This window comes from Somniosus microcephalus, chromosome 10 (genome assembly GCF_052327205.1).
Source record: "Somniosus microcephalus isolate GS21.2 chromosome 10, FLI_Smic_1.0, whole genome shotgun sequence".
Taxonomy (NCBI): Eukaryota; Metazoa; Chordata; class Chondrichthyes; order Squaliformes; family Somniosidae; genus Somniosus; species Somniosus microcephalus.
Window position 1 is genome coordinate 164692429 of NC_140996.1, and position 144179 is coordinate 164836607.

Sequence of the window (144179 nt, forward strand, 5' to 3'; positions counted from 1 at the left end):
TGCTTTGCAGACTCTTTCAATGTGCCCTCGTCTGCCACATTGTCTGCAGTCTTTATCTTTAAACCAAGAGTCATTGTGGTCATGTGACATTTTGCCACAGCGATAGCACTTCTTTTCTTGTTTCAGTGACATTTTATTAGTTGAATATTCCAGGGATTTTTGTTGAATTTCTAAAGCGCCACGTGCTGCTGCTTCCATTGATATTGCAATACTCAGAGCCTTCTCCAATGTGAGGTCTTTTTCAGACAGGTGCTTCTTTTGTGTGCTTTCACTTTGCATGCCACACACAAATCTGTCCCTCAATGCGTCTGATAAGCCCACTCCAAATTGGCAATGTTCTGATAATTTGCGCAACTTTGCCAAATATTCAGAAATGCTTTCATTTTTGCTCTGGTTCCGTTTATGGAATTTAAATCTTTCAACTATGAGCAGTGGTTTGGGGCTTAATTGGTCTTGGAGTGTGTCCACTATTTGTTTGAATGTTTTGTTTGCTGGCTTTTCAGGGGTTAATAAACTATGTAGCAGCCCGTATGTCTTTGCACCCATAACACTCAGCAAAACAGTGGCTTTCTTTTCTACCTCCACTCCGTTAGCCTCACAGTACAACTCCACTCTTTCAATGTAAGTTGCCCAGTCTTCAATGCTGCTATCAAATGCTGCAATCGTGCCAATCATCGCCATTTTTTTTTTCCAAACCCATTTTTCTTTCTTTACTAGTTAGCTAGCGTCATGCAAGTCCTGTGCACTTTTCACTTGACTTATGTATCCCCTGCCTAGCTTAGCAAGCGTACTGTTTTCTCTACCTTCTCGCTCCTTTCTTCCAAATTTCGATGTCCTCTGGATGCGATGCCAGAATAGGAAGACGTAGGTTCATAATTCTCGTCGCCAATTTGTTGTGTTTGTACCGCTATACACAACTACATAAAATAATAAAGCAGCAGAGACTGAGAGTAACTTCAAGTGATCTTTACTGAGTAACTGGAACTTCGGCACTGACTATACAAATCGATACGCGTCTGTTATATACGCTCGCAACTAAGGATGTACATCCGCAAAACAAAGTAGTCCCTTCAATGTTGTATACATTACACGTTAAATATATTCAAGAAGGAGTTAGATATATTTCTTAAGACTAAAGGGATCAAGGGATATGGGGAGAAAGCAGGGACAGGGTACTGAATTTGGATGATCAGCCATGATCTCATTAAATGGCGGAACAGGCTTGAGGGGCCGAATGGCCTACTCCTGCTATCTTTTATGTTTCTAAAATCCAGCCCTTAATGTAATTACTAGTGGATCTCCCATGGTGTGCTCATGTTGAGTCAAAGGATACATCCTTTTATCCTATGTAGCATACAATACACTGTATCATCAGGTCCACTGATTTATGGGGATTAAATAAATCAAGCTGCATTTTTAATACAGCGTATTGTGGGAGTGTTAGGGGTATTTTCAAGCTTGAATTCCATGATTGTGTGCATATTTGTGCATAATGTATTTGATAAGTAGAATATTATGTGGTGCAATAGAGAATGTATTATTGTAATGGTATATTTTAGATGCTGCTGTGAATGAAAGAAATGTTTGTTAAAAGCAAAGAAGGGAATGTAAAATAGAGAAATGATAAAGATAAATTATATAGAAATGCAAGTGTTTTATTATAATTGTGGTTTATGAATAAAGGGAATGGGAGTAAAAATAAATTCATGTGAAATATTAATTTATTCAAATGTATTTATATATGCAAGTGTACATATATAGTATAATTTTGAGATTACTTTGTGTTTGATACAATTTTTATGGATCATTTTGTATATAGATATAATAAAAGTATTTGTAGAACTTTCCATTTGTACCAGTTTGTGTGCTATAGAGGAAGGCTGTGTTTGTGTTTTTTTTTTAATTCGCTTATGGGATGTGGGCGTCACTGGCAAAGCCAGCATTTATTGCCCATCCCTAATTGCCCTTGAGAAGGTGGTGGTGAGCCACCTTCTTTGAACCACTGTAGTCCTTGTGGTGAAGGTACTCCCACAGTGCTATTAGAGAGGGGGTTCCAGAATTTTGACCCAGCTACGATGAAGGATCGGCGATATACTTCTAAGTCAGGATGGTGTGTGAGGTGGTGGTGTTTCCATGCGCCTGCTGCCCATGTCCTTCTAGGTGGGTTTGGGAGGTGCTGCCGAAGAAGCCTTGGCGAGTTGCTGCAGTGCATCTTGTAGACGGTACACACTGCAGACACGGTACGCCGGTGGTGGAGGGAGTGAATGTTTAAGGTGGTGGATGGGGTGCCAATCAAGCGGGCTGTTTTGTCCTGGATGGTGTTGTTGGAGCTGCACTTATCCAGGCAAGTGGAGAGTATTCCATCACCCTCCTTTCTTGTGCCTTGTAGATGGTGGAAAGGCTTTGGGTGAGTCTAAGGGTTGAATTGTGCAGTATTAAAGAAAAATTAGCCAGAATGCATATCATCTTAAATATAGACATTCCATTTTTTTTTTTATAAACAGGGGGCCATACCCCTAGAAATACATCACCAATTTTTTGCCTTCATTTCCATCCTCACTTGCAAAAAAGTAATGAATATTAAGGATACCTGCAACTTTCAGTTTAACCCTTAAAGGGAAGCACTTAAATCATAATTGTCCCCCTTTTTCAAAGGGGCACAATGAATTCCAAATTCTAATAAAAAATTTCAAATTATAATATTGTTCCTTTTATCCAGTATGCACTCTGGTAGTGCGTGCTTATCAGGGCCTTTCTTGAATTGTTAGTTTTTTTAAACTGTTGGTCATATTTTGACCGTTTTTAGGTTGTCATGGAAACCTGCCAAACCAGTACGCGGCTCCTCAGAGCCTTGTGACGCGGACGCGCGTCGCAGGCTGGTCCGGGAGCGCGCACGCCAGTCGCAGGGCTAGCACGGGGGCGCGCACGCCGCCTGCTTTCGGATTGACGCCAGGAGCCGCAGCTGATGATGTGCCGAGGGTGAAGCCGCAGACAGTTCGCGTCCTCTCCCCGCTCTCAGGCCGGCGCCATGTGGCTCGCCGTGGCCGTATTGTCGGTGCTGCCGTTCGCCTTTTTCGACTTGTGGTATTTCATGCGCGGGGTCCTGGCATTACTGGTCGCTTCTTCGGAGGCCCCTGTGAAGGACATCCTGAAGGAGCAAACGGTTCGCGGTAAGGAAAGCCGCTCACGCGGCGCCAGCTCATTGCACCAAAGAGGCGGAAGCTTGAGCTCCGCCTCACTTTTATTGATTTGAAATCGCACGAGATCCGCTGTCATCTCCAGACCAACTGTTTTGCGCAGCGGAAGCGGCAGGTCGCCCGGTGACTCACTGGGACTTTCCGCCGGTCTCCTGATCGCGCTATGTAAAGTAACGCGTTCTTCCCGCCAGCCCCACCGCGGCCGATTATCGCTGATTATCTTTAATCGAATGACGTCGCGATACTGTGAGCCCAGTCAAAGGGCAGCAGCAATGGTGGTGTTACCGACCCACAATACAATGCGGCTGAAACCGCCCCATCTTCGGTAATTGGGGCTAGAGGCAGATTCACAAGCAGGACATCACAAATTGCTGCTGCGGCAAACATGGCCCCAACGTTGGGGTTTTATCATTACAGAGCAGCATATTCTCATGCTTTGCCACCTTATACTTCAGGAAATTATTTGACAAGTGGAGAGGTTTCTTTTATATTTTATATATCTTCATATATAAATGCAAGTCTTTCTTTCAAATAGATAAGATAACTCTGATTTATATATGGTTTCAACTTTAAATATATGGTATCTTTAAAAGAATCTCTATTTCTGTGATTGCGATGGTGGTAGTGGAGGCAGGGGACAATATACATAACCAACCAAATTCATCAACAAATTCAATGAGATTCACCTGGCCTACTTAGCTGGTGCTGTTTGTTGTATTCAGAAATTAATTTGGTCAAAGATAGCTTGCTGGATAGTTTTTTAAAAATAAAGTATGTGGATAAACAATAGACTGTCGGAATAGATTGATTGAAAGAAAGAAAGACTTGCATTTATAGAGTGCCTTTCACGACCACCAGACGTGCCAACATAAGAAATAGGAGCAGGAGTAGGCCAATCGGCCCCTCGAGCCTGCTCTGCCATTCAATAAGATCATGGCTGATCTGATCCTAACCTCAAATCTACTATCACTCTCCATCCCACCCGAACCCATGTGATCTCCCGGGAGAGGCGAAAAACCAGATTAAAAAACCCAATGGCCAATTTGGGAGAAAAAATCTGGGAAATTCCTCTCCGACCCATCTAGGCGATCGAAACTCGTCCAGGAGATCACTCTGTCCCTGTATTTCCTGCAGTACTTACCTTCTGTAAGAGGTGATCTCCACCCCAGCCAGGAACAGGCCCAATTTACTCTTGAAGGACTCCTAGCTGGCAGCCTGTTCCCGAGGTCTCCACTAATCCCTGTGAATAGAACCATCTCCTGAAATCTAACACAGAATTAGAACACAAGAAGTAGGAGCAGGACCAGGCTACATGGCCCCTGGGCCCGCTCCGCCACCCACAGGGCCATGACCGATCCGAACCTAGACTCATGTCTGATTTCCTGCCCACTCCCTGTAACCCCCAATTCCCTTTACTTCTAGGAAACTGTCTATTTCTGTTTTAAATTTATTTAATGATGTAGCTTCCACAGCTCTCTGGGGCAGCAAATTCCACAGACCTACCACCCTCTGAGTGAAGAAGTTTCTCCTCATCTCAGTTTTGAAAGAGCAGCCCCTTATTCTAAGATTATGCCCCCTAGTTCTAGTTTCACCCATCATTGGGAACATCCTCACCGCATCCACCCGATCAAGCCCCTTCACAATCTTATATGTTTCAATAAGATCGCCTCTCATTCTTCTGAACTCCAATGAGTAGAGTCCCAATCTACTCAACCTCTCCTCATATGTCCATCCCCTCATCCCCAGGATTAACCGAGTGAACTTTCTTTGTACTGACTCGAGAGCAAGTATGTCTTTTCTTAAGTATGGACACCAAAACTGTATGCAGTATTCCAGATGTGGTCTCACCAATACCTTGTACAACTGCAGCAATACCTCTCTGTTTTTATATTCCATCCCCCTAGCAATAAACCCAAAGTGTTTTACAGCCAATGAAGTACTTCTTGATGTGTAGTCACTGTTGTATAATGTAGGAAACGCAGCAGCCAATTTGCGCTCAGCAAACTCCCACATGTGATAATGACCAGATTTTTTTTTGTGATGTTGATTGAGGGATAAATATTGGCCAGGACACCAGGGATAACTCCCCTGCTCTTCTTTGAAATGGTGTCATGGGATCTTTTACATCCACCTGAGAGAGCAGACGGGGCCTTGCTTTAACGTCTCATCCGAAAGACAGCAACTTCCAACAGTGCAACACTCCCTCAGTACTACAATGGAGTGTCAGCCTAGATTTTTGTACTCCAGTCTCTGGAGTGGGACTTCAACCCACAACCATTCTAACTCTTGAGGCAAGGGTGCTACCAACTGAGACTGACACCTGGAGAATATTTGAGAGGAAAACAGTATTGTCTCAATACTAACACATCCCCTTACATGGTGTGGACCCTGTTGACTGCTCAGGTTGCTGTTTGATCTTTAAATAGTGTGTCTTGACATGAAAGATTTCTCTTCGGCATAAATTTGGGATGGTCCGAATGGCCTCCTTCTGTGCTGTTATGACTCTATGACTTGGAATGCCCCCTATGTACAGTACTTGAGACTTGCTTACAATAATTTAATTGGTCCTTGTTCTGGCCACATACACAGTTTGTGTCTCATTCTGTAGTTCCTGGGCTGCCTCCTCACTTTCAACTGCTCCTCTTAGCTTAGATATATCTGTATAATCTATGGATTTGACCATAAGAACATAAGAAATAGGAGCAGGAGCAGGCCATTTGGCCCCTCTAGCCTGCTCCGCCATTTAATGAGATTTTTCTGCCCTCGCAGTGCTTTCCTATGCAGAGCTAGACAGATAGCTAACAACTTGATATCTTCCCATAAAAATCACAAGGCTTGACTTTTCTTGTAAAGCTTTACTGAAAGATTCTTATTGTAAAACTGAAATACAACACAGAAATGGAAGCACACATTAGTATACAAGCACATAACTGATATGCATACACAAATTTAGGTACGCCTGAGCAACACAGTACATTTGGCATGTAAATTACCAAACACGTGGAAACACCGCTTACTGTGAATATACATTTAGCAAACTGGAAGGCATTCTCTTTAAATTAGCCCTGTACATAGTGCATCAAAATACAGCTACTAGTTAACCAGCTAGACAGAGAGCGAGCACTTCACGGCTAGCTGTGTAAGTTTGCTTACAGAGAAAAGTTACAAACTAAACATTTTCTGCAACATACAGTGTACACTAATCATCTATAACATTCTCAAGTACTTACAGACAAATAATATCCAAGACTCAGGCATAGGAACAATACAACTTCTCAGAGCATGTGCCGCTGTAGGTCTGTAATTTACTTTACTGCACTTTTACTGCAGTTGCTAAGTACCAAATAGCCACTAGGTGGCAGCACACAATGGGAATCGACCCAACTTACTCAAACCCCTGAATTAACTGGAAAACTAACATAAATTGCTACAGAGAGACAGCACACTCCCCGCTTGGTACAATTCCATTGTACCACTACAGATACAAAATAAACCTAAAGAAAACGTCCTTTGGCTGCAAACATACTCAGAATCCGTTCTCTAGGTTTCTTCAGAAAGGAGGACTACGATCTCTGAGACTGGCCTCAGAAACACTTTGACAGTCCCCTCCTTGACAATCTTCACCTCCACCTTGTGGACCCTCTTGTCCCTGCTCGGCAGAGTTTTGACTACCAGTCCCACTGGCCATTCATTTCTGTGTGCTTGGCTGTCTTTCAGCAAGACAACATCTCTCACTTTGACATTTGGCTTGTCTTCTGTTCATTTCCTACGGCTCTCTAGGGTGGACAAATACTCTCCTCTCCATCTCTTCCAAAAAGTGTCTGCAAGACACTGGACTTGCTTCCACTGCTTCCTGTGCAGCTCAGCCATGTCAAAGTTTCCAGAGGGGGCTGAAATAGCACTCATCTTTTGAGTCAGGATCATCGTTGGGGTGAGGATTGCAGGCATGTCTGGGTCGGTGGACACCGGCACCAGGGGTCTTGCATTCATGATCGCCATGACTTCAGCCATGAGGGTGCTTAAGACGTCGTGTGTGAGACGAGTAGGTCCCGTCCGAAGCAGCATAGCATCCAGAATACGCCTGGCAACACCGATGAGCCTCTCCCATGAACCACCCATGTGGGATGAATGCGGGGGGTTAAACACCCACGTGCATCATTTCTTTTGGAGGTAGCTTCCTACCGCTGCATCGTCCGTGTGGATGTCCAACTCCTTACAGGCACCCACGAAGTTAGTCCCTCTGTCAGAGCGGAGAAGTTTGGCTGGACCACGGATTGAGAAAAACCTCCTCAGTGCATTGATAAAGCTGTCTGTTGACATGGATTCGATCAGCTCAATGTGCACAGCTCTGGTAGACATGCACGTAAAGAGCACCACCCAGCGCTTGCTGCCTGCACTACCTCCTCTTGTGCGACGCGTCATGATGGTCCATGGCCCAAAGACGTCAAGGCCCACGCTGGTGAATGGAGGCTCTGGAGTGAGTCTGTCAGCGGGCAAGTCTGCCATCTTTTGGTCCTCTAACCTCCCTCGTAGCTTGCGGCAGGTAACACACTTGTGGATAACGGAAGGAACCAGACGCTTGCTCCCGATTATCCAGTATCCGGCTGCTCGGATAGCTCCTTCTGTTATGTGTTGTCCTTGGTGAGCCACTTGCTCATGATAGTATCTCATGAGTAGTGTGGCAATGTGATGGGTGCACGGGATGATCAGAGGGTGCTTTTCTTCTCTTGACAAGTCTGCGGATTATATGCGCCCTCCGACCCGGAGCAAACCATCTTCATCTGTAACTGGGTTGAGCTTTTTAAGTGGGCTTTGCTTGGGGAATGTCTGTCCCTCTTCAAGACATTTGAATTCCTCCTTGAAGACATCATGCTGGACAGAGCGAATGATCACACCTTTGGCTTGTGAAAGCTCACTTGTGCTGGATACTTCTTTAGAACATTTCCATCCTTTGCATTCTATGTTGTCCAAATTCCCCTTGAAGGATGCTGCTACATGAATGAGTCGGGCTGTGGTTCGGCAGAGTGTTCTCCAGCTTGAGAATCGCTCGAAGCGTTGTGAGCCCAACTGAGATTCTGAGGCTTTGGTGACCAGGGTCGTAACTTCAGGCCGAATCTCAGTATCAGCTTCAGGCTCCACAATGGTGAAGGGATTGGACTCAGGAGTCTCCTCTGTGTTGACATTAGACAGGAAAGAGGGGCCCGAGAACCAACTGCTTTGCTGTAGGTGTGCTGCTGGTATAGACCTGGTAGCATGGTCTGCAGGGTTCAGGTCTGTGGAGACATAGCACCACTGGTCAGGGTGAGTGGATCGTCTGATACGAGTCACCCGGTTGGAAACATACACATAAAACCTTCTTGTGGAGTTGTGGATGTAACCAAGTACAATCTTGCTGTCCGTGAAGAACTTGACGGCGCCCACATCGATGTCAATCTCGTCTCTGATCAACTCGTACAGTTGAACAGCCAACACAGCTGCACAAAGCTCGAGACGTGGAATGGTGTGGGCAGGCAGAGGGGCCAACTTGGACTTCCCCATAACGAATCCTACATGGTATTTCCCATCGGTGTCAGCTGCTCTCAAGTAGGCCACAGCTCCTATTGCTACTGTGGAAGCGTCTGAGAAGATGCACAGCTCTCTTCTCTGCGTTGAAGACAGCGAGCCTGGAATGTAGCACCTCTCTATGTGCAGGTCTTCGAGAGCCTTCAAGGACTCCTTCCATAGGTTCCATTTTGCTTCTTTTTCTGGGAGGAGTGGAGCATCCCACTCACTCTGATCCGATGAGAGTTCCCGTACTAATGCTTTTCCTTGCATTGTTATGGGAGCTACGAACCCCAAAGGGTCGTACAAACTGTTGACTGTGGACAGGACGCCTCTCCGTGTGAATGGCCTTTCTTCACGGGACACCAGGAATGTGAAGCTGTCTGTTTCCAGGTTCCAGGAGAGCCCCAGGCTCCGTTGAAGGGGGAGAGGATCCACTCCAAGGTGCAAATCCTTCAGATCCTTGGCACGGTCCTCTGCAGGGAAGGCTTCCATCACCTGTCCACTGTTCGATGCTACCTTGTGTAGTCTCAGGTTGGACTCTGCCAACATCGCTCTGGTTCTTGTCAGGAAATCTATTGCTTCTTCAGGTGTGGTAACCGAGGTAAGACCATCGTCAACATAGAACTGTCTCTCAACAAAATGCTTCGCATCAGAGCCATATTCTTGCTCACCTTTCTGAGCGGCTCGCCTCATGCAGTAGATAGCCACAGCAGGTGAAGGGCTGTTTCCAAACACATGGACCTTCATCCTGTACTCCACCACATTCTTGTTGATGTCGTTGTCCTCATGCCACAGGTAGCGGAGATAGTCCCTGTGGTCTTCTCGGACGACGAAGCAATAAAACATTTGCTGCACATCTGCTGTCAGGGCTACAGGTTCTTTCCTGAACCGCAGAAGAACTCCCAACAAGGTGTTGTTCAAGTCTGGGCCGCTGAGGAGTACATCGTTCAGAGACACTCCTTTACATTCAGCACTTGAATCAAACACAACTCGTAACTGGTCTGGCTTTTGTGGGTGATACACACCGAATGTTGGCAGGTACCAGTGTTCTTTACCTTCTTCCAGAGGTGGAGCAGGCTCGGCTTGGTCATTGTCCAGCATCTTCTGCATGAACTCTATGTAATGGCCCTTCATTTCTAGCCTTTTCTCCAGTGTTCTCCTGAGTGAGCAGAGGCGCTTCATAGCTTGTTCCCTGTTACTCGGAAGACGGCGTCTGGGAGAGTGAAATGGTAAGGGTGCCACCCAGCTGTGTCCATCGTCCTGGTAAACCTCCTCATCCATGATGGTTAGGAAAGCTTTGTCGTCCATGGATAGTGCTGGCTTGTCATCATCCTTGGACCTTTCAAACACTGAGCATCCTAGGCTGTCTGTGCTCACAGTGAGGCCTGCCTCTTCCTCACAGGCAGAGGAGGTTGCCCTATGATGCTGCGTCATGCCATCGTAGTCTTCCTTTACCTGGATCCTGTTTGGGCATGGGCTGAGAAAGGATGTGCGACCGTTGTGCAACACATTTGCTTTATAGACGTTGACACCTGCTGGTTTGTGGACTGTTCCCAGGCAAACTCCACCCACGAGGACCCATCCCAGGTCAAGCCGCTGCGCATAAGGAGCATTGTGGGGCCCGTTGATTTGCTCACGCACCTTGTGCACCCTTAAGATGTCTCTTCCCAAGAGCAGGAGGATTGGAGCGTCCGGGTCCACAGCTGGAATCTTGTTGGCAACTGGCTGTAGGTGGGGCTGATGGTGTGCGACCTCTGGGGAGGGAATTTCCATCCTATCGTCTGGCATCATGTCACACTCAATTAAGGTGGGGCGGGGAGGCTGTAGTTTCCCATCCATGGACTCGATCATGAAGTTCCCAACTCTCCTACCTGTAGTCTCTGTTGTCCCTGCACAGGTTTTTAGCATGTACGGAGCTGCGCTGGCCTTGACTTCAAAGAGATTGAAGAATTCTGTCTTCGCTAGAGACTTGTTACTTTGCTCCTTTCTCCCTGCAGGATATGCTTTAACCAAGCAGATTTTGGAGCATGAGCGCGGGCTGCTTGCATTTCCACAAACCTCTGTACACTTGGGAGGTGACTGAAGAAGATGTGCTTTCGCTTTGCTCCCCGCTATCCTCTTTGTCAACCGCAGCACTCTCGGTGGTTGAAGGAGGAGGACCTGGATGCAGGGCTGCGATGTGTTTTTCACTGTTGCACTCGAAGCACTTGATTGTCGCCTTGCAGTCTTTTGCCATGTGCATAGTCGACCCACAACACCTGAAGCAGATGCGATTCTCTTTCAGGTATGATCTGCGCTCATCAATAGGCTTGTCTCTAAAGCTTCGACACTTTTTGAGTGGGTGGGGCTTCTTGTGTATTGGACACTGACGATCTGGGTCATCCACTTTATTCCCAGCAGAACTGGATTGGTTGACTGAGGGTTCGGCTGGAACATCTGTTTTGTGCACGCTCACAGAGGCTTTATTGCTGTACTTTGTGGGTTTCTCTGTTCTCGAAGTAGCGTAACTGCTGGAGGTGGAGAAAGTGAAACTTGGATCATTCCTCACCTTTGCCTGTTGTTGGACGAACCTGGAGAAGAGGGAGAAGGGGGGGAAATGCCACTCCATTGTCCTCCTTGTACTTGGATCCCTTAGCTATCCATTTCTCTTGAAGGTTGTAGGGGAGCTTTTCCACTATTGGGTTTACCCCACGAGCTGTATCCAAATACGAGAGGCCGGTCAGGTAACCTTCTCCCTTGGCACACTCCAGTTCTCGGAGCTCGACATTATCTTTGTTGGTTAGCTTCAGAAAGTCCTCAATCTTCTTGAGCAGTGCGTGTTCAATGACTTCTGGTGTCCCATAACAGTCTTCGAGACGTAGCCAAGCCAGGTTGAGGCCTGCTGTGGGATTGCGGACGTGCGCTGAGCGAATTCTCTTCACCTGTTCTGACGACTCAGCTCCGAGCCACTTTGTCATCAAGTCTAGTTCTTCTCTGGCTGACAGATTAAAGTCCTTGGTGGTACTCAGGAAGGACGCTTTCCATGACCAATAATTTTCAGGACGGTCATCAAATTCTAGAAGGCCTGAACTTAACAATTCTCGGCGGATAAGGTACCTAGCGAGGTCTTGTGCACCTTGTGGCTCGGGTGAGGACTGCTTGGCTGGATTGGCCGAGTGCTGTGGAGGTCTCTGCAGGTAAGTCTTACTTGTTTCTTCTCCTTTAAGCTCAGTGTCTCCAAAAACAGGCTGTTTGCTACTGTGGTGAGTAGCTGGTTCTGCGTCGAGATAGCTGGATGTTTCCTTGGAGAACAATTTGGAGTGTTGTTGGACATACTCACTTGTACGTTGCACTGGACTGAGGGGCTGTTCTAGAACATATGCTTCATGGCTGGGCTCCCCGCCTTCGTTCTCCTCACCTTCATAAGCTGCGGCTTCAGCGGCAGCGGCAGCGGCAGCTCTCTGGCTTTGGAGGATGTGGAGACTGGCGTCGAGGTCAGCTCTCTGCTTCATCACACTAGCTTCATTTTCAGCGAAGGACAATTGAGCCTGGGCAGCTTTTGCCTTGGCACGTGCTTTGGCGGCTGCAGAAGCTGTCGATGACGATGGTCTGCTGGACCGCCGAGATGATCTAGAGGATGCTTTAGAGGACTGTGACTTGGCATCGTTTGCTCGGAGAGGCTCATGCTTCTCGATTGGCTGGTCGACGTCCTCTATGGTATATTGTCTTCCTGAGCGTAGACTCATGGTAGCTGAGTGGTATCTTCTTGTGCTTGAGCCCGCTGTGCTGTTGTCTTTTTACTTTTCTGCCCTCGCAGCGCTTTCCTATGCAGAGCTAGACAGGTAGCTAACAACTTGATATCTTCCCATAAAAATCACAAGGCTTGACTTTTCTTGTAAAGCTTTACTGAAAGATTCTTATTGTAAAACTGAAATACAACACAGAAATGGAAGCACACATTAGTATACAAGCGCATAACTGATATGCATACACAAATTTAGGTACGCCTGAGCAACACAGTACATTTGGCATGTAAATTACCAAACACGTGGAAACACCGCTTACTGTGAATATACATTTAGCAAACTGGAAGGCATTCTCTTTAAATTAGCCCTGTACATAGTGCATCAAAATACAGCTACTAGTTAACCAGCTAGACAGAGAGCGAGCACTTCACGGCTAGCTGTGTAAGTTTGCTTACAGAGAAAAGTTACAAACTAAACATTTTCTGCAACATACAGTGTACACTAATCATCTATAACATTCTCAAGTACTTACAGACAAATAATATCCAAGACTCAGGCATAGGAACAATACAACTTCTCAGAGCATGTGCCGCTGTAGGTCTGTAGTTTACTTTACCGCACTTACTGTGCTTTACAGCACTTTACTGCACTTTTACTGCAGTTGCTAGGTACCAAATAGCCACTAGGTGGCAGCACACAATGGGAATCGACCCAACTTACTCAAACCCCTGAATTAACTGGAAAACTAACATAAATTGCTACAGAGAGACAGCACAGAGATCATGGCTGATCCAATTTTGGCCTCAACTCCACTTTCCTGCCTGTTCCCCATAACCCTTGACTCCACTGTTGCTCAGAAACCTGTCTATCTCCACCTTGAATATATTCACTGACTCAGCTTCCACAGCTCTCTGGGGTAAAGAATTCCAAAGATTCACGACCCTCTGAGAGAAGAAATTCATCCTCATCTCCATCTTAAATGGGTGACCTCTTATTCTGAAACTATGCCCCCTCGTTCTAGATTTCCCCCATGAGGGGAAACATCCTCTCAGCATCTACCCTGCCCAACCCCCTCAGAATCTTATATGTTTCAATAATATCACCTCTCATTCTTCTAAACACCAGTGAGTATAGGCTCAACCTTTCCTCATAAGACAACCCTTTCATCCCAGGAATCAACCTAGTGAACCTTCTTTGAATTGCCTCCAATGCAAGTATATCCCTCCTTAAATAAGGGGACCAAAACTGTACGCACTACTCTAGGTGTGGTCTCACCAGCGCCCTGTACAGTTGTAGCAAGACTTCCCTACTTTTATACTCCATCCCCCTTGAAATAAATGCCAACATTCCATTTGCCTTCCTAATTACTTGCTGCACCTGCATGTTAACTTTTTGTGTTTCATGTACGAGGACACCCAAATCCCTCTGAACCGCCGCATTCTGTAGTCTTTCTCCATTTAAATAATATTTTTCTTTTCTATTCTTCCTACCAAAGTGGATAACTTCACATTTTCCCACATTATACTCCATCTGCCAAATTTTTGCCCATTCACTTAACCTATCTATATCCCTTTGCAGACTCTTTATGTCCTCCTCACAACTTGCTTTCCCACCTATCTTTGTATCATCCACAAATTTGGCTACAGTACACTCGCTTCCTTCATCCAAGTCATTAATATAGATTGAAAATAGTTGAGGCCCCAGCACTGATCCTTGTGGCACCCCACTAGTTACAGATTGCCATCCTGAAAATTACCCATTTATCCCGACTCTTTTTTGTTAGCCAATCCTTTATCCATGCTAATATATTACCCCCCAACACCATGAGCTCTTATCTTATACAGTGACCTTTTATGTGGCACCTTGTCGAATGCTTTTTGAAAATCCAAATACACTACATCTACTGGTTCCCCTTTATCCACCCTGCTCGTTACCTCCTCAAAGAACTCTAATAGATTTGTCAAACACGATTTCCCTTTCATACAATCAAGCAGAGTCAACATGGCTTTATTATCATTTTCTAAATGCCCTGCTACTACTTCCTTAATAATGGATTCGAGCATTTTGCCAATGACAGATGTTAAGCTAACTGGCCTATAGTTTCCTGCTTTCTGTCTCCCTCCTTTTTTGAATAAGGATGTTACATTTGCGGTTTTCAAATCCGCTGGTACTTCTCCAGAGTCGAGGGAATTTTGGAAGATTACATCCAATGCATCCACTATCTCTGTAGCCACTTCTTTTAAGACCGTAGGATGCAGGCCATCAGGTCCAGGGGACTTGTCAGCCTTTAGACCCATAAGTTTGCCTAGTACTTTTTTCACTAGTTTGGATTGAGTTAATAAATGTAAATTAGATATAGTAGAGATCCCAGCACTGATTCCTGAGGCACTCTAGTAATACTCCCTAGCCCTGTCCTGACATAACTCTTCTAGCTGCTCAACTTTAATTCTGTTCTGACTTGCTTTCTGAAGTCTGTGGGGGTGAAAAATATAAATATGAATAGTCAGCATGGATTTCAAAAGGGAAAGTCTTGCTTGACCAACCTTATTGAATTTTTTGAAGAAGTAACAGAGAGAGTAAACAATGGCAATGTAGTAGATGTAATTTATCTGGATTTTTAAAAGGCCTTCGATAAGGTACCCCATAATAGACTGATGAACAAGGTCAGAGAATATGGAGCCGGGACAAGTAGCAGAATGGATTGCTGGCTGGCTTCAGGATAGAAAGCAGAGAGTATAAGTAAAGGGTAGCTATTCACAAGGCAGAAGGTAGGTAGTGGTGTTCCACAAGGATCAGTGCTGGGACCACTGTTGTTCACAATTTACATTAACGATTTAGACTTGGGAATCAAAAACACAATTTCTAAAATTGTGGATGACACCAAATTGGGGGGGGGGGGGGGATAGCCAATACTGAGGAGGACTGCAACAAGTTATGGGAGGACATTAATAAACTTGCAGAATGGGCATATAATTGGCAAATGAAGTTCAACACAGAAAAATGTGAGGTATTACATTTTGGTAGGAAGAACAGGGAGGACACTTATCACTTGGAGGGTGCGAGTCTAGGTGGGGTAGAGAAACAAAGGGATCTTGGAGTACAAACACACAAATCACTAAACGTTGTGATGCAGGTTAGCAAGACCATAAAAAAAGCAAACCAAGCACTGGGGTTTATTTCTAGAGGGATAGAATTGAAAAGTAGGGAAGTTATGCTAAATCTGTATCGAACCTTGGTTAGTACTGCGTACAGTTCTGGTCACCATATAAAAAGGATATAGAGGCACTGGAGAGGGTGCAGAGAAGATTTACAAGGATGATACCAGAAATGCGAGGGTATACATATCAGGAAAGGATGAACAGGCTGGGTCTCTTTTCTCTTGGAAAAAAGGCTGAGGGGTGACCTAATCGAGGTCTTTAACATTATGAAAGGTTTTGATAGAGTGGATACAGAGAGAATGTTTCCACTTGTGGGGAAGAGCAAAACTAGAGGCCATCAATATAAGATAGTCACCAAGAAATCCAATAGGGAATTCAGAAGAAACTTCTTTACCCAAAGAGTGGTGAGAATGTGGAACTCACCACCACAGGGAGTGGTTGAAGTGAACAGTATAGATGCATTTAAGGGGAGACTGGACAAGCATATGAGGGAGAAGGGAATAGAGGGCTATGCTGATAGATTTAGATGAGGAAAGACGGGAAGAGGTTCGAGTGGAGTATAAATGCTGGCATGGACTGGTTGGGCCGAATGGCCTGTTTCTGTGCCATATATCCTATGTAAAACTGGAAAATGTGTCACTTAGGTGCAACATTGCATCATGATGGTCATGAGGCAATTCCATTTGAAGTCCTACAGATTGTCAAGTTGTGTAAGAAACACATTCTAAGACAGGATTTTTAATGCCTTGTGTCTGTCTTTATTGTTTTAAGTACTGCATTGTACAGTCAGTAACTTGTGTCTTAAATTGCTTCTGTGTATTCTATTAAGTAAATCTGACTAGTTTTAGCCTATATGCATTGTTCTGATGATGTGATACTTATTGCCCTTTGGAGAAGTCAGCTGATAATTTTGGTGGCTAGCAATTATATAAAATAGTTTGAACTGGTTTTAGTATGTAATGGCAAACAAAGTAGAAGACCTATACTCCTCAAGGAATCATACAGTTGAATAACAAGTATGCATATTTGACCAAAGTTGCAAATTTGGGTGTGCTGACTTTTTTTATTTCAGGCAGTTGCCTAATTAAGTTTCAGCATGTGCCTCCATTTTAAAGGGGCACAACCAATAAGGACTGTAACTTTTTTTTTTAAAAACAAAGTACAGGAAACTCTCTTTTAACCGGCACCTAAATAACCAGAAATCTCTAGTACAATAGCAAAATACTGCAGATGCTGGAAATCCGAAATAACTTTTTGTTATAAAAAAAGTTTTGAAAAAGGGTTCACCCGAAACGTCGACTCTAATTTCTCTCCACGGATGTTGCCTAGCCTGCTGAGTTTTTCCAGCATTTTCTGTTGTTAACCAGAAATCTCTGTTAACCGGCAAAATTCAGGAGTAGGTTCAGGTAAGTTTTACTTCATATTAGTGGCAGTTCCTGGATCTGTGGCTGTGTAACTGGGGTTCGTGCACTTGTTGCTAAGCAACAGGGATGCTTGGTCTGTGGCCGGAGTTCCTGCACATGTTGCTAAGCAACAGGGAAGCTTGGATTTGTTGCTGTGTACGGAGCTCTCGTACCTTTTAAACTATACCTCTCTATAATCCGGACTTTTTGATAAACCGGCACCACGCCGGTCCCGTTGGTGCCGGATAATAGAGTTTCCTGTAAAAGGAAACTTAACAAATCAAATTAAAATTTTGTTTCTGGGGGTGATGATGCACTCCAGTCCCTCCGGTGCCAATTTGGGTGTGATGATAGTGGATAAGCGCATCAAGTGATGTGGTACTGAGCCACACATACTAGGGTTTGATCTCCAGTCTGTTTTGAGTCAACAGATTGTAATTGAGGCACCTTTGAGGAATTACAGTTGGCTTCAGTGCCCTTGTGTGACCACGATTGGGTTCAACTCCTGTTTTCTTCTTCCCCAGAAGTGAAATAGCATGTTGATGTGAAGAATTTCTACTTAGAATCATAGAATGATTACAGCACAGAAGGAGGCCATTCTGCCTGTCGAGCCCGTGCCAGCTCTCTGCAAGAGCACTTCAGCTAGTCCCACTCTGCCCCCCCCCCCTTTCCCCGTAGCCCTGCAAATCTTTTACCTTCAGATACTTAACCAATTCCCTTTTGAAAGTCACGATTGAATCTGCCTCCCCCACCCTTTCAGGCAGTGCGTTCCAGATCGTAACCACTCGCTGTGTTTTAAAAAGTTTTCCCTCATGTCACCTTTGGTTCTTCTGCCAGTCACTTTAAATCTGTGTCCTCTGCTTCTCGACCCTTCCGCTAATGGGAACAGTTTCACTCTGTCGCAACCCATGATTTTGAACACCTCTATCAGATCTCTTCTCAACCTTAACTGCTTTAGGGAGAACAACCTCAGCTTCTCCAGTCTATCCATGTAACTGAAGTCCATCATCCCTGGAACCATGCTTTAAAGAAATTTCTGCACCCTCTCTGAGGCCTTCACATCCTTCCTAAAGTACGGTGCCCAGAATTGGACACAATACTCCAGTTGAGGCTGAACCAGTGTTTCATAAAGGTTCTTCATAACTTCCTTGCTTTTGCACTCTATACCTCTATTTATAAAGCCCAGGATTCCATATGCTTTTTTAACCACTTTCTCAACCTGCCCTGCCACCTTCAACAATTTGTGCACATATACCCCCAGGTCTCTCTGTCCATGCACCCACTTTAGAATTGTACCCTTTAATTTATATTACCTCTCCTTATTCTTCCTACCAAAAATGTATGACACTGCACTTTTCTGCATTAAATTTCATCTGCCACGTGTCCACCCGTTCCACTAGCCTGTCTATGTCCTCTTGAAGTCTTTCACTCTCCTCCTCACTGTTCACTATACTTCCAAGTTTTGTGTCATCTGCAGATTTTGAAATTGTGCCATGTACACCCACGTCCAAGTCATTAATAACTATCAAGAAAAGCAGTGGGCTTCAACTTTGCTGGCAAGCCTATTATGTGGCACATTATCAAATGCCTTTTGGAAGTCCATGTACACCACATCAACCGCATTGCCCTCATCTACCCTCTCTGTTACCTCATCAAAAAACTAAACACAATTTGCCCTTAACAAATCCGTGCTGGCTTGCCTTAATTAATCAACACTTGTCTAAGTGACTGTTAATTCTGGGTAACTGTGGATTCAAGTCCCACTCCAGGGACTTGAGCACATAAATCTAGGCTGACACCTCCATTGCAGTGCTGAGGGAGTGCTGCACTGTTGGAGGTGCCGTCTTTCAGATGAGACGTTAAACCGAGGCCCCGTCTGCTCTCAAGTGGACGTAAAAGGTGTCATGGCACTATTTTGAAGAATAGCAGGGGAATTATCCCCGGTGTCCTGGCCAATATTTATCGCTCAATCAAAAAACAGATATTTGGTCATTATCACATTGCTGTTTGTGGGAGCTTGCTGTGTGCAAATTGGCTGCTGCATTTCTCTACATTACAACAATGACTACACTCTAAAAGTACTTCATTAGCTGTAAAACGCTTTGAGATGTCCGGTAGTTGTGAAAGGCGCTATATAAATGCAAGTCTTTCTTTCTTTTACACCCTTTTTTGAACAAGGGTGTAACATTTGCAATTTGCCAGGCCTCTGGCACCACCCCCGTATCTAAGGAGGATTGGAAGATTATGGCCAGTAACTCCGCAATTGCCACCTTTACTTCCCTCAACATCCTAGAATGCATCCCATCCCGTCCTGGTGACTTATCTACTTTTAGTACAGCCAGCCTTTCTAGTACCTCCTTTTTAAAAAAATTTAGCCCATCCAGTATCTCAACTACCTCCTCTTTCACTCTTCCTTTTGCAGCATCTTCTTCCTTGATAAAGATAGGTGCAAAGTACTCATTTAGTACCTCAGCCATGCCCTCTGCCTCCATGTGTAGGTCTCCTTTTTGGTCCCTAATCGGCCCCACCCTTCCTCTTACTACCTGTTTACTGTTTATATGCCTATAGAAGACTTCTGGATTCCTTTTTTATGTTAGCTGCCAATCTATTCTCATACTCTCTCTTTGCCCCTCTTACTTACTTTTTCACTTCCCCTCTGAACTTTCTATATTCAGCCTGGTTCTCACTTGTATTCTCATCCTGACACCTGTCATACGCTCCCTTTTTCTGTTTCATCTTTCTCTCTCTTTCATCATCCAGGGAGCTCTGGCTTTGGTTGGCCTACCTTTCCCCCTCGTGGGAATGTACCTCAACTGTACCCAAACCATCTCCTCTTTTAAAGGCAGCCCATTGTTCGATTACAGTTTTGCCTGCCAATTTTTGATTCCAATTTACCAGGGCCAGATCAATTCTCAACCCACTGAAATTGGCCCTCCTTCAATTAAGTATTTTTACTCTAGATTGCTCCTTGTCCTTCTCCATAGCTAATCTAAATCTTAAGATACTATGATCGCTGTTCCCTAAATATTCCCCTACTGAGGATTGGGAGCAATTTAGAATCCAGCAAAAAAGGACTAAGAGATTGATTAACAGGGGAAAAATAGAGTATGAGAGTAAACTTGCAAGGAACATAAAAGCGGACTGTGAAAGCTTCTACAAGTATGTAAAAATAAAAAGATTAGTAAAGACAAATGTAGGTCCCTTCCAGTCAGAAACGGGAGAATTTATAATGGGGAACAAGGAAATGGCAGAGCAATTAAACAAATACTTTGTTCAGTCTTCACGGAAGAGGACACAAATAACTTCCCAAAAATGCTAGGGAACCAAGGGTCTAGTGAGAAAGAAGAATTAAAGGAAATTAGTATTAGTAAAAAAAAGTGCTGGAGAAATTAATGGGACTGAAAGCCGATAAATCCCCAGGGCCTGATAATCTGCATCCCAGAGTACTAAAAGAGGTAGCCATGGAAATAGTGGGTGCACTGGTTGTCATCTTCCAAAATTCTATAGATTTTGGAACAGTTCCTGCAGATTGGAGGGTGGCAAATGTAACCCCACTATTTAAAAAAGGAGGGAGAGAGAAAACCGGGAACTACAGACCGGTTAGCCTAACATCAGTAGTAGGGAAAATGCTAGAGTCTATTATAAAGGATGTGATAACTGGACACTTGGAAAATATCAATGGGATTAGACAAAGCCAACATGGATTTATGAAAGGGAAATTGTGTTTGACAAACCTACTGGAGTTTTTTGAGGATGTAACTGGTAGAATAGACAAGGGAGAACCAGTGGATGTGGTGTATTTGGATTTTCAGAAGTCCTTTGATAAAGTCCCACATAAGAGGTTAGTGTGCAAAATTAAAGCACATGGGATTGGGGGTAATATACTGGCATGGATTGAAAATTGGTTAACAGACAGGAAACAGAGAGTAGGAATAAATGGGTCTTTTACGGCGTAGCAGGCGGTGACTAGTGGGGTACCGCAGGGATCAGTGCTTGGGCCCCAGCTATTCACAATATATATCAAATGAGGGATGAGGGAACCAAATGTAATATTTCCAAGTTTGCTGACGACACAAAACTAGGAGGGATTGAGAGTTGTGAGGAGGATGCAAAGAGGCTTCAAGGCGATTTAGACAAGTTGAGTGAGTGGGCAAATACATGGCAGATGCAGTATAACGTGGATAAATATGAAGTTATCTACTTCGGTAGGAAAAACAGAAAGGCAGAGTTTTATATTAATGGTGATCGATTGGGAAATGTTGATGTACAAAGGGACCTGGGTGTCCTTGTACACCAGTCACTAAAAGCAAACATGCAGGTACAGCAAGCTGTTAGGATGGCAAATGGTATGTTGGCCTTCATTGCAAGAGGATTTGAGTACAGGAGCAAGGATGTCTTACTACTGTTATACAGGGCCTTGGTGAGACCACACCTGGAGTACTGTGTGCAGTTTTGGTCTCCTTACCTAAGAAAGGATATACTTGCTATAGAGGGAGTGCAGCGAAGGTTTACCAGACTGATTCCTGGGATGGCAGGACTGTCGTATGAGGAGAGATTGGGTCGACTAGGCCTGTATTCACTAGAGTTTAGAAGCATGAGAGGGGATTTCATTGAAACATATAAAATTCTGACAGGGATTGACAGACTGGATGCAGGGAGAATGTTTCCCCTGGCTGGGGGTTCTAGAATGAGGGGTCACAGTCTCAGGATACGGGGTAGGACATTTAGGACTGAGATGAGGAGAAATTTCTTCACTCAGAGGGTGGTGAACCTGTGGAATTCTCTACCACAGAAGGCTGTGGAGGCCAAGTTACTGAATATATTTAAGGAGGAGATAGATAGATTTCTAGACACAAAAGGCATCAAGGGGGTTGGGGAAATATGGTATTGAGATAGAAGATCAGCCATGATCATATTGAATGGCGGAGCAGGCTCGAAGGGCCGACTCCTGCTCCTATTTTTCTATGTTTCTACTGACACTTGCTCCACCTCATACCCCAGAACCAGATTCGGCAATGCCTCCTGCCTCGTTGGGCCAGAAGCGTACTGATCAAGAAAATTCTCCTGAATACACTTCATAAATTCTTTCCCCTCTCTGCCCTTTACACTATTACTATCCCAGTTTAGATTAGGATAATTGAAGTCTCCCATTATCACTACTCTATAGTTCTTGGACCTCTCTGTAATTTCCCTGCAAATTTGCTCCTCTTTATCCTTCCTGCTAGTTGGTGGCCGATAGAATACACCTAGTAGTGTAATGGCACCGCTGTTGTTTCTCAACTCTAACCAAATAGATTCTGTCCTTGATCCCTCCAGGACATCCTCTCTCTCCAGCACTGTAATATTCTCCTTAATCAATACTACCACCCCACTTCCTTTCTTTCCTTCCCTGTCTTTCCTGAACACCTTATATCCAGGAATATTTAGTACCCAATCCTGCCCTTTTTTGAGCCAGGTCTCCGTTATCACCACAACATCATATTCCCATGTGGCTATTTGTGCTTGCAGCTCACCAAGCTTATTTACCACGCTTCTGTAAACCTATTTTAGACCACCTTGGATTCGCTCTTAGTCTGACCCCACCTAATACCGTACCATTTCTTGCTCTAGTGCTATCTGTCTCTCCCAATCCTTTGTGCACCTTGTTTCTCCTTTCTAATGCTACATGCTGGTGTCCATCCCCCTACTTAAGGTGCTAGATGGGATAAAGGGAATGTGTGTATATATGGATTTTCAGAGGCATTCATTAAGGTGTCTCATAAGAGAATTGTAAAATAAAAATCAGGCACAATGTAAATGAGGAAATGTTGCAGCATAGATAGAAGGTTGGTTGACAGAGGAATTAAAGCATTAAGGTAAATGGTGTAGCTCAGGTTGGAAGTAGTGTAACCCAGGGTTCAGTGCTGGATCCTCCTTTGTTCTCGGTACATATAAATGATTTGGACTTGGTCAGAAGTTCTTTTGCTCGGCACCCACCACTTTGTTGACAGATCGCCAGTCTGCAGCTATTGATGTGCATTCATTCAACCATCAAAGGGTTTTCTTGGATGATTCTTTCTCCCCGACTGACATTTGCTGAGATTCATGTCTGCTGCTACTACCACTAGCACTCTGAGACATGTTGGGATTCAGAGCTCTGTCAGAGGGAGAAAGGTCAGCATTTCTTTTTGGAAGTGACGATTGTCAGTTGAGCCATTTACATTCCTGCAGCTCGAAGGAAAACATGTTTTTTAAGGAAGATTTCAAGCCATTTAGTGCCAATGTCGCTGTAAACTACACTTCCTGCTACTACTTTTGTCCAGATAAATTGCCTATGGGGACAACTTGTATTTTAGTTTTCTTCCTCTTTTTTAAAAATATAAAATCAAGTTAAAGAATGGTATCGTAACTTATAAAATACATGGCAACTTTGAATAACTTTGAACTTTCCAACCACTGGCGCCAGGGCCATTTCATGTCATTACTGCAGTTGATGTCTCTTCCCCATATGGCTTCTCACTTTCATCCCAGTAAATTGCCTGCGGGGACAAGTTGTGTTTTAGATTTTAACTGGCTTTATACAAAATAAGGGAACTATAATTAGCTTATTAATACGAAGGTCATTTAGGATTCTTAAAGTACATACCAGTGTTGAATATCTGGATGGGAGAGGGAGATCACAGGAACCTGTCACATAATGTTAAGGGGAGTCCCACCTAAGTTAATGGATCCTGTAATGTTCTGCTCACAGCACTACCTACAGGTGTAATACCATTAGCCTTTTGACATATACATTTTGAAAACTCATTGGAGCTGTAATTTTCATTGCCTGTAGACATTTTTATAGATATTTTAGTAATTTATTTGGGCTGACGCATCCTTTTCTAACAGTGTCATGTTTATTTCTACTTCCTGTATTCTAGGTATGGTGCTCTTGCAAGACATCGACTTCCTGGGCCACATGAATAATTCTCGATACTTGCGGGAGTGTGACTTTGCCAGGTATTTATCATTTATGCTGAATTACATGGGATTGTGTCGGAAATGGGCATTTTAAGAGGTCAATAATTTCAAAAATATGAATCTCAGCAACTGTCAGAAACATAGAAGATAGGAGCAGGAGTAGGCCATTCGGTCCCTCGAGACTGCTCTGCCATTCAATGAGATCAGGGCTGATCATCCAAATTCAGTCCCTGCTTTCTCCCCATATCCCTTGATCCCTTTAGCCTTAAGAAATATATATAACTCCTTCTTGAATATTATTTAATAAGTTGGCCTCAACTGCCTTCTGTGGTAGAGAATTCCACAGGTTCACCACTCTCTGGGTGAAGAAATTCCTCCTCATCTCTGTCCTAAATGGCTTACTCCTTATCCTTAGACTCTGACCCCTGGTTCTGGACTCCCCCGCCATCGGGAACATCCTTCCTGCATCTAGTCTGTCCAGTCCTGTTAGAATTTTATAAATTTCAATGAGATCCCCTCTCATTCTTCTAAACTCTAGCGAGTATAAGCCTAATCGACCCAATCTCTCCTCATACGTCATTCCTGCCATCCCAGGTATCAGTCTGGTGAATCTTCACTGCACTCCCTCCATGGCAAGAACATCCTTCCTCGGATAAGGCGACCAAAACTGCACACAATACTCAAGGTGTGGTCTCACCAAGGCCCTGTACAACTGCAGCAAGACATCCTTGCTCCTGTATTCGAATCCTCTCGCTATGAAGGCCAACCATACCATTTGCCACCTTAACCACCTGCATGCTTACCTTCAGCGACTGGTGCACAAGGACACCCAGGTCTCACTGCACTTCCCCTTTTCCCATTCAGATAATAATCTGTCTTCCTGTTTTTGCCACCAAAGTGGATAACCTCGCATTTATCAACATTATACTGCATCTGCCCAATCACCCAACCTGTCCAAATCATACTGGAGTTTCTCTGCATCCTCCTCACAGCACATGCGCCCACCCAGCTTTGTGTCATCTGCAAACTTGGAGATATTACATCTAGTTCCCTCGTCTAGATCATTAATATATATTGTGAATAGCTGGGGTCCTAGCACCAATCCCTGCGGTACCCCACTAGTCACTGCCTGCCACTCGGAAAAAGGCCCGTTTATTCCAACTCTTTGCTTCCTGTCTGCCAACCAGTTCTCTATCCAATTCAGTATCTTACCCCCAATCCCATGTGCTTTAACTTTGCACACCAATCTCTTATGCAGGACCTTATCGAAAGCCTTCTGATAGTCCAAATACACCACATCCACTGGTTCTTCCTTATCTATTCTACCAGTTACATCCTCAAAAAATTCCAGTAGATTAGTCAAGCATGATTTACCTTTTGTAAATCCATGTTGACTTTGTCCGATCCTGTCACTGTTTTCCAAGTGCTCTGCTATTACATCTTTTATAATGGACTCTAGCATTTTCCCCACTACCGATGTCAGGCTTACCGATCTATAATTCCCCGTTTTCTCTCTACCACCTTTTTTAAATAGTGGGGTTACATTAGCTACCCTCCAATCCATGGGAACTATTCCAGAGTCTATAGAATTTTGGAAGATGACCAGCAATGCATCTACTATTTCTAGGGCCACTTCCTTAAGTACCCTAGGATGTAGATTATCAGGCTTGGGGATTTATCGGCCTTCAATCCCGTCAATTTCCCTAACAATACTGATTTCATTCAATTCCTCTCTCTCATTAGACCCTATGTTCCCCGACATCTCTGGAAGGTTATTTGTGTCCTCCTTTGTGAAGAGAGAACCAAAGTATGTATTTAATTGGTTTGCCATTTCTTTGTTCCCCATTATAAATTCCCCTGATTCTGACTGCAGGGGACCTACGCTTGACTTCATCAATCTTTGCGTGGGCGAGGAAGAAGAATCCAGGAAATCCCTTTGATTGTTGAATGCATGCACATCAAAGTTAGGGATTAGATACAGAATTCTGTTTCAGGGACAGTATTTTATTGGCCCGACGGATATATGCTTGGAAAATGTTTTGCCACTTGAGACTAATACATAGCCCTTCTGCTGCCAGTCAGTAAGATCTTAATAGACCAAACTGATAACTATTTCCTGAAACAAAATCTCAGTAGGGTTGACATTGGGTTCAGCCTATGTAAGTGACAATTCGTTCTGACCTATGTTTAATTTCTAATTCTGGAAAAATATACCTTGGAAAACACGAAGAAGAAACCTAGTTTAATATTGAAATGAATTCAATTAAAGTAAGTAATGTTTACCTCTGCTTTCTGGTCGTAATGAATTTGGACATAAGCACAAAACTGCTCATAATTTGACACTAACTGGCAATCCCACTTAAGGGTGTCCAGGGATGGCTAGTGTGGGAAATGGAAAATGTCACGGGTGTTCTTCAGAGGTGGTTGCTGAGGCATCTTATTGAGACATAGTAGAGGGTGTATTACTCTAAATTTTACCATGATGTATATGACCTAGGAGTGCTGGGTGCTAACTCTGGCTGCTTGAAATGAAAAGTCTACCATTCCTCAACAGTAACATCCTTCATCTTGTGTGCAAAATTTGCTTTAAAAAAGTATGAGTGATTAATAGAAGCCTAATATTTCTTTCAAAAAACCCTGATTATAATTTTAGTACACTTTATCTTGGTTCCCTTATAGTAACGATTGTCTTTTATAGTAATGATTGCCAATCATTTAAAATTCTACAAAATGGTGACTAGTCTTCAAAGACAGCCTGTCAGAGTATGCCCTGATTGAACGCACTGTTATATGTGCAAACCTTAATACCCAGATGAAACCTATTTTAAATGAAAAGTGCTTTTCACTTTTCTTTAATTGTTGGTCTTCCACTCTAACAGATAACTAACAATTTTTTTTACAGTATTTTGTGTGTGGCAAGAATGATTTTGTAATTGGTCTTTTAATTGCTTCTCTCATTTGAGTTCTGCATCCACAGTAGCATGGTCGATTAAGTAATGAGTTCACCTGATGTGTCAGCACAAAATTACTTCAATAATATCTTACCTGTTTTACTGGGATGTAGGGAACTGTAGACAGAGGTTAAATTCAAGAAAGATATTGGCTACATGGTTTCCTTGGATACCTAAATATAAAATGGTTGACTCAGCAGTCTGTAAGTCAACCAGGTTTTATTTTTTTACATTTAATTATTATTAGCGATGATGCGTATTGCAATTAAATGTCACGTTTCAATTGGTGAACTCTCTACTTCAAATTCTAGGAAACGGTGTCATGTGCTGGCTAAAAATGTTATGTTTGCCTGAATTTAGTTTGCTTGGTTATTGCAGGAAAACGACTGGAGGAGTTGTCCATAAGGTGTTTCTGATTTTTTTTCTTTCTTCGTCTACTGCACAGTGCACCTGTATCTTTAGTGGGGTATCTAGCTTCTAGTGAAAAATGTGTCTAATTTCTTTCATTTTTGGGTTACTTTGACTTGTGCAAGTTAAACCACAGATGTTTTAAAGCCGAGTTAGGAAGTGTGCTGTGGTTGGTGCTTAAATGTGCTGTGCTGCATCGTGTTGGAAGGAAGCCAGGTTATGCCTGCAATTTCCGACATGATAAACTCCCAGTCTTAGTTGCGACATGCAGTAGATGCAAACTAGCTGCTTCCCCATGGGGAAAGGGAAGGTCAGCTGATATGTCAATTTTGTGATGGAGGCCAAGGATCAGGTTACTTTCCCACACTCTCGACCAGGAAATGGAAAGAGATGGGAGAAAAATAAATTTAAAATGAGGACAAAGAAGGAAAGAAAAGTCGTGAAAGAAAAAAAAAACATAAATTTGGTCTGTGAGCTTTATGCAGGAAGTAGCGGTGTTCAGTGGTATTATACTGAATAGGCCAGTACACGGGTTGTGTGGGCTTTATTTTCAGGTTTTCAGGAAACTAAGATGTTTATACCCATCAGCACTGGATGATGAGCCTTTAGAAATATCATACAAGGGCATAACCTAAAATGAGCTGTCGATTCACTCACCCATTTTGTGCTCCTGCCCAAAACAAATTTCTATTCGTCCCACACCATGTGGTGCCAAGGTCTCAGCAATTTAACTTGATGCCAATCGGTCAGAGGCACCTGCATTAACCTAGTGCTCCAATCCCTTTTACACCTCTTGGTGCTGTGGGTTAATTGGCATTAAGCAGTACCAATTGAATGATGGCATCAATCAGTGCCAAGACATTGTCATCGCTGACGAACAGCAAATTATGTGCAAGTCAGGGTGGATTACGCCTGATTCCTCCAAAGAGGTAACTATTGATCTAGCAAAATGGGACTGTCCTCGGACTTGAACTCCTTAGTTTAGTGGTGCCAGCTTCAACTGGAACAATATCACCGAAACAACCAGTAACTCCATCAGGGACAGTCAAAACAAGAATAATTATCTACCATAGATAAATTGGAGGCTTCCCAAACCATTACCTAAAAAAAAAAATCCTTGAAACAAATCCAGCTTTGTACCTCTCCCCACTAATAGAAATGGGTGACCCACCTTTAATTACATAAGCATTGTTCTCAGCCACGCTATTTTCAGTGGGACTTCCTTCATCAAAGATCCTCTAGGGCGGAGGATTCGAGGAAAATAAGAGCCTGGTATCATTCCCCAGACTACATTCAGCGAGCATCAGAGCAAATTGCATGACCAATGTAATTCCCTGAACAAGACTGTCAGTAATTTCACAATCACTTGGGCAGACGAGAACCCCACAACCAGTGGAGGTTCAAGAGCCTGCTGTAGATTGTCCCCATCTACCTACAGATAATTGGGGACATGGTTCCCTTCAGGGAAATGGGGAGGAGGAGCAAGATGGTGATCACTTGAGCAGGGCACATGTTAAACCAGAGTTCCAAGTATGCAGAGTGTGAGCTGCCCTAAGCCTCAGTGTACTGGCTCCAGAGGTTCCCGACCCTGGAATGGAATCCTTCCACTGATTTTTATAATAACCACAGCAGCCAGTTTTTAATGGATTCCTCGTGTCTGCATGTAGTCTACTCCTGTTAATTCAAAGTAACTTTTTTCTCAGAAAATTCAAATTGTCTAGTAGTTCAAATTAGCAATTTTGAAGTAAGATGAATAGTTAGACAATATTCTGGCCTGGTTCACTGATCGAGTGCGTTATTGAACAGGCAGAAAGTGTGGATTTTAAAGAAAATGAGGAAGTGATCCGAGATGGCTGTGTCTTAGATAGAAATCTCGGAGGTGGCAAGGCATCTCTGGATGGTAAAGGGCTTGGTGGGGGAATTCACGTGGATGGTGAGGTTGAGAGAGGACAGGAGTGTGGAAAAATTGGAGGAGAGTGTGTGAGGGGAATTAAAGTGAAAGTTTAAATTATAAAGGATGATGTGCCATCGATAACTCAAAGACAAGGGCCTAGAAATTCAGTATAGCCACTTTTGGGGCGGTAAAGTCGGGCGGCCGCTGAAGTTTGCGCCCGGCGCAAAGTCGAGGCCACTTCGCCAATATTCAGTAGCATCGCCCTAAGGTTGCTGCAGCGCTAAAACTGGCGATGCACGACTATCTTTAGGCGCTAAGCCGGCGGTGCTGAGCTATACCGCCGAGGCCGGGCGCAGCGCAGGTGCGGTGATTTCTTCATTGACGGCAGACACGCTGGCGCCGGCCATCTCTTAAAGGGAGAAGGGTCGATTTGTTTGGCTGCCACGCCCTGGACACTGCAGCCCTCCACCTAGGCCTGAGCACTGCTGCTGCAACTCTTTACCGCCCAGGACGATGCAGAAGGCCCGGGAGAGCGTGCTGCGCTTTAGCGAAGGTGACCTGAGGCCGCTGGTTAGCGCAGTGGAGCGAAGACGCCATGTTTTGTTCCCTGACAGTGGCAAGAAGCCGGTGCCCAGCGTCTACCGCAAAGCCTGGAGGGAGGTCTCCAACAGGGTGACATCCAACAGTGTGGTTGCCAGGAATCCTGTACAATGCAGGAAAAAGTTCAACGACCTCACTCGGATTGTCAGGGTGAGTACCCTTTCCAGTGTCCTCCTCATCCTTGCATGTGCACCTCACATTATGGACAAAGGAACCTGAAAGCCCTAATGACCAGCCCTCATCCAGCAGCTATGGGACTGGCATGAGCATCAATTGCACATTCTGCACTTTACACACTGTCCAAGCTATTCGACCATGGGAGGCAGTGCAGACAAGATCAGGGCTACACAATGGCCAAGCTATTCGACCATGGGAGGCAGTGCAGACAAGATCAGGGCTACACACTGGCCAAGCTATTCGACCATGGGAGGCAGTGCAGACAAGATCAGGGCTACACACTGGCCAAGCTATTCGACCATGGGAGGCAGTGCGGACAAGATCAGGGCTACACACCATACTTAGAGGCCGTCCTTTCTCTTGCAGGCCAAGCTGGCTAACAACAGGCGTAGCCAGATTGGGACCGGTGGAGGCCGACCTCAGCACCAGGAGCTCACCGACCTAGACCAGCGCGTGGAGCGCATTATGGGAGTCCGTCTGATTGGCCCCGTTGCCACTGGAGATGCCGACCCTGTTCTGGGCACCAATGGTAAGGACATGACCTTTTGGACCTCTCTCGTTCCACTTGCGCATCAGATCAACATCCTTTGCCACTGTCCGACCAATGCGGTGAATGGCACCACTCATGCCTCCCTCGCTGACGCCCTGTCCTCACTCTAAAGCTACTCTTGTGCCTTCCTGCTTTCAGATGGTGAATCGCCAGGTGAGGAGGCGGGCCCAGAAGCTGCCAGTGACAGCCCCTCGGAAGAGGAGGAGGAGGAGGAAGAGGTAGCCGGCCCATCAGTGGCACCCTCTGCCACGGCAGCCCATGGTGATGTAGGGGACACGTCTTCCCTGGAGGGGAGCCTGGGGGAAGGGTCGCAGGAGAGTGAAGTTCCTGGGCCTAGCGGCCTGCAGCAACGCAGGAGGGGTGGGGAAGCTCGGCGGCCTTCTCCCCAGAGGGTGAGTGCGGCCTCCAGTCCTGCGACGGTCAGCGCAGAGGAGGTGCGCCTCCTAGAGGAAATGGCCGTCGACTCGGAGCGCAGGCACACGGAGCTCATGGGGGTAGTGGCACGGATGCCTGACTCCATACAGTCACTGGCTCGGAGTGTGGAGGAATTCGGGGCAGCACAGGCCAGGAGTCTGCAGAAATCCGGGGCAGCACAGTCGGCGAGTACCCAAGTGCTCACTCGTGCCGTCCAGTCACTGGCTGGTCTTATGCGGTCACAGACCAGGGCAACACGGGCACTAACTGGTGCCACACTGGCTGCATCAGCCAGGCATCGCCAGGGCACCCGCCGCGCTGCAGCAGCCCAGCGGGCTGTCCTTCAGCAGTTTGCTGCGCATGCTGCAGAGCTGGCTCGGGCGACTGCCACTGTCTCAGGCGACCAGCGAGCGCCTGCCATCAGCCAGCTTGCCCCCATTCCTGCAGCCAACACTGCCACTCCACCAGTGCAGCTGCCACCAGCTGCTGGACACACTGATGCCGCCCAGCCACAGCTGCAGCAGTCACCAGCCGGCCCCTCAAGGGCCAGAGCTCATGCAGGCCGACCCCCAAGGGCATCTGCCGTCTCGCCATGTGCCCCTCAGGAGTCTTCCCCCGGCCTTGCTGCAGTCACTGGGCTCCAATTGAGGAGGAGCAGGGCGGGCAGGGGCCGCACAAGTATGCGCAAGGCATCGCCCTCGCGGGACAAAAAGTAGAAGGTGTGGGCAAATGTGTTGTTTTTATGAAGGCCGAGGATGACGGTCATTTTTGTTTCACTGTTTTGTTAATCCTCTCCAGGTTGTGGGAGCGAGTTATGTGTCTGACTGTTTTTGGTTTTTTTTTTCTGCTTTTGTTTGTCATGTGGGAAGGGCACAGAGTTTGTGGAATAAACAATTTTCTTTAATCAGATTGTCCATGTTTGAACTTTGAAGTTTTTGTTGCCTTGACCGGCTGAGGGCTTGCGGAGCGGCTGCATTCATGTTCTTTCATTGGCACAAGCCATTCCCTGAGAGGGGGCCTAGAACCTACGTTCAATAAGCCGCCGACGGGCGGCCCTTGGACCTTGTGCCTCCCTCCTGTGCTGGTCCTCCTCCTGCTCCTCCTCCTGAGGTGGTGCTCCAATCTGTGGTGGCAATGCCCGAGTCCTGCGGATAGCCAGGTTGTGTAGCATGCAGCAAACGACCACGAAATGGGAGACTCGCTCCGGAGCATACTGCAGGGCTCCGCTGGAACGATCCAGGCAGCGGAACCGTTGCTTTAGGACGCCGATTGTTTGTTCGATGATGTTCCTGGTCGCTTGATGGCTCTCGTTGTATGCTTCTTCAGCAGGGGTCCTGGGCGCGTGGAGCGGGGTCATGAGCCAGGTACACAAAGGATAGCTTTTGTCCCCGATAAGCCATCCTCGTGGGTGAGGCTGTGCCTGGAACATGTCAGCCACAGTAGTCTGTCGCAGGATGAAGGCATCGTGGCTGCTGCCTGGAAAGCGGGCATTGATAGCTAGGATGAGCTGCCTGTGGTCACACACCAGCTGCACGTTCAGCGAATGGTAGCCCTTCCGGTTGCGGTATTCCTCGGCATTCTCCAGAGGTGCCCGCAAAGCCACATGCGTGCAGTCAATGGCGCCCTGCACCATGGGGAAGCCCGTCATTCTTCCAAATCCCATTGCACGCTGTTGCTGCTTGTCCAGGGTCATGGGGAAGGAGATGAACTGACGTCTCCTTCTGAAAAGGGCATTGGTCACCTGGCGGATGCAGCAATGCACGGCGAACTGGGAGATGTTAGCAATGTCCCCAGCAGCGGATTGGAAGGAGCCGGTGGCATAGAAGTTGAGAGCCACCGTCACCTTCACTGCCACCGACAGGGACGTCTTGCACCTCAGCTGTGGCTGCAGATCTCTCCGAAGCAGCTGGCAGATCTCTGTGACCACCTCCCTTCGGAATCGCAGCCTCCTAACACACTGGTCGTCAGATATGTTGAGATAGGAGAACTGCTGGCGGTAGACCCTGGGTGGGTAAGGCCTCCCTTGGCGACGCCTGTTGCCCCCTCTCCGTCTAGCCAGGGCTCGCACTCTCTCCCGGCGTCTGTGAGCCCTTTGGATGTAATTGTGAAAGCCAGCGTTGACACCCATTGCAGCCCCCATAATATGCTGGCAAACAATGAGATATGAATGAAGGCAAAGACAATTGCAAAGCTGTGGCCTGAAGCCAGAAGTACCTGTCCTAGTGTTGGGCCAGAGCAGTAAGCTCTCTACCTTGGTCTCTCTCCAAAGATCCGTTTCACAAGAATGAGTGCTGCAAAATGGCAGCTTTTTATAGTGCAGGTGAAGTGCCCTTTAATTTGCGCTCCCCGCCCGCGGCCCGCATCGGCTGAGCACCGTTCCACTCAACAGTCGCTAGGGACGCCAGGCGCACAATGGGCCGGCGCGACTGAAGTTCCGGTTGGGGGCGCACAAAGGGCGTTGCACGAGGAAATGACGTCATGATCTGCGCGCGCAGCTGAGCGCGCGCAAAGACTTTGCGCCGGCGCTAAATGTCTACTGAAGTTGGGGCGAGGCGCAGATCGCGCTGCGCCCGGGCGCTAAGCGCCTAGCGCTCGACATCTACTCCTCCTAAGGCGCTAACGGCTGGCGCAACCAACTGAATTTCTAGCCCAAGGAGTTTAAAGGATTCAACTAAAGGCTTTTAATCACTAAGAACATTGCAGGTCTTTACACATCGGGTTCGTCTGATAATGACTCATACAGCTCTTCATTCTATGACAAAAGACAGGGGCGTAGCCAATACACACAATAGGAAAAAGGGTGCGGTACACACAATACAAAGCAGGTAAAACACAGGGGCTGATGAAGGCATATATTTCATCACATTCACCCCTTCTACAGATTTAGTCTGTCCGGGGGTGTGATAGTCCTTCCTGAACGTCGCAACAGTACCTCGGGTTCCGACCGGGAGTCCGTGGTGCCCTCCTGGGCATACCCTTGTGTTGGGGGTGTTGCAGGTACTTCTGGGGGTGGTGAGCCTGGGGATGGTGGAGGTTCTTCTGGGGGTGGTGGTGATGGGTCGTCGTCGCTTCCTGCCGAGGCGAGGTCCTTTATGGACACGGTGTCCTCACGCCCGTCGGCGTGCTTGACGTACGCGTACTGTGGGTTTGCGTGGAGTAGGTGTACTGCCTCCACAAGTGGATCCGTTTTGTGGCCCCTCACATGCTTTCGGAATAGGACTGTCCCTGGGATGGAGAGCCACGAGGGTAGGGACACTCCTGAGGTTGATTTGCGGGGAAAAACAAACATCTTCTCGTGAGGAGTGGCACTAGTAGCAGTACACAGTAGCGACCTTATCGAGTGGAGTACGTCTGGGAGGACCTCTTGCCAGCGGGAGGTGGGGAGGCCTTTAGACCATAGTGCTAAGGTGACCGCCTTCCACACTGTCGTGTTCTCCCTCTCCACTTGCCCATTACCCCGGGGGTTATAACTAGTGGTCCAACTCGTGGCTATCCCCTTCGACAGCAGGTATTGGCGCAGTTCGTCGCTCATGAACGACGCCCCCCTGTCAGTGTGGATGTAGTTAGGCATGCCGAACGTGCAAAACAGGTTGCCGAGGCACTTGATGACCATGGCACTGGTCATGTCTGGGCAGGGGTAGGTGAATGGGAAGCGGGAGTACTCGCCCACAATGTTGAGAAAGTACACATTGCGGTCGGTGGAGGGGAGTGGTCCCTTGAAATCTAAGCTCAGGCGCTCGAATGGCCGTGTAGCTTTGATCAGGTGGGCTCGGTCGGGCCTGAAAAAACGGGGCTTGCATTCCGCACAGGTGCGGCAGTCCCTGGCCATAGACCGGACCTCCTCGATGGAATAGGGCAGGTTACGGGATTTTATAAAGTGGAATAGCCGGGTGACCCCCGGGTGGCAGAGGCCATTGTGGAGGCCCTGTAGCCTGTCCCCCTGGATGGTGGCACACATCCCTCGTGATAGGGCGTTGGGGGATTCGTTGAGGGCCCCCGGCCTATATATTATGTCGTACTCAAACGTGGAAAGTTCGATCCGCCACCTGAGAATTTTGTCGTTCTTGATCTTCCCCCTCTGTTGTTAAACATGAAGGCTACCGACCGCTGGTCGGTAAGCAGGGTGAAGCGTTTGCCGGCTAGGTAGTGCCTCGAGTGCCGCACTGCCTCCACTATGGCCTGGGCCTCCTTCTCTACCGAGGAGTGCCTGATCTCGGGCCCTTGGAGGGTTCTTGAGAAAAAGGCTACGGGCCGCCCATCCTGGTTGAGGGTGGCTGCTAAAGCAAAGTCGGACGCATCGCTTTTGACCTGGAAAGGGATGTTTTCGTCCACTGTCCGCAGCGCGGCCTTCTCAATGTCGTGTTTAATGCTGTTGATGGCGGCGTGGGCCTCGGCCGTGAGCGGGAAGGACGTTGATTTCAGGAGGGGACGGGCCTTGTCGGAATAATTGGGGACCCATTGGGCGTAATAGGAGAAGAACCCCAGGCACCTTTTCAGGGCCTTGGGAGTGTTTGGTAGGGGTAGCTCCCGTAGGGGGCGCAATCGGTCGGGGTCCGGACCAATTTCCCCGTTTTCCACCACGCAGCCCAGGATACAGAGGCGCGTGGTGCTAAAGACACACTTATCCTCGTTGTAGGTGAGATCGAGTCTGAGGGCGGTTTTCAGAAATCTCGCGAGGTTCGAGTCGTGGTCTTGCTGGTCGTGGCCGCAGATGGTGACGTTGTCTAGGTATGGGTAGGTGGCTGTTAACTGGTTCTCATCGACCATGCGGTCCATCTCCCGCTGGAAGACCGAGACCCCATTCATTACCCCAAAGGGGACTCTGAGGAAGTGGTAGAGGCGTCCGTTCACCTCAAAGGCGGTGTATGGACGGTCCTCCGGCCTAATGGGGAGCTGGTGGTATGCCGATTTTAGGTCGATGGTGGAAAACACCCGGTATTGTGCGATTTGGTTAACCATATCCGCTATGCGGGGCAGAGGGTAGGCGTCTAGCTGGGTGTATAGATTAACCGTCTGGCTATAATCTATCACCATCCGCTTCTTTTCGCTACCCTTAACTACTACTACCTGGGTGCGCCACGGGCTGGTACTGCATTCGATGATACCCTCCCGCTTGAGTCTTTCTACTTCCGACGCAATGAACCATCTATCCTCCCAGCTGTACCACCTACTCTTGGTCGCTATGGGTCGACAGTTGGGTGCGAGGTTGGCGAACAGAGAGGGCGGCTTGACCTTCAGGGTAGCCAGACCGCACACTGAGGGGCGGCTGGGACCCACCGTAGGTAAGCGTGATACTTTGGTGGTGGCACTGGAAGTCCAGACCCAAGATCACGCTCACACAGAGATCTGGCATTATCAATAGTTTAAAATCTCTGTAATCAGTGCCTTTTACCGACAACATAACCGCGCAGAAACCTGTAATTTTTGAGGTATGAGTCTTATCAGCCATGGCGATTTTGCCGTGTGGGGACTATCGTTAGTGAAAGTCGTTTTACCAGGCTAGGATGAATAAAGCTTTCGGTGCTCTCGCAGTCAATCAAGCATTTAACCTTGTTCCCGTTTACCTCTATGTCCATCATCGATTTAGACAACGGATGCGGCCTGGATTGTTCCACTGTGATCGAGGCCACCAGTGGGTCCTGGAGGTCCGTGTAGTCGGGGCAAGATGGTGGATTCCATGAGGGTGGACAAGATGGCATCCAAGATGGCCGCTCCCACGGTGCGCACGCAGCGGTGGTGGAGTTGGAGGCGGGGTTCCCTCTGCAGACTTTGCTGAAATGTCCTTTCTTCCCGCATTTAAAACAGGTGGTGCCCTTCGCTGGGCACAGATGCTTGGAGTGTTTGTCCTGGCCGCAGAAGTAGCATTTCGGGCCCCGATGCATCGCGGCAGTAGTGGGGCTCCTGGGTGGAGGCTGGGGCTCCGATGGTGCTGGGCTGGCCTGAGACCTGGGAGGTGAAGATGGCTTCCAAGATGGCGGCCCCCACGAGGCGGAGTGGGCCGCGTGGCCTGAGGAACAGGATTCAGAGTTCCTCTGGGCCATATCCAGCGATCGCGCTATACCCATAGCCTGTTTTAAGTCCAGTCCCTCCTTTTCAAACAGTTTCTGCCGAATGTAATTTGAACTGAGGCCCGCAATAAAGGAGTCTCGGATCAGCTCCTCCGTGTACACGATGGCAGACACGGCCTTACAGTTACAGTCTCTGCCCAGTACTTTTAGGCTTAGCATGAAGTCCTCTAGTGACTCACCATGCCGCTGCGTGCAAGTAGTCAGAAGATGCCTGGCGTACATCTCGTTTATTGGCCGCACGTAGTGGGCCTTCAGAATGGTGCAGGCATCCCCGTAGCTGGTGGTGTCTTGGATGAGAGGGGAGACCCGATGGCTCACCCAGTTTCGCAGGATTCCCAGTTTCACGTCTCCGGTGGCGGTTGCGGCTGCTGTGGCGGTGGATGAGTTTGCAATGAAAAATTCGAAGCATTGGAACCAGTGTCCGAGCTGTGTGGCTGCGTCTGAGGCATGGGGGTCCAGATCCAAGCGCTCTGGTTTCAGGAGTCGATCCATCTTTGTGTTTTAGTGATTAAAATTGATGTGCCATCGATAACTCAAAGACAAGGAGTTTAAAGGATTCAACTAAAGGCTTTTAATCACTAAGAACATTGCAGGTCTTTACACATCGGGTTCGTCTGATATAAAGGTCTCAAGAGCTGTATGAGTCATTCTATGACAAAAGACAGGGGCGTAGCCAATACACACAATAGGAAAAAGGGTGCGATACACACAATACAAAGCAGGTAAAACACAGGGGCTGATGAAGGCATATATTTCATCACAATTCACTTGATGGGGGGGGGGGGGGGGGAAAAGAAGAGAGGAGGAAATTACCAGAGGGCCATAGATGAGAAGAACTTTAAAGGGGAAGTAGGAGGTGTAGAGAATGAAGTGCTCAAAGAGGAAGAAGATGCCAGAGAAGTAAGGGGATGGATTGAGATTGGACCTAGCTTTGTCACTATTATGATTGCTAGATATGGGGATGTGACAATGTATAGCAGGCAACTTCATTACGGGAGAAGGGGGTCTTCATCTGTGAGCCAGGTTTCAGTAAGAACAAGAATGTCCGTGGACTCATTGAGGAGGTCTTGGATAATGTGAACCTTATTTGTAAGGGAGCTGACATTTTAACGGGTAATGCAGAATGGACAGATAATAGGAGACTTGTGGGGATGGTCAGAGTGGAGGGGAGAGCCAGAGGGAAGAGAAACAGTGAGGAGTTTGTTCCTAGAGGTGAGAATGGATATGCTTGTGCCAAGATACGGGAATAAGACTGAGTTCTTTGGGAGAGTAAGTTGCAGGAACTATGTGGGCAGAGCAATGGATGCTTAGAATAGAACAGAGGGAAGTTGTGGGTCAAAATCAGGAGGAACTCAATCCTGGGGGTTGGGTAGAGAGAAATGCAGTGGAGGAGCAGCAGTGAGTGATTTGAGGCATCAGGTTATTGGTTTGAGATATAGAAGGCAGCTGGTGGTAGGAAGCAAGGAAATAGCCAATTGGACGAGAGAGTAGGAGAGGAAGGTTGTCAACAAAAAGATGAGCAGAGAGCTTGGGTCCAGGGCAGGTCAAAATGTGCGTGCAGTAGACACTGGCCATCTGATTACATGTTACAGGATAGGTACAGTCTTTCAGACCATTGACTGTGGCATGGGTCCTTGCTTAATTTTTTGCCTCATTTCTACGAGAAAAACAGCAAAATCAGAGAGCAATGTCTTGCCTGTGATGTCCAAATTACTCTGATACAGATAAAATCAAAATTGACTCCATCACAAATGATTTGACAGCTCATCTATGATTTGTGGTGTGCATGTCTTGTACACAATTTATTTTTTGTATTTTGGTGACCTGGGGGTAGGAATGGTGAACAGTATTGATTGTCAGTTGTCATGTTTAGACTACCAGTAATCATACTAACTCTGATTTGGAGTCCTTTTTCCACCTTGAATTACGGTCTCCAGAGATAAAACATAGCTACTTCGACAAATTAACTCTTCAGCCTTTGACAGTTGATTAATTGCCCACCAAATATTCTCATCGGCTCTTTTTTCTGACGTAGTCCAGGTTTTACTTACTTAACCGAGATGTCAGGATTATTTCAGAACTGTTCCTTTGAAATAAATCAGATTTGAATCCAAGTGTTCCCATTATTGCTGAGGACGTCGTGGATATCGGGCAGCACGGTGGCATAGTGGTTAGCACTGTTGTCTCACAGCGCCAGAGACCCGGTTTCGAATCCGGCCTCGGGCGACTGTGTGTGGAGTTTGCACATTCTCCCCGGTTTGCGTGGGTTTTCTCCGGGTGCTCTGGTTTCCTCCCACAGTCCAAAGATGTGCGGGTTAGGTTGATTGGCTATGATAAATTGACCCTTAGTGTTAGGGGGATTAAATACGTGGGGTTACAGGGATAGGGTGGGATATGTGTTGGTGTAGGGGTTACGGGGATCGGGTGGGATATGTGTCGGTGCAGGCTCGATGGGCCGAAATGGCCTCTATCTGCACTGTGGGGTTTCTGTGATTCTGTGATCACATTTAAGCAGTTGGTCACACCACAGGCAAAGGTTGGACAGGCAGAAAGGGAAGGGGTGACCAACAGACAGAGTAGTAGGCGCAGGCAGGTAGTGCAGGGGTCCCTGTGGACATCCCCCTCTCAAACAGATATACCACTTTGAATACTGTTGAGGGGGATGGCTTATCAGAGGAAGGCAGCAGCAGCCAACTTCCTGGCACCAAGGGTGGCTCTGCTGCACAGGACGGGAGGAAAAAGAGGGGTAGAGCTTTAGTAATAGGGGATTCTATTGCAAGGGGAATAGATAGGCGTTTCTGCGGCCGCAAACGAGACTCCAGGATGGTGTGTTGCCTCCCTGGTGCAAGGGTTAAGGATGTCTGAGTGGCTGCAGAACATTTTGGAAGGGGAGGGTGAACAGCCAGTTGTCGTGGTCCATATAGGTACCAACGATATAGGTAAAAAACGGGATGAGGTCCTAAAAGCTGAATATAGGGAGTTAGGAAGTAAATTAAAAAATAGGACCTCAAAGGTAGTAACCTCAGGATTGCTACCAGTGCCACGTGCTAGTCAGAGTAGAAATAGAAAGATATTTCAGATTAATACGTGTCTAGAGGAATGGTGCAAGGAGGAGGGATTCAAATTCCTCGGACATTGGAACCGGTTCTGGGGGAGGTGGGACCAGTACAAACCGGACGGTTTGCACCTGGGCAGGGCTGGGACCGATGTCCTAGGGGGAGCATTTGCTAGTGCTCTGGGGGAGGGTTTAATGGCAGGGGGTTGGGAACCTGAGCAGGGAGACAGAGGAAAGGGAAACCAGGATGAAAGCAAAGGATATGAAGGAGAAAAGCAAAAGTGGCAGTCAGAGAAATCAACGGTTTAAATCAAACATGGCCACAGTAAATAATAATTCTAATAGGTCTAAGAGCGTTAAAAAAAAAACAAGCCTGAAGGCTTTGGCCTAGAAATTCAGTATCGCCACGTTTGGGGCGCTACAGCCGGGCGTTCGCTAAATTTAGCGCCCGGCGCAACTTAGTGCCACCTTCGCCGAAATTGAGTTGCATCACCCCAAGAGGTTGCTGCTGCACTAAAGCAGGCGGTGCACGACTATCATAAAGGCGCTATGCCGGCGAGCCGAGGCGCTACCACCGAGGGCGGGTGCAGCGCAGGTGCGGCGAGTTATTGACTGAAGGCAGACACGCTGGCGCCGGTCAGCTCTTAAAGGGGGAGGGTCGATTTGGATTGCACCCACGCCCTGCAGCCCTGAATCTAGGCCTAAACAGAGCTGCTTCAAGAACGCTACGCCCACGACTATGGAGAAGGCCAGGGAGCGAGCGCAGCGCTTCAGCGAGGGTGTCCTGAAGCTTCTGGTTGGCGCAGTGGAGCGCAGGCGACCTGTCCTCTTCCCTGACAGTGGCAGGAGGCCGCTGCCCAGCGAGTACAGAAAAGCCTGGAGGGAGGTGGCGAACAGAGTGACCTCCAACAGCTTGGTCCCCAGGACACCCACGCAGTGCAGAAAAAAGTTCAACGACCTCACACGGGTTGTCAGGGTGAGTACCCTTTCCAGTATCCTCTTCATCCCTGCATGAGCACCTCACTTTACAGCCAAAGGGTCCTGAAAGCCCCAATGCCCAGCCCTCATCCAACAGCTATGGGACGCTCATGAAAATCACATGCACAGTCACCACTTTACACACTGTCAGGGCTATTCCACCATGGGAAGACAGTGCAGGCACGATCAGGGCTTGACACAGGACGGCCTCGGAGTACATTCTCTTGCAGGGCAAGCTGGCCCACAATCGGAGGCAGCAGCGACGCCGTCCTGACCTTAAAGACCTGAGTGACCTGGAGCAGCGAGTGGAGCAGATAATGGGAGGCCGGCTGATTGGCCCCGTTGCCACTGGAGATGCTGACCCTGTTCTGGACAGCAATGGTAAGGTTATCACCTTTTTGACCTCTCTCTTTCCACTTGTGCCTCACACCAGCATCCTTTGCCACTCTCGAACCAATGCAGTGCATTGCAGCACTCATGCCTCCCTCGCTGCCGCCCTGTCCTCACTCTAAAGCAACTCCTGTGCCTCCCTGCTTTCAGATAATGAATCGCCAGGTGAGGAGGCGGGCCCTCAAGCTGGCACTGCGACTGATTCGGAATTCGAGGAGGAGGAAGAGGAAGCCAGCCCATCAGTGCCACCCTCAGCCGAGGCAGCCCATGGCCATGATGGGGACACGTCTTCCCTGGAGGGGAGCAGGGGGGGGAAGGGTCTGATGACTGTGAAGCTCCGGGGCCCAGCAGGCTGCAGCAATGCAGGAGGGGTGGGGGAAGCTCGGCGGCCTTCTCCCCGGAGGGTGAGTGCGGCCTCCAGTCCTGCTACGGTGAGCGCAGGAGGTGCGGCTCCTTGGTGAAATGGGCGCCCAGGCTGAGCGCAGGCACATTGAGCTCATGGCTGCAGTGGCAAGGATGCCTGACTCCATAGAGTCACTGGCAAGGAGTGTTCAGGAATTCGGGGCAGCACAGGCCAGGAGTCTGCAGGACTTCGGGGCAGCACAGCCGGCTTCCAGCCAAGTACTTAGTCGTGCCATGCAATCACTGGCTGGTCTGATGCAGACACAGATCAGGGCCACATGGGCACTAACTGCTGCCACCCTCGCTGGATCGGCCAGGAATAGCAGCAGCCCAGCAGTCTGTGCTTCAGCAGATTGCTGCGTATGCTTCAGTGCTGGCCCGTGCGAGTGCCAGTGTATCGGCCGACCAGGGAGTGCCTGTGCTCTGTCAGGTTGGCAGCATCCTGCTGCCAACACTGTTACTCCTCCACTGCTGCCGCCCAAGCAGAGTTGGAGCAGTCAGCAGCCGGGCTCTCCAGGCCCAGGCCGTCCCCCAAGGGCATCTGCCGAGTCACCATCTGACCTTCAGCAGCCTTCCCCCAGCCTTGCTGCAGCCACTGGGGTCCCATTGAGGAGGAGCTGCAGGGCAGGAAGGGGCAAATCGCACAAGCGAGGCAGATCACCCTCGCAGGCGAAAAAGTAGAAAGTGTGGCAAAATGTGTGTTTTTTTTTAATATGAAGGCCGAGGATCATGGTCATTTTTGTTTAACTGTTTTTCAATTTTCTCCAGGTTGAGAGAGCTAGTTATGTGTCTGACTGTTTTTTTGGGGGCTTTCTCGGTCTTTGTTTGTCATGCAGGAAGGGCACAGAGTTTGTAAAATAAAAAATTGTCTTTATTCAGATTGTCCATGTTTGCACTTTGAACTATTTGTTGCCTTGACCGGCTGAGGGTTTGCGGAGCGCTCCATTCATGTTCTTTCAATGGCACAAGCCATTCCCTGAAAGGGGGCCTAGAACCGACTTGCAATAATCCACCGACGGACGGCCCTTGCACTTTGTGCCTCCCTCACGTCTTGGTGCTCCTCCTCCTCCGGTGGTACTCCAATGTCTGCTGGCAGTGGCCGAGTCCTGAGGATAGCCCGGTTGTGCAGCATGCAGCACACTACAACGAAATGGGAGACTCGCTCAGGCGAGTACTGAAGGGCTCCCCCGGAATGGTCCAGACAGCGGAACCGTTGCTTGAGCACGCCGATTGTGCACTCAATGATGTTCCTGGTTGCTTGATGGCTGTCATTGTATCGTTCTTCAGCAGGGGTGCTGGGCGCACGGAGCGGGGTTATCAGCCAGGTGCACAAAGGATAGCCCTTGCCCCCGACAAGCCAGCCTCCTCGGTGAGCCAGGGCTTCGAAAATGTCTGCCACAGAAGTCTGGCGCAGGATGAAGGCATCGTGGCTGCTGCCTGGAAAGCAGGCATTGACAGCTAGTATGAGCTGCCTGTGGTCACACACCAACTGGACGTTGAGCAAATGGTATCCCTTCGGGTTGTGGTAATCCTCGGCATTCTGTAGAGGTGCCTGCAAAAGCACATGCGTGCAGTCAATGGCGCCCTGGGCCATGGGGAAGCCCGCTATTCTTGCAAATCCCATTGCACGCTCTTACTGCTTGTCCGGGGTCATGGGGAAGGAGATGTACTGACATCTCCTTCTGAAGAGGGCATTAGTCACCTGGCGGATGCAGCAATGTACTGCGAACTGGGAGATATTGGCAATGTCCCCAGTAGCAGATTGGAAGGAGCCGGTGGCATAGAAGTTGAAAGCCACTGCCACCGACAGACGTCCTGCTCCTCAGCTGTGGCTGCAGATCTCTCCGAAGCAGGTGGCAGATCTCAGTGACCACCTCCCTTCTGAATCGCAGCCTCCGAACACACTGCACCTCAGACATGTTGAGATATGAGAATTGCTGGTGGTAGACCCTGGGTGGGTAAGGCCTCCTGTGCTGACGCCTGTTGGCCCTTCTCCGTCTGGCCATGACTGGCACTCTCTCAGCGTCTGAGCCCCTTGAATGCAATGCAGAAACCCAACGTTTCCACCCATTGCAGCCCCCATTATATGTGGCGACTCAAGGCTATGGCACTGAAAGTTAAATCCAAGTGCAAAGCTCTGGCCTGAAGCCAGAAGTACCTGTGCGAGCGCTGAGTCAAAGCAGAAAGCTCTCTCCCTTTGTCTCTCCAAATCTCTCTCTCACACAGAAGGAGTGGAACAAAATGGCTGCCACAAAGAATGCAGGAAGAGTCCCCTTTAAATAGCGCGCCCACAGCAACTGGGAACCGTTCCACGCAACCAGTCGCTGGGGGGCGCCAGGCGCACAGAAGGGGGGGCGCCACTTAAGTTACGGTTCGGGGCGCACCAAGGGCGTTGCACCATCAAATGATGTCAGGATCTGCGGGCGCTGCGGTTTTGCGCCGCCGCTAAATCTTGACCGAAGTTCGCGAGAGGCACAGATCGCACCGCGCCTGGGCGCTAGCCGCTTCGCGCCCCACTTCTCCCCCTAAGGCGCTAGCGGCTGGCGCTAACAACTTAATTTCTAGGCCTTTGTGTCTTAATGCGAGGAGCATTTGTAATAAGGTGGATGAATTAGCTGCGCAAATAGGTAAATGAATATGATTTGATTGGGATTACGGAAACATGACGCCAGGGTGGCCAAGGCTGGGACCTCAACATGCAGGGGTATTCAATATTCAGGAAAGATAGGCAAAAAGGAAAGGGAGGTGGGGTAGTATTGCTGGTTAAAGAAGGGATTAACATAATTGTAAGGAAGGATATTAGCTCTGATGATGTGGAATCTGTATGGGTAGAACTGAGAAATACCATGGGGCAGAAAACGTTAGTGGTATATAGACCTCCAAACAGTAATGCGGAGGTTGGGAATGGCATTTAAAGGGAAATTAGAGAAGCGTGCAAGAAGGGCACAGCAGTCATCATAGGTGACTTTAATCTACATATAGATTGGGCTAACCAAATTAGTAATAATACAGTGGAGGAGGAATTCCTGGCGTGTTTACGGGATGGTTTCCTGGACCAATATGTCGAGGAACCAACCAGAGATCAGGCCATCTTAGACTGGGTATTATGTAATGAGAAAGGATTAATTAGCAATCTTGTTGTATGAGGCCCCTTGGCTCGGAACAATCATAATATGATCGAATTCTTCATTTAAGATGAAGACTGAAGTAGTTGACTGAGACTAGGGTCCTGAATTTAAATAAAGGAAACTACAATGGTCTGAGGCGCGAGTCGGGTAGGATTGATTGGGGAATGTTACTCAAAGGGTTGGCGGTGGATAGGCAATGGCAAACATTCAAAGATCGCATGGATGAACTACAGAATTTGTTCATCCCAGTTTGGCATAAAAATAAAACAAAAAAAGGTGACTCAACCGTGGCTAACGAGGGAAATTAGGGATAGCATAAGATCCAAGGAGAGGACATATAAATTGGCCAGAAAAAGCAGTAAACCTGAGGCTTGGGAGCAGTTTAGGATTCAACAAAGGAGGACAAAGGGATTAATTAAGAAGGGGAAAATAGAATGAGTGTAAGCTTGCAGGGAACATAAAAACTGACTGTAAAAGCTTTTATAGATATGTGAAGAGAAAAAGATTGGTGAAGTCAAGCGTAGGTCCCTTGCAGTCAGAATCAGGGGAATTTATAATGGGGAACAAAGAAATGGCTGACCAATTAAATACATATTTTGGTTCTGTCTTCACAAAGGAGGACACAAATAACCTCCCAGAGATGTCAGGGAACATAGGGTCTGATGAAAGGGGGGGGGGGGAAACTGAAAGAAATCAGTATTTGTAGGGAAATGGTGTTAGGGAAATTGACGGGATTGAAGGCCGATAAATCCCCAGGGCCTGATAATCTACATCCTAGGGTACTTAAGGAAGTGGCCCTAGAAATAGTAGATGCATTGCTGATCATCTTCCAACATTTGATGGAATCTGGAACAGTACCCATGGATTGGAGGGTAGCTAATGTTACCCCACTATTCAAAAAAGGTGGGAGAGAGAAAACGGGGTAAGCCTGACATTGGTAGTGGGGAAAATGCTAGAGTCCATTATAAAAGATGTGATAGCAGAGCACTTGGAAAACAGTGACAGGATCGGACAGTGTCAACATGGATTTACAAAAGGTAAATCGTGCTCGACTAATGTATTGGAATTTTTTGAGGATGTAACTGGTAAAATAGTGTGATCAACCACCCCCTAGACCGAAGGGTGTGTTGATGCAGGAACAGGAGAACACAAGCACAGTCACAAGATTGGTCTATGAAAAACAGCATGGTCTATGAAAAACAGCAATTAGCTGTGTTTTATTTTAGCAAACAGGGGAAAAAGCTTCACATCTGGCAAAATCCAAAACATAAGCCAGGGTTACTTTACCACTGGTTCCTTCTCTTCAGGCACTGGCCCGGTCCTGGCTTTCTCCTCAGGCTCTGGTCCTATCCCAGCCTGCTCAGGCTCCAGCCTTCTCCTCACTCAGGACCCCTTTCCCTGGCGCTGAAGGGATGCACTAGTTTGTCTTTTAAACTAGTGAGCTAATGGGTAGATTTGCCTCAGGTGTGTTGGAGTTGGGTGTGGCCTTCACCTGAATTGGAGTAAGAGGGGGACTTTGTCTCCATCTGGTGGCCACATACCGTCCCTCACACCTCAAACTGCCCCCATAGCTCACATATTTCCCCCCCCGGCTCCGACCTCCGGGGAGGGGCGCAGGCAGACCAAAGGGCCTCACATCAGCACATTAATATCACATCATCAACATTATGTTAATATCACGTCATCTTCACATTAATATCACATCATTACATTAATTTCACATCATAACCTTAATATCACATCACATTAATATCTCCACCATGTGTTGGAATCATAAAGTTCAAGTCAGACAGATAACCTTTAATGCCAATTCTTCTTTCTTTCCTCATGTTTTGAGCCTCCATGCTAATATCAACATGATAATATTTTCAGGCTCCACGCCTATATCTTCACAAAACTTTTCCATTCCCTCAGGACCAACAACTTCATCTGTTCCTGCATATTCATAAAACCAAGCTAGGCACTTTTTGCTCTTCATTCAGCTCAGCCAGAAGCTCTACCATTTGAGCTAATTCCCCCACTCATGGAATTTCTGTCCATTTTCCAAAATCTATCAAATTCTGACCAGGCCTCAGGCACTTAAAGCCTGAAATCCACCATTAACAGGGAAGACGTGACTCGGGGAATCTGCAACAAGTTCCAGCTGCTTTTCCTTGAAGTCTTTGACTCCAACACAATAAATGATTGCTCCTAGTTTTCTTGCCTCATCAGCTTCTTTAATTGTGTAGGGCAACACCATTTCAATTAATTCACCATTGGTTAGAACAATAATAGCACTTGCAGTCTTCAAACCTCTTCCAATAATCATTTCATTAACCTTATCTAGCAAGTTATTGATCAGCTGAATCTTGTCCTGGACTTTGGCCCCACCCAGAATGGCAAGGATGGGTCTGTCAGGAGATTCCAGAGCTTTGGCAAAATACTCAAGCACCTTTTTCAACAACAAGCCAGCATCCTTCTTTGGCAATTTTACACCAACCATGGAGCTGTGAGCTCTGTGTGCTGTTCCGAAAGCATCGTTGACATACACAACTTTCAGCTCATCAACTTTTGATTTGGTACCCGATACCCTATAAGTGCCTTCACTCTTCATGCCATAACTCTCAATGTAGTCAATGCACTCTCAAAAAACTGCTGGCAGCTGGATCCTATCATACAGCATAGTCCTCTCGACAGCCTCAGCTAATGGAACCCCAAAGATTGGCCTGAGGGAAGAAGGAGTATCCACCGGAACTGCTTCCTGCTCTGGTGGAGGCTTCGTTTTCTTTTTCTCTTTCCACTGCTTAACAACATCTGCTGCGATTATATCTTTGGACTTTTCTTCCTTTGGCTTCTCTTTGACCTTGAAGTCTTTTTCTTTCTTCTTGGAGAAACTAGGCTTTTTGAAGACATGGATACCCTTTGGCCTTTTCATCTTTGATGGGCTCTCTGCTTCATCACCTGAGCTGTCCTCTTGAGAAGCCGCATACCCCTCGGTTCTCTTTTCTTTCTTTTTAAATTTGCCTTTTTTCTTTGCATGTTCCTTTTCAGTAATTTTTGTCAACGTGTTCTGCTGCGTTTCCTGAGATACGTTCCACACAACTTCCACAATTAATCTGGTCAGTGATTGGTACACAGACTTCTTCACTGAGAGAACAAGAGTTTTTATTTTCTGCACGATCATGGTCCTTTTCATTATCGGACACTATGTCAACAGGCTCATGGAGGCCTTCGTGAGGTGGCAAAGGCTCGCCAGTACGATACAGTCCGGGGAATTTTGTAGGACTAATATCGGGTTGGCGGGTGTTGGCGGGAGGTTGATCAGCTGAGGCGTTTAGCCGCTCCCGTAGGTTTTCCCTCAGCAGCTCATTGTCACGGCACTGTTCCTCGGCACTGTTCCTCAAGAATTTTTTTGTATTTGTTCATGTTGGCCATACTGGCCCTGATAAACTGCTGCAAAAGGGCCTCCATCGCTCCACCAAAAGGGTTTTCAACAATGTGTGCTTTGTCCTCCCAGCCACCAGAGGGCTAAAGCCACATTCTCCACCATTTGCGATCAACCACCCCCTAGACTGAAGGGTGTGTTGATGCGGGAACAGGAGAACACAAGCACAGTCACAAGATTGGTCTATGAAAAACAGTAATTAGCTGTGTTTTATTTTAGCAAACAGGGAAAAAGCTTCACATCTGGCAAAATCCAAAACATAAGCCAGGGTTACTTTACCACTGGTTCCTTCTCCAAAAACAATAAGCCAGGGTTACTTTACCACTGGTTCTTTCTCCTCAGGCACTGGCCCTGTCCTGGCTTTCTCCTCAGGCTCTGGTCCTGTCCTGTCCTGTCCTGTCTTGGCTTGGCTTGGCTTTCTCCTCAGGCACTGGCTTGGTCCTCACTCAGGACCCCTTTCCCTGGCGCTGGCCCTGAAGGGATGCACTAGTTTGTCTTTTAAACTAGTGAGCTAATGGGTAGATTTGCTTCAGGTGTGTTGGAGGTGGGTGTGGCCTTCACCTGAATTGGAGTAAGAGGGGGACTTTGTCTCCATCTGGTGGCCACATACCGTCCATCACACCTCAAAATGCCCCCATAGCTCACAATAGATAAGGGAGAACCAGTGGATGTGGTGTACTGTATTTGGACTTTCAGAAGGCTTTCGATAAGGTCCCGCATAAGAGATTAGCGTGTAAAGTTAAGGCACATGGGATTGGGGGCAAGATATTGACTTGGATAGAGAACTGGTTGGCAGACAGAAAGCAAAGAGTTGGAATAAATGGGTCTTTTTCCAAGTGTCAGGCAGTGACTAGTGGGGTACCGCAGGGATCAGTCCTTGGACCCCAGCTATTCACAATATATATTAATGATCTAGACAAGGGAACTAGATGTAATATCTCCAAGTCTGCAGACGACACAAAGCTGGGTGGGCATGTGTGCTGTGAGGAGGATGCCGAGAAACTCCAGGATGATTTGGACAGGTTGGGTGATTGGGCAGAAGCATGGCAGATGCAATATAACATGGATAAATGTGAGGTTATCCACTTTAGTGGCAAAAACAGGAAGGCAGATTATTATCTGAATGGCAATAGATTGGGAGAAGGGGAAGTGCAACAAGACCTGGGTGTCCTTGTGCACCAGTCGCTGAAGGTAAGCATGCAGGTGCAGCAGGCGGTTAAGAAGGCAAATGGTATGTTGGCCTTCGTAGCGAGAGGGTTTGAGTACAGGAACAAGGATGTCATGCTGCAGTTGTACAGGGCCTTGGTGAGACCACACCTTGAGTATTGTGTGCAGTTTTGGTCACCTTATCTGAGGAAGGATGTTCTTGCCATGGAAGGAGTTCAGCGAAGATTCACCAGGCTGATACCTGGGATGGCAGGAATGACGTATGAGGAGAGATTGGGTCGATTGGGCTTATACTCGCTGGAGTTTAGAAGAATGAGAGGGGATCTCATTGAAACTTATAAAATTCTGACAGGACTGGACAGACTAGATGCAGGAAGGATGTTCCTGATGGTCGGGGAGTCCAGAACCAGGGGTCACAGTCTAAGGATAAGGGGTAAGCCATTTAGGACAGAAATGAGGAGGAATTTCTTCACCCAGAGAGTGATGAACCTGTGGAATTCTCTACCACAGAAGGCAGTAGAGGCCAATTCATTAAATATATTCAAGAAGGAGTTGGATATATTTCTTAAGGCTAAAGGGATCAAGGGGTATGGCGAGAAAGCAGGGACAGGGTACTGAATTTGGATGATCAGCCATGAATGCATTGAATGGCGGAGCAGGCTCGAGGGGCCAAATGGCCTACTCCTGCTCCTATCTTCTATGTAAAATCTACTCCAGAACTTTGTACATATACGAATAATGCCGGAATGATTTCAGGATGCTCCTTAAATTATATTTTGTGTATTTTCCAGGTTCTCCCTCTATATCCGCAATGGTCTATTCCAAGCAACAAGGAAGTTAAAAGCTAATATGGTGCTTGGTGCCGCAACCATACGATACAGGCGATCTCTGCATTTGTTTGAACAATTCAAGATTCAGTCTAGAGTAAGTTGGTACTTCCTCTTTAACATGATACAACAAAGAATACCGAGTTAAGATGTTTAGGTTGGATTATTATTTTTTGAATTTTCACAATGGATATCACATGGTGTTGCTCATGGTAAATCAGGTGATAATGACGTGAGCTTAATACCATGTAATACATAATTTACAAGTAAGATGCAGTCAACTCTTACAATAAACCTTTTAGGTAATACAGAAGTCTTGTTCTTGCTGTACTGTAACACTTCATCTGCTCCTTTCAGTTCTTCCTCTCTCTCGAGTATCCCATTTCAAAGGCAAGGTGGCAAATTTTGCATCCACAGATTTTGTGTGTGTGTGTCTGTGTGTGTGTGTGTGTGTGTGTGTGTGTCCGCCCTTAGTGTTGTGCCATATGTCTCTTATATGCTCTTAATAATTGAGCACCTCACATTGCTGCACCAGCAGTGACAGAGCTGTATCCATCTCTACTTTAGCCTGATGTTAAATGGCTTAAGATGTTCTCTTGGTCAAAATTTTGGACGGACAGAATCTATAATTGTCCTGCTGTGTTCACAGTCCAAGTGAACAGAGGATGAAAATTTCACACCATTATATCTTCCTGAAATCCCAGTGCCAATACTGCTAAGTGTTGACCCCTGATGGCTAATTCTCTTTTTGGAGACATGTAGACGGCTGCTTTACAAAAGGTCATCACTGTCTCTGCTAACATTATACCAGTAGTGAGCCAAAGGCATATGCGAGTGTCTCTTCAGATGAAAATTGCGGAGGTGGGGGGGAACCAAAAAATACAGTATGAAATTGGTTCAGCCTGCAATTTTTCTGGTGGAGAGGGGCAAGGGGTCTGTTCTTGTGTATATACTCTCATATACATACAATATAATATATCAGAAGAAGAGCCTTTAGCCACCAGCCACACTTTCTGGACCTCACTTCAAAAAGTTGAGGCTGGGATTTATTTTAGACTGCTTGGTTACGGCTTGAACTATTGGGTTGGGGGTTTTCTGCTGCAGACTTAGTACATCCTAATTAGCTGCAGCCCACCCTAATTAGCTGCAGCCCACATCAGTCATGGCGAGATTCTGTCCTCTTCCCAGGATTGTCCTTTTATTTATTTTTAGTAGGAGATAAACCTGTAAAAGTCTAATTTTCAGCTACGGTTTAAGAAAAAGTGCTCTGGCAGTGCACGAGTTTGAGCTATTAGTTGAATTTCATTGGTTTTAATATTAGTACAGATAGAACTCCTTCGATGAATGAAAGAAACTCAAAATTCTTATTACATTTTCAGTAAGCTACTAAGCTAAGTGTGATCTCCTTCCTGACAGTGACTATTGTACTGAACAACATGCCTGATGCCTATTGTATTGTATAAGGTGTGAAATTACTTTTGTCCAGCTTTTTCAGATGAGTCATTACTGGAATTGAATCCATTTCACTAAAGCTCCTTTACAATCTGATGTAAATGGTGAGACTTGCCAAAAATAACTAAATTGATATAATTCTCTTTCACTTTGATTTTAACTTTGCAGTTGAAATGTCATTAGGAAAGAAAGGCACTACAAAAACTGAAGTTAAGCAGTGAAATTTTATTGTGTGAACCACACTTTGGTTCTACTACCTCCCAATCTTTTTAAACATTTTTTTTAAATGGAAGCTGTAGCTGTTCATAGACGTGCAGACTCCCCAAATCACTACTTCTATACTGCAGAGCGGATTTGGCAATAATGGGATTACTGCACAAGTGCCTGAGTTGCGCATTCACTTTGACAGTCGGGTCGGATGTCAAGCTAAGGTCTTTGCAGGCCACAAATGGCAACAATACATTCCATAATCAGAAAGATGAGAAGACTCCCCACACACGGGCAGACCAAGCAGCAAGCACCCCTGGCTGGAACATTTAGCTTTGCCACCAGAGATTTGGCAGATGGAATACAATACTGGAAAGTGTGAGGTTATGCACTTTGGCAGAAAAAATCGTAGAGCAAGTTATTATCTTAATGGCAAGAAACTTGAAAGTACTGAAGTACAAAGGGATCTGGGGGTCCTGGTGCACGAAACTCAAAAGGTTAGTATGCAGGTGCAGCAAGTGATTAAGAAGGCCAATGGAATGTTGGCTTTCATTGCTAGGGGGATAGAATATAAAAATAGGGAGGTATTGCTTCAGTTGTACAAAGTATTGGTGAGGCCGCACCTGGAATACTGCATACAGTTTTGGTGTCCATACTTAAGAAAGGACATACTTGCTCTCGAGTCAGTACAAAGAAGGTTCACTCGATTAATCCCGGGGATGAGGGGATGGACATATGAGGAGAGGTTGAGTAGATTGGGACTCTACTCATTGGAGTTCAGAAGAATGAGAGGCGATCTTATTGAAACATATAAGATTATGAAGGGGTAGGATCGGGTGGATGCTCCAGATGATGGGTGAAACTAGAACTAGGGGGCATAGTCTTAGAATAAGGGGCTGCTCTTTCAAAACTGAGATGAGGAGGAACTACTTCACTCAGAGGGTGGTAGGTCCATGGAATATGCTGCCCCAAAAAGCTGTCGAAGCTACATCATTACATAAATTTAAAACAGAAATAGACAGTTTCCTAGAAGTAAAGGGAATTAAGGGTTACGGGGAGCGGGCAGGAATTTGGACATGAGTCTAGGTTCGGATCGGACATGGCCCTGTGGGTAGCGGAGCGGGCCCAGGGGCCGTGTAGCCTGATCCTGCTCCTGTTTTCGTGTGTCTAATGCTGTTCGATTCAGGAGATAGTCCTGTCATAGTGGATTGGCGGTTAGGATCAGATCAGCCATGATCTTATTGAATGGCGGAGCAGGCTCGAGGGGCCAATTGGCCTACTCCTGCTCCTATTTCTTATGTTCTTATGTTCTTATGATGCCTTTTATCGGATTCTTCCAACGAAACATCCGCTACAGGAGAATTTCACACATTGCAAGGGTTGTGATCAAAAATAGAATTACCAACACAGTGCAGGTGAACATTCAATTTCAGCCTGCCCGCTCCCTCTCCTATTCAGCCATCCTGAGTCCACCCACTTGTCTACCTGCCATGAGTGTTTTCCCAGCCTGCCTACTCACTTGCAAATCTGCTCAGCACATGCTTTGATTCCTGCACGTTCACCTGCCAACTCGGAGTACCTCTCGGCCTGCTCAGCAGCTCTGAATGCTTTCTTGCCCAAGTGTTTCCCAGCTTGCTCTCCTGTCTGCCAATATTTCTTCATCCTTCTGGCCACTCCAATTGTTTCTCAGCCCACTTGTTTGCCTTCCCAACCAATGTTTATGCCCACCCTTGCCTTCCTAGAGTACCTCCTTGTCCATCTGCCCAAGCAGTCTTATGTGCTGCGTGGTCAGCCTGTGTCTGTCTGCTGTGGGCAATGAGAAGTGGTGGAGGAATGTAAGCGAGAGTGCAGGAAGTGAAGGAAGGAGGTGAAAGAGAGAGAGAGAGAGAGAGAACAGTGAAGGAGGAGGGATAAGTTAGCAGAGTGGGCGGATACAGTTCAGCAGAGAGATGTTAAGTGTTGCATTTTGAGAAAAATAGTGAAAGGAAGTGTACCCTAAATGTTAAGATCCTTAATGAGTAGAGGAACCAAGAGATCTTTGGGTGCCCATCTTTAAAGGTGTAAATGCATGTAGAAAATCCCATTAAAATTAAAATGGAATTCTGGGTGTCATGTGTAAGGGCATTGAATCTCAAAGCAAGGAGTGATATTGAATTTGTATAAGACATTAGCTAGACCACAGTTAGAATACTACGTTCAGTTCAGGCACCTCATTATAGGATTGTTTGAGCCATGGAAAGGGTATCTAGAATGTTACCAGGAATGAATGGTTAGTTATGAAAAAAAGGAATAAACAAAACTGGGTCTTTTCACTAGAACATACAAGGTAAACAGGGATCTAATGGAAAGAAAAGAGAACTTACATTTATATAGCACCTTTCACATCCTCAGCACATCCCAAAGCACTTTGAAAGCAATTGATTACTTTTGAAGTGCAGTGATTGGTGTTGCATAGATAAATGTGGCAGCCAATTTACAAGTAGTAAAAACACATAGAAGAAAAAAAATGAACAACCAGATGATCTGTTTTGACGATGCTGGTTCAGGGAGAAATGTTGGCCAGGACTCTGGAAGAAATCGCTTCTCTTCTTTGAGTAGTGCAATGGAATCTTTTACATTCAGCGGAGCAGGTAGACTATGCCTTAGTTTTAATTACTTATCTCAAATACATTGACCGGAATTTTCCCGTTGCCGAGCGTGCGGGTTTTGGGGGTGGGTCGACAGTAAAAATCCCTGGAAATTGCGAGCGCATCAGGAACCTGCCGCCTCGCGCATTTAACTCTGGCGGCTTTGAAGGTGCAACACTGACCCGATCAGCAGAAGTGGGCGACCTCATTCAAGTCATTAACTGCTTGTTGAGAGACCCTTAGAGTTTTTAACGACAGCTTCTGACTTTTACTGCAGGAGCACGGGATTCACGCAGCTCGGGTACCTCGCCTGTGAAGGGGAGGCGGAAGCTCAGTGGCCATTAACGAGTCCATTCATTGAGAGCTGGGAAAAACACAAATACTCCAACATTACACCTCATTACTTGCCTCATGGAAAGGCTCTTTCTCACTCCATTTTGTCCACAGATTTCGGTGTCAGCAGTTTGCAGGTAATTTCTGAAACCTCGGAAGCCACTCTCGCCACATTGCTACTCAGTAGCAGAACATTGAGGGATTGGCCCTCTGATCTCCACTCTACCTGCCATCTACTATATCAGCATGGGTGCTGCTTATACTGTCTCACCTTGGTCCTCAGAATCAGACCAAGACAAATCCCACCACCAGCAGCGGCAGCCACATCAGCAGCCTTCTCCTCAACGACCTAATGCGCCACAAGAGAGAGGGGGGCACCACAGGGCTGCAGCACGCCGGAGGAGATACCCCCAACACAGGGTATATAAGCAGAGGATGAGCTTCCTCAACATGACTGAGCAGCAGTGCTTCAGGAGGCTCAGGCTATCGTGCCAGACATTTGCCAGTCATCGCAGACATTTGTAGCTTGCTGGAACAAGACTTGCTGCCCAGAGGTCCTAGTGGACACTTCTTACCAGTGGCTGTCAAAGTCACCACTGCCCTCAACTTCGCCTCGGGCTCCGTCCAAGGATCTGCAGCAGACATTTGTGGGATCGCTCAGTCGGCCGCCCACAGATGCATCACCCCAGTGACCGATGCCATGTTTCACAAGTCAGCCAATTATATATCAACTTTGCCATTGATGAAGCCAGTGTTACTGAGCGGGCGCTCGGCTTTGCAGCTCTGGCTGACTTCTCACAGGTGCAGGGCATCATTGACTACACACATGTGGCCATCAAGACACCCGCAGATCATCCAGGAGTGTTTGTGAACCGCAAGGGCTTCCACTCCCTCGATGTGCAGCTCGTCTGCAACCATAAAAAGATCATGCATGTGTGCACCAGATTCCCTGGCAGCTGTCGTAACTCTTTCGTGCTGCGCCAGTCCGCCCTCCCTCAGCTCTTCGCACCTCCAAACAGACTTACCGACTGGCTGCTTGGAGACGAGGGCTAGCCACTGAAGACGTTGCTCATGATACCCTTGAGGACACCAAGTACTGAGGCCGAGGCGCGTTATAATGACAGTCACATGTCCACCAGCTGGGTCATAGAGCAAACAATAGGCATGCTGAAGATGCGCTTCAGAAGCCACAATCCCATCCCACCCCAACTCCCCCAAACAACACCACAAAACGTCCGCACAATGAGCAAGCCATTCCTCTCACCCAAACCCCCCCCCCCCCCCCCCGTGCTCGAGGTTAAGTAATGTCTCACCATTCACTCCAAGTGACAAAGCCACTTCCAAGATAGCAGGCAAAAATGGAGAAGACCGGAAAGTGGTGCAAAAATACATTTATCTGTGTCTTCAAAAGAACTGAAACTTAACACTAAGATTACCCTTATGCATCTACTTTTGTGTCTTTTTCCTTTTCCGAGTGCTTCTACGAGGTGCAGCCACTGTGGCTTCAGCAGAGTTGGAGGCAGGCTGCTCATTTCCCTGCTACGACTCGTTAGACACTTTTGGCGGATGTCCTTTGGGTTTTGTAGCCTGTGCTGGCCCTGCCAAAGTCTGTTCCTCCTGCAATGGCAGGGGCAGACTCGGCCATCGGGATCTGAGGAAGCATGTGGGGCTCTGACTGAGGGGGAGGCAACTGGGGAGAAGAGCCCCCACTTCCATGTCCTCTCTCACCGTCATCTCCCTCATGGGCCACCTGCACTTCCCTGCACAGTAGTGGGGCGATGAGCGTCCAAGTTTATATCCCTCCTAGAGATGAGGTCTATGAGCGTCTGCCATCTGTTGTCCATAGCTAGCATGTGCTCATGTGACTGGCGCATTTACTGCTCCATGCAGGTGGCCATCCTTTCCATGGAACAGCACATCATCGCCATCACCTGCAACATGGTGGTGCTCATGTTGGAGATGGACTCCTCCATTCTCTGCACATTTTGCAGACATCGTGGCTGCAATAGATGCCAGAGCCAGAGTTGTTGCTGCCTCTCCAAGATCAACCTCTTCCTCGATGGCCCCACAAGGCTCAGCTTCTGCATGCAGCTCGGCAGAGCTTGGAGCATCCTGCGCCCTCCGGCGAGGAGTCTCCACTGCTATCCTTGTCAACACCATCTGCTCTTGCTCACTTGTGAAGTGAGACACACCAGGTGACAACACTACTCTGTCGCGCCCTCAGAGTCATCGTCTTCCTCCTCCAGCTAGACAGTGGGGGGCCACATGATGGACCTGTGGGACAGTAGAGATGAATTAGAAGTGTTATAATAAGAATGGGTACATTACCATTATACACAAGATGGCATTTCACAGGCTACAGACATCATTCATGATATGAGTGACCGCTATATGCCATGTGGCTGTATGAGATGTAATTCTGTCACCAGGTTGCTGGGATGTCCCCCTCTCTCCATCTCTCACCCCCAGCAGCTCTGCAACTCCAGATATCTCCGGGGCTCCTCCTCTGCTGGTGTCAGTTAGGTGAATACTGGAGGGCCACCTCCGGTTCTCTGCCTCTCCCGCTCTGGGCTCTTTTTCTTCTGCAAGGAGGGAAAGAAGAAAACTTTGAGTGAGAGTGATGGAATGAGTGCAAGGAATGGATGGGGTACATCTGTCGTGGGTGACTATGAGGGAGTGGCTTGACATTGCCAAATGGCCTTCTACTGTGGTGTTTCTTGCTATGATTGCATTAGGATGAGGGTGAGTGTGAGGGGTGGTTAGTCAGACGGGGATATGAGTATGTACATAGAGAGGGGTGGACCTGGAAGGTATTTAGGTGTGAGGAATGATGTGAAGGTGTAGGCTTGGGAAGGCAGAGTGTTGGGGATGTGTTGACAGGCACAGCAGGATGAAGGTGAGTGACATTGCACTCACCTTTTCTGACCTCATGAGATCATTGAATCGTTTCCTGCACTGGATCCAGGTCCTCCTGACCATATCCCTGCTGCTGCCCTCCTGCTATCTCCAGCCAGGCCCTTTTGGTGTCTTTGGGAGGTCTCTTGCGCCTATCTGCAGGGAATAGGACCTCCCTGCGTGTTCTCTCTGCCTCCACCAGAGTATGCAGGGATGCATCAGAAAATCGGGGTGCAGCCTCTACCTTTGAGTACCCATCATTGATAGTTTAGCCTGCACGCACCTGACCCAACTCCACGGTAAAAATTCCGGCCATCATCTCTGACGATTCAGCAGTCCCTCAGTACTGCACTACATTAAATGTCAGCCTAGATTATGTACTTAAACTATTGTGAAACTTAAACCCATAACCTTCTGACGTCATCCTATTTTCCAGTCCTTTCCCATATCTTTTTATATTCCTCCTTTCAAAATAATAATCCAGTTCCCTTTTAAATGAAGTTTTTGGGGCTGATTTTCCTGCTCCTGCATCTGGACTATTGGATCATCTGGGCACAACAAATACAGGAAAATCTGGTGGGGAGGAGTGCATTAATGGACAGAATATCACCGAATCCTACCGGCTCGATTTTTCTCTATTCCGTGGTGCTGCCAACTGCTAGTATTCTAGTGACGCTTACCTCTGTTAGTAGCGTCCTTGGTTCTGAGAAGTTTTCAAATTATGCAAAGTTTTTGAGGTTAAATAGTGAAAGATTGTTTTTATTTGCCAACAAATCAGTAACAAGCGCATGGACTCCGGATTATTCGCAGAAGAGTGAAGGGGATGTTAGAATTTTTTTTTCACGCAAGTGAATTGTAGAACTTTTTGTAGAAGTGGCTATTGATGCAGACTTTATGGGGCAAATTATTTTGTTCCTGCGGCTATTGGATTAGAGAAAACAGTGAATAGAGAAAAATTGAGCTAGTAGGATTTGATGATATTCTGTCCATTAATTTACTCCTCCCCACCAGATTTTCCTGTATTCGTTGTGTCCAGATGATCCAATAGTCCAGATGCAGGAAAATCTGCCCCAAAAATATTCATTTAAAAGGGAACTGGATTAGTATTTTGAAAGGAAGAATATAAAAAGATATGGGAAAGGACTGGAAAATAGGATTAGAATAAATTGCTCCAGCTGAAAAGCCAACGCCACCACAGTGAAAGAGGAGGACAAGAGCAGGCAAGAAGTGAAGGAAGAAGGTAAGTGAGTGAGAAGTAAAGGAGGATGTGCATATTCACAGCAAATAGCCTTGCAGCTTTAAAGTGACAGGCCATTTTAAACACTGCTTCACCTTTGCAGTAGAATAATACTCTGTGCATTACATGGTATAACAGTCCTGGCCTTGTAAAACAGTGTATCATCTGACAATATGAGCAATCCCACAAGACATCCACCAGTGTTTCAGTAAAACTCTATGCAGTTCTGATGCAGGTACGTTCCATTATTGAAAAAGCAAAAACACTTTATTTTCCTTTCACGTGATGTAAATAAACCATTGTTCATTTTCTAAACAGTGAATTTTGTTTGCTCATTCCCCACCCCTAAATTCTCCTACAAAAAGTGTAATAAATTTAATCTTCAAAAAAATTATAAGCACAGTAAAAGCTATTTCCTACACTGCAACAGTGACTACACTTCAAAAGTACTTCATTGGCTGTAAAGTGCTTTGGTCCTGAGGTTGTGAAAGGTGCTATATAAATGCAAGTCTTTCTTTTCTTTCTATTAAATTAAGAGTACAGGAAACTCTCTGGTATCTGGCACCGACGGGACTGAGATGGTGCCGGTTGATTAAAAATTCCAGATGATGGAGAGGGTTATCTACCGAGGCTATTCTTAACAAACAAAAATAAAAAAATCAAGAAATATGCAGTATACAGTAATTGGGTACTCACCTACAGAATGTTGTGCTAAATGGATGGTGGCAGATGCTTGATTAAGTACAGTACTGCTAGTTGAGGGTAATCCACAAAACTTACAGTAAATGACTGTATACAGTACTGTAGTTGACTGTACACTTATTCCAAGTTAGCTGGTTCATCAGGAATATCCATGCCAGCTGGGTCATCAGGATCATGCACTTCAACAAATGCACGGGGAGAGACTACCAGCAGCGCAGGAGACACACAGAAAAATGGCGGATCGGAAGAGACTACCGGCAGCACGGGAGAGTCAGACTCCTGTTATTGAGGTGTTCGGACTTCCGGCAGCGCCAAGAAGCCGAGTAGTGGCAGTTTGGAGAACTACCCCCACTGACTAACTCAGCCACCATGGGAGACTCGGACTCGGCAACATTTCCGGTTATTGAGGTGTTGTTTTCGGAGTATGAATTTTGCCGGTTAATAGAGAATTCTGGATATTTAGGTGCTGTTTAAATGAGAGTTTCCTGTATGCATGAGACATTGTAACTGGATTCTGAGTTTATCCTAAAGGGAACATGCAGGTGAACTGGTTCTACATCTTTGTAGCTACCATTCTTGAAGTAAATGTTCTAAGAGCAAAGGAGTGTTTTAATTTTTTGGTAACTGGGCAACGCCGCTGAAGGCAGGTAGTAACTAAGGGAGGAATCGGAAGGAGAATCCACTGCCTACTAGTTTGTCCCTCAATGTGTTAACATAGTGACTCACTACAACATCAAAGTACTTGCCATCGACTTTAAGGGCAGCTGTGTGACACTGAAATCAGTCCAATTTCCATCCACTGCTCGTGTGCTGATTTCTGTGTTCTTATATGTGGCAAGGTACCTCACTACAACATCACGGTGTTTGTCATCAACTTTAAATGCAGATACATCATTCAGCATTTCAAAATGAATCTCTAGTTTTTACAAAGACAAAATAAAGCTACCAAAGAAAAATAAAAGGAATCTTGCTTAGTAGTTTTATCAAATGTCTGAGAGGAGACTGATTTCAGAACACATGTAGATGCCCATTATCTGTGGTTTTGTGACTGAAATCGGTCCGTTTTCCATCCACTTTTCTGCTGCTGACAAGAGAAGGGTAGATTTCCTTGCATTGGCAAGGTACCTTACACACTTTGTATATTGCTTCCAGTGCATGCTCACGCCATTTGAAATATCTTTATCCATGAGGGATTGAAAAAATCTGCTCTATCCTGGATATTGAATCCCTGCACTATTTCTGTTCTATATCTCCTAATGTTACTGACCATGGTTGCCAGTGTCAGTTAGTGCATCTGATTTTATCTTGCAAAGTCTAAACGTAAAATGAGGCAGTAACTCTTGGGGTGTGAGGAGCTCATGGACTTCTTTGTCTCTAAGATTGAGACCATCCGTTCAGCTGCCTCTGCCACTTCCCTTCCTTCCCCTAGCCCACCGGGCCAAACTTCCTCTAAGGTTCCCCCCTACCCTAGCCCTGAACTCGCATCTTTCTCCAGTTTCTCTCTGATCTCCCCTCATGGCCTCGCCATGCTCATCTTGCCCATGAGACCTACTTCCTGCTCCCTTGACCCCATTCCCACCAAACTGCTGACTACCCAACTTCCTTTTCTGGCTCCCATGTTAGCTGACTTTGTTAATGGTTCTCTCTCCTCCGATACTGACCCCACCTACCTCAAATCTGCCATCATCATCCCTCCTCAAAAAAACAACCCTTGACCCCATCGTTCTTGTAAACTACAACCCCATCTCCAACCTCCCTTTCCTCTCCAAAGTCCTTGAACGTGTTGTCGCCCCCCAAATCCGTGTCCATCTTACCCGCAATTCCATGTTTGAATCCCTCCAATCAGGTTTCCGCCCTTGCCACAGTACCGAAATGGCTCTCATCAAAGTCATAAATGACATCCTTAGTAACTGCGACAAGGTAAACTATACCTCCTCGTCCTTCTTGACTTGTCTGCAGCCTTTGACACGGTTGACCACTCCATCCTTCTCCAACGCCTCTCCACCGTCGTCGAGCTGGGTGGGACTGCACTCGCCTGGTTCCATTCTTATCTATCTAATCAAAGCCAGAGAATCACCTGCAACGGCTTCTCTTCCCACTCCCACATCATTACCTCTGGTGTCCCCCAAGGATCTATCCTTGGCTCCCTCCTATTTCTCATCTACATGTTGCCCCTTGGCGACATCATCCGAAAACACAGCGTCAGTTTCCACATGTACGCAGACGACACCCAGCTCTACCTCACTACCACTTCTCTCAACCTTGCCATGGTCTCTAAATTGGCAGACTGCTTGTCCGACATCCAGGTTTGGATGAGCAGAAATTTTCTCCAATTAAGTATTGGGAAGACTGAAGCCATTGTTTTCGGTCCCCGCCACAAACTCCGTTCCCTAACCACTGACTCCATCCCTCTCCCTTAACATCTGTCTGAGGCTGAACCACACTGTTCACAACCTTGGTGTCATATTTGACCCTGAAATGAGCTTCCGACCACATATCCACAGCATAACTAAGAACGCCTATTTCCACCTCCGTAACATTGCCCGTCTCCGCCCCTGCCTCAGCTTATCCGCTGCTGAAACCCTCATCCATGCCTTTGTTACCTCTAGACTTGACTATTCCAATATGCTCCTGGCTGGCCTCCCACATTCTACCCTACGTAAACTTGAGGTCAGCCAAAACTCTGCTGCCCTTGTCCTAATTTGCACCAAGTCCCGTTCACCCATCATCCCTGTGCCTGCTGACCTACACTGGCTCCCGGTTAAGCAACGCCTCAATTTCAAAATTCTCATCCTTGTTTTGAAATCCCTCCATGGCCTCACCCCTTCCTCTCTTTGTAATCTCCTTCAGCCCCACAACCACCCCCCCTCCCGCCACCCTGAGATATCTGCGCTCCTCTAAACCTTTCTACCATCTACAAGGCACAAGTAAGGAGTGTGATGGAATACTCTCCACTTGCCTGGATGAGTGCAGCTCCAACAACACTCAAGAAGCTCGACACCATCCAGGACAAAGCAGCCCGCTTGATTAGCACCCCATCTACCACCTTAAACATTTATTCCCTCCACCACCAGCGTACCGTGGCTGCAGTGTGTACCATCTACAAGATGCACTGCAGCAACTCGCTAAGGCTTCTTCGACAGCACCTCCTAAACCTGCGACCTCTTCCACCTAGAAGGACAAGGGTAGCAGGCGCATGGAAACACCACCACCTCCAAGTTCCCCTCCAAGTCACACATCATCCTGACTTGGAAGTATATCGATGATCTTTCGTCGGCGCTGGGTCAAAATCCTGGAACTCCCTCCCTAACAGCACGGTGGGAGTACCTTCACCACACGGACTGCAGCGGTTCAAGGCGGCGGCTCACCACCACCTTCTCAAGGGCAATTAGGGATGGGCAATAAATGCCGGCCTTGCCTGCGACACCCACATCCTGTTAATGAATTTAAAAAAAATTCCATCTGGTTATTCAAATGCTGTGACCTGTGAGACACATGCTCGTTACAGTACAATTGCCACAGCCAGATCAAGCATAGCTGCTGTGTTGTGAGTCTGTTTTGCATAAACTGCTCCTCCTCTTGCCTTGGAATAGACTTTAGTGAGTTTGCTGCCTGATGCAATCCTCTCATTAGAGTTGATTGGACGGTTTGGGTTATTTTGCACTTCAGGGTAAATCATTCCACATACTTCAATTGCTGGACATCTGTTCTAACACAGCAGTTCGGTATGGAAATGGTGATTTTTGCTGCAGTTTAAAAATATAAGCACATAATAAACAAAAGGATCTGTCTTTGGTTCACACTCCCTGAAAGCATGTCTCTGTGATGGGCGCATGGAATCAGCCCTATTGTGGCAACACAGTCACTGTTTTATTGCTGAAATGTGTATTCTCCCTCCAACAGATTCTTTGCTGGGATGAAAAGGCTTTCTATATCGAGCAGGAGTTCATCTCCTGCAGGGACAGCTTTGTGTGTGCCACCATGCTGTGTCGACAGAACGTACTGTACAGCACCCCAGACAAGTTGCTGCAGCTCCTGTGTAAGAGGAAGGTGGAATGCCCAGATTTTCCTGAAGAGGTACAGCTGTGGATCAAATACAACCTGGCCAGCAGCGCGAGGCTGAAAGCATAAAGGGATCTCCCCATCAACACCAAACAGCCCTGGGCAAACTATCAAGAAACCAGGAACGGTAGAGATCCGTGGTGGTATTAGCAGTGGTGTACTGCTGTAGTTTCAACATTCTGCTCTAGGCTTCATTTTATTTAAGCCCCTTACCAAATAATTTATTTTGTGTTTCAAAGGAAATGTTTAAAATCACTGCTGTGAGCTTTACATTATAAATCAGTGACCTCAGATAGTACATTCCTCAGAATCTGTATTTCTGCTTTTTGTTCTTGTGAGATTTTATTGCTAAATAGACAAATGTACAACTTGAGGAAATTATATTAATAATTTTCTGGATGTTTGGAGATCTTCAATGTATATTATTAAAATTGCTATATCCGCCACATCTTCCCTCAAAGCCCAATCTAATCCTTTTGTTTGTGATGTCTGTCGCTATTGCTCTAATATGATTTTCCAATGCCACTAGCTGCCACACCTGGCTCAGTGGGAACGGTAGCATAGTGGTAATGTCACTGGGCTAGTGATCCAGAAGCCTGGACTAATGATCCAGAGACGTGAATTGAATTCAAATCCCACCACAGCAGCTGGGGAATTTAAATTCAGTTAATTAAATAAATCTGGAATAATTACTAGTATCAATAATGGTAACCATGAAACTATTGGATTGTCATAAAAACTAAACTGGTTCACTAATGTCCTTTAGGGAAACAATCTGCCGTCCTTACCTGCTCTGGCCTATATGTGACTCCAGACCCACAGCAATGTGGTTGACTCTTAATTGCCCTCTGAAATGGCCTAGCAAGTCACTCAGTTGTAACAAACCGCAAGAAGGTGGGTCACCACCACCTTCTCAAGGGCAGTTAGGGATGGGCAATAAATGCTGGCTTTGCGACGCCCACATCCTATAAAAACAATTTTTTTTTTAAATGACACTAAAATACATTGAGAGGGAGAGGGTTTTCAATTGCTAGCTACCTGCTTCCCGCTTGAATAAACAGGCAGAGGAAAATCTGGTGAACACCTTGGACACCCATTTGCCTGCCGGATTTAATTTTCTGGCAGTCCTTTAAATGGTTACCCAGTACTCCTGCCCAAAACAGGTGAACAACTGTTTAAATAAGCAAATTGAGGTTGTAGGACCCCACATGTAATTTTAATGTACATGCACCGTACATGCTAGTCCCAGTTGTACCAGGCATTACCCTAAGGGGATCACTGGAGGCCACTCAGGGAAAAGGTAATCCTTTGGGTTTTTTTTAAGAAAGACTTTTATAGGGCCAGGAGAAGTATTCATGATCCTCCTGTCCCCACAAAAGTCTTTCAGCCATGGCTGTGCAGAAGCCAACCAACATTCTGCTGTCCAAAACAGGTGAGCTGCAGCAGAGTGCCCGTTTGGCAACAGGAGGTAAAATTCATGAGTCCCGAACCTGAAAATGGTTCAGGTCTCCTGACAGTGACCTGGGCCCAGCACTGTGGGAAAACCGCCAACTTTGTACCTATTTTAGGTCAAAGTTGAAAATCTCCCTTGTTGAAAAGAACAGGGCTTCAAAATTGTGTGCAGATAGTTGCCCCAAAGAAACGCTACTGACCTGTTCTTACGACAGCGTTGGCCCCAACCATCATTTGTGGGGTCAGATCATTTGCATACTCTGGTATTGGTGTAGCTTCCACTTAACATGGGAGTAGTGGGTGAGTCGTAGAAAGAACTTCAGGTGCAGTTGTTAAAATCAGCTCTCACTTTAAACCGTCAGCCACAGGCTGGGGGAGCAGCAGGTAAGTGGTGAACCTTCTTTAAAACTAAATGTAGTCTTAGTGGTTTAAAATGTCTCATTTGAGATTTTATGGAACTTTTAAAGAATGTCAACTGTCAGATGGTTCTGGATGAAATGCAGCAGAGGAGAGAATGAGTGTCCATGGGAGGAAACCTCACCAAACTGTTGAAAGTCATGTGGAAGGAGGTGGCAGTGGCACTAAATGCTACTTCTCGTGCTCAGACCTGCAGAACAGTACAGGAAAAGGTTTATCGAGCTGACGGTGGCAGGCAAGGTCAAATATCGGCCACTGTTCCTTCTCTTTCTTGGGCACCATGGGCATCAACACATTCTTAACTTCCTAATATATCTTGCACAAATCTCCTTCTCACTATGATGGTTTAAGGGTTTACTAACTCTGTATCTTACATTATCTGTTGGAAACTACCCTTACAAAAATGATTTGCATGCTGAGCTTTAAAACCCCCTTCCACCACTTTAACAGAGTACTTCACTAGATCTATTACATTAGCTGTTTGATGCCACGTGGGAAACATCCCTCAAATGCCAGCCCTCACCTAATGCTCCCAATATTATTTTAGGAGAATCTTGTGCTCAGAACTCGTGAAAGATGGGACTGGAGGGGGCATACCATGGCCCCCATGAGCAGTAGGCCATAGAGTTCCTGGGGAGGCACTCTAATTATGGGAAACAATGAAGTTGGTGGGACAGTGCAGGTTAATGGGTACAGACCAACATAATCACCTGTAAAGCAACAGCCAAGAGCTTCCTCACTCTTAACTTACTTAATCTCCAGAGGTTATGTTCACCCACTTTTACGTATGCCCTCTCTTCTGCAAAACCACCACAGTAACGAGGGGCAGAGGAAGATGAAGAAGACGACATAAATTATATGGACGCAGCAAGATGATGAGAATGGGAATAATGAAGAGCAGGCTGGATGGGTGTCCCTGGAGCAAGATGCTGCGCCATGTTCCTCTGCTCCAAATCTCTCAAAACACCCCTTGCATCACTTACTTTCCTCACTTCAACGCACCAGCTCAGATATTCCAGCTAGTCTAAGCAAGAATGTAGCACCACGTGGCTCATAGAGAAAAATGGAGTCTGGTGAATGGTTGAGGATGCCACAGAGACAGCTGGTCTTGGCTCGGGATTCATGGGACTTGGATCTTGTAGGTATTCTGGAAAGAAGAATGAGCAACATTGCATTTATATGCAGAAACTAAGGTTATTGTCCAAGGATGTTCAGCAACTGACAGGAGTGATACAGGAGTCTGTATATCTCATTTGCAGCAACATCATGGCAGGTCTTTTCTCCTTGCAGGCATAAATGGAGTATGTGGCAGCATCAAAGAACTCTGCGACATTCTCCCGCCTAACAGGTGGCCCAGGACTTCCACTGGAAGGGCAGAAAGCAGCACTGAGGCAGGAGGTGACAGGATGAGAGAACCCTGCATTCTGGATTTCAGACACTTGTGGTAAAGATACAGGTAGCTGTCTTTCAGATCTGATAGCTGCCGAGACCAGACATTCCACTGATCAACAGATAAAGATTCAGAAAATGACATCAGCTGGAGTTGATCTGTATGAGGTTACCATTTCTCATCAGCAGGCTTTTAGCTTATTCCCTCAAAGCACCACGCCATGTAAGAGGCAACCTTGAATTGCCAGAGATGCAGGTGTCCTTCTCTGGACCAAACTGTCATTAAGAGCAGTGCCAATTCAGTCCCAGGAGCCTTTTATATCACAAGATCCACCAATCACCTGTCACAATACTGGCCCTCAGGTTGCACCTGAATAGGAGAAAGGAAAACACATTTAGGCACCCAGGAGAAATAAGTTGTGAAGGAGTAGGATGGCAACTGTTGATATTTGTTTTCATGATGATAAAAGAGTAGAGGCACTTATTTTGTGCTCATTTATTCATGGATCATGCTAGGAAGTGCAAGATTGGTGAAAACAGAAAGGTGTGCTGTGCTGCGATGTTCCAAGAAGGGTTTTTTTTTAAATAGAAAAATTTGGGCATAATGGAGTCATAGCAGTAGTGACAATGTGGGACACTTAAACACAGGAGAATACTTTATTAATTGAGTTCTGATGTCCCTGGTAGCCATCATTGAGGAGTCCTCCAAATGCCAGTCCTCCTGCTGCTCCCCTCCATGCTCTTTTGCCTCCAAAGGAGCTGGGGCTACCTACCCAGGAATCTCCATGTTCAAGCCTTTTTAGGACTGTAACAAGCTAGCACTCGTACTTGGCTGATGGTAGCTGATCCCAAAACAAAGGTCAGGAAGAACATTGAGCTGCGATGAGAGCTGCATGCTGACTAACCCGTTGTTTAGATCAGCTGAACAGCCAATTTTGATGCTCAATGTAGCAGATCAGTCATCTGCCACTGCCATGAAGATTCTCCATGTTCCTCTAACTTGGAGGATGAGTAAAATTATTCTCCAATGGTAATTTACACATACCTTTCACAAATACTAACAATTTTCAAATGATGCCTCTGGGCTCCTAAGACCTTAGATTGAATAATGATCTACCTAGATTCAGTGGGAATGATTACTTTATTGAAGGTACATTGCCATGACATTTTGATTTTATAAAATGTACAAGATTTTTATCGTCTAGCGGCAGGGAAGTGAGAGTCTTCCTGCGCCTCATTTAAAAAAGTTCCTAATAGTGTAATAAAACTACACAAGAGCAGTAGTTTTATAATTGCAATATTAACTCCATCCAACAAATAATAATTTTGTAATTACAAACATTTGGCACCATAATTCAGTAAGTACACCCATGCCCAAAGCCATTGACCTCTGTTCCAAATAGCAGAGATTGTGTTATCTGCACAGACGGGGCAGGCCACCATTGCCTGCAAGGGTGTAACAGTGGCCTCCACCCTAATCCACCTGTAGAGTGTGACTGACCAAAGCACACTCCACTAGGGTATACCTCCCAAGGGCTAAGTTTTAAAAGCTCTTCATCTCTACAGGGTTCAGTTACCTTTGCTTGGTAAAAGTTTGGGGCCTTTCAGAGGGCCTCACTGGGGCTCATGCCAGCTCTCAGACAGGAGGGAATGCCAACAGTCACAGCAACAGAAGTGGCTCCATGCAGAAGCCAGACAATTTTCCACTGCACCAGACCGGCGAGCTGCTGCCGAGAACTCGTCTGGTGTCCGCAGCTCACTGGTAAAATTGAAATGGGGCCAAACCTGAAAATGGTTCAGGCCCTCCTTCTGTGGCCTTGGGGAGGCTTCCAATATCGGACTCGTTTTGAGCCTGTGGTAAACCACGTTCACTATCGTATCACTGTTAGTAGTTAGCACTGTTCACCACTGTTCGTTATAACTGTATCACTGACCACTATTGTATCACGGTACGAGGTCGCCTCTTGCCACACTGCTATACCTGGGATGACCACTGCCGACTCCGCCTTGGCTCCACCCACCAGGCCAGGTATAAAGGTGAGCGACTGGCTGGTATTCCTCCTGCTTGGATCGGATCACCCACGAGAGTGGGCTGTTATTTAGTCAATAAAAACCTTTAGTCACCTTCGTAACTCTTCGCCTTTTATTGGAGGAATTGATAGGTATATCAATTTTATTGACTAAATAATTGATATACCTATCAGAGCCCAACTTGAAAATCTCTCCCCAGTGTCTCTTCAGGTAGGGGATCAATAGTTAATGGTGGTGGCGAGGGATGCATGATAGAATAACCCTATAAGGATAGAGTAGGGTTATTGGGCCCAATTACATTTCTCAGTCCAGAATTTCTTATGTCCTTACTCATCCATGACTGTTTACTGTCTTTGCTTGGCATGGTACCAGCAGCTCAGAAAACAATCATATTTTTCCGTCATCTCAACTTGTAACCCTAGCCTTCCTAGTCAGATAATTGTCCAGTCCTATGTTAAAGATGTTAACTGACATAAAATTAACCACTTTATCTTGGCATCCATTCCTCATAACCATGACCCTGTCGTAAATGTTCCTTGTAATTACATCTTGCTTTAGCCCTGTTAATTTTGCAATTGTGTCTTCTAGTTCGATGCACAGAGCCCAAAATAAATAACCTGCTTTCATCTACAGTATCCATTGGTGTCAATATTTTAAACACCTGGACTGGTTGCTTCCTCTGATCATAGAAACATAGAAGATAGGAGCAGGAGTAGGCCATTCGGCCCCTCGAGCCTGCTCCGCCATTCAATGAGATCATGGCTGATCATCCAACCTCAGTACCCTGTCCCTGACTTCTCCCCATATCCCTTGATCCCTTTAGCCTTAAGAAATATATCAAACTCCCTCTTGAATATATTCAATGAATGAATTGGCCTCAACTGCCTTCTGTGGTAGAGAATTCCACAGGTTCACCACTCTCTGGGTGAAGAAATTCCTCCTCATCTCAGTCCTAAATGGCTTACCCCTTATCCTTAGACTGTGACCCCTGGTTCTGGACACCCCCGCCATCGGGAACATCCTTCCTGCATCTAGTCTGTCTAGACCTGTTAGAATTTTATAAGTTTCAATGAGATCCCCTCTCATTCTTCGAAACTCCAGCGAATATAAACCTAATCAACCCAATCTCTCTTCATACATCATTCCTGCCATCCCAGGTATCAGTCTGGTGAATCTTCACTGCACTCCCTCCATGGCAAGAACATCCTCAGATAAGGCGACCAAAACTGCACACAATACTCAAGGTGTGGTCTCACCAAGGCCCTGTACAACTGCAGCAAGACATCCTTGTTCCTGTACTCGAACCCTCTCGCTACGAAGGCCAACATACCATTTACCTTCTTAACCGCCTGCTGCACCTGCATGCTTACCTTCAGCGACTGGTGCACAAGGACACCCAGGTCTTATTGCACTTCACCTTCTCCCAATCTATTGCTGTTCAGATAATAATCTGCCTTCCTGTTTTTGCCACCAAAGTGGATAACCTCGCATTTATCCACATTATACTGCATCTGCCATGCATCTGCCCAATCACCCAGCCTGTCCAAATCATACTGGAGTTTCTCGGCATCCTCCTCACAGCACACATGCCCACCCAGCTTTGTGTCATCTGCAAACTTGGAGATATTACATCTACTTCCCTCGTCTAGATCATTAATATATATTGTGAATAGCTGGGGTCCTAGGACCGATCCCTGCGGTACCCCATTAGTCACTGCCTGCGACTCGGAAAAAGACCCGTTTATTCCAACTCTTTGCTTCCTGTCTGCCAACCAATTCTCTATCCAAGTCAGTACCTTGCCCCCAATCCCATGTGCCTTCATTTTGCACGCTAATCTCTTATGCGAGACCTTATCGAAAGCCTTCTGAAAGTCCAAGTACACCATATCCACTGGTTCTCCCTTATCTATTCTACCAGTTACGTCCTCAAAAAATTCCAGTAGATTAGTCAAGCATGATTTACCTTTTGTAACTCCATGTTGACTTTGTCCGATCCCGTCACTGTTTTCCAAGTGCTCTGCTATTACATCTTTTATAATGGACTCTAGCATTTTCCCCACTACCGATGTCAGGCTTACTGGTCTATAATTTCCCGTTTTCTCTCTACCACCTTTTTTGAACAGTGGGGTAACATTAGCTACCCTCCAATCCATGGGAACTGTTCCAGTGTCTATAGAATTTTGGAAGATGACCAGCAATGCATCTACTATTTCTAGGGACACTTCCTTAAGTACCCTAGGATGTAGATTATCAGGCCCTGGGGATTTATCAGCCTTCAATCCCATCAATTTCCCTAACACCATTTCCCTACAAATACTGATTTCATTCAATTCCTCCCTCTCATTAGACCCTATGTTCCCTGACATCTCTGGGAGGTTATTTGTGTCCTCCTTTGTGAAGACAGAACCAAAGTATGTATTTAATTGGTCAGCCATTTCTTTGTTCCCCATTATAAATTCCCCTGATTCTGACTGCAAGGGACCTACGCTTGACTTCACCAATTATTTTCTCTTCACATATCTATAAAAGCTTTTACAGTCAGTTTTTATGTTACCTGCAAGCTTACTCTCGTACTCTATTTTCCCCCTCTTAATTAATCCCTTTGTCCTCCTTTGCTGAATCCTAAACTGCTCCCAATCCTCAGGTTTACCGCTTTTTCTGGCCAATTTATATGTCCTCTCCTTGGATCTTATGCTATCCCTAATTTCCTTTGTTAGCCACAGGTGAGTCACCTTTTTTGTGTTATTTTTATGCCAAACAGCAATGAACAAATTCTGTAGTTCATCCATGCGATCTTTGAATGTTTGCCATTGCCTATCCACCGTCAACCCTTTGAGTAACATTCCCCAATCAATCCTACCCAACTTGCGCCTCATACCATCGTAGTTTCCTTTATTTAAATTCAGGACCCTAGTCTCTGAGTCAACTACTTCACTCTCCATCTTAATAAAGAATTCTATCATATTATGATTGCTCTGTCCCAAGGGCCCTCGCACAGCAAGATTGCTAATTAATCCTTATTCATTACATAATACCCAGTCTAAGATGGCCTGATCTCTAGTTGGTTCCTCGACATATTGGTCCAGGAAACCATCCCGTATACACTCCAGGAATTCCTCCTCCACAGTATTGTTACTAATTTGGTTAGCCCAATCTATATGTAGATTAAAGTCACCCATGATAACTGCTGTGCCCTTATTGCACACGTCTCTAATTTCCCATTTAATGCCATCCCCAACCTCTGCGTTACTGTTTGGGGGTCTGTATACAACTCCCACTAACGTTTTCTGCCCCTTGGTATTTCTCAGTTCTACCCATACAGATTCCACATCATCAGAGCTAATATCCTTCCTTACAATTGTGTTAATTCCCTCTTTAACCAGCAATGCTACCCCACCTCCTTTTCCTTTTTGCCTGTCTTTCCTGAATGTTGAATACCCCTGGATGCTGAGTTCCCAGCCTTGGTCACCCTGGAGCCATGTTTCCGTAATCCCAATCATATCATATCCGTTTACCTCTATTTGCGTAGCTAATTCATCCACCTTATTACGAATGCTCCTCGCATTAAGACACAAAGCCTTCAGGCCTGTTTTTTTAACACTCTTCGACCTTTTAGAATTATTACTTACTGTGGCCATGTTTGATTTAAACCCTTGATTTCTCTGACTGCCACCTTTGCTTTTCTCCTTCCTGTCTTTTGCTTCTATCCTTGTTTCCCTTTCCTCTGTCTCCCTGCTCAGGTTCCCAACCCCCTGCCATTTTAGTTTAAACCCTCCCCCACAGATCAGCCTTTAGGATTTTCCTAAAAATAAAAGTGAAAATCAGATATTTGTATGATCACGCCTCCAAAAATATTGATCGGTAGCCTGAGGAATAAACAGTTTTTCTTTTTCCTTCCTTTTTTGGTGATTTTTTTGTGCTGAATATGAGGGAAACTCTTTCTCATTTTAGGTAATGAATGTCAGCATAAAGCAGTCCCAACTCCGGTATAACATAATTATAGTTCCCTGTACTCTGCCCAAGAATGTGCCCTTACCTGACTGCAAATGTGACAATTTTCTATTCCTCAATAGCCATCCTGTACACTTCCTTAGTGAGGCTGCCAATTTAGTAACAAAGTGCTTTCATTCAGCAGGTCTGCTTGACTTTGACAGGTTTTATCAACTCACCAATAAATTGGCCCAACTTTCTGGAATTAGCAGCAAGCTCAAAATTGCTCAGATAATGAACCTTCCCAAATCTTATAGAATGCTGAAAGATTAACTTAACAAAATGCTGAGAACTAACAGTAACAAACAATAATAAGATAAAACTAAGCTTTCAGTAAAGATTGAACTGATTGATTGTAATCTTTACAATGACATTTGCTGTTTATTGGAAAATCTTGCCTCTACAAATTCTCAGAGGACGGGAAGTGAATTTATATGAAAAAACTCATGCATTCTAGTGCGATATTCGATTCCACTTCCCATGTGGAATATAAACCACAGTTATTAAAACAAACAAGAGTGTTGGCTCAAATCATTTCTTTATTCAGCACCAAACTGCCAGGATCTTCCATCAACATACATGGGTTGATAAGTGCACAACAGTTAACAGAATGAATCAGCATTTTAAAATTGGGGTTTGAAACCAGCAGTCAGCTAGGCATTGCAGTTTAATACCTGCTGTCAGCAAGTGGCCATTTTAGTTTAGTTGTCAAAATTTATCTTGATAGCATGTTTTTTTGGAAGGAACAAAATGTTGAAAACTTAGAGCCAATAAAACGTACCTAACAAGTTTTCCACTGGGTGAATTAGATTTTTTTTTATACATCACAAATGCAGAAATCTCTAACCATATGTTGCTGGTCAACATATGAAAGAGAGAAAGGTTAATGTTTGATTTGATCTGCTAACCTATCTTTCTGTTTCAGTTGCTGACCAGTTTAATATTTCTGCATTTGTGATACGCAAAAAAATTGAATTCATCCAATGGAAAAGTTGAGCCAGTGAACATTTCATTGTATCATTAGAATCCAATAGTATGAGAAGCATAGATAGTATAGACTGCCTAAATCACAGAGGAAAGGATACTCGCAGATTACAAACCTGTTCAATATTCTGCCTTCAATACATCAACAACAACTTGTATTTATATAGTGCCTTTAACATAGTAAGGCGCTTCACATGAGTGTTATAAAATAAAATTTGACACTGAGCCACATATATAAGGACATATTAAGACAGATGACTAAAAGCTTGATCGAAGAGGTAGGTTTTAAGGAGCATCTTAAAGGAGGAAAGAGAGGTAGAGAGGCGGAGAGGTTTAGGGAGGGAATGCCAGAGCTTAGGGCCTTGGCAGCTGAAGACACGATGGAGCGATTAAAATCGGGAATGCTCAAGAGGCCAGAATTTTTGAGCGCAGATATCTTGGAGGGTTGTGGGGCCATAGGAGATTACAGAGATAAAGAGGGGCGAGGCCATGGAGGGATTTGAAAACAAGGATGAGAATTTTGAAATCGAGGCGTTGCTTAACCGGGAGCCATTGTAGGTCAAAGAGCACGGGGTGATGGGTGAACTGGACTTGGTGCAAGTTAGGACACGGGCAGCAGAGTTTTGGATGACCTCAAGTTTAGAGAGGGTAGAACGTGGGAAGTTGGCCAAGAGTGCTTTGGAATAATCAAGTCTAGAGGTAACAAAGGCATGGATGAGGGTTTCAGCAGCAGATGAGCTGAGGCAGGGCAAAGTCGGGCGAGTTCCAGAGGTGGAAATAAGTGGTCTTAGTGATAGCGTGGATATGTGGTTGGAAGCTCATTTCGGGGTCAAATATGACACCAAGGTTATGAACAGTCTGGTTCAGCCTCAGACAGTTGCCGGGGAAGGGATGGGGTTGGTGGCTAAGGAATGGAATTTGTGGCGGGTACCAAAGACAATGGCTTCGGTCTTCCCAATATTTAGTTGAGAGGAAATTTCTGCTCATCTGGTACCGGATGTTGGACAAACAGTCTGACAATTTAGAGATGGTGGAGGGGTTGAGAGAGGTGGTGGTGAGGTAGAACTAGGTGTCGTCAGCCTAAATGTGGAAACTGACTCTGTATTTTCAGATGATGTTGCCAAGGGGTAGCATGTAGATGAGAAATAGGAGGGGGCCGAGGATAGATCCTTAGGGACAGCAGAGGTAATGATGCGGGAGTGGAAAGAGAAGCCATTGCAGGTGATTCTCTGGCTACGATTAGATAGATAAGAATGGAACCAGGTGAGTGCAGTCCCACCCAGCTGGAGAGGCATTGAAGGAGGATGGAGTGGTCAACCGTGTCAAAGGCTGCAGACAGGTCAAGAAGGGTGAGGAGGGATAGTTTACCTTTGTCACGGTCACATAAGATGTAATTTGTGACTTTAATGAGAGCTGTTTCAGTATTGTGGCGGGGCGGAAGCCTGATTGAAGGGATTCAAACATGGAGTTCTGGGAAAGATGGGCATGGATTTGGGAGGCGACAACACATTCAAGGACTTTGGAGAGGAAAGCGAAGTTGGAAATGAGGCAGTAGTTTGCAAAGTTGGAGGGGGCAAGAGTTGTTTTTTTGAGGGATGATGACAGGAGATTAGGAGAGGGTGACAGTACCTGAGGAGGCGAACAGTTAACAATATCAGCTAACATGAGAGCCAGGAAAGGAAATTGGGTGGTCAGCAGTTTAATAGAAATAGGGCTGAGGGAGCAAGAAGTGGGTCTCATGGACATGATGAACTTGGAGAGGCCACGAGGGGAGATACAAGAGAAATTAGAGAAACATGCAAGTTCAGGCCTAGGGCCGGTGGGGAGGTAGTGGGGGGGGAATCTGGGAGGACGTTTGGTCTGATGGGCTAAGGGAAGGGAGGGAAGTGACAGAGGCAGCTGATCAGATGGTCTCAAACTTAATGACAAAGAAGTCCATAAGCTCCTTGCACTTTTTGTTGGAGGTGAGGGTGGAGGATGCAGGGCAGAGGGGTTTAAGAAGACAGTTTGCAGCAGAAAACAGCCTGGGATTATCTTTGCATTCCAGGATGATTCTGGAATAGTGAGCAGTTTTGGCAGATGAGAGCAGGACCAGACAGTGCTTTATGTGGTCCAGCCAGATCTGGCAGTGAATGGCTAAACCAGTTGTCCGCCATATCCATTCAAGTCTGCATCCCTTGGACTTAAGGGAGTGGAGATGAGGACCGTACCAGGGGGAATGCCCAAGGTGAGGGAGAGTAATGGTTTAATGGGGACTAGGACATCAAAGGTGTAGGTGAGGGTGTGCTTCAGCAGATCGGTAGTGGCAGAAACGTCGTGGTGAATGGAGGGCCAAAGGCTAGACAGTTGGGATTTTGAAAGTGCAGTTGTAAGTGAATTGGGAGAGAGATTTTTTTCCAGGGGCGGATACAGAAAAAAGTAAGGTTGGGAGGGGGAACGGGGATGTGGATGGAGAGCGATACAAGGAAGTGATCAGAGATGGCCTTATCTGTGAATGACACATTGGGAGTACCAAGGCCACGTGAGATGGCAAGATCAAGGGGATGACCGTGAATATGGGTTGGGGAGTTTACATGGAGGGAGAGATTAAGGGAAGATAGGAGGGCAGTGAACTCAGAAGAGAGAGAGCGCATGATGAATTGAGATGGAGGTTGAGAAGTTGCTTGGTGCAGAGACTGAGGGAGGAAAGCAGTGGTGATAACTCGGTGTGAAAATTGTTATGGTACTTGGGTGGGTGGTAGAGAACGAGAATTTTAAATGAGAGCTGGGAGGGGTGAAACAAGGTGAGATGCTCAAAGGAGAAGCAGGTGCCAGAGGAATATGTGGACAAACCGAGGTGTGATTTGGTGATGGGAGCCACACCTCCACCACGACGGTCTGGGCTGGGCAACTGGTGGAAGGTATAGCCAGGCGGGGAGGCTTCCTTTAGGGGGAAGGTGTCATCACCCCTCAACCAGGTTTCTGTCAAGGCCATGATGTCGATGCAATCATCCACAATAAGCTCATGGATGGCAAGGGCCTTGTTCACAAGTGAATAGACATTCTGGAGGGTGATGCGGAGAGGGGCGGTGATAGGTAACTCGCTGGCAGAGTCCACAGGGTCAGCACTGGGACGGGTGAGCACGGGGCAGAGATTGGGAAGATTAGCCCCCAGCGGGCGCGCTGTGCGAGACAGTGGGATGAGGCAGTTGGGGTTGCTGCTCGTAAGGAGGCAGCGATGAGTGCTTCGATGGGCCCTTCAGAGGATGCCAAGAGAGGCACAGAGGGAAGCTGTAGGCTTATCTAAGAGGGAGTCAAGCATGGGATGGCGGCAAAACATAGAAACATAGAAGATAGGAGCAGGAGTAGGCCATTTGGCCCCTCGGAACCTGCTCCGCCATTTAAAGAGATCATGGCTGATCATCCAAATTCAGTACCCTGTCCCTGCTTTTCCCCATATCCCTTGATCCCTTTAGCCTTAAGAAATATATCAAACTCCTTCTTGAATATATTTAATGAATTGGCCTCAACTGCCTTCTGTGGTAGAGAATTCCACAGGTTCACCACTCTCTGGGTGAAGAAATTCCTCCTCATCTCTGTCCTAAATGGCTTACCCCTTATCCTTAGACTATGACCCCTGGTTCTGGACTCCCTGCCATCAGGAACATCCTTCCTGCATCTAGTCCTGTTAGAATTTTATAAGTTTCAATGAGATCCCCTCTCATTCTTCTAAACTCCAGCGAGTATAAGCCCAATCGACCCAATCTCTCCTCATACGTCATTCCTGCCATCCCAGGTATCAGTCTGGTGAATATTCGCTCCATGGCAAGAACATCCTTCCTCAGATAATGTAAGATCCGCAAAATTAATATTGTCAGATAAGGGTCCTTTGGCAGAAGAGGCCTTTACTTTTAAAGACTGTTTTAAAAGAAGCCCAGAAAAAGGGGTATACAAAATGGCCACCAGACCCCGTGACCAGCTTTTTGGACACTTTAAAATGGTTCCTGCAGTCCCCAGACAACCTTTGTGGATTCAGCCCACAGTAAGTTCTGGAAGGCAGTCTCGGAGAAAACGAAACCAGACAGAACCATACATATGGATTGGATGCAGATCCAGTCAGATCGGCCTGTAGATAAAGGCCATCTAAATGTTTACCCAGACAAAGGAAAACAGTTTTATATTCATAAGGGGAGCATCAAAGACCCATTAAAGACATCAAGAAGACATTCAAAACAATACCAGGTCATTCCAGACCAGAGATGGCCATCACCGGCCATCCCGAAAGCAGTTTAAATATAATAACTACCCCGCTGTGCTACAAGCCCGCCAAAAGTTAAACAAAGACTAACCTTGATTTGGCGGGAGATAAAGGCTTCTTTGAGAAGTGTAACTGGAGACCCGGGGTAGCGATCGATGGTCTGAGAAAGATCGAGATGCTGAGGAGGTTCACAGGACCTGTTGCTTCAGCTGGGGGAATCATCCTTCGCAGATCGCCAGCTAGGAAGGGCTGGAGAAGGAAGAACATCGCCAGCCATCGACAACGCAGCCCTGTTCGGTGCAGAGTTCGGGTGGGGACGATGAGGTTCGAGATGGGAGATCAAGTCAGCATCTAGCCCCGGGGTAACTATCGGGAGATCATCAACCAACCCCGGGACGCTGACGAGACAGGAAGAGACCTATATGAAAATGGTTAAACAGTAGGTCTCGCCCCGCATCAACTTCCAGGCCTGCTGGCATCCAGCCTGTCCGTGATCTTCACCTCGAGGGAGGAGAAGGTGTGTCGCAGCTCACTGCGTTCCGCTGACCATGTGGAGACAGGACGCCTGAAAGGATCAAAACGCAGACCTGTTTTCAAAACTCTATATTTTCCAACTGGATTGGTGAGCATGTTTCTGGCCCCTCACAATCTGATTTAGATAGGTTTAGGGGGTGGGCATTTAAGGGGTAATTTTAACAATGAGTTGTTGTCCCTCGATGTTCCGTGTGCTTCCCCATTTCATGATGACCTTTGTAAAGTATAATATGCCTGTATCTATCTCAGTTAGTAATGTATTATGAATTTGTTTTTCCCTCCCATGTACCTTTTATTGACTTGCATTTGATTTGTGTTTCTCTATGCAATAAAATTTCATTTTGTTTCCATTAAATCTGGCCTATCGAGTATTCTCTACATTGTAGTTCCTGCATCAAAGTCCAGTGTCTAGAACCTAAGGGGCGAGTGGGTCAAACCACTCAAGGTTTTACTGTGCAAGAGAGAGAGGCCTCTAGAGAGAGAAACCTCTACGATCTAAAACCCCTTACAATAAGGCGACCAAAACTGCACACAATACTCAAGGTGTGGTCTCACCAAGCCCCTGTACAACTGCAGCAAGACATCCTTGTTCCTGTACTTGAATTCTCTCGTTACGAAGTCCAACATACCATTTGCCTTCTTAACCGCCTGCTGCACGTGCATGCTTAGCTCGGGTCCGAGCACCGATCCCTGCGGTACCCCACTAGTCACTGCCTGCCACTCGGAAAAAGACCCATTTATTCCAACTCTTTGCTTCCTGTCTGCCAACCAGTTCTCTATCCAAGTCAGTACCTTGCCCCCAATCCCATGTGCTTTAACTTTACACGCTAATCTCTTACGCAGAACCTTATCGAACGCCTTCTGAAAGTCCAAATACGCTACATCCACTGGTTGTCCCTTATCTATTCTACCAGTTACCTCCTCAAAAAATTCCAGATTAGTCAAGCACGATTTACCTTTTGTAAATCCATGTTGACTTTGTCCGATCCTGTCACTGTTTTCCAAGTGCTCTGCTATTACATCTTTTATAATGGACTCTAGCATTTTCCCCACTACCGATGTCAGGCTATAATTCCCCGTTTTCTCTCTACCACCTTTTTTGAATAGTGGGGTAACATTAGCTATCCTCCAATCCATGGAAACTGTTCCAGAGTCTATAGAATTTTGGAAGATGACCAGCAATGCATCTACTATTTCTAGGGCCACTTCCTTAAGTACCCTAGGATGTAGATTATCAGGCCCTGGGGATTTATCGGCCTTCAATCCCGTCAATTTCCCTAACACCATTTCCCTACAAATACTGATTTCATTCAGTTCCTCCCTCTCATTAGACCCTATGTTTCCTGACATCTCTGGGAGGTTATTTGTGTCCTCCTTTGTGAAGACAGAACCAAAGTATGTATTTAATTGGTCAGCCATTTCTTTGTTCCCCATTATAAATTCCCGATTCTGAGTGCAAGGGACCTACGCTTGACTTCACCAATCTTTTTCTCTTCACATATCTATAGAAGCTTTTACAGTCAGTTTTTATGTTCCCTGCAAGCTTACTCTCATACTCTATATTTTCCCCCTCTTAATTAATCCCTTTGCCCTCATTTGCTGAATCCTAAACTGCTCCCAATCCTCAGGTTTGCTGCTTTTTCTGGCCAATTTATATGTCCTCTCCCTGGATCTTATGCTATCCCTAATTTCCTTTGTTAGCCACAGGTAAGTCACCTTTTTTGTGTTATTTTTATGCCAAACAGCAATGAACAAATTCTGTAGTTCATCCATGCGATCTTTAAATGTTTGCCATTGCCTATCCACCGTCAACCCTTTAAGTAACATTCTCCAATCTATCTCACCCAACTCGCGCCTCATACCATTGTAGTTTCCTTTATTTAAATTCAGGACCGTAGTCTCTGAGTCAAATACTTCACTCTCCATCATAACGAAGAATTCTATCATATTATGATCGCTCCGCCCCAAGGGGCCTCGCACAAGATTGCTAATTAATCCTTTCTCATTACATAATACCCAGTCTAAGATGGCCTGGTCTCTAGTTGGTTCCTCGACATATTGGTCCAGGAAACCATCCCGTATACACTCCAGGAATTCCTCCTCCACAGTATTGTTACTAATTTGGTTAGCCCAATCTATATGTAGATTAAAGTCACCCATGATAACTGCTGTGCCCTTATTGCACACGTCTCTAATTTCCCGTTTAATGCCATCCCCAACCTCAGCATTACTGTTTGGGGGTCTGTATACAACTCTCACTAGCGTTTTCTGCCCCTTGGTATTTCTCAGCTCTACCCATACACATTCCAAAGCATCAGAGCTGATATCCTTCCTTACTATTGTGTTAATCTCCTCTTTAACCAGCAATGCTACCCCACCGACTTTTCCTTTTTGCCTGTCTTTCCTGAATATTGAACACTCCTGGATGCTGAGTTCCCAGCCTTGGTCACCCTGGAGCCATGTTTCCGTAATCCCAATCATATCATATCTGTTTACATCTATTTGCGCAGCTAATTCATCCACCTTATTACGAATGCTCCTCGCATTAAGACACAAAGGGGGAAAAATTCGATATCGCCCCATTTGGGGCGCCGTTATCGGCCATGCGAAAAGTTCAGCGCCTGCCGCTAATTCTCGTCTCCGACAGCAAACTTGGCTTTTATCGCCCCTGGAGGTGATTGGAGCACTAAATCAGGCACATCACACCTGTCTTTAGGCGCAAACGCTGAGGGGTGAGGCGCTACCTCAGAGTGCTGGCGAAGCAAGGAAGGGCAAATCAAAATAAACCTGCAAAGTGCTGCTCAGTACTCAAAACTCCTGCACACAGCATTGAATCTCTCCAGAAGTCTCTCTCTCTCTCTGACTGCATGGTGGAAAAATGTCACCGACAAAAGAAGGCAGGAAGCGGTCACCTTTAAATAGCGCTCCCCTAGTCCCTTTCTGACAGCATAACGCTCCCCTCAACCTGTCGTTGCTAGCGGCAGGCGGTAAGGCAGGGGGCGCCACTCAATATCCAGTCCGGGGCGCTAACGGGGCATTGCGCACTCGAATGACGTCACGATCTGCCGGCGCAGGAGATCATGGCGGAAGTGTATAGCGCCGCCGCAAAATGTCTAGTTAATTTCGTGAGCGGCACAAACATCGCCGCGCCCGGCCTCTAGTTGCTTTGCGCCCCAATTGGCGCCCTCTTAAGGCGCTAACGGGAGGCGCAAACAACTGAATTTTTCCCCCAAAGCCTTCAGGCTTGTTTTTTTTAACACTCTTAGACCTTATAGAATTATTATTTACTGTGGCCATGTTTGATTTAAACCCTTGATTTCTCTGACTGCCACTTTTGCTTTTCTCCTTCCTGTCTTTTGCTTCTATCCTCGTTTCCCTTTCCTCTGTCTCCCTGCTCAGGTTCCCAAACCCCTGCCATTTTAGTTTAAACCCTCCCCCAGAGCACTAGCAAACACTCCCCCTAGGACATCAGTCCCGGTCCTGCCCAGGTGCAAACCGTCCAGTTTGTACTGGTCCCACCTCCCCCAGAACCGGTTCCAATGTCCCAGAAATTTGAATACCTCCCCCTTGCACCATTCCTCTAGCCACGTATTCATCTAAAATATCCTTCTATTTCTACTCTGACTAGCACGTGGCACTGGTAGCAATCCTGCGATTACTACCTTTGAGGTCCTATTTTTTAATTTACCTCCTAACTCCCTATATTCAGCTTTTAGGACCTCATCCCAGTTTTTACCTATATCGTTGGTGCACCACGACAACTGGCTGTTCACCCTCCCCCTCCAGAATGCTCTGCAGCCGCTCCGAGACATCCTTGACCCTTGCACCAGGGAGGCAACATACCATCCTAGAGTCTCGTTTGTGGTCGCAGAAACGCCTATCTATTCCCCTTACAATAGAATCCCCTATTACTATATAATTGCAAAATACTGCGGATGCTGGAAATCTGAAATAACAACAGAAAATGCTGGAAATACTCAGCAGGCCAGGCAGCATCCGTGGAAAGAGAAACAGAGTTAACGTTCTAGGTCTGGGACCGTTCATCAGAACTGGAAAAAGCTGGAGATGTAACAGTGCAGAGACAGGGGGGGGGGGGGGTTAGGAGGGGAGGAAGAAATAGAAAGAACATCCTGTACTTTTGTAAGAGGCAGGAAAGATAAAATGTTGCAAATAGGAATGGCAAAAATCATACTGCATGAAAAATGGGGGCAGGGATAATTATCTGAAATTGTTGAACTCAATGTTGAGTCCGGCAGGCTGCAAAGTGCCCAATCAAAAGATGAGGTGCTGTTCCTCAAGCTTACGTTGAGCTTCATTGGAACAATGCAATAGCCCGAGGACAGAGAGATCAGAGTGGGAGTGAAGCGGTGAATTAAAGTGACAGGCGACCGGAAGCTCAGGGTCACCCGTACGGACTGAACGGAGGTGTTCCGCAAAGCAGTCGCCCAATCTGCGTTTGGTCTCCCCAATATAGAGGAGACCACATCGTGAGCAGCGAACACAGTATATTAAATTGCAAGAAGTACAAGTAAATCGCTGTTTCACCTGGAAGGAGTGTTTGGGGCCCTGGACAGTGGGGAGGAGGTAAAAGGGCATGTGTTGCATCTCCTGCGCTTGCACGGGAAGGTGCCAGGTGAAGGAGCAGGGCTGTTGGGGGTGATTGAGGAGTGGACCAGGGTGTCGCGGAGGGAGCGGTCCCTTCGGAATGCTGAAAGGGGAGGTGAGGGGAAGATGTGTTTGGTGGTGGGATCACGTTGGAGGTGGCGGAAATGGCGGAGGATGATCCGTTGAATGTGGAGGCTGGTGGGGTGAAAGGTGAGGACAAGGGGAACCTATCGTGGTTCTGGGAGGGAGGGGCAGGGGTGAGAGCAGAAGTGCGGGAAATAGAACGGACACGGTCAAGGGCCGTGTCAACCACGGTAGAGGGGAATCCTCGGTTGAGGAAAAAGGAAGACATGTCAGAAGCACTAGTATGGAAGGTGGCATCGTCAGAACAGACGCGGCGGAGACAGAGAAACTGGGAGAATGGAATAGAGTCCTTACAGGAAGCGGGGTGGGAGGAAGTGTAGTCCAGGTAGCTGTGGGAGTCGGTGGGCTTGTAGTGGATGTTTGTTGAAAGCCGATCGCCAGAAATGGAGACGGAGAAGTCAAGGAAGGGAAGGGAAGAGTCGGAGATGGACCATGTGAAGGAGAGGGCAGGGTGGAAAGTGGAAGTAAAGTGAATGAACTTATCCAGTTCAGGGCGAGAGCAGGAAACGGCACCAATACAGTCATCGATGTACCGGAAAAAGAGGTGAGGGAGAGGACCTGAGTAGGACTGGAACAAAGAATGTTCCAAATGTCCCACGAACAGGCAGGCATAGCTAGGGCCCATGCAGGTTCCCATAGCAACACCTTTAATTTGGAGGAAGTGAGTGGAGTCAAAGGAGAAGTTGTTCAATGTGAGAACAAGTTCAGCCAGGCAGAGGAGGGTGGTGGTGGATGGGGACTGGTTGGGCCTCTGTTCAAGGAAGAAACAGAGCGCCCGAAGGCCGTCCTGGTGGGGGATGGAGGTGTAGAGGGATTGGACGTCCATGGTGCCTACTAAAGAATCATTTCAATCCGAAACCTAGTGAAATAGTAAAGAGATGGAAATTCAATTCGAGGATTAGGAGGCCGGAAGAAAACGTTACCGAGTATGTGGAGGAGCTTCGGAAGCTCGCACAGGACTGTAATTTTGGAAATGCGCTCACAGTCATGTTAAGGGACAGACTAGTATGCGGAGTTAACGATGACAGTATACAGCAAAGGTTGCTGTCAGAAGAAGGATTAACGTTTGAGACGGCACTTAAAAAAGCACAAGCCATGGAGACGGCTAACAAGGACATTAAGGACTTAAATAGTATGAGCAAGGAGAAATGGAGTAAACCAGGGGAGGAGCTGTTTTCAAGATGGAAGCTGGCGCGAAAAGTCCACCAGTCGGGGTTGGGGATTGCTACCGATGTGGCGGGACGAGCCATTATGCAAAGGACTGCAGGTTTGCAAAGGCAAAGTGCCACAATTGTGGAAAAATAGGGCACTTAAAGAAAGTCTGTAAAAGGGCAGCGAGTGAGAGAAGCAGTGCTAAAGGGGCAAAGAATGCAAAAGGGGGGAGGGAGAAGTACACAAAGCGGGCAAATTACATACAAGAGGAGGAAGAGTCTAGTGAGGAGGTTTTCACTGTATACAGTATAGACACTTCAAGGCCCAACGTACCCCCTCTCACTCAGTATTTGATAGTGAACGGAGGTCAAGTAAAGTTTGAGATTGACACCGGATGTAGTGTAACCATAATGTCGCAGACTGAGTACGCCAAGCTATGGGGGGAAGCAAAAGTACCAGAGCTAGGTACATGCCCCATTAGTCTCAAAACCTACACAGGACAGAAGGTGGACATTTTGGGGGCGGCCGAAGTACAAGTGGAACACAAAGGAGTCACCAAAGAGCTTATGGTGGTAGTGGTAGCAGGGTCAGGGCCAAACCTGTTAGGGCGAGGGTGGATCAGTGAGTTGAGTGTGTACTGGCAGGCAATGAATAAAATGGAGGACAGTACAGAGGCACTGCAAGAGGTGCTGATGAAGCATGAGTTAGTGTTCAAGGACGAACTGGGCACCTTAAGGGGAGCCACAGCCAAGATTCATGTAGCCAGTGATGCCACGCCTCGTTTCTTTAAACCAAGGTCGGTACCTTTTGCAATGAAAACCAAGGTTGAGGCGGAACTAGATCGCCTGCTAAGGGACAAAGTAATAGAACCAGTGAAATTTTCAGACTGGGCGGCACCAATAGTCCCGGTATTGAAGCCCGACGGTAACGTAAGGGTGTGTGGTGACTATAAGTTAACAGTGAACAGAGTATCATCACTGGAACAGTACCCCATTCCGAGAATGGAGGACATGTTAACATCGCTCGCTGGGGGGAGAAAGATTCAGCAAACTGGACATGAGTCATGCGTATCAGCAGATATTGCTAGATGAAGAATCAAAAAAGTGTGTTGGCATGTGGATCAGCTTTTCAGCCGGCAGCAGGGGGAACTGCCTCAGATGGAACAAAGGGCAGTAGAGGAGGCTGTTCCAGGACCCAGCACAGCTTATAAGGTGCCAGTGGACACTGGTACTGCCAGGCCACAGCAGGGCAGAGTAAAACCAACATCAGAGACTACTCCAATCTCTCCCACTCTTTTTCCTCCCGTCCTGTGTAGCAGAACCACCGATGGTGCCAGGAAGTTGGCTGCTGCTGCCTTTCCCCGATAAGCCATCTCCCTCAACAATATCCAAAGCGGTATATCTGTTTGAGAGGGGGTGGCCACAGGGGACCCCTGCACTACCTGCCTGCACCTACTACCCTGCCTGGCGGTCACCCATTCCCTTCCTGCCTGTGCAGCCTTTACCTGCGGTGTGACCAACTGATTAATCACGATATCCACGACATCCTCAGCATCGTGAATGCTCCAGTATGTATCCATTCGCAGCTCCTGCGCCGCAATGCAGTCTGCCAGCAGCTGCAGCTGGATACACTTCCCGCACACATGGTCGTCAGGGACACAGGAAGTGTCCCTGATTTCCCACATAGTGCAGGAGGAGCAAGAGTAGAAATGTTGAGTACTGAAGGGTTGGGGTAGAGATTTGGGAGGGCAGAGTACCCGAGGGGGGAGAAGTGAAAGGACGCATGACAACAGGAGGGGTCAAGGAGGGGTAAAGAAAAAAGTAAAAAGTGGAAATAGAAGTGATGGGCTTGGGTCCGGAGTGGCAGCCAAAATGCACACATGAATGGTCACAGGGAAAACTCAAGTTAAACAGGCCTGGTTACTGTAGTGATCAATAACATGTCATTATGTGGTGGACACTAGGTGGAGCAGTAGAGCTGTATATAGCTGTATGTATAAAACTACACTACCCAGCTATATATATATTAAGACTACATTACCCATGAGGCTAGGCTACCCACAAGGCAGCAGTCAAGATGGAAGCCTCCACAGATACAGTACCTAGTACACATGGCTCAATAAAGTAACTAGCAAAAGCTAGCTGTGTTCATAATAAGAATGTCTATTTATTAATGAACATAACATGGTACCAGGGTGGTGAAGATCTGCTGAAAATTGTGAAAAGCAACATGGAGAATTTGAAGCCACCAGAGTGTTTGAATCTCACAGAAAAAATTGACTACAATTGGCAGACTTTTAAACAGCAATTCGAACTCTACATTGCAGCCATCGGATTCGGTATGAAGCCAGACGCAAGGAAGATAGCGTTGCTGCTCACGGTTGCAGGCCCACAGGCGATAGAGGTATTTAATACATTTGTATTTAATCCAGCGGAGAACAGAGAAAAATTAGAAGATGTGCTAAAAAAAATTTGATGCACATTGCTCTCCCAAAAAGAATGAGACGTATGAAAGATACATCTTCCATTCTCGGGCACAGCAACAAAATGAGACTTTTGTTAGCTTTATAACTGATCTGAAACTGAAAGCACAGACATGTAATTTCTCTGAGCTCAAAGGCCTAGAAATTCAGTTTGGGGCGTCCAGCTCACCTGGGCGCCGGAATTACTGCTGCGCACGGAGCCACTTGCGCCAGCGGGAAATTCACTTTCAGCGCCCCAAGTGGAAGCCGGCCGCTAAACAAGGGTTTCGGCGCCCCGCTTGGGGCGCTGAAACTGAATGTCGGCGTGCAAAGTGCCGCAGCGCCACCCGCTGCGGCACGGCAGCCTGCGGTACTGCAGGCCTTCCTCTCAGTCTTAAGGGAGAGGTGCCTGCAACAGCACGATCCCCGCTCGCGAGTGCCGGCAAATGAGCCCGGCACCAAGGAGGAGTGCCGGGCTCTCTGGAAACAGCCGGCAATGCCGCGGGGCGGGGGGGGGGGGGGGTTGTAGGAGGCTGGGGAAGGAGGTGCGGGCAGGCGGCCGCCGAAAAAGCGGCCGGCCGCACCTCCACCTTAACTCGCCCCAGTACCGGCACAGGTAGGCCCCGTGTACCGGTCGCTGTTTGCGGCCGGCGCGGCAGCAAGCAAATATGGCCAGCGGGGCGATAGCGGGGCGCTGCGCACACCGATGACGTCATTGGTGGCGGCGCAGCGCTAATGGCTAACGCCGCCATTAGCGCCCCGCTAAATATCGCGGTAGGTTTGCACAGTGGCGCAAAAGCCCTCTTTGGGCGCAAACTGGTGGCGCAGGCCACTGAATTTCTAGGCCAAAGCATTCATGATTCGTGACCAGATTGTGTTTGGTATTCATGATAAAAAAGTCAGGGAACGTCTGTTGAGAGAAACCGAACTAAATTTGGAAAATGCGGTGAAAATATGCCAAGCCAGCGAGCTAGCTCAAAATCACGTGAAGACTTTCAGTGAAATCAATAATGATGCGAATGTAATGAGTGATAATGCTGCTGTCGGTGCTGTGTCCTACAAGGGGAAGAAACGTGGGCAGAACAGAAATGAAAAGCAATCGGAGGATGAAATTTTTAATTGTAAACGCTGTGGTTACAAACACCAGTTAAGACAATGCCCAGCGTTTGGAAAAATGTGCACAAAGTGTAATGGAAAGAATCACTTTGCCAAACAATGCTTTTCAAAAGTAAAAACGACGAAAGGGCAACGAGTTAATGTGATTGAGGACACTGATTTAAGTGAGACATTTTTTGTAGGAATGGTGTCATGTGACGATATCAAAAAAGATACAGAAAATGTGCAGCCCTCAGAAATAGACAATGCTGAACATAAAGTTAATGCAGTAAAAGAGGACAAATGGATGATCCCACTGCAGATAAATGGAGCATTAGTTACATTGAAACTGGACACTGGGGCAAAAGCAAACTTAATCAGTATGAGTGACATTAACAATATGAAAGAAAAGCCCAAAATACAGAAAAAGTCAGTACTGCTGAAGGACTATAATGGACAGAAAATAGATAGCTTAGGTGTATGCAGACTTAAAGTGACAGTCAAAGACAAAGTGCATCATCTCATGTTTTCTATGGTGGCTGAAAGACTTGATTCGATACTAGGTGACAAAGCTTGTGAAGACTTAAAACTGGTCAAGAGAGTCTACCGTATAAACTGTGCCATAAGCAGACCAGATGACTCAGGTGATGAAGCAGAGAGCCCATCAAGGATGAAAAGGCCAAAGGGTATCCATGCCTTCAAAAAGCCTAGTTTCTCCAAGAAGAAAGAAAAAGACTTCAAGGTCAAAGAGAAGCCAAAGGAAGAAAAGCACAAAGAGGAAAAACACAAGGAGAAAAAGTCCAAAGGTATAATCGCAGCAGATGTCGTTAAGCAGTGGAAAGAGAAAAAGAAAAAGAAGAAGCCTGCACCAGAGCAGGAAGCAGTTCCGGTGGATACTCCTTCTTCCCTCAGGCCAATCTTTGGTGTTCCATTAGCCGAGGCTGCCGAGAGGACTATGCTGTATGATGGGATCCAGCTGCCAACAGTTTTTCGAGAGTGCATTGACTACATTGAGAGTTATGGCATGAAGAGTGAAGGAAACACTGAAACCCTCTCCAAGCAAAGATCGCAAGGAGACCTCGATCTATATAAGAGCAGATTGATGACAATGCCGCAACTGTATCTTGTCATTCACCGCCAGAACAATCTCATGAAGACACATCAGACTTACCCGTGTTGAGAAGATCCACACGTGAAGTAAAAGACTTAATCTTTGAGTACAATGTAAAGCTTTGAAAATGTGTTGACTGTTTTGAAAATGTTTATGTTTATAGAGCACTAACAAAAGTGTTACTGATATTATCTTTATTGTTTTCTTGAAAGTTGATTGATATTGATTTTGTTAAACCTCCAAAGGGGGGTGTAGTGATCAATAACATGTCATTCTGTGGTGGACACTAGGTGGAGCAGTAGAGCTGTATATAGCTGTATGTATAAAACTACACTACCCAGCTATATATATATTAAGACTACATTACCCATGAGGCTAGGCTACCCACAAGGCAGCAGTCAAGATGGAAGCCTCCACAGATACAGTACCTAGTCCACATGGCTCAATAAAGTAACTAGCAAAAGCTAGCTGTGTTCATAATAAGAATGTCTATTTATTAATGAACATAACAGTTACGTGGCAATTATTAGGATACATATATCCTGGTAGTAACAGGGAATAGGAGACAGTAGGAGGGAGTCCAGAGTTAAAGTCTGAGGTCCCGTGGTGGGATAAGGTTGGCGTAGGTAGGGCGGAGTCAACATGGAGCATCGACAAACTGTTGTCCAAGTTCGGAGACAGGTGTGGTAGGCGAGTGAAGTCCAGAAGCTATTTGAAAGGTAGAGTATATGAGGACGCACTGATGGAGGTATTCCCATGGGAATGAAGATCCAGGAAATGGGCAAAATTGTTTTCGGGACAGATGTTGTCAAAATTAGAGGTCACCATAATATGCAGAAGCGGCAGAGAAATGTGCTTCGGCCCAGGTGAGTGAAACGCTAGCCAGGAACCAGACTAGCTGAAGCGGAAAAACCAGTAGAATCAGTAGGACAGTCACAGGCACAGCAGGGAACAGCAGCGGTGGGGGTAGGGCTGTAAGCTGATCAAAGTTACTTTAACATTTAAGCAACAGAGTAGCAGATCAGAGACACAACAGATGAATCTTGTGGTGTAGTCCAGTGCAGAAGCATAATCTTGATGTCCAGAGAAATCCAGGGATTTGGAAGCCAAATTTGAGAAAAGATGCAGGAGCTCAATGAGAAAAGCAGAGAGCAGGCATGATTGGGGGATGGGCAGTGGCAGTTTAAACTAGCAGTTAACTTGTAGTTTGGGCTAAAATGCACCCACTATTAAAACCAGGGGAACTTAAACAGTGGAAGAGAGGAGATTGGGCGAGAAAGGGCAAAGGATGGCAGCGGATGGCCAAGGATAGAGGTGCACAGTGAGGAGCTCCCTAGGGAGCAGACTGCCCAGGAGCCATCTTGAGCTGGAAAAAATAAGTTCTCATATGTTTTGTCCATTATCAAAACAAGTTAAAAGCAATTTAAAAAAAAATCAGTAATTGAAATATATACCAGTCTGAATTGTGCCTGTTTAGCCAAATTCTGCAGATGTAACCTTGATATCCAGTTCATTATCCATTTCTGCAGCTGTTTCAATGTAAACTGGCATGCTGCAGGTAAATAGCATCGTCAAAGCTTGGCTGCAAGAGCCCACTCTGCCCTAAGAGGGCATCATGAAAATGTTTGACTTTGTATCTTTTGTATGTGTATATTTTTCTTTTCTCTGAACAAGAAGTCAACTAAAACTTCAAAGTAAGACAGAAGAAAGAATTATTGACTTGTGCTATCAAGGAGCAGAAAGAAAAAGGAGACAGAAGGCAGCAGCTCTGGAAGGCGGGCATGCTGCTCACTGGACTTTGGACTCTGTCCGCTTTGACTTGTCTAATTGCTCTGGCCTACAATTGGCTGCAGGTGACTAATACTGTTCCCAACACAAGCGGCTTAAACTGCTAAAACAAGAACATTACAAAATACCAGATAAAAATTGTTTTGCAAGTTAAATTACATTGTTTTTGTTCTGTCAGGGCTTCCTTTACTGGTTAATTCCTGCTAATATGCTCAATGAAAACCACTCTCAGATGTAGACATAAAATGTGTTCAGTGTTGCTACTGATTTGCTAAACTCTCAAAAAATTAAAAAAGACTTACGCCTTTCACGACCTCAGGATGTCCCAAAGCACTTTACAGCCAATGAAGTAGTCACTGTTGTAATGTAGGAAATGCGGCAGCCAATTTGCGCACAGCAAGCTTCCACAAACAGCAATGTGATAGTGACCAGATAATCTGTTTTAGTGATGTTGACTGAGGACTGATATTGGCCAGGACACCAGGGATAACTCCTCTGTTCTTCTTCAAAATAAGTCATGGGATCTTTTACATCCAGCTGAGAGAGCAGATGGGGCCTCGGTTTAATGTCTCATCCGAAAGACGGCACCTCTGACAGTGCAGTACTCCCTCAATACTGCACTAGAGTGTCAGCCTAAATATTTGTGCTCAAATCTCTGGAGTGGGACTTGAACCCACCACCTTCTGACTCAGAGGTGAGAGTGCTACCAACTGAGCCATGGCTGACAAAAGCATACACCAATGTCACAATTTTCTATTTCCTGCTTCACTTATAGGCCTATATGGTTCTGTCGAAATAAATATGTCTCTCCTGGAATTCCATTGTACCATTCCATACTACTTTCAAGAGAAAAAAAAGCTGGGCTTGTTGGAGCCAAAGTCTTTTTCTGTTCCTAAGCATTTTTATGTGGTTGTGTACTATTGTATCATGTTTGAGGCATACAGCTGAGCCTTTTGGATGTTCCAATATAATGATCATTATTATTTCATAATGGCCACATTTGGAACATTAGAATCAGTAATTTCTGTGATTAATTGAATCAACCCTTTATCAAATACCATCTTGTACAGGAGATGCATGGCATCTGTACAGCCCACCTGTGACACCAGCCAAGATCAGAACCAACGGTTAACATGAAAATAACCGGTCTTACTCTGAAATACTTGCTCCTCTGTCACAAACACAGATTATCCATCTCTTAAATACCAATTCCTACATTACCAGCACAAATTGTCTTGCTCTCAAATACTAGCTCCCCAGTTTCTAGCATATAAGCGCACATGGACAAATTGAACTGAGACATACATTAGCATGAGCTGCACCTTGGATAAATTGTTATCTCTTGCCCAATATGTGCTGTAGCTGGAAATTGTGATAAATTACCAGAATAAATTTTTCAACACAGTGTTGCAACATTATTCAAAATGTTTGACACCATCTGCTGGACCTTGATTTATCTTCATTTTGCATGAAACCAATACCAGCCTACAGCAGAATCTGGATAATATCCAGACTTGGGCTGATAAGTGCCAGCAAATGGCCACCTTGAACAAGAGAAAGCCCAGCTATCTCCCCCGACCTTCAATGGCACCACCATCACCATGTCTTGGACTGTCAACGTCTTTGTGGTCACCACTGACCGGAACATAAACCGGAGCAGTCATATCAATAACAAGCAAAAGCATGGCAGAGGCTGGGTACTTTGCGATAAGTGGCTCACCTATTGACCTGTCAAAGCCTATCCAAGGCTCAAGTTTGTAGTGTGATAGAATACTTACCACTCGCCTGGATGGGTGCAGCTGCAACATCATTCAAAATGCTCAACGCCATCCAGGACAGAGCAGTTCACTTGATTTGTGTTCCTGCCACTGGACTCATTATCCACCCCCTCCAGCACGGGCGCACTGTGGCTGCAGTATGTACGATCTATAGGATACACTGCAGCAACTCCCCAAGCTTACTTCGCTAGCACCTTCCTCCCCTGCAACCTCTACCATCTTCAATACTGGATGAGCAGAAATTTTCTCCAACTAAATATTGGGAAGTCCGAAAACATTCTCTTCGGTCCTTGCCATAAACTCCGTTCCCTAGCCACCGACTCCATCCCTTTCCCTGGCAACTGTCTGAGGCTGAGCCAGACTGTTCGCAAACTTGGTGTCATATTTGACCCTGAGATGAGCTCTGACCACATATCTGCGCCACCACTAAGATTGCCTATTTCCACCTTCATAACATCGTCAGGCTCCGCCCCGCCTCAGCTCATCTGCTACCTCTAGACTTGACTATTCCAACACACTCCTGGTCGGCTTCCCACTTTTTACCCTCCGTAAACTTGAGTTCTCTTGCTGCCCGTGTCCTAATTGCGCCAAGTCCCATCACCCCTGTGCTCGCTGACCTACATTGGTTCCCAGTTAAACAACACCTCGTTTTTAAAATTCTCAGCCTTGTTTTCAAATCCCTCCATGACCTTGCCCCTCACTAATCTCCTCCAGCCCTACAACCCTTCGAGATATCTGCGCTCCTCTAATTCTGGCCTCTTGAGCATCCCCGATTTTACTCACTCCACCATTGGTGGCCGTGCCTTCAGCTGCCAAGGCCCTAAGCTCTGGAATTCCCTCCCTCAACCTCTCCGTCTCTCTACCCTCCTTTAAGATGCTCCTTAAAACCTATGTCTTTGACCAAGCTTTTGGTCATCTGACCTAATATCTCATGATATGGCTTGGTGTCAAATTTTGTTTGATAACGCTCCTGTGAAGCGCCTTGCGACATTTTACTATGTTAAAGGTGCTATATAAATACAAGTTGTTGTTGTTATCTTACATTCCAAAAATTATCAAAAAAAGCTCAGTGAATTTATGATTGCCATGTTTTGCGCTGTAAACCCAGAGACTAAATCTCTGAGGACATTGTAGCACTTTAATTATTAGACTCATGATTAATACTCAGCCACTATCCCACTTGCTGAGATTACACATTAACACTGTGAAATAGAAAAGCCTTTGAAAACAGTTTTATCAAATTCTATTTTGGGTAAATGTATGCAGACTTGAAACTGATGAATGTTGAGTACAAAGTGGAATAGTAACTTCCCAAAATGTGATAATCCTGCTAGGTTTCAGATGTGCAGTCAGTATGATACTTCTGCATATCCAGAGAACACGAACAGCCATAGTAACAGAAGTGAAATATTCAGTGAAATGTACTAGAGCCAGGAAAAATTCTTACCTTCTCCGATTACATTATAATGATGCAGTTGTACCACCCTGACTGGGATCAACAAACTCAGCATAGACCATGGATACAGCTTGATAACTCACTGTATAGAATAACACTAGCATACTGCCATTGTATGTCTCACTGTTAACCGGCTTCTTCAAGAATGAAAATGTAGGGTGACCAATATATTAATGGCTGAAGGTCAATCCAGTGTTTTTAAAAATGCAATTATTATGTCTTAGAAAATAATCCCCTTATGTTCACCACATAAATTACAGTTTACACAAAGGTGCACAGTTGCTATGTTGGTAAGTTTTTTGTCAGGCTCATGTCCAGCAGCTACTAAATCTGTTGAAGTGGGAAGTCTAGCAGTTCTAACAGTATGGATTAATTTAAAACAAGATATGCACAGGTGATGGAATAATGAGATTTATTCCATCATCCTCTGAATTTAAATATCCCCTGCAATGAGAGTGTCTCTTGAGCATTTAAGACAAGCTAGTTCAAATTATTGTGAAGCAGCAAGAACAAATATAAAAAAGCTTTATTTACATCTCAATACTAATATTCAGTACTGCACTGAACTGCAAGGAACTCCACATCATTTCATGCAGCAAAAGACTGAGCCGTGATCCATTGTAAATAGAGACTCAACAGTATGTAAGCAACATTTTAATAAGACACTACAAAGAGATATAAACAAGGAGAATATTGAATGGGACAGGTCATAGTTTAGTATCAAACTTGATACCCCATGTATTCTGATATTCTGCACATAAGGTTGCTTTCATAGGAACATGATATGAAGAATAGCCCACTCACCTGTGATAACAGTAACAACAACTTGTATTTCTATAGCGCCTTTAATGTCGTAAAATGTCCCAAGGCGCTTCACAGGAGCGTTATCAAATAAAATTTGACACCAAACCACATAAGGAGATATTAGGGCAGAATTGGTCAAAGAGGTAGGTTTTAAAGAGCGTCTTCAAGGAGGAAAGAGAGGTGGAAAGGCAGAGAGGTTTAGGGATGGAGCTGAAGGCATGGCCACCAATGGTGGAGTGATTAAAATCAGGGATGCTCAAGAGGCCAGAATTAGAGGAATGCAGTTATCTCGGAGGGTTGTGGGGCTGGAGGAGATTACAGAGATAGGGAGGGGCAAGGCCATGGAGGGATTTGAAAAGAAGGATAATAATTTTAAAATCGAGGGAGCCAATGTCAGCGAGCACAGGGGTGACGGGTGATGGGTGAATGGGACTTCGTGCGAGTTAGGATACGGACAGCAGAGTTTACGGAGGGTAGAACAGTGAATTACTTATCCCTTCCCAAACAAGCGATGAACACTTAGTAAATTCAGGTGGTTTATAGCAATAGTTCACACTTACAACCTGTTGGATGGAATTAGAACAATAAAAGCACTTCAATTCCATGCAAAAGATTGTGAAAGGGCACATAATGAATTTGATGAATTATTTTTGTATGAAGTTATGGAACTAAATGTTTATACTGGCATTCTCAGAGTCTCCCCTTTCACCAGCAGAGGTATTTTACACAATGATAACATAGCAACAGATTGCCAGAGGTTAAAACATTGGCTTCACAGCCCTGTGGTCACAGTTTTGAGTCTGTTTCTTGGCTGTTGTTTAATTCTGCCCAACACATTTATGTGAAGTTTTGTTAGTCCTCAACAACTTGAAGGGAGAACTTGTGATGATTAAGTGCCTCCAGGGATGGTGGTAAAATGATGGAATTTCACCACGGTTTACAGTATTAAATTTTATTTGCTTAGATAAACTTTAACTGAAGATAATGAAACTTGGTCTCACAGCCTAGGATGAATTAAAATATACAACAGTAAGCATTAAGATGCCAGGCTCTCTCGATTTTCTATTTACAGTACAACTAAATTATTTTTAGTACAGAACAATCCATATCTTAAATACTTAGGCTGGCTTCTCAATATTTCATAATAAAAACAGTGGGATCTTGAAATTATTCAGTGTTTCCAACCTGCCATGATCTTAGAGAACCATAGTAGAGAAGCACAGAGTTCACATCCTCCCACCACCATGTTTCAAGACAGTGTAACCATTTTGCTGCAATAGGTGACATTATTCCTTATTTTTGGTACAGTCATACGGTTTCCACCAATGTGAAAACTGTAGCACTTTCTTCCTCTGATCATCAAAGTTTTCTCTGATTAGTTTCCGCCAACGCCTTGGCTCCAGGTCTAACATGCCACCAACTATTTCCTTTAAAGAGAAAAAAAGTTTACGTCAATGTTTCTTCTGCAAACTATTTTTTAAAATTGTATGTTTATCCCCCTTGTGTTATTCTATTTCCTCTTTGGCTCCCCTGTCCCCCTCCACACACACAATACCTTGACAGCTGGGGTCAGGGTCAACTTCCACTTCCTCCCTCTGCTCGGAGGTGCTCACTGGGACTGCTCCGAGTTGATTTGCATTCCCCCCACATTCTAATATGAAAACAATTACTGTAAATTTTAAGTCCCACCCTTTATAATGATGTAGTCATTAAAGAATTTAATTAGCATCCTCTAATTCTATTTTTGATAGCTTTGCTCTTTACAGTTACATTGCCTTCACTTGGATGGCTCTGTTAATACAGTGAACTACGGTTCCAAATCCATGCCTTCTACTCAGATTCAGTGGGTGGAGAAAGTTGGCATACTATCTGGCTAACAATTATTAGTTTCTTAGGCAATCTCTTTTTTTTGTACAACACAATTTTCATTAATCCTCCTGCTTGCAGAGATAAATGTGAAGTACCTGTAATACGTTTTGGGAGTAAAAACAAAGAATGGGAATATACAGTTACTGGAAAGATGTGAAATGTTGTGGATGGTGTATACGGAGAGAATAGCGTGAATAGCGAAAGACTATTTCCTCTCGTTGGGGAATCAGTGACAAGAGGCCTTTATTTTAAAATGATTACTAAAAGATTGAGAAGAGAGGTTAGGAGAAATGTCTTTATGCAGAAGGTTGTTGGAGCATAGAATGCTTTTCTACAGGGATTGGTTGAAGCAGAGGCCATTGAGTGAATGAAGGGAAAGTTGAATAAATATTTGAAGTAGAAGGTATAGGATAATGAGAACACAGTGAGGCTGTTGGATTTGTTTTGGATTGCTCTAGAAAAAACACTAGCATAGACACGATTGGCCGAATGGTTGGTTCTAAGGTTCCATCTGCTTTCCTGCTTCTGAGTGACAGAAGACAGTGTGAGCTTACTGCACATGCCTTGGATGACACATTGCCTGGGAAATGAGGTCATAGTGCACATAGGTAGAATCATATATTTGCAGTTCCTCAAACCTGTCCAAATGATGTGTCAGCCCTGATAGATTACCAGGAGCGTTACTCAGTTTTTAACTATTTATTTAACTTAAAAAAGTGTTTTATTTACCAGATATTAGCAATTCAACAGACATCAATGCCAAATGAAAGCATTCCCTTCCTCTAGTATCTCAGCACTAAATGGATTTAAATCACACATTTTGTTGAAATTGTATATTTTGATGAGCACTACTGATTTTATCAAAAATATTTCTAGAGAAAGGCAGTTTTGAAAAAAAAAATCCTTTAAAGAGCAAGATTAGACTGATTAAACAGACTTCCAGCACTGAAAGTACAACTATCAGTTAACATGGAGGATGAGTCTGTAAGTAGTTCCCTGGAATCACCTTGTGACCAAATCATCATACCGCACAGCCCAACACAACAGCAACAAGAACTTATTATTTGAATGACAAATTCAATATACCTGTACCATAATTAGCATGATATCTCAGGGAGTTGAGCCAATAGGTTTACCATTTTATGAGTATTTCTACTGATTGAATTTTTGCCAAGATGATTTATGGAAGCATCAAGTTCATTGCTTGTGCCATCAAACTCCACAGCAATACCAGTCACCAGCAATTAGGGATTACCTTTCCAAAATAAAAAGGAAACTTCTCTTCATTTTCAATGATGTGAGCAAATCCCCCTTGGAGACCAAAATCCACAGAAAAATAAGGGAGACCTTTAGGAACCTGAAAGAAAGTAATTATTGTCATTATTAATATTGATGAGTATTCTTATGTACTATTGATTTTGTGGAGTGTAGCTGTCTGCATCTGAATGAAAACAGGCAATGTCAGGTTTGAAATACCGAAGGGCTGTGGGTTTATTCTGGGTTCAAGTCTGGTCCAAACTGATAGTCAACAGGAGAGAAGATGTTAACCTCTGTAAAATAAAGTTGTGCAGTTTGAAATCAGTTGTTAGTCGGGTTCACATCCCCATAATTCTACACAAATTTACCTCACTGGCATTTTCAATTAATATAAAATATTCACTAAAAAGTATAAAGGAGTTGTACAGGAAACTCTCTTTTTACCGGCACCTAAATAACCGGAAATCTCTCTTAACTGGCAAAATTCAGGAGTTGGTTCAGGTAAGTTTTACTTCATATTAGTGGCCGTGTAACCGGGGTTCCTGCACCTGTTGCCATGCAACAGGGATGCCTGGATCTGTGGCCGTGTACGGGGCTCTCGTACCTTAGTAAGTATACCTCTCTGTAATCCGGACTTTTTGATCAACCGGCAGCACGCCGGTCCCGTATGAAAAAAGAGTTTCCTGTACTACTCTTGCGGTGTCTGTGACAGCGTACTCTCAGAGTACGCCTTGGATTCTTTTTGAAATGCCCACAAGTTCCAGATTTCCGCATGCGCTTACATGTGCGAAATCTGGAACTTGCAGCCTGTAAATGTACGGTTGACAGGCCATCCGCAGGGGTCTGAAAAAGCAATCGCTGGCGCAGAGTTAGGCTATTTGCCCAGCGCCTGGCCAGCAATTTCCCACGCAAGTCTTACGGTTGATGCAAGCAGCTGTACGGCCTGATTGCATCATAAGAACATAAGAAATAGGAGCAGCAGTAGGCCAATCGGCCCCTCGAGCCTGCTCCACCATTCAATAAGATCATGGCTGATCTGATCCTAACCTCAAACCTACTATCACTCTACATCCCACCCGAACCCATGTGATCTCCTGGGAGAGGCGAAAAACCAGATAAAAAACCCAATGGCCAATTTGGGAGAAAAAATCTGGGAAATTCCTCTCCGACCCATCTAGGCGATCGAAACTCGTCCAGGAGATCACTCTGTCCCTATATTTTCTACAGTACTTACCTTCTGCAAAAGGTGATCTCCACCCCAGCCAGGAACAGGAATAGAACCATCTCCTGAAATCTAACACAGAATTAGAACACAAGAAGTAGGAGCAGAACCAGGCTACACGGCCCCTGGGCCCGCTCCGCTACCCACAGGGCCATGACCGTTCCGAACCTAGACTCATGTCCAATTTCCTGCCCGCTCCCCGTAACCCCTAATTCCTTTTACTTCTAGGAAACTGTCTATTTCTGTTTTAAATTTATTTAATGATGTAGCTTCCACAGCTTTCTGGGGCAGCAAATTCCACAGACCTACTACTCTCTGAGTGAAGAAGTTTCTCCTCATCTCAGTTTTGAAAGAGCAGCCCCTTATTCTAAGATTATGCCCCCTAGTTCTAGTTTCACCCATCATTGGGAACATCCTCACTGCATCCACCCGATCAAGCCCCTTCACAATGTTATATGTTTCAATAAGATCGCCTCTCATTCTTCTGAACTCCAATGAGTAGAGTCCCAATCTACTCAACCTCTCCTCATATGTCCACCCCCTCATCCCCGGGATTAACCGAGTGAACCTTCTTTGTACTGACTCAAGAGCAAGTATGTCTTTTCTTAAGTATGGACACCAAAACTGTATGCAGTGTTCCAGATGCGGTCTCACCAATACCTTGTACAACTGCAACAATACCTCCCTGTTTTTATATTCTATCCCCCTAGCAATAAAAGCCAACATTCCATTGGCCTTCTTGACCACTTGCTGCACCTGCATACTAACTTTTTGAGTTTCGTGCACCAGGACCCCCAGATCCCTTTGTACTACAGTACTTTCCAGTTTCTTGCCATTAAGATAATAACTTGCTCTATGATTTTTCCTGCCAAAGTGCATAACCTCACACTTTCCAGTATTGTATTCCATCTGCCAAATCTCTGCCCACTTACTTAGCCTGTCTATGTCCCTTTGCAGGTTTTTTATGTCCTCCTCACTCACTACTTTCCCTCCCATCTTTGTATCCTCAGACCACAATTACTAGGCCAATGATTCAAAACTGAATATTCAAAGCTCCCAATTTTCCAATTCTCCCCATATGGCAGCACCTTATTTCCACCGTGACAGTGTGAGGGATCACAAGGCTGATCCTGTGTTATAACCCTCTATGACACAGTGCATTAGAGTTTCAATGGCCCTGAAATTGCGGTCTCCATGACGGCATACGTCGTAATCCATTTGAAAGGCCCCGCAACTTCTGGATTTTCGCATGCGCATCCGGAGCTTGCAATCTGTCAATGCCAAACCGCCTGAAAAATGAGTATTGCTGGTGCAGAGTTGGGCTATTTGCCCAACAACTGCCCATGCATCTTTTGCGGCTGGTAAAAGTAGGCGTGGGGCCAATATATTTAGTTATTGTTGTGCCAGTAAGATAGTGCTGTTAAACGGTTGTATTTTTTAAGATTTTTATTGTTATCACAGGTGCATGTTAGCAGAAAATGGCAAACCAGCAGAAATGTTGGGACTTTGAGTGTGCTCAATGTTTTAGTTGCTTGTCAACTCTACTCATATACATTAGAAAAACTCCTTTGTCTAGTTTTATTCCCTTCTCTTTTTCCGAGTTGCCTCTAGCACCAAGCATCATTGCTCAGTCAGGAAGATGGACAGGCAACCTACACCTGTCCACATCCTAGATCATCAAAAGCAAAATACAGAAAACACCTGATTAACAAGGAAGATTTGCACGTCCTAGACTACAATCTTGGCCAAAAAAGTTAAAAATTTGTGTAGTCTACCAAATTATACTTCCCAAATTGGCACCATTGCTGCTCAGTTTACTCTACAATGTCTGAAAGTAGATTGTGACAAAAATGAAGCAGTTTTGTGATTAATTCTTGTATTCTTTTCTTGCCGGGCACAGCACACACAGAGTAAAGGCCAGTTACTGCTACTTGTTTCTGCAAGCTGACAGAATTGTATGTTACAATCTGGTGAATATATACATTACAACCTGGTGAATACTCACACTTCAGACAAAGCATAGATAGGCATAGTGTGGTTAATCCCTGCAATTATACTTGGTTGGGGACCCATCTATTAGGTCAGCTTGGGTACACTCTTCTTTGAGTCAGAAGGTTGTGGTTCAAGCCCAACTCAGTGCAGTACTGAGGGAATGCTGCATTGTTAGAGGTGCCATCTTTTCAATGAGATATTAAACCGAGACCCTCTCTGTTTGTAATAAAATATCCCACCGCAGTATTTGAAGAATGGCAGGGGAGTTCTCCCTGTTTGGAGCGGGCAGCTCACTGGTTCTATTTAAATGTGGCCCAGACTTCGAAACGAAATGGCTCTGGCCTTTTTTCACCTGGCACTGGTGGGCAGGGGGTATGCTCCGCCAGTCATCTGGCCTAATGTTTAAGTAAGAATATAAGAAATAGGAGCAGGAATAGGCCACTTGGCCCTTCAAGCCTGCTCCGCCATTCAATAAGATCATGGCTGATCTTGGGCTCAAAGCCACTTCCCCGCCCGCTCCCCATAACCCTTCACTCCCTTATCTTGCAAAAATTTGTCGATCTCCACCTTAAATGTATTTAATGACCCAGCCTCCCCAGCAGAGAATTCCACAGATTTACGACCCTCAGAGAAGAAATTCCTCCTCATCTCAGTTCTAAAAGGGCGACCCTTTATTCTAAAACTGTGCCCCCGCGCTCTAGATTTCCCCACGAGGGGAAACATCCTCTCTGCATCTACCTTGTCGAGCCCCCTCAGTATCTTATATGTTTCAATAAGGTCACCTCTCATTCTTCTAAATTCCAATGAGTATAGGCCCAGCCTGCTCAACCTTTCCTCATAAGTCAAACCCCCCATATCTGGAATTAACCGAGCGAATCGTCTCTGAACTGCCTCCAATGCAAGTATATCCTTCCTTAAATAAGGAGACCAAAACTGTATGCAGTACTCAAGGTGTGGTCTCACCAATACCTTGTACAGTTGTAGCAGGACTTACCTGCTTTTATACTCCAACCCCTTTGAAATAAAGGCCAACATTCCATTTGCCTTTTTGATTACTTGCTGTACCTGCATGCTAACTTTTTGTGTTTCATGCACAAGGACCCCCAGGTCCCTCTGAACTGTAGCATTTTGTAATCTCTCTCCATTTAAATAATAATTTGCTTTTTTATTTTTCCTGCAAAAGAGTATAACCTTGCACTTTCCCACATTATACTCCATCTGCCAAATGTTTGCCCACTCACTTAACCTGTCTATATCCCTTTGCAGATTCTTCGAGTCCGCTGCACAACTTGCTTTCCCACCCATCTTTGTATCATCCACAATCTTGGCTACATTACGCTCGGTCCCCTTCATCCAAGTCATTAATGTACTGTAGATTGTAAATAGTTCAGGCACCAGCACCGATCCCTGTGGCACCCCACTAGTTACCGTTTGCCAACCGGAAAATGACCCATTTATCCCGACTCTCTGCTTTCTGTTAGTTAGCCAATTCTCTATCCATGCTAATATATTACTCCCAATTCCATGAGCTCTTATCTTATGCAGTAACCTTTTATGTGGCACCTTATCGAATGCCTTCTGGAAATCTAAATACACCACATCCACTGGTTCACCTTTGTCCACCCTGCTCGTTACAACCTCAAAGATCTCCAGCAAGTTTGTTAAACATGATTTCCCTTTCATAAAACCATGCTTGACTGCATTATGATTTTCCAAATGCCCTGCTACTGCTTCCTTAATGAAGGACTCCAGCATTTTCCCAACGACAGATGTTAGGCTAACTGGTCTATAGTTTCCTGCTTTCTGTCTCCCTCCTTTCTTAAATAGGGGTGTTACATCTAACCCGCTGTGCCTTCATGTTCTCTGAACAGATTAAGAAGAAAATGGCTGCTGCAGCAGGAAAAGGCCCATTCAAAAGATATTATTCCACAAGTAAGGGAAAACTTAGATTTTTTAACAAAAATATATTTCTTATCCATCCAAGATAAAAATCTCACGAGCTTTATAACAAGAGATATAAAAAGGTATACACTTTACATGTTCTTGTGTTATTCAGCATTGGCCTTTTATTTGTCTCAACATCAAGGTGAGTGATGGCCTTGCTGAGGAATCAGATATGATTCCCTTTTTCGTCAGTGTCAGGTTCAGCCAATATGCCTTATATTAAACTCAAACAGAGACTGCTCTTCATTTCTGTGATATTGGGTCCAAAATCCAATCCAATTGGAGTTACAGTCCCCACCGCTTATAGCAGGCATGCCGGTGTCAACGCAATTTGCCTGTGATACACAGTGGCCAGTATTTCCAATATTGTACCAGTAGAGGCTTTTCATTTCACACTCAGTCCAATCATTATAGCTTTACAGAGGGGCACTGCCAAATTAGCGGAAAATGGGCTAGAGGGGAGATGAGAAGATTTTTTTTTTAATGCAGTGAGTTGTTATGGTCTGGAATACAATACCCGAAAGGGTGGTGGTAGCAGATTCAATAGCAATTTTCAAAAGGGAATTGGATTAATGCTTGAAGGGGATAAAATTGCAGGCTATGGGGAAAGAGCAGGGGAGTGGGACTAATTGGATAGCTCTTTCAAAGAGCTGGCACAGGCATGATGGACCAAATGGCCTCCTTCTGTGCTGTATGATTCTATGTCCTGGCCAACATTCATCCGTCAAACAATATCACTAAAACGGATTAACTGCCATTTATCCCATTGCTGTTTATGGGACCCTGCTGTGTGCAGATTGGCTGCCAGGTTTCCTACATTGCTGTTTATGGGACCCTGCTGTGTGCAGATTGGCTGCCAGGTTTCCTACATTACAACAGTGACTACACTTCAAAGACTGAGGGACACTTTGGGACATCCTAAGGTTGTGATATAAATGCAAGTTTGTTTGTTCATTCATTCAAAATGAACATAAACACTAGGACAAGACACTCGGATTCAAACATAAAGGACAGAAAGTGAATACATAGTTAAGCTTTAATTTATTCATGCAGTGTGTGTTGATTATGTGGAAGACCTCACCCAAGCGATGTGGGACATCCTGAGGTTGTGAAGGACACGATATAAATGCAAGATTTTCTTTTTTACCTAGGGATGAATTCTATAACTGGAGGTTTCAGATGATGTTACAAACAGGAGGTTCTCCCGCTCTTCCACTGAAGTTATGGCGGACAGTGGAGAGAAATTCCATGGAAATTCACCCCCTATGAGAACAGGTAAGGTAGGTATTCTAACAAGGATAGTCAAAACTGTGCAAAATTGCAGGCAATCATTCTTCCCCCCTCGCATCACACTCCCTTCAATTAATAAGGAGCAGGTTGTCCTGTGTCCTCTGGCAGTGCTACTCTGTAATTGGATGCTAGAAGGTGCATTGGAGCAGTCTGGATTGGCACCCAGGTTCCCTGTTCTCCCTCTCAATTCTTCGTAGTTTCATCCCGATAAACTGGATGACTTTTAAAACACATGGCACTTATCAAAGTGGCAACTGACATCCTATGTGACTGTGACCGTGGTAAACTATCCATCCTCATCCATCTCGACCTGTCATCAGGCTTTGACACGGTTGACAATACCATCCTCCTTCAATGCCTCTCCTCCATCGTCCAGCTGGGTGTGACTGCAGCCTAATGGTTCCATTCTTATCTATCCAGTCGTAGCCAATGAATCACCTGCAATGGCTTCTTTTCCTGCTCCTGCACCATTACCTCTGGAGTCCCCCAAGGATCTATCTTTGGCCCTCTCCTATTTCGCATTTACATGCCGCCCCTCGGCGACATCATCCGAAAACACAGCGTCAGTTTTCACTCTTACGCTGACGACACCCAGTTCTACCTCACCACCACTTCTCTCGACCCCTCCACTATCTCTGATTTGTCACACTGCTTGTCCGACATCCAGTACTGGATGAGCAGACATTTCCTCCAACTAAATATTAGGAAGACCGAAGCCATTGTCTTTGGTCCCTGCCACAAACTCCCTAGCCAACGTCGCCATCCCTCTCCCTGGCAACTGTCTAAGGCTGAAAAAGACTGTTCGCAACCTTGGTGTCGTATTTGACCCCGAGATGAGCTTCTGACCACATATCGGCTCCATCACCAAGACCGCCTACTTCCACCTCCGTAACATCACCTGACTCCGCCCTTGCCTCAGCTCATCCGCTGCTGAATCCCTCATCGTACCTTTGTTACCTCTAGACTTGACTATTCCAATGCTCTCCTGGCCAACCTCCCATCTTCTACCCTCCATAAACTTGAGCGCTTTAGAAACTCTTCTGCCCGTAGCCTAACTCACACCAAGTCCCGTTCACCCATCACCCCTGTGCTCGCTGATCTACATTGGCTACCAGTCCAGCAACACCTCAATATTAAAATTTTCATCCTTGTTTTTAAATCCCTCCATGGTCTCGCCTCTCCCCATCTCTGTAACCTCCTCCAGCCTTACAACCCTCTGAGATCGCTGCGCTCCTCCGATTCTGGCCTCTTGTGCATCCCCAATTTTAATCGCTCCATCACTGGCAGCCATGCCTTCTGCTGCCTAGGCACTGAGCTCTGAAATTTCCTCCCTAAACCTCTCCACTTCTCTACCTCACTCTCCTTCTTGAAGATGCTCCTTAAAGCCTACCTCATTGATCAAGCTTTTGGTCATCTATCCTAATATCTCATGTGGCTCGGTGTCAAATTTTGTTTGATAACGCTCCTGTGAAGCGCCTTGGGAAATTTTACTATGTTAAAGGTGCTATATAAAGGCAAATTGTTGTTGTTGTTGTTGACATGAACCCATATTCTACAATTCCACACCATATATTGGTATATCAACAAATCTAGGCCCCAATCTTCAAAGTGTATTATATTTTAATAAATAGCTTTGTACCGTGTTCTAAAAGGATGTAAAGAATAGTTTGTTGCAGCAAAAGTTTCAAGAAGTGCCTGACATTTTACAGGATTAATGGCACATATCCAATTTTTATAGCAAAGAAAGACTTGTATTTATATAGCGCCTTTCACGACCACCAGACGTCCTAAAGCGCTTTACAGCCAATTAAGTACTTTTTGAAGTGTAGTCACCATCGTAATGTAGCAGATGCGGTAGCCAATTTGTGCACAGCTTTCTCCCATAAACAGCAATGTGATAATGACCAGATAATCTGTTTTAGTTACGTTGACTGAAGGATAAATATTGGCCAGGGTACCGGGGATAACTCCCTTGTTCTTCTTCGAAATAGTGCCATGGGATTTTTTACATCCATCTGAGAGAGCAGATGGGACCTCGGTTTAACGACAGTGCAGTACTCTCTCAGTAATGGAACATAGTGCCAACTTGATTAATACAGAATCCGGGATCATAAATGAAAAATTAGTAGTAAAAAGATCCTAATAATGGGATAAGTTTAAAAAAGAATATAATTTCAATGGCTGATAAGTTAATGTAATGAGATCATCACCAATTCAAATGCAAAGATCATCATCATGGTAATGAAATATATATACTGTAGCGAGCTCATGAAGTGTCATAGGATAGACACAGACATATATGCACAAGGGAAAGTGTGTGAACTTCATTCAATGTATGGAATGGCAAACTGTGGAGAACGATACATACATACATATAAATTAAATTCAGAACAGCATTATAGCCTTTGCTTCATAGGACACAGCTTCACAAAAGAAAATGGTGTGCCACATTGACTGTCTGCAGCTGTATATTTGTGAGTTCAGTTGACACTGCTAATAAGTATGTTACCTGAAGTCAGAAAGAGATCTAGACCTATCATCAGAGCAAAGACACTACATTTTGTACATTTTGGTTTGGTGGGAAATGATTTATCACTCTCATATATCTAACTTGCCCACAAAAGTAGCCTTATCAAAACAAATGAAACTTGCCAACAACAGAAATGAAATCAAAATTCCATCAATTCCAGGTGGACTAAGTGTAGAACTCCTAGCAGGCTCCAAGTACTGATTTTTATGTGGCAAAAAGCATGGTTACAGATACCACCTGCAAAACAGTCTCATCTTTCTTTTTAGTTAGCAGTTTTAACAACAACAAAATTAATGACTTTCTATTCTGGCTATATCAAAACTGAACCAAAAGCAAAGCAAAGATGTTCCTTTTTAAAATCTGTATAAGCTCAGTTTGCTGCCAATAAACTATTCTTCACATCCTTTTAGACTATGGTACAAAGCTATTTATTAGAATAAAATACACTATAGTTATTGTGCACTTGAAGATTGGGGTCTAGATTTTTCTAGTAGGACAGCTTGCTGGTATACCACTATATAGCGTGGAATATTAGAATATAGGTTCATGTCACAATTCCTCATGCATTGAGTTTTTCCTGTACACACAAACTGCAAGTGCACACAAAACACTGTCACAGAAACAGATTTCAAAAACATTTCCTCACATGAAGGGAAGGTAGGCTTATTTTATTTTGTTGTGAATGGTGATAATATCCTGCAATGTAAATGCAGCAATTAGGGGTTAGCTTCCAAATTATTGCAGCTCTGACAATAAACATTGAATTAGCTAAGTGTCTATAATCCAATGTTTGATTTTTTTTAAAGCATAAAGACTTGGGATAAATGCCAGAAGTTAAATTGTTGCGATCATGGGGAAATTATTAGAATGGGTTCACAGTAATTGTGTTCTTCTACTAGAGCATTTTGGCAGACAAACCAAAGAAATCTTAATGCTTCAGCACTGCAGAAGGTAAATATGAGTAAATTAAATATCAATTTTAATGATGACATTTAGTGTTATGAAACAAAGAGTTTTATTTTAATGAACCACAATGATGGTCATATAATGTGGTGGAGTGACTTAATTATTTTTTCATCTCATGCAAACATAATGACATTTTAATCAAACAATTTGAGCTTCTCTGTTGAAAGTAACAGCAGTGTACTAATCAACAAAACACTGAACTGAATAGGTTAAAGATGTGATTCAAACCTAAAAGCAAAGAGGGTGGGGTTACTGAATGTCATATTAGATATGTGTGCATCTAACTTAGGGGTATTCATAATACAGCCACAGCCCCACTGCAGGACTCGAGCACATAAGCTAGGCTGATACTTCCATGCAGTACTGTGTGAGTGCTTCATTGTCAGAGGTGAGCATTTGAACCAAGGCCCCATCTGGCTGTTCATGTGGATGGTAAATATACCATGGCATTATTCAGTGAAAAGCAGTGGAGTACACCTAGTCTACTGGCCAACATTTATTCCTCAACCAAAACAGAACAACAGGTCATTTATGTCATTGCAGTTTGTGGGACCTTGCTGTGCATAAATTGGCTGCCGCAATTGCCAACAGAACTGTGACCACACTTCAAAAGTAATTAGTTGTGAGTAATTGTAGGACATGAAAGGTGCTGTAACAATGCAAGTTCTTACTTTCTTTGTGAGCTTTTGTGGCAGCCTGGCTTTTCTCAACCCACCCAACTATGTTCACCTACACAAATGAGAGATTTTTCTCCTGCTGCTAGTGATGTTTGACAAGCTGCAAAGAAATTCCAACTCTTGTTTCTGGATTCAGCACAAGTCCAAAGCCATGCACACATGGTAGACAATAGCATGTCCACAAAGCCAGTGAGATGAGAACAGACTTGTATGACTAAAACAACACCCTTCAGCAAACACCATGTTGCAATTTCCACATTTGCATTATCGGAATATACAAGTTCAATTTAGTCATATACTAATATAAAAGTTCCAAAAATATCTGACCTGTTTGAATTTCAAATCCAAAATTTCAAAACTCATCGCTAACCTTTAAATGTATTATACAGTATATTGCAGAATACATCTGTAAGATTTTTTTTTTCCTGATTTGTTACTTCTTCCAACCCCACATTTTAGCACATTGATTTCTTTAATGAGCTTCATTCATGGTTTGATGTAAATAAACAGATTAGCCCAAGTTAAAATGCCTAAATCAAAATACAACAATTATAAATAGGCAACTGTAAAATAAGAAGAAACTCAAACAGTGCAAGCAGACACAGAGCCAGGCATAGACTGAATAAAGAGACAGACTTGAGAGGAAGGGGAAGAGCACCTGACCAACTAAACAAGAACAATGTCCATGAGAAATTTCTGGTATGGGAGTAAACAGCAAACAGCTCCATATTCAGTTCTGTCTTACACATGAGTCTCATTCCTAAAATCAACCAAGTTATTTTCCTCTATTCAAAGTACATCTGAAGGAAAAAAACAAAGATATATTCACTATGCAGCACTGCTGGAGACTGCCAAAGTCTCCAAACTTTGCTTCTTAAGCTATGAATGAAAAATATAAGAAATCAGAAACAACAAAAATATCCTCATCTCAGTGTAGCCTAAAAAATAAATACTCTTCAATGTCATGTTTTATCTGAATTTGTACTTTTTTGGCAAGGTCTTAATTTTATGATGGATCAATACCTCAACATCAGATTGAACTGGAGGAGAGAAGCAAACCTAGCTGAAGCTCTCTGAGGTCATTGTAAATACATATAGAATCATAGAAATTTATGGCACTGAAGGAGGCCATTCGACCCATTGTGTTGGTGCCGGCCAAAAAAGAGCGATCCAGCCTAATCCCACTTTCCAGCTCTTGGTCCGTAGCCTTGTAGGTTACGGCACTTCAAGTGCATATCCAAGTACTTTTTAAATGTGATGAGGGTTTCTGCCTCTACCGCTTTTTAGGCAGTGTGTTCCAGACCCCCACTACCCTCTGGTGAAAAGGTTCTCAATTCCTCTCTAATCCTTCTACCAATTACTTTAAATCTATGTCCCTTGGTTATTGATCTTGCTGCTAAAAAAAAATAGGTCCTTCCTATCCACTCTAACTAGGCTCCTCATAATTTTATACACCTCAATTAAGTCTCCCCTCAGCCTCCTCTGTTCCAAAGAAAACAACCCCAGCCTATCCAATCTTTCCTCATATCTAAAATTCTCCAGTCCTGGCAACATCCTTGCAATTCTCCGTTGTACCCTCTCTAGTGCAATCACATCTTTCCTGTAATGTGGTGACAAGAACTATATGCAGCACTCTAGCTGAGGCCTAACTAGTGTTTTATACAGTTCAAGAATAACCTCCCTGCTCTTATATTCTATGTCTCGGCTAATAAAGGAAAGTATCCCATATACCTTCTTAACCACCTTATCTACCTGTCCTGCTACCTTCAAGGATCTTTGGCCATGCACTGCAAGGTCCCCCTGTTCCTCTACACTTCTCAGTAACCTACCATTTATTGTGCGTACCCTTGCCTTGTTAGCTCTCCCCAAATGCATTACCTCACACTTTTCCAGATTAATTCCATACGCCACTTTTCTGTCACCTGTCCAGTCCATTGATATCTTCCTGCAGTCTACAGCTTTCTTCCTCGCTATCAATTTTTGGATCATCTGCAAACTTCGTAATCATGCCCCCTGCATTGAAGTCTAAATCATTATGTATACCACAAAAAGCAAGGGACCTAGTACTGAGCCCTGCGGAACCCCATTGGATACAGCCTTTCAGTCACAAAAACACCCTTCGATCATTACCCTTTATTTCCTGCCAGTGAGCCAATTTTGAATCCAACTTGCCACTTTCCCTTGGATCCCATGGGCTTTTACTTTTGACCAATCTGCCATGTGTGACTATGTCAAAAGCCTTGCTAAAATTTATGTAGACTACATTAAATGCGCTACCCTCATCGACCCTCCTGGTTACCTCCTCAAAAAATTCAATCAAGTTAGTCTGACATAACCTTCCCTTAACAAATCCATGCTGTCATCACAAAGATACATACAACTGTGGAAACCATTTGATTCATTTAGCTCATCCTTCCACAGAAATATATCCTCCACACAATCCTCCATTGCAGCATTCAGCTGCCTCTTGATTGACTGCATCTATTATCCTAGTTGGAAGACTATTCCAAGTATTGATCATTCTTTATATGAAGTAAGACTTCCTGACACCAGTCCTAAACTTGGCATTTACCGTTTGTACCTTAGTGCTACACAGCCAGTTTATCAAATAATGCCTTGGATAAACCATTTCTATTCCATTAAAAAACCTCCATAACATCCTGCCTCATTCTCCTCCTACCTAGGCTGTGTAATAACCAAGCTCTCTAACACTAGAGATCAGCCTTGTGGCCCTTCTCTATACCGCTTCCAAGGTTTGAATGTTTTCCTTGTCCCCGTGACCAGAACTGCACTAAGCAGCTTCAATATGGTGGCCTAAAACTTATGCTCTCCAGATTTAGTGATTAAGCTCAGCCTTGTGTTTCATTAAAAAAAAGATAAATGATGTAATAGTAAGACAATAGGGTCACTATTTTGGAAGGAAATAGGGTGAAGGGTATTCATTAAAATTATCTTGTGAAGGTGTCAAATGTAGCAAACTCATACAGTACAGTTACCTTGTGTACATACCATTGATACTTGATCTGTGTCACTTGCACAGTAAAGCTTTCCTTTCGTCAGTTCACCAAATATGTGGCTTAGTAATACTTTCCAGGATTTATCTGAATTACACATGATCTCGAGTTTCCCAGTGATCTGACTATTGGTTTATTGGGACATAGTTTTGGTTGAGTAACTGTTTGCAGAGTCTGCTTTTATTAAAAAATTCTAGATGATGAAAGCAGAATGAAGCTGAAGACCACTTCTTACCTTTTCACAGTGCAATAGATCTGGGGAAGCACATGGACCATGAAGGAAGATATTTTTGTTGAGGAATTCAGTGTGTACTAAAGTTGTACAAATTGACAAGAAATGTTGACTGAGACTTATCTTTAAACAAATATGGAGCCTAAGTTAAGAACTCAAGACAAGGTAAAGTGGGATTTATGTTTTGAAACGCAACCTCACCCCTAATGTTAAAGTTTGGAGTTTGATCTTTGGAGATTGATCTTTGGAGAAGCTGTGCATTGTGAAATGAACATCCTGTCTTTAAAGTAGTTGTTAAACCTTTTCCAATATCCAATTGCTACATCTGATATTGAGTACATCTTACACCCACAGGAAAGTGAAAATTACCCCCACAAGTGTGTCCTTGGATACAAATATTTGAAGAATTGCTTAGATAACAGGAATAATTACTTACAGCTCTGCGGATATCCCGTGTGGAAAGGTCAACTAGCTTCTTGTTCATGGCCCACTCTTCATCAGCCTCCATTATAGCTTTCTTTCATAAATTATATAAGTAGTATTTTGAATACATTAAAATAGAAGTACATTATTGTGATAAAGGAAAATAACTACATTTAGGAAAGGCATTACATCAAAAAGCCAACAATAGGGTAACAAACATAAAACTACAGTATTAGAGTACATTTAATTTGCTAGCATGGAGTCAACCATTACCCTATTATGAAAATTTTAATGCTTACATATGTTCTGCACATTGGTACTTGAGATCATTATTTCAGACCTCCTAGAAAATTGATGGTGTTCTTCTGGGAATCTGCAAGATTACTCAGAAATGGTATCCCACACAATCTAGTGTTTAGATTTTATAAAACCTTTTTAGCTCAAAGTATCTCTCACTTTTAGGCCTCCCTCAAAGTTTAATTTGCTGCCTGCACCTCCATGAACGCCCAACATTTCAGGTGGGGTAGAATCTAGATAAGTGCTTAATTGTCAGTGAGCAACTCCTTTAAAATAATGGGCATCATGACTTCATTGAAGAGGATTCATTCCTGGAAGCCGATTCAAAACAATTTCCTAACTCAGTACAGTACTAGCTATTTTATATCATCTGTCTTCCTGTAAGTCTCAGGTTGCAACTTTTTAAATTTCTATTGAAAGTTTGCTTATAAAATTGCTCAACATTTTCTTGTTCCTTGCCAAACATATTTCTATTTAAAATAGAAGTTATAATTAATATAGCATTTGGTCAAAGTCCAGAATAGCTATGAAGAAGTTTGAAGTCATAAATTATTGTTCACAGTGGGGGCTGGGTTAAGCTTCAGGTATAGATTCTTAATTGAAACATAGGCCGAGAAATTGGATCAGGCCCAAAAACGTGTGGTGTCAAGAGCCAGTGCTATTTGCCTGCGCCCATTGAAAGTGTTGTTTGAAAGTGGTCCAGGCAGCACACAAAATTCATGCTGCCTGCTCATTATAATGATTGCAGTGCTGATCGCAGTGCTAAACGCAGTGCTGCTTAGCTTAGCACTGAACAGGTGGCCCTATATCGGGTGCAATCTAATGGCCAATAATGTTTGGCCTGGGCTCTCTGCACTACTTAATGGGGAAGTGCTTTGATGCAGCAGCACCTCATTGTCATTGCAGACTGAAACCATGGCACAGCAACAAGAACCCAGAGAGAGCCAGAAGGTTTTCAGATGCTGCACTCGAGGCCTTGGTCGTGGCAGTTGAAAGAAGGCGGGGTGTCCTGTTCCCAGGAAGCTATCAAAGGCTACCACTAGAAGGCTCTGGCAGGAAATAGCTACCTATGTCATGGCCAAGAGTGGCATGGCAAGGACCTGGATATAGGCCTAGAAATTAGGTTTGCCTCCACCAGGGCTTTTGCGCCCAAAATTTTGCGCCCGCGATAATTGCCGCTGCGCCCGCCAAAAATTCAGCTGCCCCGCGCCCAGACGGCTGCGGGCACTAATGGAGGGTTTCAGCGCCTCGCTATGGGCGCTGAATGCAGGTTTGCGGCGCTAATCCCCCGCTGCGGCACCCGATGCGGTGCGGCAGGCTGGGGTACTGCAGGCCTCCTCCTTCTGTTAAGGAGGAGCTGCCTGCAGCCGACCGTTGACCGGTCGATTCGCCCGACAAATGAGCCCGGCACCTCGGAGAAGTGCCGGGCTCGCGGGCCACACACATCAGTGCCGCGGGGGGGTGGTGGAGGAGTCCGGGGAGGGAGGTGCGGGCAGGCGGCCGCCGGGAAAGCGGCCGGCCACCGCTCCACCTTAATGCGCCGGCGCTACGTGCTGCAACATCCCGTTGAACAATCGTTGGTTGCGGCTGCCACGGGCGAGGCGGCCGCAACTGAATTTGGGCGTCCGGCCGCGTTACCACGGCAACCGGGACGCTGCGCACACTGATGACGTCATCGGTGCCGGCGCAGCGCTACCGGCTAACGCCGATGGTAGGGCCCAACGCAATTTCGATCGCGGCTATAATTCCGGCGCAAGGCCCTCTAACGCCTCTAATTGGGCGCTAACCCCACCGAATTTCTAGGCCATAGTGCCTAAAGAAGTTTACTGACCTCACACGGCAGGTCAAGGTGAGTAAAGGCTTCAGTAAATGCCATATCCCACCATCTGCACCACAAGCCTCACACACTGCTCAATGCACCACTCACTGTTCCCCCTAGGCTGCGCATTTCTCTCTCGGCTGCCGCGCAGCAGGTGTTGCAGGCCGTGCAGTCCCACTGGTTGCTGTCGTAGTAGTAAAAGTTGTTGTAATATTTGCCCACAGACGAAAAGGTCGCGCTCAAAGGAGTTCAAGGCCCGCTCAGCACACAAAAAATCTAGAGAGACATTGCACTACACCCCCATCACTCACCAACCAACAGTCTCTACCTATCACCACTCATACCTCACAACCTTACCACTGCTGCAACACTCACACCTCATACCTTCCACACACTAACAGCTTTTCAATTATGGCTGGCACATCACCCAAAAATATTGCACTACACTCACTGACACTTTCTCTTGCAGGCCAAGCAGGCTCACAACCGCCGGGAATAACGGCAGACGGGAGGCGGCAAAGCTGTTGTACACACCTTGAGCTAACTGGAGGAGTTGGTGTTCGACATCATTGGAGGGGCAGTCACCGAAGCTGTGGTAACAGGAGAAGTTGAAGCCCTTGCTGATAACGGTATGGTCATTCCCAATCCTTCTTTTCACATCCCACTTCCCCCTCATCCCACAATCTCTTCTCACTTACAAGCTCCTGATGCTGTATGCATGGATATCTTGCATTTCCCCCCCGCCGCCCTCCCCTCACCACAACCCGACTCTTGTGCCTTTCTACTTTCAGATACCCAAGAACTGCCAGCAGGCCAGCCTGTCCCCCATGCTATGGAGGAGAGTGGAGAAGAAGACGACGACACACAGTCACTGTATCTGATACTCGCAGACACCAGCTCAGAAACTGGCACTGCACAGCATGGAGAGGGTAATGTAGAGGCAGGATCTGCACATGGTGAGGCACTGGGCACGAGCGAGCTGCAGCAAGGCCAGGGGGAAACGGTAGCTCAGGGGCCAGCTACTCGGAGGGAGAGTTCACGCATGAGTTCTGCTGCACACGACTCAGATGCTGACCTCGATGGGGTGGACTTCAGCAGAAGGGAGATGGCCATGCACACTGAAATGCTAGATGCAATGGCAAACCTGCCAGACAGCCTCTTGGCAATGTCAAGGAACATGGAGGAGTCCGGCTCCAACATTGCCCGGGGCTTTGCGCAGAGCTTGGAGCCCATGATTTCCAGGCTGTAAATGATGGACAACTCCAGGAGAGACCTTGTGGACCCAGCCATGATACTGCGTGTGATGGGTGATGTCGCAGCTTCCATTGCAACACAGGCGAAAGTGACCCAACGTCTCATTGTTGCAGTGGAAGCACAGGCTGCTCTCCTGCAGGCTCAACTTGCTGCCACCCCAGCTCAGACTGCTGCCATCATGGCTGAGTTTACCAGTGTCGAAAGGGGCTTGCAGGGTGTTGCAGCAGGCCAGCAATCTGTCCTCCGACAGATTGTTAGGAATGCAGAGGCGCCGCCTCAGGGGAGTGACTGTGGGTCTGTGGAGCAGGAACCTGCTGTCCTCACTTAGGATGACAGCATTCCTAAACCCACCACTGTCACTTCACCAGTGCCCTTGCTGCTGCCCGTCAGCCAGCCAGCCCAGAATGCTGCCGACCATGCCGAGGTAGTGCAGTCTACAGCCGGGCCTTAGCTGTAGGTCCACAGCTGGTCGAGGTTGTCCTGCAAGGCCATTTGTAGTCTTCCCCCACGGAAACTCAGCAGCCTTCCACCAACCATGCTGCAGCCACTGGGGGAGCACTACGTAGGAGCACTAGAGAAGGAAAAGGCACACGAACGACAGGCAATAAGGGATTGCACATGGGTGATTAGTTCACATTGTAATGTTAATTAAATACGGATAAATTAATTAATTTTATTTGGAATGTTTGTTTTGTGGTGGCTCTCATTTCAGCTTTGTGCCCAGGAGGACGCTGTGATGTTCCCTGACAGAGGGCTGGTATGATGGGGATGTGGTGAGCAACAGGGATCTGTGGCTTCATTCACTCGAATTGGAGTCTGATGAGGTGTTCATGGCTAGCTCCTCCGGAACAGGGATTTGTTGCATGCCTCCTCCTCTTCGTGAGGTGGTCGTGCAAACCCTGGTGGCAAGGGCATTGCCTCATGATGGCCAAGTTGTGAAGCATGCAGCAGACCACCACAAAATGGGACACCCACTCCGACGAGTACTGGAGGGCTGCTCCTGAGCGGTCAAGGCATCGGAACCGTTGCTTCAGCGGCCCAGTGGTCTGCTCGATGATGTTCCTTGTGGCAGCATGGCCGTCATTATATGATTGCTGGGCACGAGTGGTGGGGTTGTGGAGGGGAGTCATCAGCCAGGTGCACAGCGGATAGCCCTCATCTCCGAGCAGCCACCCTCAGGTCGGATGTGCTGGGTGGAAGATTGCTGGCATGCCAGACTGATGCAAGATGAAGGCATCATGACTGCTGTCAGGATAGCGGGCATTGACCATCAGGATGCATTGGTGTGGTCGCACAATAACTGCGTGGTAGCCTTTATGGTTACGGAACATCTCAGGATAGGTATATGGTGCCCACAAAGCCACGTAAGTGCAGTCGATGGCGGACCGCACCATGGGGAAGCCCGCTATCCTGGCAAAGTCATATGCGCGCTCCTCCTGCTTCTCTCTGTTCAGAGAGAAGACAATGTAGTCCCTTCTCCTAGTGTAAAGAGCCTCAGTCTCCTGCTGCAGACTGGAATGATTTGCTGGTGAAGAAATTGAGGGCCACAGTGACTTTGAGGGTTACTGGGAGAGGCGTGGTTGCCCTGGTTCCAGGAGGTGGCAAAGTTCTGTGACCACCTCCTTGGTGAAGTGGAGCCTCCGAATACACTGCTCTTCGTTTACATAGATGTAGGAGAAGTGATGTCAGAAGACCCTAGGTGGGTAAGGCCTCCTGTTGAGAGCCCTCCTCCTCCCTCTGCACGCTTCTTCTCCTCTTCTTCGCTGCCTCAGCTCCCTCCCCCGAAGATACTTGAGCACGAGGGGGACTGCAAGTAGAAGCCCCATAACTGTGAGCAAGTATTGAGAGCAGAAGCCTTTAAATAAGAATGAAGGCGTTCTCCACTCGCACCAACACTCCCCATCACCTCATGGACTTGAAACAAGTTTAGAAAGCTGCAAGAGTTGCAGAAAGTTACACAGCGCCAGTCAAACTGAAAAACCATGTCAGCTGCAAGTTGTTGATGATGATCCCTTTAAATAGCGCTGTTGGAGGCGCTTTCCTGCTCATGAACGCTTGGGCACCTAGTCGTGATTAACATACGCCGGTAAGTGGAGCTGCGAACACAAAAATGACAGATTGGGTGTCAATTGAGTGTTGCACACTCACTGACGTCACAATCTGCCTAATCTAAATATCAGCAGCGAGCACGGGCACCGCCAGCGCTGCCGAAAATGGCGGCTGCCGCGGGACCCACCAAAAGTAGACGGCCACCATTTTTTCCAGCAAAACGGGCCTCAACGGCCAGTGCTAAAACCTCCAATTTCTAGGCCATGGTTTTTTATGTTGTTTGAGGGGGGGGGGGGGGGGGGGTGGAGACAGGTAGTGGTCTTAACCCAGACATTGATCTGTCTTTTTTCTTTATCGATGTTGATGGACCTGCTGTGTGTTTCCAGCATTTCCCATTTTAGTTCAGATTTCCTTCATTACCAATTTATTTTCCTTTAAAGTTCCCCATTTTCTTGTATGTACCATTCCCGTGCCTTTTTGCTGCCTTACATAGCATGCATTTTTGTGGCATCATTGAGATCTTCAAAATAGTTCATATTTTCAACTTTTTAAAAAGTCTATCAACTGTCCATTAACTGCTCTGCGCCAGAATTCAGCATTCCTGACTTTTGAATTCTAGCTGTTGTTTTATTCTCTCCTCTCTTTATTCAGTATTATTACTGGGGTCGCTTAACTTCCAGCTCTGACAAAGGAGCTACAGTACAAACAAAATTTAAACTTGTCTTTTAACTTTATAGATGCTGTACCTCCAGCTTTTTCTGATTTTATTTCAGATTTTTAGCATTTGCAATTTTTTTCTTTTAATTGCCTTGCAAACTTTATTCTATATGGTGATATTTGGATGAGTTTCACTCTTTCATCTTCTATTGTCATCCTCTTTTTTCACTAATTTGGCCTGATTCTTGCAGACGAGAGAATGGGTGCACAGCCCGTTATCAATGTGTCATGTTGCTTCCCTGAGGAAGTACTGGAGACTATATATGTAGGATTAGCCCCTTCAATTCCCCCCGGCCACCCCATCCACCACCCCCCCACACCCCATTGGGAGATGCTGTAGCCTTCCTTTGGCAGAGCTCGGATCAGGAAAAGAGAGGAACGAGTCTCAAACTTGTACCTGTCCTCACACCATGGTAACAAATTGCACTAAATTTTCTAAAATGACATTTTTAAATTTGAAAGACTAGAATAATTACCGAAAAGATTAAACTCAAAATATTCTTGCAAATTACTATGCTAATATAAAATACCAAAACATTCTATTAAATTATCTGTAAAGATCAGTCTTCTGCTCTTGTTTTAAGGATCAATTTCAGTCCTGAAATAGAAACCTATTTCGGAGGTTCTTAATTATCTATCTCAAAATAACAATTAATTGACTGTTTCTATCATTTCTGTCAGCATTCAGGGCTTACCTTAAAGTAGATAGGAGCCATGTCTCCCAGTTCCTTTGGTAGAGGAATACATTCATACACCATATGAAAGCGTTTCTTCAAACGCATATTGGTCTCAAAAAAGACACAGTCAAGACCTTTGTCTTCTAACATTTTTACCAAGGCTTTCCGGAATAACTGTTAAAAAGACAGGTAGTTCAGTCCTGTGCCCCAACAAGGAAACAAAATTATTTTTAAACCATTTAACAACAAAGTCCTATGTTTGAACCCTGGTTTATGCTATTAGGAAATGTTAGCCAGCATTCCCTTTGGTTAGGAAGAGAATAATTAACCAGGTTTCCCCACTCGAAGCCAGCGCCAGAAGGCCTGAACTATTTTTGGATTTGAGCATCATTAATGGTGTTGGTGATCTGTAGGTACCAAGTGGGTGCTTCGTTGCTTTTTATAGCTCTCCCAGGCTGCTGGATATCTGCTTTTTCTTGCATTTGTGTAAGGACCTTGAATTTCATATTTTAGCAGCCTCCCGCTAGAAACAGGCAGGCAGGTGCTGTTCACCCATTTACAGGCTCGGTGTCAATGGGATGGCCGAAGTACCTCCCTCCCACCTCCTTCAGAAATGCTTTACCTCAACTTTACAGCATAGATTTTCAAATGGGTTCCACAGCTCATAAGGAATCCTTGAACAGATCCCAAGATGTGATAATATTTCTGTCCAATGGCGAGTCAGACTGCCATACGTGGTAGCCATGATGAGGAGGCAGACATGGACAATGACATTTGTTTTTAAGTCAGGAGATCCAAGATATGTACTGTACCATTACGCAATGTTTTATTCCTCTTTTTATCCCCCCATCAATTTTCTGTCCTTTCTTCTTCTGCGGAAGGCATTAGTCTAGATTTTCTGATTTCTATTACTTTAATGCTGACATTAAAGTATCAATTGCAGAATCTAGGCTACAAGTATTTGTTTCAGCATAGTTCCACAGATGCTGGTCATCTTTCAACCCCTTGCCTTTCTTCACATATGAGCCTCAACAAAGGCTGTTCATGAGTTGAGACTGAGTGTTAGCAGGGTATCCGACCTCTGGGAACATCACAGCTGATCCCAATCTATTCACAAGCAATGCCAGCAGGAATTATTGCATAGCGAACAGAAGCTGAAAGCCTGGCTAATTTTCCCATTCCTAATCCAGCTGCATTCAGCTAACTAAACACAATCAAGACCTGGAACCTTCTTGGCCCATGTGACTCAGCTGCTCACTACCTTAATCAGCGGAGCCAGTGGGGAGAATGCAGTGCACTAACACGAGATGAGTTTGATTTACATTTTTGAATTAGCTAACCTGGAACATTCCTTTTAAAACTGTCTAGGGAAAACTAAACATTAAGTCCTGCCCCTTCATCAGTTTGGTTGCAGGTTTTGATAGCCATCATTTAAAACCTTCTCATTAAGCTTTCAAACTCAGTCACATATACATGTTCAAAAGGCTGAATTAAGTGTTTACTAGAATATTCATATTTGCCTTTCATCTGGAGCTCATTCAAGCATATTCTCATTGCTCTATATCAATCCAAAGCACTTCTTAGTTTTCATTCACCTTGTGTGAATAAGTTTTACAAAGGAAATCTTGCTGGTAATTTATGCTTAGAAAGTCCCATGCAATGCCTGAGAATTTTGATCTTAGTTTCATTTAAAACAAAGAGCAATGTTCTAATAAAATATCATAATTATAAAAGTACTTTGAGGCAGATGAAAATAATTTGCAGTGTTAATCTGACCTGTACTTCCTCCCAGATATCTTCATCCAGTATGGTACCTGCAGTGTGATGCTGGAGAGGTACTATTAGGCAGTGACCTTCAGTCATTGACTGGTAATTGGGCAGGCACAAATATACCTAGGGATGAGAGGAAATGTCTGAAGTCACATAAATAAACCTAAATGAACACAATGTTTTCTTTTGCCTGCTGCATATTTCACAACAAGTTCAATTCATTGCAAAAATATAAGTGGGTACATCATCTCATTTCTTGGTCTAAATCAAGGCATATTTCGATTGAAATTCTGAAAGGCATCATTTTATTTTACATTAGAAATCACTAACATATTTTGGAATATTGCTTATAAGAAAGAAAGACTTGCATTTTATATAACGCCTTTCCCGACCACTGGACGTCCCAAAGCGCTTTAAAGCCAATGAAGTGCTTTTTTGAAGTGTAGTCACTGCTGTAATGTAGGAAACGCGGCAACCAATTTGCGCACAGCAAGCTCCCACAAACAACAATGTGATAATGGACAGATAATCTGTTTTTATTATGTTGATTGAGGGATAAATATTGGCCAGGACACCTGGGAGAACTCCCCTGCTCTTCTTCAAAATACAGCCATGAGATCTTTTACTTCCACCTGGGAGAACAGACGGGGCCTCGGTTTAACGTCTCATCTGAAAGGCAGCACCTCCGACAGAGCAGCACTCCCTCAGCACTGCACTGGAGTATCAGCCTAGACTTATGTGCTCAAATCTCTGGAGTGGGACTTGGACCCACTACCTTCTGACTCAGAGGCGAATATGCTACCAACTGAGCCACAGCTGACACCATTATTGGCCATACATTATTTACCAGTAGTGAAATGCAAATGATTTCTTAGTAAATTAGCAGCAATTATACTGCAGTAGTTTGGACGCATTATGAGCGAAGGTAATGGCCAGATTTTGAGGTCGACGGTGAACGAACGGTGCTCGCGTTCATTACGCTTACACTTGCCCACACACTGCAAGTTGCAGTTATCAAACGGTCAGAACAGCACGGCGCCCTCTACAGGGGATCTGGGACCTGTGCGAACAGGGCATGCAATGGTGTGTCCCCTCAACCAATCAGACAGAAGAATCCTTACTGAGGCACATAGATCTAAACCAAGAAGTGTAACTTAGAATATTTAATTCAATGTAAAATCATGTACAGAAAGAGAAATAAAGAGAGGGAAAGAAAGATGGAATTGAGAGAGATAAAAGAAACAAAGAAAAAGTTTTTAAAAAGTTTTTATTTTAAATTTAATTTTTAAAAAGCTTCAACAATAATTAAAATCTGAAGGATTGAGACTCCACACTTTTAAAAGTAAATATTTAGTGCCAGAGATATTGTTTGGCAGTAATTAAGATTTATCGCACCGTTAAAAATTCACTTACACTTGAATGGACAAGACCTAACTTTTTCTGGCATGTTTAGTGGGCATTTAGTGGGCAAGTACCACAACTTCATGCCCTTCATCTGTTTGATTGTCAAGTCTTTCGTCGAGATACTGTTAGAGCGAAGCTTCTGGAGGAGCAGGGCAACTTGGACAGCAACTTGCTGATTTCCACATTTAACTGCGCATGTGTGGATGCTGGAAGTTGCCGTTCGATTTACTCCTTAATAACGTTGAACGCTGATAGGCTCACCGTTATTCTTACCGCAAAATCCAGGCCATTCTCAGTGTGCTAGCTGTAGCAAAATCGCACATCCACTCTTTATAAATGTGTTTACAATTTTGATTCACCAAGTGCACAGAGGAAATCTTCCTCTATGTTGGCACAAAATAAGCAAAACAGACTAAAATTACCCATCAAGTTCCAGTATACAATATTCAGAAAAAAACACTTACTCTGGAAGTGAAAGCTATAAGTAGCAGGAACCCACTGTCCAGCTTTCATCTATGTTTATCCATTGAGCCTAGGTAAGTGGACATAGGCTCCGGATTTTAAAAAGGATAATTTCTGAGCACAGAACTTTTATAAAGTCATTGGAAACTGTACCAAACAACCTGCAGCAGCTGATGGCTAGTTTGTAAGAGTCCATTATCTGCATCTGTGTACTGTATATTGTGTTGATGGACAGAACCGCAGACCATTTATCGAGTGTGGCAGAGCGCTACAGGTAAAGGCCCTAACACCAGTTGCAGCATCTCTCATGAATCTTCAGATTGCTGCTTTAGATGACTTGGATTCCAGTAAGGGATGAGTCATAGAAACATAGAAGATAGGAGCAGGAGGAGTAGGCCATTCGGCCCCTCGAGCATGTTCCACCATTTAATGAGATCATGGCTGATCATCCAAATTCAGTACCCTGTCCCTGATTCTCCCCATATCCCTTGATCCCTTTAGCCTTAAGAAATACTAAATATATTCAAGAAGGAGTTAGATATAAGTTGGCCTCAACTGCCTTCTGTGGTAGAGAATTCCACAGGTTCACCACTCTCTGGGTGAAGAAATTCCTCCTCATCTCAGTCCTAAATGGCTTACCCCTTATCCTTAGACTGTGACCCCTGGTTCTGGACTCCCATGCCATCGGGAACATCCTTCCTGCATCTAGTCTCTCTAGTCCTGTTAGAATTTTATAAGTTTCAATGAGATCCCCTCTCATTCTTCTAAACTCTAGCGAATATAAGCCTATCGACTCAATCTCTCTTCATACGTCATTCCTGCCATCCCAGGTATCAGTCTGGTGAATCTTTGCTGCACTCCCTCCATGACAAGAACATCCTTCCTCAGATAAGGCGACCAAAACTGCACACAATACTCAAGGTGTGGTCTCACCAAGGCCCTGTACAACTGCAGCAAGACATCCTTGCTCCTGTACTCGAATTCTCTCGCTATGAAGGCCAACATACCATTTGCCTTCTTAACCGCCTGCTGCACCTGCATGCTTACCTTCAGCGACTGGTGCACAAGGACACCCAGGTCTCGTTGCACTTCCCCTTTTCCCAATCTACTGCCGTTCAGATAATAATCTGTCTTCCTGTTTTTGCCACCAAAGTGGATAACCTCGCATTTATCCACATTCTACTGCATCTGCCATACTTCTGCCCAATCACCCAACCTGTCCAAATCATACTGGAGTTTCTCTGCATCCTCCTCACAGCACACACGCCCACCCAACTTTGTGTCGTCTGCAAACTTGGAGATATTACATCTAGTTCCCTCGTCTAGATCATTAATATATATTGTGAATAGCTGGGGTCCTAGCACCGATCTCTGTGGTACCCCACTAGTCACTGCCTGCCACTTGGAAAAAGACCCGTTTATTCCAACTCTTTGCTTCCTGTCTGCCAACCAGTTCTCTATCCAAGTCAGTACCTTACCCCCAATCCCATGTGCTTTGACTTTGCACGCTAATCTCTTATGCGGAACCTTATCGAAAGCCTTCTGAAAGTCAAAAAACACCACATCCACTGGTTCTCCCTTATCTATTCTACCAGTTACATCCTCAAAAAATTCCAGTAGATTAGTCAAGCACGATTTACCTTTTGTAAATCCATGTTGACTTTGTCCGATCCTGTCACTGTTTTCCAAGTGCTCTGCTATTACATCTTTTATAATAGACTCTAGCATTTTCCCCACTACCGATGTCAGGCTTACCGGTCTATAATTCCCCGTTTTCTCTCTACCACCTTTTTTAAATAGTGGGGTTACATTAGCTATCCTCCAATCCATGGGAAGTATTCCAGAGTCTATAGAATTTTGGAAGTCTCTCCACCGGTGTCCACATGCTTGCAGATTGAATTGGTGGAAGCCTTAGTGAGGGCTTCACAGATCTCATTGACGGCATCAGATTTGCCGTGACACTTATTCAATAGGCATGTTAAGGCAGTGCCAAGTAGCATGGATTGGCTGGTGTTGGAGATAATCATTGCCTGGCACTTCTGTGGCAGCTCACCACCACCTGCTCAAGGGCAATTAGGGATGGGCAATAAATGCTGGCCTTGCCAGTGACGCCCACATCCCATAAACAAATATTTTTAAAAAATCATTACACTTGAGAACCACATGACTAACTAAAAATGTGCTATAAAAATGAGCAGTCCACTTTGACTAATAGTGCTGTCACAAACAGGGAAAAGGATTCCAGCTTGTTACCAGTGTGTGTCACACGTCAGTGAGGTCACTTCTGATAGCCTAAAAGAGCTGCTTAGACTGCTATACAAAAGCAAGAAATTCACCCTGATGATATATCTTGGTAAAGGTGTTCTCTCCTCCTCCCAAGCTATCCTTTTTCCATTTGTCTACGCTGTACAGCGTCAGCGACAGATGCAAACACTCCACAACATACAACATTTTTGATCCAACACCTTGCCAAAAAGACCAACGTGATTTGTATGACCGTAACCTCCATTACAAAGTGCCATGTCAGTACACATTCTATTTTAATACAATGAAGTACAAAGTGAACACAAGACAACCTACTCTTTAACACCATGCTTCCCCTAGGTGCTAACATGTGCTTTTCTTTCACTTTTTCTAATGATTCTCCTAGATGTAACCTAAGGGCCAGGATCACAGAAGGTGATTGGCTGCTAATGTTCTACAAAAGGGTCATGGAACTAAGGTGGTTCTTGTATCATGGCAGCTTGCTCCTGGCACAGAGCCACTTCTGGCTACATCTCTGGGGCTTACTCCTCGGCAGTCTGGTAATGCCTCCCACATTCTACTGGCATGATGCTCTGAGGGGGCAGATTGGAGGCACGGCAATGTATTGTTGTCCTGAGAGATAACAGTATCAGGCAGGTGGACTATAGTCATCACCATTTTACTGGGCCCTGGATCTGTGGCCTCATTAAGTCTCTTGTGCCATATGAAGGGAGCTGGCACTGGCAGTGATTGCTAATTCTCTCATCCCAGAACTGCACATCAGTGCTATAAGAAATTCAACGACTTGACCAGGGCAGGCAAGGTAACACATTGGCCACAATCCCATTTTTCCTTGGGCACCAATACACTACTCAGTCATTGGAAATCAGTGGCATGAAGTTTTTTAATTTTTAAAAATTTATTCATTCAAGGGATGTGGACGTCACTGGAGGGTCAGCATTTATTGCCCATCCCTAATTGCCCTCTAGAAGGTGGTGGTGAGCCACCTTCTTGAATATAACGGAGTGGCTTGCTAGGCCATTTCAGAGGGCAGTTAAGAGTCAACCACATTGCTGTGGGTCTGGAGTCACAGATAGGCCAGACTGCCAGACTGGGTAAAGATGGCAGATTTCCTTCTCTAAAGGACATTAATGAACCAGATGGGTTTTTGCAACAATCCAGTAGTTTCATGGTCACCATCACTGATACTAGCTTTTTATTACAGATTTTTATTTAATTAACTGAATTTAAATTCCCCAGCTGCCATGGTGAGATTTGTACTCATGTCTCTGGATCGTTCCAGGCATCTAGATTACTAGTCCAGTAACATAACCACTATGCTACTGTATCCCTAAAGTTATCCCGTATGGCATAAATACCCCTATTGTTAAAAAAAGGAGAATCCTCTGATTCACTGTAAGCAATGCGATAGGAGATCTGCTAATTTCTTTTAAAATCACTGGCCAGGAGACCAGCCTAGGGTTGCCAAATCTGACAGGGTGAAACCCATTGGAGCCATCCAATGACCTCCCTCCACCAACCACCATGCTCTCACCACTGGTTGCCTGACACATCCATCCTCATGCCTGACTCTTCATTATCCAATTAGATGATTCTTGACAGTTAGTCAAACAGGCCTTTTTCCTATTGCCAATATTTTTATAACTGATAAAACAAAGGTGTTCAAAGAAAGAAAAAATATTTTTTAATGCCCCTATGGTTTTTCTCCTGAGTTGCTTGCAGCAGTGTCCTTGAGAAAAATCTTCAATTCATGGAGACTCCAGGACAATTCTGGAGGGTTGGCAACCCTAGACTAACCCAGTAGAGGGGTTGTTTCTCCATAACCTTGTGGTGAAAGCTAGTTTATTGCTGTGACTTCGAGATTTATTTACCTTACCTTTATACCAATAGCAATGATGAGGTGCTTTGGAAGTTCTGGGTTGTCAAAGCAGTACTGGCATTTCTCCATGCGGCCAGCCAATCTCTTGTGCTCATGGATAGCTTTATTTCGTTGCCTTTCATCTTCTTGACCTGACGGGGCTTTTATGGCTGCTTTTGACACAAACATGTCATCCAATGTGTAGTAGTCACTATCCATCTTCTCTAGAAACTAGAGGAAAAGATAAAATGGGCCGTTCAAAATGTCAAAAGTAATTGCTTTAATATAAGTGAACAATAGCTACATTATCAACCTTTGTCCTTGGCCTTTATGCACACACATCAAAACAATGGCAAGCGGCCCAAGAGTAAGTCGCTTTATAAACTAATAGCTAAGACTTTTTTTTAAATTTTACTTTCACAAATTGTATTTTCCTCCATCTCACTCTGATTGTAGCTAGCAATCTAAAGCTACCTCAGGAAAAAAGAGGTCCAGGGTATTTTAACTCTTGGGCCTTATTTAAATTATGTTTAGAATACTGTTTTTCCTTGGTACACGCAAAGTTATAGTATCTCTCCTCATAGAGTGAGGGCTCTATGTTCAATATGTTCTTTTACACTGTCCTCTTTACAAAATAAAAATACAAGCTTTTTTTATATTAGAAATTTTAACCAGATTTTTTTTTTAATGAAACCAACATTTAGTTGAAGTGCTGGCACCATTGCTCTTTAACCAGTACTTGAGTTATTGAGGACGATGTATTCTGAAATCCATGGGCCTGAAAACCTGTAAGCCAGCAACCCTGGCACTCACTCGCTCACTCACTGGAAAGAAGATGCATGTGCCCCTCTCTGCTTCCTTAGTCAGGGGGCTATTATAAAATTGAAATTGTCAATTTTAGTTCTGTAACAATGTCAATTTGTAATAGAGATGGGACACTGAACTGATTAAGTATAAAGGCATCATGGCAGCTCCAAGCATATTGTGAATTCATGTGCGAGAAGCTGTGCTTGCCGTCACAAATGAGCTGCACATTTAGGGTATAGAAGCCTTTGTGGTGCACATGAACATGGGAGTTTACATGTGGGGGACGCTATGCCACATGGATACAATCAATAGTCCCTACAATCCTTTGGGGAAAAAAGTTATCTGTCTGGGAGCACTGCCAAATTGGTTAAATTAAGATACCCTTGCAAAGAAAGCATTGGCAACTTGTCTGAAAATTGGCTGAACTGACAAAAGTGCCCTCTGGCTCCCTGGAATAAGTCTGTGGCATAAACTCGACAGCTGTGGTAACTTTCTCTGCCACATCCTGTGGACCTTAGTTGCAGATTTGGCAGCAGCAATGAACAGAGCTCCTTCAAAGCTTCATGACCAAAGCACAGCTCTTGAAACAGATCTCCTGGGCAAGATCTCAGAAAGCACGCCTGGGTATATACATCCTGTTGGATGGGTGGTGCCAAAATGGTCCGACTCTCCTCTGGTGCTGCCTGATTAATCTGGCTTCCCTTAGCCTCCTGCTGCTTCTCTTCCCCTGCATATACATTATGCAAATGGATTCCCACTGGGTAACCCATTATGCACTCCTCAGATAGTTACTCAGTCTCTGGAAATACAATGCATTCCAAGGATAATGCAAGAATACAACAACAACTTGTACAGGAAACTCTCTTTTAACCGGCACCTAAATATCCAGAGATCTCTCTTAACCGGCAAAATTCAGTGGCCGTGTAACTGGGGTTCCTGGATCTGTGGCCATGTAACCGGGGTTCCTGGATCTGTGGCCGTGTAACCGGGACTCCTGCACAAGTGCCGTGTAACCGGGGCTCTCGTACCTTGGTAAGTATACCTCGCTGTAATCCGGACTTTTGATCAACAGGTACCACGCCGGTCCCGGATAAAAAAAAGTTTCCTGTATTTATATAGCGCCTTTAACGTAGTAAAACATCCCAAGCTGCTTTACAGGAGCGTTATAAAACAAAATTTGTCACCGAGCCACACAAGGAGGTATTAGGGCAAATGACCAAAAGCTGGGTCAGAGGTAGGTTTTAAGGAGCATCTTAAAGGAGGAAAGAGAGGTAGAGAGGCAGAGAGGTTTAGGGAGGGAGTTCCAGAGCTTAGGGCCTTGGCAGCTGAAGGCACAGCCACCAATGGTGGAGCAATTAAAATCAAGGATGCTCAAGAGGCCAGAATTTGAGGAGTGCAGATATCTCAGAGTTGTGGGGCTGGAGGAGATTAGATATAGGAAGGGGAGAGGCCATGGAGGGATTTGAAAACAAGGATGAGAATTTAAAAATCAAGACATTGCTTAACCGAATGCCAATGTGGGTCAGTGAGCACGGGGATGATGGGTGAACGGGACTTGGCGCGAGTTAGGACACGGGAAGCAGAGTTTTGGATGACCTCAAGTAGAATGTGGGCGGCCAGCCAGGAGTGCGTTAGAATAATCAAGTCTAGCGGTAACAAAGGCATGGATGAGGGTTTCAACAGGTAATGAGCTGAGGCAAGGGCCTTCCCGGTAGGCTAGGGGAAGGAAGGGAAATGGCAGAGGCAGCTGCTCGGATGGTCTCAATCTTAGTGACAAAGAAGCCCATGAGCTCCTCGCACTTGTTGGAGGAGATGGGGAGAGGGGTTTAAGAAGACAGTTTGCAGCAGGGAAAAGAAGCCTGGAGTTATCTTTGCATTCCAGGATGATCCTGGAATAGTGAGCAGTTTTGGCAGATGAGAGCAGGACTCGAGAGTGCTTTATATGGTCCAGCCAGATCTGGTGGTGATTGGATAAACCAGTTGTCCGCCATATCTGTTCAAGTCTGCGTCCCTTGGACTTAAGGGAGTGAAGATGAGGGCTGTACCGGGGGAACAACAGTGAAAAACCTTTTCCAATACTTCTTGTGAGTTCCAAGCTACAGCCAAAAATCTCCACATGCAGTCTCAGTTCAGCAGTATCCCTTTAGCCAAGTACTTCTGTGTTATTGAATGGGTCCTGGTAAATTGTGCCTTTTAATCAGTGGTACACATTTTCATGAGTGGATGGGAAGGTTGAAGTCTGTACATTTAGAACAAGAGACGTCATCCTGTCCTAACTTTGTCATTTGCACGTGGCTGCCGCTGGGAAAATGGGAATTTTTCAACATGCTCTGAAACTCAATGGAATTTATACCGGGGTACTTTTGCAGTGAAGCCCTGGCATGCAACGTCGCCATCAAAAATTCCTGCCCCACAAAGGCACAATTTCTGACTTACGCTCTCCCCCACCTAAGAATTTCAGGCGTGAGTTTATTGAGTAACAGGGGAAAATCTGTTTTCTCATCAGCATAATTTGAACTTTTAGATTCATTTTGATTAATATAAAATAACTCATTCAAATCTCATCCCTAATAACAGAACAAATGTACCCTTCTACATAAGACTAGAACTTTTGAGTTAACCATGTAAAGATGGAAAATATTATTCAGAGCAGTCTATTAATTCTCCTCTGCACTTTGTTCTAAGAGCATTAAAATTCATGTAACACAGCCTTGTCCGAAATATGGCTAAATTATTAAAAGATGTGCAGTCAGCCTTTTCCATTTGTAGTAGGTTTTGTCACTCATGTATACAGGTTTGAGTCAAGAAGACAACTAATTCTAGTTAGTTTATGTTAAAATCCTGCACAGCACAGAACATTTCACACTCCTCTTCCTATTGCCCTGAAACAGAGCATCATCATACACTTTACTGACTTGCATAGTTTTAAATGGACAAACTAAAATTTAAACTAAAATGGAAAAAAGATTAGTTTTCTCAGGCACATGCCAAACCGGTGTCCAAAATTCCAATACTGCCCATATGCAGGCTTCGTGGCACAACAAAGCTGCTGACGGTGGCAAGCAGGATTCCCACTCGTAGTCGTAAGCCTTCATTGTCTTTTTGTTAGTTTTGTCACCAGTGTTGGGCACACGTTTTAACATATTAACAATCTGCTGTATCATTATCGAATTTTATTTTTAAGGTCTGATTTAAAATTTTTAATGTTCCTTCTTCAAACAGTAGAGTAGGAATTCCCCTGCCGCAGGAGTGCTCCTCTGAGCCCCACAAAGAAATCTTAGACCCTCCCTTCCACGATCAAGGGTACCCTGGCGGGACGGCCCTAAAAAGTAAGTTAAAAAAAATTCTCCTTGTGGCACCGTTCCCACGGACCTACTTGTGTTGTGGGCAGCCTCCAGGCTGCGTGAATTTGCACCACTTCCCACCCAAATCGGCAGTATTTAAATGAGGCCCATGAGTTTAAAATACCCAGGCCTCTTCTTACTGGAGTGGGTGATTTTTGAACAGACATCAAAGCTCACCCGCCAAAAATTGACCCCAGTTAAAATCGGAGCCAATATTTTGAAATTTAATATAAAAAAATTACTAAATATAAAAATAATTTATTTAATTTAGTTCATTTTAATTTTAAGATCATATATCATTTGAAATGTATCTAACCTAATTCATTACATTATTAAAGTCACAATTCATCCATTTTCATTAGTAAAATATTGAAATTTCCATTAATCCAATTTTATTCAGTAAAACATTTAAATCAGTCATCTTATTTTATTCAAAAAGATTACGATTAATCTAATTGTTAAATAAATTACTCATCTAATTAAAATCATTAAAATATCAGAATCAGCACTTCACAAGATAATCATGGAAGGCCATTCAGCCCATCTTAATGGATCCATCCAGAATAACCATAAAGTCCCCCAGTGCAGTATTCTTCTATGTTTCTATGTTTCTATTCAATTGGTTTTTAAATGATTCCAGGAGTTTGGCTCCACTCCTCGGTTGGGATGCCAATTCAATGTGTTGATCGCATTTTGTGTGAATTTTTTTTCCTGATATCAGTCCCAAATTTTCCTTTGCCTAATTTGAATCTGTAGCCCCTCGTCTTACTCTCACATTTAATTTAAAGCAACCTTCTACAGTTGTCTTTTTCAAATCATTTACTATGCTGTATAACTGTAAAAGATAAATTCTCAGACACCTCTGTTCAAGACTGAGAATGCTGAGTTTCCCCAGTCTTTCCTCCGAAGAGGCCTCCAAGACTGGGGATCAGCTTTGTGGCTCCTCTTTGCACTACCTCCAAGGCTCGAAGGTCTCTGCTATGAATTGGAGACAGTACTCATACTCCATAAAATATTAAAACGATTCTTTATCGTGAGTAAAATATGGAAATCATAGGTAATCTAATACTATTTAGTAAATATTAAAATGATCTATCCAATTTAACTTTGCAAAATGTTCACATTAAAAAAAAATTGGCAATTAGCAACACTTAAAGTGGTTGAATTTGATTGAAAATATAAATCTAAATTTTAAATGATGGTGAAATGGGCCCAATTTTTGAAAGGTAATCATTGGGCCGAAAGTTGCAGTCGGAGGATCGGAGGGGGAGAGAGAGGGGATCGGAGGGGGAGAGAGGGAGGATCGGAGGGGGAGGGAGGGAGGATCGGAGGGGGAGGGAGGGAGGATCGGAGGGGGAGAGAGGGAGGATCGGAGGGGGGGGGGGGAAGAGGATTGGATTGGAGGGGAAGAGGTCAGGATCTCAGGACAGAGAAGGTCAGGAACTTGGTGGGGTAAAGAGCACAGTGGGGATGGGGGAAGAACGTGATCCAGGTCTAAATGGGTGGGTGAGAGGGAGGGAGGGAGGAGAGCGGGAGTGTGATCCAGATGGTAAGACGGATCACGTTCTTGCAACCCCACCCCCACCCACTTTACACCCGTACCACGTTCTCCCTCTCCTGCCCCCAGACCTGGTTGATTTCTCGGAAAGCTCGGTGCGTGTGTGGCAAGTGACATCATTGGACTGGATGAAATCCAAAATTCATGACACTGTCACTATTCACTTCCTACCCAATAAACCTGTTACCAATCCGTGACTCTCACACAATGCCCCATCTATTGGGGAGGGGGGGGGGGGCGGGGAGGAGGGAGAAGGTCAGGATCTTGTTTGGGGAGGGGGCAGGAACTTGGGCAGGGGGAGAAGGTCAGGAACCCTGGGGAGGAAGAGAAGGTGAGGAACTTGGGCAGGAGGTCAGAAAATTGCGGCGGGGGGGGGGGGGTCATGAATTTGGGCAGGGGAGAAGGTCAGGAACTTGGAGGGAGAAGGTCAGGAACACGGGTGGTTGGGGGGAGGTCAGGAACTTGTTGGGAGGGAAAAGGTCAAAAGCTCAGGGGGTGGGAGGAAGGTGAGGAACTTGTTGGGGGGACAGGATCTTGTTTCGGGGGTGGGAGAAGGTCTTAACCTGCGAGGGTGAGCCTTGTCTGTTCTATGTGAGCTCTGCTCTGTCTGGAGCCTGGTAGTCAGAATGGCTCGAATTACATATTGCAAAGTACTTGATTACTTAGGCAGGCAGGATCTAATTATACATTCCAGATAAACTGCTGGGTGTGTCTTGTCCATCAAGGTGCCCAATCAGAAATCTGGTGTTGGAAATAAACGCAACCTTCAGAAAAGGCAAGGGTGGGCAGTCTCATGGCTTCAGGTCAAGTATGGACAAGAAAACCTCCTGCCCTCCCTCAGCTGAAGAATCAGTACTTCTCCATGTTGAACACCACTTGGAAGAAGCACTGAGGGTAGCAAGGGCACAGTACTCTGGGTGGGGGATTTCAATGTCTATCACCAAGAGTGGTTCAGTAGCACCACTACTGGTCTAGCTGGCCGAGTCCTGAAGGACATAGCTGCCAGACTGGGCCTGTGGCAGGTGGTGAGAGAACCAATAACAGGGGAAAAACCTACTTGACCTTGTCCTCACCAATCTACCTGTCGCAGATGCAGATGCATCTATCCATGACAGAACTGGCAGCAGTGACCACCGCACAGTCCTTGTGGAAACAAAGTCCCGTCTTCACACTGAGGACACCCTCCATCATGTTGTGTGGCACTACCACCGTGCTAAATGGGATATTCCCCGCACCCCACCCCCATACCCTGCCGCAAAAAAACTGCCAGTCTACACCCAACCAGGTATTTACAGACATTGATCCTGCTCAGAGGGCAGTGTGACTGGATTGCAAATTTGTTGAGCATTGCATTCAATGTATTGCATAACGTAGCAACAGAATGTACATGATGTATGATGTCTTTCCCAGGCTAACTATGGAATGGTGTCCTTCTGCATGGAGTTTTACCTTACAGGAGGCCGTATCTTATGTGACTGAGGGGGTTCTCGGGAGCCTGCGATGGTGCGGGGGGGCGGGGGAGGGAGAGAGAGGGGAGAGGGGGTTGAGTCTCTGGAGTTGCCGATCGGTTGGGGGGGGGGGTGTCTCGGGAGTCAGCCATCGGGGGCATCTCGGGAGTCGGCCATTGGTGAGAGGGAGGGTGGTCTTGGGAGCCATCGATATGGGGCATCTCGGGAGTCAGCCAACGGGGTGGGGGGGGCGGTGTCTCTGAAGCCGTCGATAAGGGGGGTCTCGGAGGTTGGGTGCCGGCAATGGTGGGGGGGGGGGCGGGGGCAGGAAAGTGGGGGGAGGTTATCAGAAACCAGCAATCGGGTGGTCTCAGGGAGAGATGGAAGCTGTGGAATATGGGCTCTGGGAGAAATGGAGACTGAAGAATGGGGCTCTGGGAGACTGGGGAGTGGGGGCACAGGGGAGATGGAGACTGATAGGGCTTATTTAAAGTGGCATCAACTCAGGACTGACCAGTTCTTGTGCAGTGCAGGGGATTTCTGGCTATGGTTTCATGGTGAATATTGGGGGGTTATAGGATCACTACTAAGTTACAGGTGGGATGTTGGAGCGTTACATCTATTACTGCCAGTTACTTATAGATTGTCAGTGAGTTATTGTATTACTGTTGGTTACGAGGGAAATCTAAGTGTTACCGGTATTATCAGTTATCGTTGTAACTTCAGTGAGTTACTATTAGTTACTGGTAGAATCAAAGTTCTCACCTCTGGTTCCTCCCTGAAAATCACTCCCCTGCCCTGTGTTTCTCCTTTTCCTTCCCCCCGCCACCCCACCTCCCACCCCCACCTCTTCGCCAGAACTTCTCGTACAACAGCTGCTGGCGCAAAACCACAAGCAGAACTCAACTACATCGGGGTGGGCGGGGGGGGGGGGGGGGGGGGGGGGGGAGTGTTATCTGGACACTTTGATCCAGGAGGCAGTCACACAGTGGTAGAGGTTTGGTTAGTGGTCAGGGACAGGAGTGTGACCACGAGTCAGGCAGGTAAGGGGACCTCAGGTGCCGTGCTGGAGGAGCCTTAGCTTTGCCCTTATCTTGCTGCCTGTGTGGATGAGGGCAATGTCTGCAGGGTGGATGAGCAAACTGTGTAAGAAATCGTGAATTGAAAGAAACAGTGAATTGTAAAAGAAATAATGGTTTTATAAAAGAAATGGGTTTGCCCAGCTCAGCAGCCAGGATATGCTGATGACACAGAAGAAATCAATCATGTCAGATAAGGAGTTGCACAAAGAGCTGAGGTCGTTTACAAGGGCATAACGCAGAAACAGGCCTTCATGTAGGCATAGCTAGGCCTGATAAGAGGCCGAGTAAGGAGCCTTATGATAAACAAACTGTCTAGGAGAAAGTGCTAGATGTCTAAACAGGAGATAAACAGAGGAATTACCTCATGAGTCTGGGAAGAGTCTGACGTAGGTACCTATTCCCCTGTAACTGGACAATTGAATGGGTAACAAATGATTGATGCGAGGTATCCACCACCCCCCGAAATAAGGTATATAAACGGGCAGTCAAAAGGGAAAAATAGGCAGAGAGGGGAAGAGCTTCCCCAGGGAGGCAGAGAGGGAAAGGGCTTCCCCGGGGTGGATTCATGCTAGCTTCTGCTTAACACCTCCGTCAGCCTCGGGAGACAACCAAAGAGGAAGAGACCACTGCCGCAGGCTGCAGGGATCAGAGATCACCAGTCTGTCTCAACCTCCGTCTGTCCATCCATTCCGGGGCCGGTAAACCGTTCTCATCTGTTATGGGTTGTATGTCTACTATGTCTATCGTGATTGCGTGTTATATTTGATTATATTTGAACTGCCACTCCTTAATAAAGCAACCTATGACACTTAAGACCCTTTGGGTAATCTGTGTGAGACATGTGATCCAAATCTTACATGTTGAGGGAGTGAAAAGGAATGTGGTAGTGGTAGGGGACAGTATAGTCAGGGGGATAGGTATTGTCTGCAGCCGCCACCAGGAGTTCTGAAGGCTGTGGAGCCTGCCCTGTGCCAGGGTTAAGGACATCACTTCGCGGCTGGAGAAGAACTTGGAGTGGAAGGGGGAGGATCCAGTTGTCATGGTCCACATAGGAACCAGCGACATAGGTAGAACTAGGAATGATGTTCTGCTGGGAGAGTTTGAAGAGTTAGAGTGAAATTAAAACACAGAACCTCACAGGTTCTCCTGCAGAATCTCTGGATTGTTACCTGATTCACACGCAAATTGGCATAGGGGCAAACAGATTAGAAGGTTAAAATGCGTGGCTGAAAGGGTGGTGTGGGAGACAGGGGTTTCGATTCATGGGGCACTGGCACCAGTACTGGGGAAAGAGGGAGCTGTTTCATTGGGGCGGGCTCCACTTAAACTGGGCTGGGACCAGTGTCCTGGTGAATCGAATAACTAGGGTGGTAGATAGGGCTTTAAACTAATGAAGGTTGGGGGGGGGGGGGGTGGGGGGAGAGAGGATTCAGGAAAGGGTAAATTCAAAAGCAGTGAGAAATGTCAAGGCTGTAGAGCGGAGTAGCGATTTGGGTAAAAATAAGCAGAGTGGGTCAGGAAGGGAGAGCTTAACAATGGTAATAGGGCCTTAGTGACTAAGGTGACATCAGGGAACTATAGAAAAAAATTAAAGCTAAAGGCACTATATCTGAATGTGCGCTATTCAAGAAAGGAGGGAGAGAGAAAACAGGGAACTACAGGCCAGTTAGCCTGACATCAGTCGTCAGGAAAATGCTGGAATCATTGTTAAGGAAGTGGTATCAAGTCACTTAGAAAATCATAACATGATTAGGCAGAGTCAACATGGTTTTATGAAAGGGAAATTGTGTTTGACAAATTTATTAGAGTTTTTTGAGGATGTAACTAGCAGGGTAAAGGAGAACCAGTGGATGTAGTATATTTGGATTTCCAAAAGGCATTCAATACAGTGCCACATAAAAGATTATTACACAAGATTAGGGCTCATGGGGTTGGGGGTAATATAGTAGCATGGATAGAGGATTGGTTAACAGACAGAAAACAGAGTACGGATAAACAGATCTTTTTCAGGTTGGCAGGCTGAAACTACTGGGGTGCCGCAAGGATCAGTGTTGGGCCCTCAGCTATTTACAATCTATATTAATGACCTAGATGAAGGGACCGAGTGTAATGTATCCAAGTTTGCTGATGATACAAAGCTAGGTGGGACAGTAAGCTGTGAGGAGAACACAAAGAGTCTGCAAAGGGATATAGATAGACTAAGTGAGTGGGCAGTAAGGTGGTAGATGGAGTATAATGTAGGGAAATGTGAGGATATTCACTTTGGTAGGGAGAATAGAAAAACAGAATATTTTTTAAATGGTGAGAAACTTTCAAATGTTGGTGTTCAGAGAGATTTGGGTGTCCTCGTGCAAGAAACACAGAAAGCTGGCATGCAGGTACAGCAAGCAAAAAGGAAGGCAAATGGCATGTTGACCTTTATTGCAAGAGAATTGGAGTATAAGAGTAAGGAAGTCTTACTACAATTGTACAGGGCCTTGGTGAGACCACACCTGGAGTACTGTGCACAGTTTTGGTCTCCTTTTCTAAGGAAGGATATACTTGCCTTGGAGGCGGTGCAACGAAGGTTCACTAGATTGATTCCTGGGATGAGAGGGCTGTCCTATGAGAGATTGTGTAGAATAGGCCTATACTCTCTGGAGTTTAGAAGTATGAGAGTTAATCTCATTGAAACATAAAAGATTCTGAAGGGGATTGACAGGGTAGATGCTGAGAGGTTGTTTCCCCTGGCTGAATAGTGTCTAGAACTAGGGGGCATGGTCTCAGGATAAGAGGTAGGTCATTTAAGACTGAGATGAGGAGGAATTTCTTCACTCAGAGGGTTGTGAATCTTTGGAATTCTCTGCCCCAGAGGGCGGTGAATGCTGAGTCTTTGAGTATATTCAAGGCTGAGATAGATAGATTTTTGGACTCTAGGGGAATCAGGGGATATGGAGATCGAGCGGGAAAGTGGGTTGAGGTCGATGATCAGCCATGATCTTATTGAATGGCGGAGCAGGCTTGAGGGACCGTATGGCATACTCCTGCTCTAACTTCTTATGTTCTTATGTAAAATAGATGAATAGCACAGATAGAAATAAATGGGTTTGATCCAATAGCCATTACGGAGATGTAGTTGCAGAGTGCCCAAGTTTGGAAACTAAATATTCCAGGATATTTGACTTCTGGAAGAGATAGGCAAAATAGAAAAGGTGGGGTGGGGAGAGAGTAGCCTTGATAATAAAGGATGGGATAAAGACAGCAGAGAGAAAAGATGATCTTAGGTCAGAAAATCAAGTTGTAGAATCACTTTGGGTGGAGCTAAGAAACAACAAGGGGCAGAAGCACTGGTGGGAGTAGTTCATAGGCCCTCTAACAGTAGTTGTAGTTTTCGGCAGAATATAAATCAGGAAATTAGAGGTGCATGTAACAAGGGTAATAAAGTAAACATGCGGGACTTTAATCTTCATATAGACTGGGCAAACTAAATTTGCAGTAATAGTGTGGAGGACGAGTTCATGGAATGCATTCAAGATAGTTTTCTAGATCAGTATGATGAAGAACCAACTAGAAAATAGGCTATTTTAGTATTGTGCAATGAGACAGGGTTAATTAATAAACTTGTAGTAAAGGAGTCTTTGTGGAAGAGTGATCATAATATGATAGAATTTAATATTGAGGTTGTGAGTGATTTAGTTAAATTGGAAACTAGGGTCTTAAATCTGAACAAAGCAAACTACATAGGTATAAGGGGTGAGTTGGCCAAGATAGATTGGGAAGCTACATTAAAAGATATGACAGTAGATAAGCAATGGCAAACATTTAAAGAAATAATTCATAATTCACAACAAATATACATTCCCTTAAGGAATAAAAACCCCACGGAAAAAGTGGTCCAAACGTGGCTAACGAGAAGCTGAAGATAGTATTAGATTAAAGGAAGAGGCTTATAATGTTGCCAAAAAGAGTAGTAAGCCTGAGGATTGGGAGGATTTTAGAATTCCGCAAAAGATGACCAAGAAACTGATAGAGAGAGAAAATAAAATACGAGTAAACTAGCAAGGGACAAAAAAAAAGATTGTACAAGCTTCTATAGGCATGTAAAAAGGAAGAGATTAGCAAAAGTAAACATGGGTCCCTTACAGGCAGAGACAGGATAATTATAAATGGGGAATAAGGAAATGCCAGAGATATTAAACAAATACTTTGCATCTGTCTTCACAATAGAAGACACAAAATCATTCCAGAAACAGTGGGGAACCAATAGTCTAGTGAGAATGAGGAACGTAAAGAAATTAGTATTAGTAAAGAACTAGTACTGGAGAAATTAATGGGACTAAAGGCTGACAAATCCCCTGCATTTGATGGCTTACATCCTAATGTTTTAAACGAGGTGGTTGCAGAGATAGTGGATGCATTGGTTTTGATCTTCCAAAATTTCCTAGATTTTAGAACGTTCCCTGCAGATTGGAAGGTAGCAAAGGTAACACCGCTATTCAAGAAAGGAGGGAGAGAGAAAACAGGGAACTATAGGCCAGTCAGCCTGAAATCAGTAGTAGAGAGAATGCTAGAATCTACTATTAGTGACGTGGTAACAGGGCACTTAGAAAATCATAAGATGATTAGGCAGAGTCAACATGGATTTATGAAAGGGAAATCGTGCTTGACAAATCTGTTAAGAGTTTTTTGAGGTTGTAACTAGCAGGGTAGATAAAGGGGAGCCAGTGGATGCAGTGCATTTGGATTTTCAAAAAGCATTCGATAAGGTGGCACACAAGAGGTTATTACACAAAATTAGGGCTCATGTGATTGGGGGTAATATATTAGCATGGATTGAGGATTGTGTAATGGACACAAAAGATTGAGTCGGGATAAACGGGTCATTTTCGGGTTGGCAGGCTGTAACTAGTGGGGTACCGCAAGTTGCTTAGACCTCAGCTATTTACAATTTATATTGATGACTTAGATGAGGGGACCGAGGGTAATGTATCCAAATTTGCAGACGATACAAAGCTAGGTGGGAAAGTAAGTTGTGAAGAGGATGCAAAGAGGCTGCAAAGGGATATGGACAGGTTAAATGGGCAAGAACATGGCAGATGGAATATTATGTGGAAAAATGTGAAGTTATCCACTTTGGTAGGAAAAATAGAAAAGCAGAATATTTTTTAAATGGTGATAGACTGATGAATGTTGGTATTCAGATGGACCTGGGTATACTTGTACACAAATCACAGGAAGTTAACATGCAGGTACGGCAAGCAGTTAGGAAAGCAAATGTTAATGTTAGCCTTTATTACAAAAGGATTGGAGTATATCTGCAAAGAAGTCTTACTGCAATTATATAGGACCTTGGTGAGATCACACCTGGCGCAATGTTCCCTCTAGGCAACGTGGCCACGCAGATCTCTGCCGGTCCTGCACAGCCTGGGACCGGGTTTTCCAATGTTAAATTTCGCGCATGCGTGGAATTGTGAATGGGCCGCGCAGCCCCTTAAAGGGGCCGTGCAGCCCCTTAAATGGGCCACGCAACTAAAAAAATAAATTAGGGGGAACACTGACCCGGAGTACCGTGTACAGTTTTGGTCTCCCAACCCAAGGAAGGATATACTTGCCTTAGAGGGAGTACAGCAAAAGTTCACCAGACAGATTCCTGGGATGAGGGGATTGTTCCAGGAGGACAGATTGAGTAGACTAGGCCTATAGTCCCTAGAGTTTAGATGAGAGGTAATCTCATTGAAACACAGGAAATTCTTAAGGGACTTGACAGGGTAGATGCTGGGAGGATATTTCCCCTGGCTGGGGAGTCTAGAACTAATGGTCACATTCTCAGAATAAGGGGTCGCACATTTAGGACTGAAAGGAGGAGAAATTTCTTCACTCAAAGGGTGGTGAATCTTTGGAATTCTCTACCCCAGAGGGCTCTGGATGCTCAGTCATTGAGTATATTCAAGACAGAGATTGATAGATGTTTGGATACTAAGGGAATCAAGGGATATGAGGATAGTTCAGGAAGGTGGAGTTAAGGTAGAAGATCAGCCATGATCTTATTGAATGGTGGAGCAGGCTTGAAGGGTCATATGGCCTACACCTGCTCCTATTTCTTATGTTCTATAGGGGCTCCAACCTTTATATGGTAATTGCAGTAGAATTTGTAGGTGTCATGTGATCAGGTGTCACATGGTCAGATGACCTGTAGTCAGAACATCATGTGATCATACCTCCAAGAATGCCTCCAGCCACAGTTGGCATCCCTACACTACAATGTGGTATGACACAGGCTCACAGTAGTCAGTTTCTATACTACTGGCAGAGCTGTTGACAGCAGGAGCCCATCACTTCCCCAGGCAGAAATAATAAAAACACGGAGGACAAGTTACCCCCAGTAACCAATTATAAAGGTGCAGTGGAAATGGTCTGGGGTGCAGGTCACTGATCCATCCTGTTCCTAAGAGTAATATAAGTTACATGGATTTATCAGTAAGTGATGCAAAAACGGTGTAACTTTAACAATAAATGGATGAATTACTTCTAGACAATCAAAAACATATCAGGTCCATAGTATGTCTATACTATAGTTGTTTCTCAGTCATCAAATGGAGGGCTTTATTTCCCACTACATTCTTAGCTCTGTAGCATTTAAACCCATACAAAACTAATGCTAAAGACCGTTATAAAAAGAGAAAATGTTGGTCTTCAGACGTAATAGTGAAAAATGTTTCCCATGAGTTAAAGTATTTGACATTATTGAATTTATCAACAATGCAAATCAATACATAAAACAAATTCTTTGGGAAATCAACCTCAATCACAACAAACTACTGAATGAATCCATCAGTATACTACCCAGTTGGGTACTCTAATGAGATTTATTTTCAAATAATAAAGAAGAAAACTAGGAGTGATGAAGTTAAATGGTGTCTCAGAGCTCTTAACATCCTTTTAAGAAACCTGTCAAGTACCTACCCAGCGGACTGCATATTGATCAGCACTTGCAACAAGAAAAACAGCAACCACAAAGCTCTTGTTATTGTACAACATAGCCATTTCATAAGACTGAAACAATAACCTAAAATGTTAGAGCACATGATTGTAGATAGACCACGCAAAACATGCATACCAAGTACAATTTATTTAGCTGGATTCAGAACAAAAACTGCAACTGCTGCCTAGTTTACTCTTTATTTTGGTTTTGTAACTTTCTTTTATATGTATTTATAACCCTTTCTATCTGTTCTCTCCCCCTCTCCTCTCTGCATAGAAGATATAGGCAGTGTACACAGCTATATATAAATTTAATAGCAAAATACTGCGGATGCTGGAAATCTGAAATAACAACAGAAAATGCTGGAAATACTCAGCAGGCCAGGCAGCATCCGTGGAGAGAGAACCAGAGTTAACATTTCAGGTCTGGGACTCTTCATCAAACGTTAACTCTGTTTCTCTCTCCACGGATGCTGCCTGGCCTGCTGAGTATTTCCAGCATTTTCTGTTGTTATTATGTATAAATTTAATTCAGTGTTGTCTCAGCTGTGATGGAAAGCAGTATGTACGTCAATGTCTAAACAGTTGTCTCTTCACACGAGTGGTGTGCACTGTAAGAAAGGGATAATCTGCTAGAAAGCTTGGTGATAGCATTTATAACAAACTAACATAGTTAGCAGCTATTGTGTAGAGAACAGCAAAGTCAGCAAACTGTATCCTGTTAATGAAGTTGGAACAAACCTCTGTTAAAATGCTAGGAAGACAGGACATGATCAGGGATCTGACTGATGCAGGCATATGGTGTGATCAGAGCAAGAACATTAAGGAAAACATGGGAAGTAAGCGTGGTATGTGCTGATTGAATTAGGTTGTGTGTAGTTCTGTTTTCTGGTGTGTAAACGACAAGTGCTCAGGCTGTTTAGTGTAGAAGGATTTCGAGGTGGGAGGCAAAGTATCCAAGAGGAAGGGAACAGCCCTATTGTGTAACATTAAGAGGCACACTTCTAACCAGGGCGGAGCAGTTGATATACTTTCTGCTTGGTTCTGTAAACTATCGCTCATGTACTGCAATGTGTTAAGTTTTACAAGTCCTAAATAAAGTATCATTGTATCCAATTGGAGCGGAGTCGAATGTCCGACAGCACTTCATGTTACCAGTTTTCCCTCTCCCCCGCTCTCTAATAACCTGCTTCACGTTGAGAAAACTCCCGAGTGCAAACATGTGTCAACTTTAAATTAAGGCTGGAGTTTGAATACAACTTCAGTTACTTATATAACCACTTACCTGCACAGAGGAAAAAAGGAAATAAAAGGAATCAAACTGAGCAGAGTAATGTGAGGAGAGAGAAATAAATAAGTAGAAGATTGGATTTTAGAAGCAGCGAGGCTAAAGCAAATTTTGTAAATTTGCACAAAAGAGCCAACATCATGAGCTGAAGGTAGACACAAAATTTCATATTTGCCTGATTTTTTTAAAGTTTTGCATCAGCCAAAATCTGGTTTGGATTGTGTTATTTTAACACTTAATATATTTAGTGTTGGTTTTAAATCTTGGAGCATTTTTAGTTTAGTGTAATTTTACGAGTTAGCTTAACAGTCGTACATTAAACAGATTGTTGCCAAAATATTGATTGTTATTGATTCCTC

The 144179-nt window shown here is 45.2% G+C and overlaps 2 protein-coding genes across 5 annotated transcripts in view; one reads left to right on the plus strand and one right to left on the minus strand.

Moving 5' to 3' along the window:
• Positions 1–2915: 2915 nt before the first annotated feature.
• Positions 2916–64365, plus strand: LOC147111814 (protein THEM6-like). Its single transcript, XM_085999074.1, has 4 exons — positions 2916–3170; positions 23930–24008; positions 50367–50499; positions 63759–64365. The coding sequence occupies exons 1-4, from the start codon at positions 3029–3031 to the stop codon at positions 63984–63986; spliced, it is 582 nt and encodes a 193-aa protein (XP_085855200.1). The 5' UTR covers positions 2916–3028; the 3' UTR covers positions 63987–64365.
• A 30684-nt stretch (positions 64366–95049) lies between these two features.
• Positions 95050–144179, minus strand: part of cwf19l2 (CWF19 like cell cycle control factor 2) — a 250839-nt gene continuing 201709 nt past the window's right edge. For 3 of the 4 annotated variants that reach the window (XM_085999076.1, XM_085999075.1, XM_085999077.1), the window contains exons 13-18: positions 127352–127564; positions 121351–121467; positions 119593–119748; positions 112775–112855; positions 98470–98571; positions 95050–96772 (exon numbers count right to left, since the gene is read on the minus strand). In XM_085999076.1, coding sequence (XP_085855202.1) covers positions 96632–96772; positions 98470–98571; positions 112775–112855; positions 119593–119748; positions 121351–121467; positions 127352–127564 — 810 coding nt within the window. In that variant the 3' untranslated portion in view covers positions 95050–96631. Of the gene's footprint in view, positions 96773–98469; positions 98572–112772; positions 112856–119592; positions 119749–121350; positions 121468–127351; positions 127565–144179 lie in introns of those variants that run through there. The other variant, XM_085999079.1, reaches the window with a different exon arrangement.

Bases quoted from the DNA above. Each gene is read 5' to 3' on its own strand.
- LOC147111814 (XM_085999074.1), top strand. From the start codon at position 3,029: ATGTGGCTCGCCGTGGCCGTATTGTCGGTGCTGCCGTTCGCCTTTTTC. The intron at 3,171-23,929 runs GTAAGGAAAGCC...CCTGTATTCTAG, and splicing joins GAAGGAGCAAACGGTTCGCG to GTATGGTGCTCTTGCAAGAC. The intron at 50,500-63,758 runs GTAAGTTGGTAC...TCCCTCCAACAG, and splicing joins AATTCAAGATTCAGTCTAGA to ATTCTTTGCTGGGATGAAAA.